Here is a 144179-nt window from a genome sequence, read left to right on the forward strand (position 1 = left end):
TGATATTCATATTTTTTTATAGGTGGGTCTCATAATAAATCAAATATAATAAAAATATATACTTAAAAATAGCTCGAAAAGAGAATCTAATTTTAATGAGCAAAAGTTAATATGAGAATACTTTCTAATACTTTTTAATCTCTCTCTCTCTCTCTCTCTCTCTCTCTCTCTCTCTATATATATATATATATATATATATATATCTCACATCGAAAAAGTATAAACGTAAAAGAATGTCACGACCCAACCTATGGGCCGGACCGGCACTAGGACCTGGGCCAGCTTAAATCCCCCGAGGCCCGTAGTAAGCCTAACTATTCACTAACCCAACTCTAAGGTCCATTTGGACCCAATTTCAAAAAATCAACCGGACAGAGTCCAGCCATAAAATGGATCTTCCAATGGGGAGTTTTTGACTCACCCGACCTGTATACACAATAAATAATCAATTGGGGAGCTCAGCTCACCCTCCACATACTCATATCAACATAAAAAAAAAATGGGAGCTCAGCTCCTTCATCCAGTCCATCAAACATGCATGTGATAAAAATTTTACAGGTCAAAAATAACAATTTATATTACAGACCCAAATCAATTAAATATTTCTAACACATGCGGAAATTTTAGAAGTTTATAAAATTACACAAACATGAATAAACGACCTGCGAGGGAGAAAAGCAGGTTAATCTCAAAAATATCTTCCTGTGGCCTGAAAAAATATTGAACAGGAGTGAGCGTTCGACTCAGAGAGTAAAATATCAATTTTAACCATAATCTCTATAACTATCTAAGCTAATACATCATGTAGAGTGAAATGCAATATCAGCAATAATTTCACATTATAACAGTAAAAAGGTAATTTGGAGCACTCACACACCCAGTAATATCAATCATAATATATGGGAGCTGATCCCCTATACAGCTCTCTTAAATCCAACCTGTGTCAGCGAAGAACTCAAGCCGGACTTTCACTTAATAAACCAAATCGGGGTCCCAGCAAAGAACTCAAGCCGTGTGTACCCCGAAGGACCGGGTCCCAGCGAAGATCTCAAGCCGTGTCTACCCGTCTTATCCATAATCAACACCACATCACACGCACGCCAACGCACGCACACTGCTCCAAATTACCACGACAACATCCATGGCACTTTAACAGTTATGAATGCAACATAAAACGTGCCTAGAGTTTAACTACATAGATACATACATATAAGTAATGCATGGGCATGCTTGAACATATAATAATAGTGAAATTACAATTAAAATTAAATATTTTACTCATAGACTTGACGACAATCACTGTGGCGGTTGGGCGGAGGTAGAAGGTTATCCGGGCTCACCTGACAATTTTATTACAATTATTTAATAAATTTGACTCAATACAAACTTAAGAAAAAACCAAATACGTCCTAAGTCGTGTCGAAAATTCGGCAGAGTCTCCTCTATGCCTAGGACCTACCAGACCTGTAAAAGGGCTCAAAATACACTTCTATATTCACAATCCATATATCCACAGCTCAATCACATCACACAGCCCCTCCTGGGCCCATCCAAACAGTCATCCATCACAATATATAAAATTTCAATTTAGTCCTTATAATTAACTCTTTTTGCAAAAACTACCTAAATGGACTCTAAAAATTCTAAAACTTTTTCCTGCGGTCCTTAGCAATATTAATAGGCTATTGCAAAAAGAATCATAATTTTCTGAGCTATCACGAATACTTTATGGATTTTTAATCTTATTTAAGCACTAGAAAATTACAAAAAAGTAAGGTTCGGGTTTACCTATGCCGATTCCGACTTCGGGGACGCGCTCGGGACATCTGACAATGGTGGGGTAGCTAAAACCTCATTCCAATTCGGAGACTTTTCCGTAGTCGATTTGTCTGGTCGGAAATTCACAGACCCGAATAACTGTTGAATTTCCGCGAATTGAAGATACCTACACGAAGCCCACAACACGGGGGTTAGTACATAAATTTTACAGAATTTTCTAAGCTTAATTAATGCTCGAAAAAATACTACGAAGCTCTCGACGAGTGGAGCGCCCTGGTACTCTCGGTTTTTTCGTGGGGTTCACGGTTTGCAAGAAATCTAGCCCAAAAGTCAAAATAGGCTAATACTTCCCGGGCAAAAATTGGACAAACTGCTCGATAAATTTCGATGTTCATGGTGTCTATGGAAAGCTCTCGACGAGTAGATGGATTTAGACACAAGACCCGGTCCGATTGGTGGCCGGATCGGTCGGATTTCGGCCGGGAAGTCGAAGAGTCGCGCGCGCGTGTTGCGTCGCTTCGTGCGACGTTTGCCGGCGCTACAGGCGGCGGCCGGCGAGCTGGGGCGGCTGGGGGGTTGCGCCGGCGGGCTGGGGTGGCAGGGGAGGTGGCTGGCCGGCGGGCTGGGGCGGGAGGAGAGAGAAAATGGGAGAGAGAGAGAGAGAGAGAGAGAGAGAGAGAGAGAGAGAGAGGAAGGAGGAAACGCACGCGGGAGAAAAAGAGAAGAAGAAGAAGGAGCCGGTCCGATTCGACCGGTCCGATCTGGTCCGGTTCGATTCAGCCAGTTCTATTCGAAATACAAAATTTTGAATTTTTACTATGCCTTGGGACCGAAAACGAGGCCCAAAAATTCTAAAAAAATTCTAGAAAGCTCAGAAAAATGCGTAGACTATAAATATATTTTTAGTTTTGCCACGTGGTCTTTAAATTAATTTTTTAAAAATCATCAAAGTTTATATTTTTGAAAAATCGAACCCGATTTCTAAAATCCGAGAAATTTCAAATAATTTCCTAAAATTCAAATAAAATAAAATATCAATATTTACCCACAAATAATAAATTTTAAAAATTAGGGGTGTTACATTCTTTCCCCCTTGCAGAAAATTCGTCCTCAAATTTTACACAAGGCAGAATAAAGTACAAGATTACACATTGAACAGATAAGGGTACTTGCTACGCATGTCCCGTTCTGACTCCCAGGTGCACTTCTCCACTGACTGGCTCCTCCACAAAACCTTAATCATAGGGATCTGTTTTGATCTTAGCTGTCTCACTTGGTAGTCCACTATGGCTACAGGTTGCTCCTCAAACGTCAAGTTTTCTTTTAGCTCTATTACATCCGGCTGTAGTACATGAGAAGGATCAGGAATGTATTTCCTGAGCATGGAGATGTGAAACACAGGATGAACATGAGAAAGGTTGGGTGGTAGCTCCAACCGGTAGGCAACTGCTCTAACTCTATCAGTAACCTCAAAAGGTCCAATATACCGAGGTGCCAACTTGCCCTTCTTTCCAAATCTCATGACTCCCTTCATCGGAGAAACCTTCAGGAATACGTAGTCGCCTACTGCAAACTCCACATCCCTCCGTCTGGGGTCTGCATAACTCTTCTGCCTACTGAAAGCTGTTTTCAATCGTTCCCTGATTAAAGGAACTATCTCTGAAGTGTACTGCACTAGGTCTACATCATGCACCTTCGCTTCTCCCATTTCCGTCCAACACAGAGGAGACCTACACTTTCTTCCATATAGTGCCTCATAGGGTGCCATCCCTATGCTGGAATGGTAACTGTTGTTGTAGGCAAACTCCACCAAAGCTAGCTGATCATCCCATTGACCTCCAAAATCCAAAACACTCATGCGAAGCATGTCTTCCAGTGTTTGGATTGTCCTTTCGGACTGTCCGTCTGTCTGAGGGTGGAAAGCAGTACTAAAGTTCAACTGTGTGCCAAGTGCCTCCTGCAACTTCCTCCAAAATCGAGAAGTGAACTGGGGCCCTCTGTCAGATATTATGGAAGCAGGAACTCCATGCAATCTGACTATTTCTCGAATGTAGAGCCGGGTGTACTGTGCAACAGAATATGTAGTCTTTACAGGTAAGAAGTGAGCTGATTTAGTTAGGCGATCTACAATTACCCATATCGAATCATATCCTCGCGTGGTACGAGGCAACCCAGTCACAAAATCTATAGTAATCATTTCCCACTTCTATTCTGGGATAGGGAGCTCTTGCAGCTTCCCTGACGGTCTCTGGTGTTCAAATTTCACCTTCTGACAAGTCAAGCACTTGGACACAAAGCCTGTTATATCTCTCTTCATGCCATTCCACCAATAGCTATCTTTCACATCATGGTACATCTTGGTGGAGCCTGGGTGGATATTGTACAGTGTATAGTGTGCCTCTCGCATGATTTCATTCATGAGATTATCCACATCGGGCACACATATCCTAGAACCTTGCACTAAGGCTCCGTCATTGGCAAATCCAAACTCACCACCTTCACCTTGCTGTACTCTTTCTATGATCTTCATCAATTGTTGGTCTCTGGGTTGGGAAACTCTGACCCTATCTTGCAAGTCTGGCCTCACGAAAAAATGAGCCAACAATACCCCCTCATCTGAAAGATCTAGGATTAAATCTTGATCCATCAACTCATGTACTTCCTGAATCAACGGTCTTTTCTCTACTGAAATGTGCGCCAAACTGCCAGAAGATTTTCTGCTCAAAGCATCTGCTACTACATTGGCCTTCCCAGAGTGGTACTGGATAGTGCAATCATAGTCTTTTAGAAGCTCCATCCATCTCCTCTGTCTCAAGTTTAAATCCTTCTGTTGGAAGATGTACTTCAAACTCTTGTGGTCGGTGTATCTCGCACACTTCACCATACAGGTAGTGTCTCCAGATTTTTAGTGCAAAGATTACAGCTGCCATTTCCAAATCATGAGTGGGGTAGTTCAGCTCATGCCTCTTCAGTTGCCTTGAAGCATAAGCCACTACTTTTCCATTCTACATCAAAACACACCCTAAGCCAACTCTGGAGGCGTCACAATACATGGTATATCCTTCACCACTCATAGGTAGTGTCAACACAGGGGCGGTGGTTAGACACTCCTTAAGCTTCTGGAAACTCTTCTCACAGTCATCTGTCCAAATAAATGAAACATTTTTCCGAGTCAACTTAGTTAAGGGAGCTGCTATCCTGGAAAAGTCCTGCACAAAATGCCTATAGTAGCCAGCTAGGCCCAGAAAACTTCGCACCTCAGTGACTGTTGTAGGCCTAAGCCAATCGATTCTGACTTCAATTTTCTTGGGATCCACTTGAATGCCTTCACTAGAAACCACGTGTCCCAAGAATGAGATGCTTTCTAGCCAGAATTCACATTTTGAAAATTTGGCATACAACTGGTGCTCCCTCAAAGTCTGCAACACCATTCTCAAGTGCCACACGTGTTCCTCCTCGGTTCGAGAGTATACCAAAATGTCATCTATGAATACGATGACAAAACGGTCCAAAAATGGCTTGAACACCCGGTTCATCAAGTCTATGAAGGCTGCTGATGCATTAGTGAGTCCAAAGGACATCACCAAGAACTCATAATGACTATATCTTGTCCTGAATGCTGTTTTGGACACGTCTTCATTCCTGATTCTCAACTGATGGTAGCCTGATCGCAGGTCTATCTTGGAAAAGAATCTAGCCCCTTGGAGCTGATCAAATAGATCATCGATCCGAGGAAGTGGATACTTGTTCTTCACAGTCACCTTGTTCAGCTGTCTATAGTCAATACACAACCTCAATGACCCATCTTTCTTTCTTACAAATAGAACAGGAGCACCCCAAGGTGAAGTGCTCGGACATATGAAACCCTTGTCCAGAAGCTCTTGTAGTTGCTCCTTTAACTCTTTCAATTCTGCTGGTGTCATCCTGTAAGGCGGCATTGATATGGGGTTTGTACCCAGTACAACATCAATGCAAAACTCTATGTCCCTTCCTGGTGGTAACCCTGGAAGCTCCTCAGGGAAGACATCCATGAATTCTCTGACAACAGGAATATTTTCCATGTTGACACCTTCTACAGATATATCTCTCACCAATGCCAAATGCCCTTGGCATCCACACCTCAACATTTTTCTAACACTAATTGCTGACACCTAATTATATGGAGCCACGCTCCTGTCACCATCAAAACTAAACTCTTCCACACCAAGTATGTGAAAATACACCTTTTTGTTCCTGCAGTCTAAAGTGGCATAATGAGTTGCCAATCAATCCATTCCCAAGATTACATCGAAATCTATTACTGGTAGAGGCACCAAGTCTGCTGGGAGGATTTTTTCATCCACTACTACTGGGCTGCCCGGAAAAACCATATCTACATCTATGTTGTCACTAAGCGGGGTAGCTACAGACAAAGGGTATTCTAAAGTGGTAGGGTTTCTACCCAATCTCATGGCAAACACAGGGGAGACAAATGAGTGCGTAGCACCCGGATCTATTAAAACACGAGCCTCATAGGAACAGACCAGAAGAATACCTACCACAACTGCATTGGAAGCCTGAGCATCCTGGTGGGTCAGGGTGAAAACCCGAGCTTGACCCCTACCCTGAGTGGCAGAACCCTGATACTGACTTCTACCTCCTGATCTGCCTCCAAATCCACGTCCCCCTTGTCCTCGGCCCTGTTGGCCACTGAACTGACTGCCTGCCATGCTGGAAGCACCAGGATACAACTGACGAGGAACATTTGCAACAGAACCCTGTGACCCCATCTGTGGCTCGCTGAACACGGGGCATTCCCTAGCAAAGTGACCTGGTTGGCCACACCTGAAGCATACTCCTGAACCCATCATACAAGGTCCTGAATGTCCTCTTCCACACTGTGCACAAGGTGCCAAGGAAGATCCTGACCTGCACCAGGCTGCTGCACTCGAATCGTGACCACCTTTGGATCCATACCCTGGTCTGAACCCTCGGGATTTGTGTCTAAAACTACTCTTCTTGTTCCTACTTCTTCCTCTGTAATTACTCTGGCCACCACTATCCGGAGCACCCATATGGGGAACACCTGAAGAACCCTCTGCTCTGTTTGTCTTTGCCCTTCCACTGTCATCCACAGCATAGTTAATCTCAATCTGTCTGGCTCGATCAACCACCATATCAAAAGACTGATTCGACATCATGGCTAGGTTTGCATACCTCCTGTCAAGCCCCTTTAGGAATCTCTTCACCTTCATAGTTTCTGTAGCTACTACTATAGGGGCATACCTGCTCAATTCCAGAAATTCTGTAGCATATTCATCTACAGACCTGCCATTCTATCTTAAGGCTTCAAAGGCCCACTGTTTTTGATCTCTGAAGCTTTCTGGCACAAACCGATTGATGAACAGTTCCACAAACTGAGTCCACGACAAACCCTCCATCCGAGGTAATACGTAGTCATTCATCCATTGTCTTGGCATAGGCCCCATGACATGCTGTATATACTCTATAAGTCTTCTATCAGTCAATTGCAACTCTGTTCCTGCCTGTCTGTAGGAATCTAAAAACCGATATGCATCGTCTGACACATTATAAGTACCAGGCACCAACTTCTTAAAATTGATTATCTGTTTGTAAGGTTCTCCTCTTGGTGCGGTGGACTGCTGCTGCTGTGGAGGGTGGACCATATACTGTGCCATCATATCGATGGTTCTCTGTAACCCAGCTAGAGTAGCTGCCATTGGGTCCATGGGACCCTGTGCCATAAACGATTGATCCGGAACTGGTGGCAACTGCTCCTCTACTTGAGCATCTCTAGGCCTCCTACCTCGCCTCCTTGGGGTAGGTGCCTCATCCTGTGCTGACGCCTCATCCTGTGCTGACGTCAGGCACATCTGGTTTTGGTGCAGTGGCAGCTCTCATGCTTCTACGCATTTTCCTAAAATTCAGCAGTATTAGCCCACAAAATTCAAAATTGCACATTACCCAGCTCTATAGACTCATATTTATACACAATATATGAAGCAGAGACTAGAAGCAAAGACAACAATGCAAGACGAATGTGGATCCTATTTTTCCGCATGTGACTCCTAGTAGACTCTTCCCAACACTTTAGACAAACATTCCCTAAGAATCTGGAGCCTAAGCTCTGATACCACATTTGTCACGACCCAACCTATGGGTCGGACCGGCACTAGGACCTGGGCCAGCCTAAAGCCCCCGAGGCTCGTAGTAAGCCTAACTATTCACTAACCCAACTCTAAGGCCCATTTGGGCCCAATTTCAAGAAATCAACCGGACAGAGTCTGGCCATAAAATGGACCTCCAACGGAGAGTTTTTGACTCATCCGACCTGTATACACAATAAATAATCAATTGGGAAGCTCAGCTCACCCTCCACATACTCATATCAACATAAAAATAAATGGGAGCTCAGCTCCCTCATCCAGTCCATCAAACATGCATGTGATAAAAATTTTACAAGTTCAAAATAACAATTTATATTACAGACCCAAATCAATTAAATATTTCTAACACATGCGAAAATTCTAGAAGTTTATAAAATTACACAAACATGAATAAACGACCTGCGAGGGAGAAAAGCAGGTTAACCTCAAAAATATCCTCCTGTGGCCTGGAAAAATATTGAACAGGAGTGAGCATTCGACTCAGAGAGTAAAATATCAATTTTAACCATAATCTCTATAACTATCTAAGCTAATGCACCCTGTAGAGTGAAATGCAACATCAGCAATAATTTCACATCATAACAGCAAAAAGGTAATTTAGAACACTCACACAGCCAGTAATATCAATCATAATATATGGGAGTTGATCCCCTATTCAACTCTCTTAAATCTAACCTGTGCCAGCGAAGAACTCAAGCCGGACTTTCGCTTAATAAACCAAATCGGGGTCTTAGCAAAGAACTCAAGCCGTGTCTACCCCAAAGGACCGGGTCCCAGCGAAGATCTCAAGGCGTGTCTACCCGTCCTATCCATAATTAATACCATATCACACGCACGCCAACGCACGCACACTGCTCCAAATTACCACGACAACATTCATGGCACTTTAACAGTTATGAATGCAACATAAAACGTGCCTAGAGTTTAACTACATAGATACATACATATAAGTGATGCATGGGTATGCTTGAACATATAATAATAGTGAAATTACAATTAAAATTAATATTTTACTCACAGACTTGACGGCAATCACTGTAGCGGCTGGGCGGAGGAAGAAGGCTGTCCGGGCTCACTTGACAATTTTATTACAATCATTTAATAAATTTGACTCAATATAAACTTAAGAAAAGACCAAATACGTCCTAAGTCGTGCCGAAAATCCGGCAGAGTCTCCCCTATGCCTAGGACCTACCCGACCTGCAAAAGGGCTCAAAATACACTTCTATATTCACAATCTATATATCCACAGCTCAATCACATCACACAACCCCTCCTGGGCCCATCCAAATAGTCATCCATCACAATATGTAAAATTTCAATTTAGTCCTTATAATTGACTCTTTTTGCAAAAACTACCCAAATTGACTCTAAAAATTCTAAAACTTTTCCCCGCGGTCCTTAGTAATATTACTATGCTATTGCAAAAAGAATCATAATTTTCTGAGCTACCACGAATATTTTACTGATTTTTAATCTCATTTAAGCACTAAAAAATTACGAAAAAGTAAGGTTTGGGTTTACCTATGCTGATTCTGACTTCAGGGACGCGCTCGGGACGTCTGACAATGGTGGGGTAGCCAAAACCTCGTTCCAATTCAAAGACTTTTCCGGTAGTCGGTCTGTCTGGCCGGAAATTCACAGACCCGGACAACTGTCGAATTTCCGCGAATTGAAGATACCTACACGAACCCACAACACGGGGGTTAGCACATAAATTTTACGGAATTTTCTAAACTCAATTAATGCTCGGAAAAACACTACAAAGTTTCGTGAGACCCACCAAAAAAGGGTGTCAGAAAAATTTAAAATTTATATCGCCGCGAAGCTCTCGACGAGTGGAGCGCCCTGGTACTCTCGGTTTTTTCATGGGGTTCACGGTTTGCGAGAAATCTAGCCCAAAAGTCAAAATAGGCTAAAACTTCCCGAGCAAAAATTGGACAAACCGCTTGATGGATTTCGGTGTTCTTGGTGTCTATGGAAAGCTCTGGACGAGTAGATGGATTTAGACACTAGACCCAGTCCGATTGGTGGCCGGATAGGCCGAATTTTGGTGGGAAAGTCGAAGAGTCACGCGAGCGCGTCGCGTCACTTCGTGCGACGTTTGTCGGTGCTACAGGTGGCGGCCGGTGAGCTGGGGCGGCTGGGGGGTTGCGCCGGCGGGCTGGGGTGGCGAGGGAGGTGGCTGGCCGGTGGGCTGGGGAGGGGGAGAGAGAAAACGGGAGAGAGAGAGAGAGAGGAAGGAGGAAACGCGCGCGGGAGGAAAAGAGAAGAAGAAGAAGGAGCCGGTCCGATCCGGTCCGGTGCGACTCGCTCGGTTCGATTCGGAATACAAAATTTTGAATTTTTACTCTGCCTTGGGACTGAAAACGAGGCCCAAAAATTTCGAAAATCATCAAAGTTTTTAGTTTTGCCACGTGGTCTTTAAATTAATTTTTAAAAAATCATCAAAGTTTATATTTTCGGAAAATCGAACCTGATTTCTAAAATCCGAAAAATTTCAAATAATTTCCTAAAATTCAAATAAAATAAAATATCAATATTTACCCAAAAATAATAAATTTTAAAAATTAGGGGTGTTACAAAGAATACATATATATGGTTAGATTGCAACATTGATTTGGATATATAAAGTAATATAATCACTTATATAAGTTCGAATTAAAATTAATTAAACTATAATTTGATCAGTACTTTCTACGAATTTAATATATATATATATATATATATATATATATATATATATATATATATATATATATATGTGTGTTGAGATTAGCATAAAAATGTCATTTAATTCAGGAGATTGATTCTGAAAACCTTCTTATATAGCGCCATCTTTTTGATATGTGTTTAATTAATCTTTTAAAATCCCATATCGAACGTGCAAAATGCGTGTATATGGGTTATATAAGACAAAATACTTTATTAAAATTGCTATAGTTTTAACAACTGTCCAATCCTATCACTAACCAGTTTACATGTGTTTCTTTACCTTCTAGAAAAAAAAAGTTGTCACCTATCTTAGGCAGGTATAAATTTTGAAAGTAAATAGTTCGAGAAAGCTTTAATATGTTCATATTATTCAAGCAGCTTGTACACATCTGCCAAATTTCTTCTTAATTTTTACAACTTTAGCATGATCTATTTAGTTGCAATTTTAATCAAGTAATATTTTATGTATATTAATACGAATATTAGTTGTCTTGGTAAAATAAATTACTTTATTATTAATATGTTAAGAATTTGCAATATATTTAATTTTTGTTGTAATAAAGCTGAGCATTCATGCTCACTTAAAAAACTTACATCAAACAGTTTCAAGAATATACAACACTACAAATATCATGTAGAAATCAAGACTCGAGGCATAAACGAGGGGAATCAAGAAGATGAATTCTTAAAAAAATAAGAAGCAGCAAGACCTGTAAGCCAGTCTACACAAAAGTTGATATCCCTGAAAATATGGTAAATTCAAGCCTTTCAATAGAGAAAGAGCACATGCTTGACCGATTCCTGCAATAAGCCACCAGCAAAAGCCAACCCGCTATCCAAATCACTAGCACCTTTAACAGTCATTAGTGTTCAGCAGAGAAGACAACAATCCAACAGTTGATTATGAATTCTATTAAACTCCACACCTCTACTAATGATTAAAGGAACCAAATTAATTTACCAGAGTAATGGGATCAAACAAAACCTCCAAATCACGCCACCCCAGTAATCATGGACCAACTAACCCCACTAAACTTCCAACAAATCACTTCTGCTCAGCTTTAGAACCATCAATCCACTCCTGACATCGAAGAATTAGAGGAGGAAGCAATACCATCAAGTGGCAGTAAGGACAACCGTATCTGCCTAGCCAGAAAGCAGTCTAATATATATATATATATTAAGTAAAACGCTCCGAACAGAATTTCCTTCGATTATAATGATTCAACACATAACTTTATTTAAAAGATATCGAGTATTTATCAACTCCCGTCGGTGAAAACAGTCTAATATTTTGACATAACGTGCTGCATTTTATAAATTTCTTGCCGTGCCTATATCGCTTTGTTCCTATTCATCCCGATCCTTCCCCTTTTCTCTCATTTGCTTGTCTCCTTTCTCCATACTAAAAAATTCTGACTATCATCGCTGCTACTCGTCCTTTGCGTGCAATCGATTTTGCTTGATCTGTTTGCGTATTTTTCCAGTTAAACTGAAGATCAAATACAAATAATAATTTCTATTATTTAGATAGTCATTGTCTAAATATGGCCAAATATTATGAAAAAAATTCAGAAATTTATAAAATTTTCAATTAATATTAATTATTTTTTAAATTTTAATCTAATTTAAAACTTTATTTTTCATTGTGACCCGAATCTGAAAGAAAAATTGGGTATATTAATATGGCGATTAGTGTGAAAAAAATTATTATTTTTTATATATTTTACTGAAGAGGTGATTAACATCACATGAATTTTAATTTTTTTATTATATTATTATTAATGTGATAGAATATTATTATTTTATAAATAACTTTTTTTATAACAGGCCATTATGCAATGGGCAAAAAGAAACTCTTTTTTTTTTTATTTTAATTGCTTGACTATAATTTACAACAAAATTTCCAAATTAAGTTAAAATTTAAAAATTGAGTTAAACATAAAAGAAGATGGGCCGTCCAATGCCAATGGTACACACAACCCCATACACTTTCTATTTTCATTGATGCGGATGGAACTGGCTTCAGCCTTACAGGCGCCCAAATACTGTGAGATGAAAGAAATTTAAATATAACCAATATGATTCCTGCATTTCGATTTTTCTAATGGGAAAAAAAAAAAAATAAATAAACCGCCTTATTGTTATGTTTAACAGGAGTTGGAACCCCCGTTGTAATATTATTGCTTCTACAACGATCCGTCTACATAGCATCCCTTGATAACAGGCTATTGGTTTCTACTTTCCGAGCATTGCACAGCTCATCAGCAGCATCCCCTCTTTCTAAAACAGCCGCTGCTCCCATTCCCGTGCCTGCATTTGAGTTGCATGCATTCATCATCATTCATATGTTCCAAAAAAATTAAAAAAAACATGCATTTGCAAGTCTCGTGCACATGCGCACACACAAATCGAGAAAGAGGTACCCATGCACATTGACACCACCCCAGAGCGACAATCTCTACCGCGGCGTTTCATCTCATGCAATAGAGTAGCTACACATCGGGCACCTGCAACAGTAAACATGTGTCCCATATATCACAATCATTAATAAAAAGAAAAGTACTAGTCCATATTATATTCACGTTAAAAGTTCCAGGATCTTTAAAGGAAAAGTTTTCAAGTGACTGTCTATATTCGTGTTTAGCAATGCAAACGCAAGCAGCTCCAATGGTAATGCCTGAAACTTTGAAACTTGATGTTTACACAACACATTGTGGGCAGTACTTGGTGTAAAACTAGGATTCCTGCATTGCAACTTGGGCATCATGGAAGTTCGGTAGGACCTATTGACAGTCAACACTTCCAGATTTTTCCTTGAAAAGAGCCTCCCCCCTCATAGTAAACATTTCCAGACTAAGAGAAGTAATGGAAGTCCAGATGCATAAAGAAAGTGATGGAGAGTGCCATCTCCAATGGATATATTTTCCTTGCCATATTGACTTCAGATAAATTAATAAAAAGCCATCAAAACAATATGAAATTCCATTTAGAACCAAATTTCACCTTAGTTTATTGAATCAATCAACCACCACCTCACAAGTAGACCTATCCACAAATCCAGTCTGGGGCAGAATCAGCGGTTTAGGGTTGAAGTATAGAGTGAATTGGACCTGGACCTGGACCCGGACCCGGACAAGACCAAGGTGATTTCAGCAGAGTTTGGTCTCAAGCAGTTCCGAGCCGGTTTCAGTTTGATTCGAAGGCAATTTTAATCCTGTTTTGAACAGTTTTGGTTTCAGTTTTAAAATGGTTTGGTCCAATTCCATTAGGTTCTTGGATGAAATGGACAATATATATTTATTTTTTATAAAAATGTGAGCAAATATTGTGCATTGTTGAATTATATAGAATAAAAAATATAAAAACTACAATACATAAAAATTTTACAATTGAAAGAAAAAAATCAACAATTATAGAGTGGAAAAAGGATAGAAAATATTAGAAAGTGGAAAAAATGTAAAGTAGAAAAATTGTAGTGGAAAAATTTAAAGAGTTAAGAAATGAGAAATTAGTAGTATTGTAAGATATGTGAATTTGTGTAAAATGTATGGTATTTATAAGAAAAGTAATTATTTATATCCTCAAAATGCCCTAAAAAACTAGTTCATTTATGATTGTTTTAAAAAGCAAAATTGTCTTTTCCATCGTTTAAAAGAAAAAAGGAAAGAAAAAAAGAAAAGATAGAAAAATTGCAGACCTGGGATCAACAGTCAAGGTGGGGGTAATGAAACTTTCGGCTCAAGTTTAGGCTCGAGATGGGGGCAACGAAACCGGCTCCTTGTAAACAGTTTTGGGCTGATCCAGGCCTTGGAATAGTTAACTAGGGTGGGTTCCAATTTGATTCCGAGCCCGAACTAGCCTCTGGCCAACTGTATATGCAATATTAAGAGGATGTTTAGTTCACATGTTGGGTGCAGCTGATAGCTGATACGCACCCAAACAAGTGAACCATAATGTTTGGTAGATTTAAAAAAATAAAGCTGATAGTTGATGGGTAGCTGATCAGCTGCAGTTTGTATCAGCTTTATTTTTAGAACTGCTTATCATCAGCTGATAGCTGATTTGATTTGATTTTTTTATTTTGATCATATTATCCTTTTTTTTTATTTAACTCGAAAATTAATATTATTAATATTTTTATATTTTTTCATTTATAATTTTAACATTTTAATTAATGCATTTTAATTTTCTTAAAATAATTTATTTTAATAACATAATAAATGATATCATATATTAATTTAATAATTGTATATTTAATTTAATAATAAAATAAATAATATAATATAATAAATTTATAATTTTATATTTATTTTAATAATAAAATAAATAATATAATATAATAAATTTATAATTTTATATTTATTTTAATAATAAAATAAATTATATAATATATACCCTTATTAGTCATTTTACATATCAACATCAACAGCTAAATATAGTTTTACCAAACACTTAACATAAATCAGCTATCATCAGCTACCAACTATCAGCTAATAGTAACAGCTATTAATTAACAGTTATCAGCTATTAAATAATAGTTATCAACTGTATTCAACAGTTAAATCAAACAGTTACTAAGAAAGCAATAAATTAATGCAGCACTCCATGTATCGAAATGGCTAGACAAATAAACAATCTCTGGCCTCTTTACGTACTTGTGCATATTTAAGGGAATTCATAAAAAAAAAATCCTATAGAAAGGATAACTCCAATAACTACTACCGAAGATTTCAAATTAGAATGCTGTTCATATGAACTACAGTCTTGTGCCACAAATACCTGTTGCACCTAGAGGATGTCCGATGGCCATTGCACCCCGATTGACATTGATCTTCTCTGGGTCGAGCTCCAACTTCTTACGGCAATAAACAAACTGGGAAGCAAATGCCTGCAAAAGTATGCACAAGTAACATCAAAATTGGCAACACAAATTGGAAATGATTCATGGATTCCAGTTTTCTGGAAGTTACAGGTCAACAGGGACCTCATTTATCTCATAAAGATCAATGTCACCAAGTTCTAGACCAGCGGCCTTCACTGCAGCTGGAATTGCTACAGCCGGACCAATGCCCATGATTGCAGGATCCACACCCACAGCAGCAAAAGCCCTGCATGACCAAAAGAATGCTTCCTTGAGAAAGAGGAAAAGGAGCAGAAAAATTCCCTTAATTGTTCCCATGAATCATGATAACTACTTAATAAAATAGATAATACTGCATACAAAAAAATGATGATATAATGCATGTTCACAAGGGAACAAAGCAAGCAGAATGAGCCTGCAAGGCAAAGACTCGGAACAAAATCCTTGGCCCTGAATAAGGTCACCAACCTCAATCTGGTGCAATAATTCTCAATGCTAACAAATTGAGAACAGAGGATATCATAAGAATCAAGCTTAGGCAAGATATACAACAAATGATTATACATTAGCAGTTGTGGAGAATGGGTAAAACACTATATTTATTGGGCAAACATAATAGAATTGCATATATAGTAGCAAGTTTCTTCTTTGCTAGCTAATTATGGAAGCAAGGAGCTAGGATAGTCAATATACTGGATGTACAGAATGAAACTTGCTACAACTGATCATTAACTAGCGCAATTCACTGAAGCCCAAAACTAAAATGAACTAGCTTAAATTGAGAACCAAATAGTTAATACACTTGTTATTTTCACCATTTTTATTTACAAAAATGTTATTAAGCATTAAACTAGCTGTCACTCCTATAATTTCTACTTACAGCACCTTATCCCGATAAATAACTTGGTTTATAGGAGTTGCATACCTGAACACACCAAGGATAGATAGCCCTTTAATCATTGCCACACTTCTTTTCATGAGCAACACAGCCCCAGCACCATCACTTACTTGGCTAGAATTCCCTAAACAACAAGGGTCACACCATGAATGGATTGAATTAAAACATTCAACATAACAAAATGGAAATCATTGCCTACCAGCAGTAGTGGTTCCATCTTTCTTAAATACAGGCTTCAATTTTCCTAGATCTGATAATGATGTGTTGGGGCGAATTCCATCATCTACTGAGATGGTGACAGGTTTCTCGTTTCCAGTTTTTGCATCAACAATCTTCAAATATGAAATTTATAGTGTGGCAACAGAAATTAGATGTGCAGCTCCACACACAGACACAAGCAGGTGAAATGGATAAAAAGACGCATACTTTTGCTAAAAAAGTAATGAAAACAACATACCTTGGTAGCCACAGGGATTATTTCATCTTTGAATTTGCCAGAAGCAGTAGCAGCAGCAGCCTTCCTATAAGAGTCAACCTAATAACATAAATTTCACATAATCAATATATAATGTCCAACTTATGGCACTATCAGATCTATTCAACTTACTGCAGCCCGATCCTGCTCCTGTCTAGTCACTCCAAAACGATGTGCAACATTTTCTGAAGTAACACTCATGGGCAGAAGGCAATTTTGGGCTTGTTCAAAGGCCTTTACCTGTCACAATTAACAAAACCTCAAGGGTCCCATAAAAACCATTTGCTAACAAACCTCACAAAACAAAAGAAAATAGAGATGGCATACTTTTGGATTCACATCTGATATCTCCATCCCAAGCCATTGGATTAATTGTCATGGATTCCAAACCAACTCCAATGCCTAATGCAAAACGATTATACTGGTGAATCATAACAAATAACAACACATTATGATAGGAGCCGGCAATAAATATGGTTATATTTTCCCTTAACAATGTCATAAAACCCTGCTTTGATAGCTGCAGCTACATCAGCAACTGCCTGAAGCCCAGACGAACATTGCCTGTTAACAGTCCTATCAGGCACGGTTTCTGAAACAGTCATGAGATCCTACTGTATAAGCAACAAATTAATAAGACTAATCAAGAATCCTCAAGAGATGCAAAGAAAGAAATAGACCAGGAAAACCCGCATATAATGCAGCCATCCTGCATTCACTCGCTCTTTGAGATCCCGGTGCTGACACTGTGCCCACAACAATATCCCCTACTTCACTAGGATTCAAATTTGTCTTTTCTATCACTGCCTGCACCGAAAGACACAACGAGAAAAAATAAATATAGAAAATAAGCAAACAGAGTTGAAACTATTCAACCACAATTTATTAAAAAAAAAACTGAACCAAATTCAAAACTAAAAATAGATAAACCTTCAAAACAGGAGCCAATAAATCATCAGGATGAGTATCCTTGAAACCGCCACGCTTAGACGCATAAAGGAGTTCGATATGCTCTGCATAACACAACCAAAAGAAGCTCAAGCTGACTCCACCAACGAAATCACTCCCAAAATGATTCGACTGTTTCAAAAATGCTCTTGAAGTGTCATTAAGGAGATAAAAAAAAACAATAAAAAAGGGAACTTACGCTACAATCACAACATCATCCCCATAAACCGAAGTCCTATGATACGCAGCGCTCTCTCCAGCCAAGCACGCCAATGCCTGGTTTCAACATCCCGAATCAATTTAATAACATAGAGAGGTGAAGAGTATATAATACTAATAGATCCAAAAAGAGAAACAAAGGGTTCATAGATTTGAAGTATAATTTAAGCAACAAAAAGATCCATCATTTTCAAGGCAAAAACATCAAATCTAATAAGAATATACAAATAATTATACCAAAATGGACAAAATTCTGAGCTAAAGTGAGAAAAAAAGAAATAATGAGAGTTACAGAGAGAGAGGACTCATAATTGTGCAAAGAAGATGAAGAAGGACGAAGGTGATCGAGAAGAACTCGCTGCCTGTTGATCGCTTTCTCCATTTTTTTTACGAGACGGTGAAGCAGACAAGGAGGCAGACAAGCAAGGAAGAGAGGTCTTTTCGGCTTTGATGACCACATGGAAGAGAGGTCACTTTTTATAGTATTGCAGCGCTTCATGGCTTGGCGGTTACATAGATGAGCAGGAGAACAGCGCCAGGAGCAGGAACTGAGGGAACGGTTGTTTTCAACTTTTTTCATAAAAAGATACTATTGTTTAGTATTTATAGTCTAATGAGTCTATAATTTTTTCTCCATTCAATTATTTAATTTTTATAATTTAAATAATATAATAATTTAAATTTCATAATTTTAAATTATTTTTATTTTTTAATTAATAAAATAAAACTTAACAAAATGAACTAAATAATTCATAATTAAAAAGGATATTCAGCAGCCTATCTTATTATTTGTGCATGCGCTAAAAGGATAGCGTTCGGCTGTGATGGGGACAAGAACCCATATGCGAGAATGCGTGCCGGCTTAGGGAACAGCGAAGCGACTACAGGTTTAGTTTCTCAACCTAAAAAGCTATAGAGGTTAGTATTTGGTTCAAAACGAATTGAATTAAATTAAATTATAAAAATTAAATTATAAATTTTAGAAATTGAATTAAATTGAAATAGATGAAAAATTGAATTGAATCGAATCGTTCTATTTTAATTTGGTTCGATTTAAATTGATCGGTTTGATTTTTTATTGATTTTTTAATTTAGACTTGATTTTCAAGTTATTTGATCTAATTTTAACTTTAGTTTGAACCTAATAATCATTAATCAATGAAATTAAACAATTAATATATATAAAATTAAATATAATTCATAAATTTTCTATAAAAATAAATCAATTCAAAAATTGATTCGGTTCGATTTAGTTTGATTTGACTATATAAATTACTATTCGGTTAGGTTCGGTTTAACCGAATTTTTTCTCTTCAAAACTGAACTAAAATAATCAAAATTTTTATAATATAAAACCGAACATAACCAATTTAATTTTAAAATCGAACCGATTGAACTGAATTAACTCGATTCGATTCAATTTTTTAATTTGAACCGAATTCTGCTCAACCCTATCAGAGCTTACTATCATTCTGGTACGTGACGTTGCTGATCTGTTTTATTTTTATTAAAAATAATTTATTTTATATATTTAAATATTATAATTTTAATAAATATATATATATAATTTATATTATATAAAATAAAAATTAATAAAAAAATAAAACAAAAATTATCATAGGAAAATTTCTAAAAAAAAAAAATAAATTTCTACGGACTTTGATCTTCTATGAAGCGGAGATGGAGGGAGCATTTCTTTCCCCCGAATCACCTGTTGCCATTCTTGTACATTTGAAAAATTAAAAATTTAAATTTTATTGATGATGGAAATAAGATCTAATTTATATATTATATATTTATTATTTTAATATAAAATATTAATTTTATTATAAATATTTAAAAATAAATATAATATTAAATAATTATTAAAAATATATTTAATATAAATTACAATATAATAATAATTTTAAAATTTAATTAAACACCTTAGCAATGAGATTTTATACTCTATCAAGCACAACCTAATAAAATCATGCAATATAAAGCTACTTTCTTACTTTGCAACTTGATCTTAAAATGCTTGTATTTCTGATGTTGGAGGGGCCTTGTAATTTAATGTTGCAATTAAAAAAAAAAAAAAACGCAGCCTGGAATCTAACACTTTACCACCACTACTTTTTTTTTTTTTTTAAATTTTTTCTTAATAATTATTAGTGGCAATAATTATATTTTTTTAATAATTTTAAAAAAATTTAAAATATATTTTAAACATATTTCCTCACATATATTATTGCTAATAGATTTTAAATAGATAAATCCTTACATTTATCATTATTTGTAAATATTAAAGTTTTGTGAATTTATTTTCTTTTTTAATTTAGTTTTATTTATTTTTATATATTATTGAGATATTTTTTTTAGAAAAGTATTCTATGATGTTTTGATGCTTTCTTTGATGAGAAATTTAAATTTAAATATCATCTAATAAGACTCGTATAAAAAAATTAAGAAATCAAAAGAGTGAAGCATGCAGTCCCTTTGTTGGCCATTCTCGTACTCTATTAATATTATGAACACTTAGTTTCATTTATGTTAAAAATATAATATATTAATTTATAATTCTCTTTTATATTTTATTTTTAATTAATATTTTTTCATTTATATAAAAATAAATTTATATTTAACTTTTGAAAATGAAATAAAACTATTACAAGTAAAAAAATTAAATATAATTATAAAAATTTTAAAAAATTTTAATTTTTCTTGTTAACTAAACCTATTTTTCAGCTTGAAATTATTCTTTCTTCCGTAACTATATACCAGTTTAATAATATATTTAAAACACAAATAATAATAGTGTTTTATTTATATGCAAATTTTTATTTAATTAAAGAATGAGATTATATATTTAAATATAAACAAAATATTTTTATCTTTAGTATTTAATTCACTATTTTTGTTTACTTTCTGAAAAAGCCAAAACTTTTCATTTTGAGGAAAGAAAATAGAGAAAAGGTTAAGTGATTGTTTTAGGGAAAAAAAAAAATCTACGCTTTATCTGATAGCTGTGCGCATTTTACAAGCCTGGACCTTCCTGGCTCATCCCATAAACATGCGGCGTTCGAAGAAAAGATTTGTCGGCAGATCAAGCTTTGATCCGATTGAGGCATTGAGCCCACTGAAGGCGGATAGAGCTTAGAAAGTATATTAAAGCTTACGAGTTTTAAAAATTGTCAGTGGCATAGTCTTAAACTTGCTTGAACTTGAACCTGTCAAGCCCAATCTTGAACCCCATCGTCTTTATATCTTGCTGCACTTGTGCCTGGAAATCACTGTAAGTGAAAGGCTTGTACTTTGGGCTTTGTATCACACTCCCTTCAGCTGGGAAAACGAAGTAGCATATTGAGTATCGCTCCCCATATTTGTTTGGCTTCACTCTGTGTTTAACACTCTTATATCCATCATTGCTTATGGCCTAACCAGGACGAAGAATATTAATTCATCAAAAACATTGTTAGAAAAAATGATATATAGAAGAAGAGCAATACTAATTAAGGTCTAGGACCTGCATCATATCTCCAAGGTTGAGAATTAACGCATCAGGAATGGGCTCAACCTGGAGCCATTTATCATCCTTGAGAAGTTCAAATCCACCAACTTGCTCCTGGTTCATTATGGAAAGTACTGAGCTGTCTGTGTGAGCTTCCATCCCCCATGTCTCATTAGCCATAGAGCACAGAGGGTATCGATAAACACGTATAAATCCAGTGGATTCTGACAAATAAGGCTTGGATTGCTCGGGATTTAGATTGAGGCTTTTGGCCATTGCTTGGAATACGGTGGTTGCAATTCTAGCCGAGTGCCTTCCATATTCTTCCAACAGAAGCCTGGTGGAACACATAGAAAGAAGAAATATAGTTAATGAAAAAGAAATAGAATCAAGAAAACCATTTCACAGTCTTTTTAATTAAAGAAAATAGTTTCTGCTAATTATTTCACAAAAAATGCTGAGAATAATAAGGAAAACATTTATAGAAAGCATTGATTAGACTACAGACGAGAATAAATTAATTTTATTTTCCTCCATAAAATTTATTTAGCTAGTAATTCGGTTTCTAGCGTTCTATGTAGAAATTTTTCTATATTTTCTTGCAATGCAATTGATAATAAAATATCCATCCTTCATGCCATGCAAAAAATTAAATAAAAAAAATATTACTATTATATTATTTTTAGGCTTTAATTAGCAAGAACAACTAAAATTTTAGAATAAAAAATAGATTTCTATATAAATAAAGAAAAGTAATACATATTGTGTTTCTTCATCATCATGCCAAAAAAAAAAAAAAAAAAAATATTATTATTATATTTTTTTTTTTTTTTTATTGTAAAGAAAAACTATTTTTTAATAAAAAAAATAGATTTCTATATAAATAAAGAAAAGTAATACATGTTGTGTTTCTTAAAATGATTTAATAGCTATTATATTATTACTAAAATATTAATTATGTCAATTTAAATTATTAATAATTAAATTGAAATATAAATTCAAAAGTAATTTAATAAAACATGTAATTTTTATTATTTTTTATATCTTTAATTAATATATTAAAAAAATTTTAACAGTAATTTAATATCAAATTATACTAATATACTAAATCAGCCAACACTTTTACTGTATACGCTTTTGCCACTAGCTAATATGTGCACATTTGATTTTATTTTTTAATTTTTTTTATCAGAAGCCTTTATTTTCCTATTGTTCCTTTTTGAAAAATGTCATCGTACACAGATGTATATGAATTAATTGTCCACATGATAATATGGACATGTCCACATTTTAATAATAAATTAAGATGACATTTATGAATAAATGAATAGATTTATTATTAAAAAAATGATGGTAAGAAAAATTAATACTAATAAATATTTTTAATGCTGAATATCATAACACTGCATAAATATTAATAATTTTTTATTCTAAATATTATTAATTTATTTATTCAAAAACACCATCTTTTTTCAATTTATAAATTAGCTTTTTTAGTCAAAAGATGTTAAGTATAAAAAATAAAAAAGAAATGACATTTTAATAATCGAGTTTGTTTTATAATTATATATAAAATCAATAATTTTAATTTTAATAATTTTATACTTTAAAGAATTATAAAATAAAAAATGAGATGAATAAAAATAATATTTTAATTTATACAGATTATTAATTTCATGAATGATTATTTAATTTATTATTATATTTTAATACCATCACTTTGATTTTAATTTATTATGACATAAAATTATCTAACTTTTTATTTTTATTTGATGAATTCAATATTATCAAATTTTGATAAATGACTTTTTTAAGTATAAAAATGGATTTAAAAAATATTTAGCTAGCATGCAAAAAATTCAGTTAAATTATTTTTATAAAAACATATTAAAAAAATAGTATTTTCAATGTTTTTAGGAACCATGGGAGTATCACTTTGTCCCTTCCTTTTTAATTACATCTTCACCTTTTTACATGAATTCCTCCCATTAGTAAATTAATCTTTGGATGAAATATCATTGAGATTTATAATATGAATGAAATTATAACATTTTCTTATATATATTTTTTCTTGAATATTTGAATTAAAAATATTACATGATTAATTGAAAATTTATTAAAACAGAAAAACATAATAAAGCATAATAATAGTATGTTAATGAAAAAATATTAAATCTTAAACATTAAAAAATGACTTATTATAAGTGGTCTTTAAAATAAAATTAAAATTTTATTTATAAAAGATTTAATTTAATTATAATAGAATTTAAATTATTATATATATATTTTAAGAAAATATTTTCCGCAATCAAGAATATGTAACTTACGGCCTCTAGAAACAGAGTTACCGCTACTAAACAAAATTTAAATTTTTGTAATAATTCGTTCATTTTTATTTACAAAATTTTGTGTAAAAACATGCGCAGTTCAAAAGCCCCAAATCAAAAAATTGTGAGAACTACGGTCCGATGTTCATTTTTGGGCCACATAGGCAAGCCCATGATTCTGCCAATTTCCCCCTTCTCTTAAAAAGAGAAAATGTCCATTAATTATATAATTTATTTATAAAAATATGAAATTGATATGGGCATGTGTTATTGCTGAGTTGATATACAGATCTCACTTGTAATTATACCGAAAATCTCCACTTATCTCTTTTATATTTATTTGTTCTGCTATACCTAATTGAGCAACAAGTAATTTTTTACTCAATTTAAATTATATATGTCTTATTTTGCTCAGTTTAATTAACTCTAATTTTATTTTAATTCTTTTATTAAAAATTGACACTTTAATAATTATGTAAAATTTTTTAATTGAGTACTAATTATTTAATTATTGATTATTTAATTTAATTTTAAATGAATAATATCATTAATAAAAAATTTAATTTTAATTTTTGATGAAGATAATTATATGTATCCTCGTGTTCTTCGACAAATTGATGGATATATATATTGGACGGCTATCAATACACAAAACAAAGACAAAAAGCAACCACGTGGATTCGGAAGCCCCATTTAGACACGTGTTTAGGAAATGTGCACGTGTTGCAAATAGCAAGTCAACAAATAACAACAATACTCGGCGGCAGTTGGAAAATAACATATGGGGATACTCAGATTAGGATGTTCATGTAATCACAAAATGTAGTCAAACTAATCCATTGTTAGCAGTTCTTAATTACCTTTTCTCTCCGTTTAATTATTATTTTTATTTATAATTAAGATTTAAAAATATTAATTTTATATGGCTAAAATTAAGAGGAAAAAGAAAACAAAAAGAGTAGCGGAAAGAGACAAACCGAATGGCTGAGGGTGCGAGGTTTGGAAATTGGGGTGCCACGTAGGGGCCCGCGTCCTAAACATTAACCTGAATTTGTCTGATGATGCTGGTCCATTGCCTCACCCACGTGGCAACTTGCACGTGCATTCTCACTTGCAATTTTGCATCAGCTTTCACTTGCACAGAATTTTTGATCCTCTCTTATAAGAGTCTCTCAAGTAATCAATATTTAATTGTAAAGGAACAAAATTTGTAATCATCTTTACGCAGTACTTCCCCTTCGTCCACCAAAAATCTAAATACAAAAAAATTATTTGTAATATATATTTTTTAATAACATTGAAAATTTTAACATTATAAACAGTAATTAAATTAATTAAAAAATAAAAAATATCATTAAACTTTAAAATAATTACGATCGTAAATGAATGTATTAAAATTTTTTTTTCTTTGGCTCCCTCTTTTTCATGGATGCACACACGTGTGCATTAGGGACAGGAGTGCTTTATTTATATGGGAGGACTTTTTTCAGCAAAGTGTTGATGGTATTTGGATTTTATATGAGAAGAATGAAATAATGGGGTGGGAGAATATAGGTGGCATCATTATTTCTTGTGCAGGACAGTAGGGTAATGCACTTAAGAGCGATGATGATTTTTATTGAAGAAATTTATTGGCATCACTAGCTACAACATATATATCCAAGTTTAGTCGATATTTATTTATTTATTTATTTATTTATATGCATGCATAATTGAGAGCTCTCTTGAAAACATTTTCATAAGATTTAACGAGAATCGATTTATAATAACCTTATGTTCTGCTTATGCTTACATTCTAGTATTAAAGAGTACAAGACGAACCTGAAACAGACAAAGTAGTGAACAGATTTGGTAATTGGTATTTTGTCCTCGAATTTCAAGTTTTCAATATTACCAACGTTTTCCAAAACACAATCACAGTTGAAGAGCTGGTGGCCAAAACTGAAGTGATGGCAAATAAATTCTTGTGCGTTAATTTATTTCATGTGCTTATAATCGAAGGAATAGGGTCAGGGCTTCAGGATGATTCTTCATCCTCATCTCCACGTGTCTAGACCTTCTCTAGCCAGCTTAATTGCTCTCCCACGATCTAACTCTTCTTTAAACTTTTATATAAAGCGTCCAATATCTAAATCAAACTACCCCTCAGTTTACACACCCTTCTCTCTCTCTCTCTCTCTCTCTCTCTCTCTCTCTCTCTCTCTCTCTCTCTCTCTCATATATTCTAACCATGCAAGCCTCTCTTCATCACTTCTCCATAAGCGCTTCATCCCTAACCTCAGACCCTAAAATTAAAATTCAAAAACCACATGTCACTTGCAAAATCCTCATTAACCCTTCCAAGAAAATATCTCCTCGCAAGCAGGTGCCGCTCTCACCACCACCCTTACCTGAACCAGCGGTACCCTCATTGTTTCGACATGAACCTGCTGAACCCATGCTCATACCACCACAAAAGACGACCTACCCAATTGATTTAAACCCATTCCAAAAGCTTGCAGCCTCAGCTTTGGACATAATAGAGGCTTCACTTCTTGTACCACTGGAGAGAAATCATGTGCTGCCTAAAACCGTTGACCCCGCAATTCAAATATCAGGTAATTTCGCGCCGGTTCAAGAGTGTCCGGTTCGTCATGGCCTGAAGGTTGTTGGCCAGATTCCAGACACCTTACGTGGCGTTTACTTGCGCAACGGCGCTAATCCTGTGCATGCGCCCACTGGTGGACACCACTTGTTTGATGGTGATGGCATGATTCATGCCGTTACCTTGGGAAATGGAAACCGAGCCAGCTATAGCTGCAGGTACACACGTACTAGCCGGCTCGAGCAAGAAGCCGCATTGGGGAGGAGCCTTTTTCCTAAGCCAATAGGTGAGTTGCATGGACACTTGGGCTTGGCTCGGCTGATGATGTTTATGGCTCGAGCTGGTATCGGCTTCATTGATGGATCACGAGGCACTGGCGTGGCAAATGCTGGGTTGGTTTATTTCAACGGTCGATTATTGGCCCTGTCGGAGGATGATCTTCCTTACCATGTAAAGATCAGGAGCGGTGGCGATCTAGAAACGATCGGACGGTTCAGTTTTCGTGATCAACTTGATTGTCCTTTGATTGCACACCCTAAAGTGGACCCCATAACCGGTGAGTTGCATGCACTGAGTTACAACGTAATAAAGAAACCGTACTTAAAATACTTCAAGTTTGACAGGTGCGGGAAAAAGTCACGTGACCTGAACATTGACTTAGATCAGCCAACAATGATCCACGACTTCGCCATCACACGAAATTTTGTAGTAATCCCTGATCATCAAGTGGTTTTCAAGTTATCCGAAATGATTCGTGGCGGTTCACCCGTAATATATGACCGAAACAAGACTTCAAGGTTCGGAATTTTGTCAAAAAATGACGAAAACGAATCAAGAATCCGATGGGTTGATGTGCCAAATTGTTTTTGCTTCCATTTGTGGAATGCATGGGAAGAAGTTGGCAGCAATGGTGACAAAATTATCGTGGTTATCGGGTCTTGCATGAACCCTCCGGACTCCATCTTCAACGCATCCGAAATTCCAATTCAAAGTGAATTATCCGAAATTCGGTTGAATTTGAATACTGGAGAGTCGATCCGGAGTGCTATAGTGTCGGGAATGAATTTGGAAGCAGGCCAAGTAAACCGAAAACTTCTGGGTGAGAAAACCCGGTTCGTTTACTTGGCAATAGCAGAGCCATGGCCCAAGTGTTGTGGCATTGCTAGGGTTGATCTGCAGAGTCGAGAAGTGAGCAAATTTATGTATGGTGAAGGAAGGTTTGGTGGTGAGCCATTTTTGGTGGCGAAAAATGGGCGAGTTGATGAAATTGGCAAGGAAGATGAGGGGCACGTAATGGGTTTTGTGAGGGACGAGATGAAAGAAAGGTCTGAGTTGGTGATAGTAAATGCATCAAGCATGGAGCAAGTAGCTTCTGTGAGGTTGCCCACTAGAGTGCCTTATGGGTTTCATGGCACTTTTGTTAGTGAAGATGAATTAAGAGGACAAGCTTAGCTAGCTTTAATGAAGAATTATTATCTGCTATTTCTACACATGATCAATAGATTAATAAGCCTAGATTGTAGTTTTGTATATAGGTTTCAAAATAAAATGAATGAAAAAGCATGTTCATGTACAAGAGATATATGTAATTTTCATTTATCTATGGATTTGCTGCTAATTACCATGTTGCAAAATGGGATTCTTACAGTTTGCGGATTTTTTTTTCTTTTTCTATAATTAATAATTTATGTAATATATAGTTGTGAGGAAAATTTTACTTATTCATTATAGATTAAGATAGTTGTGTATGTATGAACGATATTCAATGAATCAATATGATGACTCTCTATTGATACGTGTTAAGGAGAAGCACGACAAGTTGGCAAGAAAAGAAAACAAAGAAAAAATGTGCATGTTATGACTTTTTTTCCCTTTTCTTTTTTTTTTTTTTCTCAATTTTTGAGTTCATTAGTTGGACTTGAATTATTAGCCAATTGTCAATTGTCATTCCTTCCCATCGGTTCAATAAGAATGATAATATATATATATATATAAACTCAAAATCTTAAATAAAAATATTTCCATGCATGTTTTAGGGTTTAAGAATCGAGGAAAGCAACTGCAACCAACTTGTATATCATGAGCTATATCTTATCAACAATAAACGTTGGTGGACCCCTCGATCAAAATCAAATTTCTTATTAATTTTTTTATCTCCACACAATTTTACGAGGAAAAACTTACTTAAAATTTAATATATAAACTATTTATATTTTTAATATGATTCACATTATATATTATATTTTACAGCTACGATAAATAAAATTTTTTTTATGTAATAAAAATGAAGATCATAGAGATTGATTTCATAAGAAACACATGCATGCATGAGTGCAAATAGGGGTAAGCATTCGGTTCAAATCGAATCGAATCGAATTAAATTATAAAAAATAAATTTTAAATTTTAGAAATAGAATCGAACCGAATCGAAATGAATAAAAAATTGAATCGAATCGAATCGAATCGAATCGCTCTGTTTTGGTTTAGTTCGATTTAAATCGATCGGTTTTGATTTTTGATTAATTTTTTAATTTAGACTTGATTTTCAAGTTATTTGGTCTAATTTTGACTTTGATTTGAACCTAATAACCATTAATCAATGAAATTAAACAATTAATATATATATAATTAAATATAAATCATAAATTTCTCATAAAAATAAATCAATTCAAAAATCGATTTAGTTCCATTTGGTTCGATATGAATATATAAATTACTATTATGTTTGGTTCAGTTTAATCAATTTTTTCTCTTCAAAGCCGAACCGAACCGAAATAATCGAAATTTTTATAATGTAAAACCGAACCAAACTGATTGAATTTTAAAATCAAACCGATTGAATCGAATTGACTCATTTCGGTTCGATTTTTCGATTTAAACCCAATTCTGCTTAGCCTTAAGTGCAAATTAGTTTCATAGAGGACAGAGTTGATGGCACCCTTATATATCTCTTGTGTGATTTTCTCTCTTCTTTAAATTTTCAAAATCAGGAAGAGATTCTATCGTTGCTTATTATTGAACTTTTTAAAATTTATTTTTTAACAGTAAATTGATACTTTATATATCTTCTGCTAAATTCATTTATATAATCTAATTAAAAACAGGCCATTCACATCAAATTTAAAGATTAATTTAAATAAACTGAGAATGAGATATTAATAAACAATTAATAAATTTTATTGAAATTGTAAAATTTTAAATTTGAATTCTAGTTAAAATTAAATGAATAAAAAATTTGAAAAGCTTGTGATATTATTACTTAATTGAATTGAACAACAGAGTAAACAAATTAGTTGGAGTAAGAGTCCATTAAATGGAGATAAGTTTACTTGAATTTAGATTAATCACTGTTAAAAGGTTAGAATTAATCAATTAGTTAATTGGGGCATCAAGGCCAACCAAAAATGGAAGCAAATGGTGATTTGTGATTGGACCCTTGAAGCGTCGACAGCACTTAAGGACAGCATATCATAGGACACTTTCGTTATTGCCTTTTATCATCTCACATGTTATTGGGCCACTTGGGTGTGCAACCACCAATTAATTTCGTAATTAATGCTGGTCCAAGTCAGCTATTTCAAAACCCTCAGATTCATTGGCTAATGCTTCTCCACATCATCACATACTTAATTTTGGATCGCTCACTAATGAAAAGTTATTTTTACATAAATATTCAAACTTATAATTAATAATTACATCACTCTTTCAATCAATTACAAACACACCAATTAATGAGCTCTAATATTATGAAAAGTTTATGATGCGTATAATTTTATTTTTATAAAATTTAAAAATTTATTTAATTATTAAATATATTTACTTATCTAACAGAGATAAATAACAAAAAAATATTCATATACCCAACCCCAATTAATTTGAAAACTCTTGCTTTCAATAAAAAAAAAAAAAAAACTTCAACTTGTTTCGATTGGGATATTTGGCATAATTAGTTTTAGTGGTGTCTCGTTACCTTTTTTTTTTTTTTTTTTGTCCAATCCGTTGACAATTATGAATTTTTTTTTTCAAAAGTTGACGAAATAAAAGCAAGATAAATTGTTTATTGTACTTATGATATTATTCCTTTTGACTTACTGTAGAAACTACAACAACTAATGATCCCACAAAGCAAAATGCTTCTTTGTCCCAATAAAGTTGATTGCCAAACAATATATATTGCACAATTAATTAATAGTTCATTTTTTGATCATATCTAAAAATTTTTAAAGGATCTCTACATATACATTGCAACAAATTAATAATAATGTTATAGATGATGAACTTACTTACTACAATTTTTAATATAATCATAGAGTTTTCTTTTATAAGTATTTGAGAAGCGGAATTTCCATGATGCCATGAGTAGGAAGATTAGGGAAGTGAGGACTTAAATCTGAATCTGTTAGATTAGTGTTACCATTAGCCTGAGCAAAGCTAGGCTAGACAATATATATATATATATATATTAATTATATTATTTGAAGGATCTACTTGAAAACATAAAAATTAATATTTATTTTTCTAAACAATATTCTATGCATGTATATAGAGAATTGTAGATCATAAGTAATTATTAAACTAATTATAAATATTAAGAAAGAAAGAGAAAAAAAAGAGGAGGTTGGATGCATATTTACGTACATTATCCACCAAGTATTTATATGTGGGGGACAAGGTTTAGGCAAAAGTATTTGTGAAGTTGTATTATGAGTAGACAAAATGATAACATTGAAAGATAGGATTGGCCTGTACTACTTCTTGCAAGTGTTTGTCCAATTTTGAAGGAAAGTATGAAGAGAATTGGTGGAGCAAAAAAATGGGAGACAAAGGTGGATGGATAATGGCACATTCGACTAAGCCAGCAAAAAGTTGCAACTTGCAAAGTCAAAAGAAAATTTCAAATAAAATTCCTTAATTATCTAACAATTATTAAGCATTTCAATGGTTATTGAAGCCGGTGGGATCATATTCACGTCATTTTTAATTAATTTAAATTTCTATTGAATTACACCGTGTTTTATTATTGTCTATTTCAGTGATTTCTAATTACCAATTAATCATATAATGGCTCGTTGGTTAAAACCTAAGGAATATCACTTATTTAGTAGATTTAGATTCGAGTCTCTACTTTTTTAATGCCCTTGAGGTTAAACTGAATGCATAAATGGATTTGATTTTAATCAGGGTTTAATTGATGATTACTCATAAAAAAGAGGGGAAAAAGGGGAGAAAAGCAAAGTTTATACGTATGGTAGTCGTTATGCCCAGATGAAGAAAGTCTGAGCAGTAAGGCAATTTCAATTAATCAAGTCGAACTTTTAGTGCTCAACCCATGATTATTGATTAGCCATACTTTGTCACCATACATTCATATTTTCAGAAATTAAACGAACCGAGGAGAGGACTTCGAATAATTCTCAAAGTTTTAGAATAAAAAGTTGAATCTGACACCAAAAACTGGACAAAAAATTATGGATTATATTGATATTTTTGGTCTACAAGGTTATCTCTTTGGCCATGGCTTTCATTAAAGCTACTTAAGAACGTTAGCTATAACTTTACAGGCATTTTCCTTCTTAACCTTTTCTTTAACTTAGGTTTCATCTATTTGCAGGATTACGTCTTTTCGGTTGGAGTGCCATTGACATATTTCGCAGCCTGTTTGTTATCTCTGTAAATGATGGCGTGGCTGCTGGGTTGAAAGACCAGCATTCTTCCATCAACGTTCTCCACTCAGGATCACAACATTCTGGCATAGCAGGCCTAAGTGTGTTGCTTACAATTCCACCTTCGTGAAAATTTCGAAACACTAGTTCATTTTTGGTCAAACTCAACAAGCATCATGTAAAGAAAGCATTAGATTTCAGAGAGAGAATCAATCTGTGCATATATACGACACAAATGCTGTGCATGGCTCACAGATAAAGTTTTTAACTTCATCATAGAAAGTACATCCAATTCTATTTTCAATATTTGTTCGTTACAAATTGAGAATTTCATATTTCCAAAATTTGACAAGTTTTCCTTCGCCCGAGACAAATTTTGTAATACCAATTCCTCAATTTCCTTTTCATTTTCTGTGTGAAAGAATCCATGCAGAATTGGATCAAAATAACTTTTTCTGAAAGGGAAATGCATCAAAGACTATCAATGGATGCAGATAGGAATGACTTTGAATAAGCAATAAATTCTGAGATGATAATCAGTCTTCCTTAATAGGAAAATGATGAATAAATTCCACAAGGAAGCTCTAACTAGCGCCAATTTGTTAAGAGAAAATGGTAGAGATAACGCCTCCTAAAAAAAAAAGATTTCTACATGTTACATGTCCAAGAAACGTTTTCTGATTTAACTTCCCATACATACTCTTTGATGCAGGCTATTAGAAATTATGAAAAGTTTTAAAAAGAACAAGAACACTATCATAGAATTTAAGTCAAAGAGGATAAAGATAAAGTCAAGTGGTATACTATTTTCATGTATTTATATTTTTCAAAGTTCATGTTAGGAAAGGAACAGACCATCTTGGAAAAGTATTTAGGTACAAATTTTAGACACGTAAACCAATGTTAGCAATCAACTAAAAGCTTACCTATGATAGCACCACAATGCAAGTTGGCATATGGCTCCTCATCAGTCAAGATCTCCCACATTGCAATTCCAAATGAGTGGACATCAACCTGACAAAGAAGAGTATTTAAAAATGGTGGGATTTTTTTTTTTTTTTTTTTTATCGAATCAAACTCCATGATAGAAACTTATAGATGTTCTCCTAAGGTTCTAATAAGGTTCTAACCTTCTCAGAGACTCGGTTGCTGCTGCCATCAAGTAATTCTGGTGCCATCCATGGGAGGGTTCGAAGCACCCCACCTGATACTAGCGTATTGCGTTTAATTCTTGACAATCCAAAATCTCCAACCTGAAAAGTAGACAACTTCCCTGGGTAAACAATACCATGTATTTGCATACTATCGATTGGTGAATAAACAAATCACAACTGAGAAAAGAGCAATAGCCTGTAGAAATGCTATATTTTCAAATATAGAAGAAAACTGTTGTGAGTGCAAAAAAATAGTTTCCTGGAATCATATACCTTACATGTGGGTCGCTGCGAATCCCTCAAATTCACAAGCAAATTGTCACACATCAAATCAAAATGAACAATATCTTTCAAATGTAGATATTCCATGCCAAAAGCTGCATCCAGTGCAATTATAAGCTATTCACGACGATCAAGTGCTCTGCAGGGTGAAGGCTCCATCATAAGTCTATTGAAATGAAGGTAAATGGAAATAAAAGAAATATTTAATAACTCACTTGTCCTTTTTTGCAAGACATGCCCCAATGATCCATTAACCATATACTCGGTTACGGTTGCCATTGTTCCTCCAGGCCCATCAGGAACTGCACCAGAAAATGCTACTACATTTGGATGGTGAAGATTTGATAGGATTCGTGCCTCTCTCCAGAAGTCTTTAGTCTGTGCAAAACATCATGGTTTGGATTCACTTAAGCAAGATTCTAAAAAACAATATGTAGAGATTAGATAAGTTATGCTGGCGGGAAGATTATTAAATAAGTAAAACGGTTTTGTTGAGCTGTAAAGGGATGGTTACAAGTTTGTTAGAGAGAACAATCTGGCATTTACGCGTGCCCATCATGTATATATACAAAATGTAGCAGATTAATAAAGGCAGTTTTTAGATTCTTCTCCATATATTTTTTCTTCCTCTGTTTACTATTACATGGTATCAGAGCTTGCCTTTTCTGTGTAGATGACGGTTTTCTTTAGCCACATTGCAGACTAAATTCGATCAAACTGATCAAGGAGACAGTTTCTTTCTAAAATTTCCTTGTTCTCGATGATATGGAATCTGATAACGTTAGCGAAGTAAGGGATGCGGCTGATCAGTACATTAATGAAGCATTGAAGTTGCAGAATTCTGATAATCCAAGTCTATCATTGGTAAGTGTTCCTTTAAAAGGCATGAACTACTTAACCTGGAGTCGTTCTATGGTGATTGCGTTATGTGCCAAAGATAAATTGGGATTTATAACTGGAAAGGTTGAAAAACCACCAAATAATTCCAATCTGTTCGAGAAATGGAGGCGTGTAGATTGCATGGTGATATCTTGGATCTTAAATTCTATTTCAAAGGAATTAGTTGAATCTTTCATGTATACACCATCTGCTAAGGATCTTTGGAATGAGTTAGAACAAAGATTTGGTGTTAATAATGGAACTCTCTTATACAATATCAAGCGTGAAATTGCTTCATTTACTCAAGGGAGTATGTTACTAATGGTGTATTTTATAAAATTGAAGAGGCTATGGGATGAGTTGAGTTGTTTAAGGCCTACACCTGTATGCACCTGTAATGGATGTAAATGTGAAGCTGTAAAGGCGATTGCTGATATGGACGAAGGTGATAAGCTTGTACAATTTTTGATTGGATTAGGAGAGAATTACGATCATGTTCGTAATCAGATTCTTATTCAAGATCCATTACCGAATGTTAACAAAGCCTATTCCATGACTTTGAGTGTTGAAACACAACGAGAAGTTCACGGTTCCATGACACAGGTGAATGAGAATGTTGCTATGGTGGCTAAAAATAATTTTGGGAAGAAGGATGCTAGAAGTAGTGAGACTCGTAAAGGAGATAAGAAGGATGATAGATTCTGCAACTATTGTAATAAAAGTGGACATGTAAGGGAAACTTGCTTCAAATTGAATGGATATCCAGATTGGTTTCAAGATTTCAAACAAAAGAAATTTGGAAAAGGGCAAGCTCATATGACTCTTCAAGACACACCATTAGATGTGCCAACAATAGAGTGGGGAAAGGAGTTTTCTACTGCTGTGCATAATGAAGTCGCGAAGTATATGAAAGGCAAGATGAATGTTGAAGATGTTACCCAGAATTGTTCTGGATATGCAGGTATGGCTCTCAATCATTCCCTCCTTAGTACTGAATATAATTGGGATGGTTCTTGGATCATAGATACAGGAGCTTCCACACATATGACCCATGATCACACACGTTTTACATCCTCACAACTAGCAAATAAACAAACCTATGTGTCTTTACCCGATGGTACAAAACAAAGTGTCAGCCAAATAGGTACTATTGCTCTACACCCTACCCTTTCCTTGACAAATGTGTTTTGTATTCCTAATTTTCAATATAGTCTTTTATCTGCAGGTAGACTCACAGCTTCATCTAACATAGTTGTAATTTTTTTTCCTACCTACTGTTTATTGCAGGACCGATGGACTAAGAAAGTTGTAGCTGTTGGGAGATTGATAGGAGAGTTATATAGGTTGGACAAGTCTTCTTTTCAACTACCAAACAATCATACTGATTCAAACTTTTCTATACCTACTACCTGTACTGAGCAAAGTTGCAATAAAACAAACACATTTTGTGTTGATATAAATAAAGTCTCTCTTGTTCATGGCCAATTATGGCATAACAGATTGGGTCATGCCTCACGTGTTACAATCTCTCACATTTCCCAACTTTCACATGCAACACAAGTCACAGATTGTACCATTTGTCAAATGTCCAAGCAACAGTGTCTTCTTTTTCCTACATGTTCATCACATGCTGATAAACCTTTCCAACTTATACATACTGATCTATGGGAACCGTATGGAACACCTTCAATATCCAGAGCAAGTTTTATGCTAACAATTGTGGATGATTATAGTCGAGCCACATGGACGTTTCTTTTACAAGATAAGACCCAAGTGTCTTCTACTCTCAAAGTCCTCTTCAATATGATAGCTAATCAGTTTGATACTTCTGTAAAAGTTATACGAAGTGATAATGGCAATGAATTTCTCAATAAGGAATGCACTCAATTATTCCAAAATAGAGGTATAATACACCAATGCTCATGTGCATATATGCCACAACAGAACGACATCGTTGAAAGAAAGCATCATCACCTGCTACAGGTTGCTCGTTCATTGATGTTCCAGTCTTCTATACCATCTAAATTTTGGGGAGAGCCTTTGCTCACAACGACTTACATTATTAACAGGCTCCCCATGAAAATTTTAGGATGGCGATCTCCTTATGAGCTATTGTATCACAACAATCCAGATTATTCACTCATGAGAACCTTCGGTTGCTTGTGTTTTGCCACCAACACTTTACCTCATAAAAGAAAGTTTGACCCAAGAGCCTATCCTTGTCTTTTCCTTGGTTACTCCCCAGGTCAAAAAGGCTATAAGCTGTACAATCTTCACACCAAGTCCATTTTCACCACCAGAGACGTTACATTTAAAGAGAATATTTTCCCTTTCTCTTAACCTCACACGCTCAGTTTTCCTCCCAGTGATCATGTATAGCCCCTTATACCTTTACCACAACCTGAGACATTGTCTTCATATGAACAAACTACATTGTCCTTACCACATATTGCTCAAGACTCCATTTCCAACATTCCAGAATCCCCACATTCAATTCCTAGTCCGTGTCATATCCCACAACCTAATTTTGTCAATCAGCTACCTTCCCCACCACCTGTTCGTCGCAGTAGTAGACCTATCATAAAACCATCCTGGCTTCAAGATTTTGTGGACACGTCCAACCTAATACCTCATGTCATGATTCCAGCTCATCAACTACTACTGGTTCATCGGTACCATTTCCTCCACCAGGTAATATTTCCCTGTCTTCATTATCATCTTTCACAAATTCTGTTGTTTTTGATCCCTCTTATATGAATTTCCTTGCAAATGTTTCTATGATTCCCGAACCCACCAGTTATAAACAAGCTAAGGATGACCCTTATTGGGTTGAGGCAATGAATAAAGAGCTTACTGCCTTGGAACATAATGGGACTTGGGAGCTTACGTCCTTACCACCTCATAAAAAAGCCATTGAATCCAGATGGATTTACAAGGTTAAATACAATTCTGATGGTACAGTTGAGCGGTACAAAGCTCGCTTGGTAGCTAAAGGATATAACCAATTGACGGGGTTGGATTATACTGCCAGTTTTTCTCCAGTAACTGTTACTGTTTGACTTCTTCTTGCTCTTGCATCTGCTAAAGAATGGGCTATTCACCAACTTGACATAAACAATACCTATCTCCATGTTTTCATCGATGAAGAGTTGTATATGAAACCCCCTGAGGGGTATGATAAGGCACAACCTAGACAAGTATGCCGATTGATAAAATCGCTCTATGGCCTTAAGCAAGCAGGCCGACAATGGAACAAGGAGCTGACTTCAAAACTACAAGCTTATGGTTTTGTTCAATCATCACATGATAGTTTCCTATTTACTCAAGGTTCTGGTACTCAGTTTCTTGCACTCTTGGTTTATGTTGATGATGTATTAGTTACTGGAGTAGATGAGAACAATATCATTGATGTCAAATGCTATTTGCACACGTCATTTACTATCAAAGACATGGGACATGCTTGTTATTTTCTTGGGGTTGAAATTGCTCGTTCTAGTGATGGGTTATTTCTTTCTCAGCGCAAATACATCTTGGACATTCTCCATGATGCTGGAATGCTTAATGCCAAGATTAAAGAATTTCCCATGTCCAAGTCTCTCAAGCTAGATGACACTGAACCATTAATTGCTGATCCAGAAAAGTATAGACGTATTGTGGGATGTTTATTGTATCTCCATTTAACACGTCCTGATATTTCTTTTAGTGTGCAACATTTGAGTCAATTTTTGCAACAACCTCATCAACAACACTGGGATGCTTTCATGGCCTTGCTTCGATATTTGAAAGGTACTCCTGCCAAGGGGTTGTTCTTCCCTTCTAAACAGAGCTTCAATTACGTGTTTATTGTGATGCTGACTGAGCTACCTATTCTATGACAAGGAAATCTGTTACGGGGTATTGCATTTTTTTTGGTTCTTCTCTCATTTCATGGAAGACAAAGAAGCAAGCTATGGTTAGCAAATCTTGTGAAGTGAATATCGCGACATGGCAACTCTGATTTGTGAATTGCAATGGCTTTCCTACTTATTAAGAGATTTACAAATTTCCTTCATTTACCAATTCCTATCATGTGTGACAATAAAGTAGCAGTTCACATTTTTGAAAATCCGGTATTTCACGAATGTACCAAGCACATCGATATCGATTGCCACATTGTTCGACAACAGGTCATCAACAAGTTTATTTCCACTTCACATATTGGTGCAAAAACCCAACTAGTAGATTTATTCACCAAACCCCTCAATTCATCTCTTTTCCATCAGTTCTTATCCAAGATGGGATTGGTTTCCCTATCTCCATCTTGAAGGGGGGGGGGGGGGGGGGCGGGGGGGCGCGGTCGAGATTAGATAAGTTATGTTGGCGGGAAGATTATTAAATAAGTAAAACGGTTTTGCTGAGCTGTAAAGTGATGCGTCCCAACCGCAAGTGCACGGGTCGTACAAGTAGTATAGAATAATATCGATCCCACGAGGAGTTGTGTTAATGATTGAATTTTCGATATAAAAGTTGACTAAATTGAAGTATTTATGAAATTAAAATAATGAATTAATGGGTAATGGAGTATGAAATCTAAATGTGCAAATTTAATATTCTATTCAACAATGTATTAATTAAACTAAGATTTGCATCAAATAGAAATAAGCAAGTTCAAATATGGCAATATTTAAAATGGCAAATGATTAAATTTGATTAGAAATTAACAATGGTAAAAAGGCGATTCCGGAGTTCGGGATTTCATATTCGAGCTATTTTGGGATTTTAAATTGGTTGTCCAATCTTATGAAACTTATGAGTTTTAAGGAGATTAATCCTTAAATCCTTTGAATTCCCTTTCGAGTGAGACAAAGAGTGCCTTAATCAAACTAATCCTACTTTCGTGGACTTAGAATTAATTAAGACCCATTAAGTTCTTTAATTAATCTGTTAATCCTCTTAATCCTTAGCCTATTTCTAGGTCTAAGTTAATTAAGTCCAATTTCCTGATTATCTATCACAAGGTCTTCTCCTTTCGGTGCTTCAACCATGGATTAAGAACATTACTCAATGGGATCCTACATTAAGCATGTCATTAAGCATACAAGAAATGAATAAAACTCATTAAGACCACAAAATATGGATTACCCAATCAAAATCCACAAAATATCTCAAATATTACAACCCTTACTCCAGAATCAAAAGTAAACTACTCACTATCCATAATGCTTACAAGCTATGATGAGTTTAAATGGAAATAAAGCTTTAATCTAAGCTAAGAAGTAAGAAATTAAACACTAGAAATATGGAAAAATGTAAAGCAAGGAAGAAATCTGCAAATCTTGGTTAAAAATGGTGTGGAAGGTGAAAATGACTGCTCAAATTGCTTAGCCTCCTCCTTTCAATCTTTGCTCCTTGCCCCACTTCTAAAATGAGAAAATGGGACTATTTATAGCATTTTTCTGACAAGGATCCCTAAAATGGTATGTTCTAGGAGGAATTATTTGAGGGAATCTCACCTTGACTCATTAATGAACTCTTTATGGGAATTTGCATAAGTGGTGCATAAGTTATGCGATCCCTTATCTGATTTCCAGTTACAGGTCACTTATGCGGTTGCATGACTTAGTGCATAGGTTATGCACAATTTCGTGAATCTGCATAAGGAGGTGAGAATGTGCATAAGCTATGCGATCTCCTTATGCACATTTAATTTGGATTCAGAGCAGTGTTCTTCCTCCTTATGCTAATGCATAGCTTATGCGGCAAGTTATGCCTGATTTGGTCTATGCATATTTTAGCTTGAAAACTTGCTTTTGGCATCTTTTGCTGTAGAAGACACTCCTCAATGGCAAAATTCTCTTTAGTCCTTCAAAAACACCATTTTTCCTACAAAACAAAGCAAAAATTACAAATTAATCCAAAGTTGACAATTATGGAAAACTAACTAAATAACTAATGAAATTAGCTAAAAATGACTAATAACCAAATAAAATGATTGTGAAATTAGACCTAAATGACTATGCAAAATATGTGCATCAAATACCCCCAAACTCAAGCTTTTGCTTGTCCTCAAGCAAACTTTAAAATGTGGTGCAAAGTTTTTAAGGGTGCCTTATCCAAAGAGTTATGAAAATCACTCATTAAGGTAACTTAACACACCTTTAGCCATACCAACAATCCATATACCCATCCTTCAAAATGCAAAGAATTTAATGCTTATCCAAGCTTTCACCGCTTAGCCATCAAGTCAATTATCATTCAAATCCCCAAACCAACCAATCAAAAGAGATAGTCATGCTCAAAAAGAATTCTAGGACAATTGATAACCAAAGTATCTCAACATGGAATGATAGAATTGAATGAATAGATGAATAGTTTTCCAATCCCATAGGCAAATTCCCTACTCCTATCTCCACTAATGTAGCAAGTACTATCAAGAGATCAAAGGTCTTTTTAGGGATGTAGTGGGGCCATGGGGTTCAAAATGAGACTAAGAAGAAAGATAGGTAAAAAGGATTCAAAGCATGAGAATATTTTCAATTTTGAAACATAAGGTACACTTTATTATATATTTTTTTCTTTTTCTCTTTTTTTTTTATATGGGAGAGAAGAATACACAATGAGGATTGTCAAGTGCTAGCATAGTTTACAAAACACATAAAAATGGAGGGACATTTTGATACTTTAACTTGTATTTTGTATTTTCTTTTGATGATTGTCCCTAAAAATGCCACCCCCAAACTCATTTCTTTTAATACTTTGGGTGGATTTCTTTCATTTTGAATGGCAATAGTGAAAAGCACATATACTAGCACTTTTACAAGGTGACAAGTATTTCTTCTCCCTTTTATTGTATTTTTTTTTTTTTTTTTTTATGTACCTAATATTATGAATAATTATTCTCATGAAAAGGGTTGGAGTGTTTGGTTCATTGGCTAGGTAGTAATAAGGGTTTCAAGAAAAATTAGGGACAAAAAGGCTCAAAGGGGTTTGCAAGGATAAATTTTAATTGGGAAAAAGGGCCAAAGGTTTAAAATGAGAAGGTTTAAATCAAAGAATGCCTAATCATCTCTCTTTTCAAGTACAAGCTGGTATTTTGCCTTGAAAGGTTTAGAAAATTTGTTCTAGGATTGGTGAGACATCATTTGACTACCTTATATCCAATAATTCCCTCTAAACACTTCCATCTCCAAATGACTAGTTGGGTGGCTTTTTGGCTAAGAAGATATAGGCAAGGGATAGACACTTCAAAACCTTGCACCTTTTAGGAAACTTTCAATCCACAAACCCAACTAAAAGGTGAGTCAAATCACTCTCATAGGCACATTTTCAATACTCACGGGTTTGGCAAAAGATTTTAATGCATGGTGTATGATTCCTAAAATGAGTAATGCATGAACTAAATGGAGTAAGCCTATTTGTATGCAATTTGTACAATTTCTAAGTGATGTATAATGTGTGTATAAATGTGTAATGAATATGTATGTATGGATGTATATGTAAAATATTTACAATATATGTAAATGAAATGGGATGAGATGCTCTTATACTCAAAAAGTGAAAAATAAAGCTAAAAAATCAAAATGTGCACCCCCAAACTCAAAATTAGACATTGTCCTCAATGTCTCAAGCGATAGATATCCAAAACTCAAAGCAAATAATATTGACCAGAATTGTAAAAATAAGAACAAAAAGAAAGAGTTACACGGTATGAGAATTTAAGTTAAAGGATGCATAAAAAGCTGCACAGGTTATGCAGAGTTAAGTGCTGTCCAGAACATGTGCATAGGTAAGGTGCATAAGCCATGCGGTGCTGCATAAGAGGCAATAGATGTTGCATAGGCTATGCAGGACAGTTGCATAAGGGACATACAACACATGCGATTCTGAAGTAGCGAAAGAGTTGCCTGAGCTATGCAAAGGTTATGCATGAGAAATTCATAGTATGCTTGTATACAAAAAGCTTTGCATGGGAATTTGCAAGGGAAATGTACAACCATGATAAAAGTATGGAAATATAGGCAGTATGGGCAAATATGTACAAAAAGGCAATAAGTGCAATAAAAATCAAAGAAGACTAATGTAATAGCTATTCAATAAAACTTCAAAGGAAACAGAATTTAAAAGAAACTAATTTAGAACAAATCAACAAAATCCAAAACAAACTATAAATGTTTGAACATATTTACAAAGAAAAGGTCCTACAAGATTGAACAAAAGTAAACTAAACACTAATCTATGTCTATTGTTTTTCCTTTGTCCAAGGATGTTGCTAAGCGGCTGGTGGCTTCTGCCGGCTGTCTAAATGATGGTGCATGAGGAGGTGATGGATGTGGGGGTGGCATGCCAAGAAAGAACAAGAGTTGATTCACCATCTCCTTGATTCTTCTGTTTGTCCTGGTTTCCATGACAAGGTCAAATAGTTGATCATGACGATCCTTTAGTGTATCAAGACCATCAAGCTTCCTATCCACAAAGTAGATATCATCACTAAGCTGTCAAGGTAGGTGAATAAGGCTTTAGTGTTGAATGGAGGAGGTCTTGTGGATGAGGTAGGTTCATTGTAGGAGGAATGGGGTGAGCAGAGGTAGTGGAGTGTCCTGAGTTGGGTGAGGGGGTGGGGTAGGTGTAGTAGGGTGCTGTTGGAATGGTGTGAAAGGTTGGGTTTCTGGTTGTGCAATAGGCTCAGTTTCTGCTGCAGGGTGGCCAGTATCAAAATATGATAAATGGAACCTGTTTTGGTTAAGTGTGCGACATCAAAATAGGAAGTGTCCTCAAGTCTTTGGGATTGAGTGCTCTGCGAGATTAAAGCCAAAATGCTTGGCTATGTAAGATGAGTCCACCCAAAACAATGTCACCAATGGATTTGGTGGCAATATGCAACACATGTTCGCAAAAAAGTAACACGGAGACACCCTAACTTTGTGAAATGCACACCATAACATAAATAGTTCAGATTTGCCTGACACGAACTAGTCCCTCTGCCCAATATGGTGCTAGCCATCAGCCTATGAATAAACCTAAGTGCAGGGTCAAGGATTTGGGATGTTTTGGACCTACCAGCAGAGAAGGTTTGAGGTTGGTTTGTTATGATTCTCCAAAATTGGGCAGGATTCCAGATGCCCTTATTGGCTACCTCTACTCCAGTATGTGGTACTCTAAAGAACCCATCAATTGCAAAACCAAAAATGCTATGAAATTGATACAATGGAAGCAATCTATAAAGCCCCAATCATCTAAATGTCATAATTGGCTTATGGTCTACATCATGCAAGTTGAGGGTAGCAGAGAATGAAGAAATAAACTCCAAAACTAGAATTGGATAAACTACCTCTTGCTTATGCACAAATTCTGTCCAACCCATACCGTCAAGTAATGCAACTACATTGTCAAATAAACCCAGAGATTGTAGAGCATCAGCAGATATATACCTAGTAGGTTGTACCCTTCTATCTTTGAGTCTTTTGAAAGCGGCTTTTTGAATTGTATCAGGGAGAGGCCAGGGTAGCTTTGATACAAATGGGGCTGCTGAAATTGTCTTTTTACTGGAAGAAGGTGTAGAGGCTGGAGCTTTTGGCTTTTTAGGAGGTGGCTCCGAAAATGGGGTGGGTGGGTCTTTGCGTTTGGACAGAGGAGGAGCAGAGGACATGGGTCGCACGGATTTGGACCTAATTTTGCGTTTGTATGTGGTTGGTGGAGGTGGTGGTGGTGTCGTTTGTGGTGGAGGATTGGAAGGGGGGTGTATCGAAGACAATGGAGAGACTTCGAGAGGAGAGGCGGGGCGGGAATGTGGAGGGGAATCCATGGTCGATTGGAGAAGAGATAGGGGGAAATGGAAATGTAGGGGGATTTAGGGTTTTCGTGATGAGAGCGCTGGTGGAGAAGATGGGAGAGAGGCAGCGAGAATGCAGGAAAGAATGAAGGTTGAAGAGGCGGTCGTGGGGTTCAAGAGTCGGGAAGTGGAGGTGGTGGGAATGTTCTTTCTTTGAAAATGAATTTGAATCGGGTTGTAGGAGGCGCATAAGGGGAAAATGATTTATGCATAACCTTGCACTCTTTTGTACATGTTTCAAAAGGATTTAAATTTCAGAGAAATGCTTATGCACAAGTGCATAGGTTATGCACTGTCCTTATGCATGTTTCGGTGACCCTGAAATGGTGAGGAGCGAAGTCATGCGGGAGTGCATAAGTTATGCACTCCCCTTATGCATCTCTCGGCAAGAATGGTTTTTCAGAAAATTGGGTCATGCAGATGTGCATAAGCTATGCACTCTGCTTATGCACTCTGCGGCAATTTTTTTTTGAATTTGGGTTGGTGGTCATGCAGATGTGCATAAGCTATGCACTCTGCTTATGCACTCTGCGGCAGGTTTTGAAATTCAGAATTTTGGTTATGCAGAAGTGCATAGGCTATGCACATTGCTTATGCAGGTCTCGGCAAGGTTGTATTTTTGGAGTTCTTGGTTATGCGGAAGTGCATAACTTATGCACCTTCCTTATGCACCCCTCGGCAAGAATGATTTTTCTGGGTTTCTGGTCATGCAGAAGTGCATAGGTTATGCACTCTGCTTATGCAACCTTCGGCAGAATTGGAGTTTTGGATTTTTGGTTATGCAGAAGTGCATAAGTCATGCACTCACCTTATGCAAGTTTTAACAGATATGAAATTTGACAAAATGAGGTTATGCAGAGTTGCATAAGCTATGCACTCTCCTTATGCACTTGCAATAAAGGTGAAAAATGGCAAGAATTTTGGTTATGCAGGATCGCATAAGCTATGCAGTTGCTTATGCGCAATTCAACAAAATCAAGAATGCAATAGAACATGAATTGCAAGTGTGAAAAATACCCGAGAATGATGAAATATAATTCTAGGAAACACATACCATGAGAAATTTTCATCAAAAACACATCAATATATTCAAAGTTCATCAAAAGTGCATCACACAAGCATGTAAAATGGATTTTACGTAAAAGACCTTTGAGAGCTATGCCATTTTGACTCAAATTCTGCAAATCAACATTCAGTACATAAAACTCCATAAAAAAAATCTGTATGAAGTTGCATCTAACCACACATGATGAAATGAAGTCTCCAAGATTTGCCAAGAAAAATGCAACATTTCTACCTTGAATCCTACAACCCCAAAGGAGCTCGAAACTGCAAAAAATGACTCACTTACCACCATAATATCATTTGAAGCACAAATATTAGAAAATTATTCACCCAACCTCACCAAAAACACAAGTGATCTGCTGATTCTATTTTTACGCTCTGCAGAATGTACTTAGTTTTCCTTTGCAATAACAGTTACGACTTTAGTGATTCACCAACCTTCCTCCATTTAAATACATCCAGCCTCATCAAAAACATAAGCCATTTTGCTGCAGAATGTACATTCCTCTGCATAAACAGATGCAGCTCACGCACAGGTTATGCGGCAAAAACTTATCGATTCTTTTGAAGGACAAAATTTTTTCAAGTTAAGAATTACTTTCCCACAGTTCTGACCTTTCTTGATGAATTACATCTACAAGAGACAAAAATTAACACTGTCAAAAATTGAATTTGGGGAGAGTTAAGATAAAAACAAAATTAATGAAAATTAAAGTCAATCAACAAAAGCAAAATAAAAGGCCTTCGGCTGCCACCCAAGAGGGCTCACGTATAGTCCTTATTGGACTCTTCATGAATTTTCTTGAAAAGAGGTGAGGGATTGGAGAGCTTGTAACGACTTGCTCCTAGTATTGGGTCTCGGTTATGTAATGTTTCAATCTATGCCCATTGACCTTAAAATTCCCAGTTTTCACTCCAAATTTCTATTGCTCCATAAGGGAAAACCTTAGAAACTCTATATGGACCAGTCCACCTTGACTTGAGTTTTCCAGGGAACAATTTCAATCTTGAGTTGAACAACAAAACTGAATCACCTTCTTTGAATTCCTTTTTCCTCAGATGCTTATCATGCCAAACTTTAGTTCTTTCTTTATAAATACGGGCACTTTCATAAGCATCCATCCTCAATTCCTCAAGCTCATTAAGTTGTAACAACCTTTTCTCACCAACTTGCTTAAGATCAAAATTCAAGGTTTGAATGGCCCAATATGCTCTATGTTCTAGCTCCACAGGTAAATGACAAGACTTACCATACACCAACCTAAAGGGAGTAGTTCCTAGAGGGGTTTTGTAGTGAGTCCTATATGCCCATAAAGCATCATCTAGTTTGATAGACCAATCTTTCCTAGAATTGTTCACTGTTTTCTCCAAAATATGCTTGAGCTCTCTGTTAGAAATTTCAACTTGTCCTGAAGTTTGAGGATGGTATGGAGTAGCTATCTTGTGCACTACACCATACTTCCTCATTAAGCTCTCAAATTGCTTATTACAAAAATGGGAACCCCCATCACTAATTATAGCCCTAGGAGCTCCAAATCTGCTCAAGACAAATTTCTTCAAAAATTTTACTACCACTCTAGCATCATTAGTTGGAGTTGCAATAGCTTCCACCCACTTTGACACATAGTCAACCCCAACTAAGATGTATCTATTACCATATGAAGGAGGTAATGGCCCCATAAAATCTATTCCCCAAACATCAAATAATTCCACTTCAAGAATATTATTTAGGGGCATTTGATCTCTTTTTGACAAATTTCCACTCCTTTGACATTTATCACAATCCAACACAAATTTCCTCACATCCTTAAAAAGATTTGGCCAAAAGAAACCAGCTTGCAAAATTTTACTAGCTGTCTTAGAGATGCCAAAATGTCCTCCATAATCAGAAGCATGGCAATGATGCAAAATACTCTGGATTTCCTCTTCAGGAATACATCTTCTAATTAGACCATCACAACACCTCCTAAAGAGTAAAGGGTCATCCCATCTATAAAACTTCACCTCATGCAAGAACTTTTCTTTTGTTGCCATGTCATACCTAGAGGTAAAACTCCACAAGATAGATAATTCACAAAGTGCATACCAAGGTAGTTTAGCAACAAGAGAGAAAAGTTGGTCATCCAAGAAAAACTCATCAATAGGATTTCATCCAATTCTTCACCATCCAATTTCAACCTACTAAGATTATCAGCAACTACATTTTCGGCTCCTTCTTATCTCTAATCTCCAAATCAAACTCTTGTAGCATCGAATCCACCTAATGAGCCTCGGTTTGGCCTCCTTTTACTGAGCAAATACACGATGGTGCATGATCTGAAAATATAACTACCTTTGAGTCAATAATGTAAGGTCTGAACTTTTCCAATGCAAAGACAATTGCCAAAAATTCCTTTTCAGTTGTTGCATAATTTGTTTGAGCCTCATCCAGTGTTCTACTAGCATAATAAATAGCATAAGCCTTTTGTCCTTTCTTTGACCAAGAACAGCCCCAATTGCATAGTTGCTAGCATCACACATAATTTCAAAAGGTAGGCTCCAATCGGTGGTTGCATGATTGGTGCGATGATGAGCTTGCTTCAACCTGCAAAAGGCATCCAAACACTCTTGGTCAAATTCAAATGGTGTGTCATTACTTAACAAATTAGACAAAGGTTTAGCTATTTTAGAAAAATCCTTAATAAAGCGTCTGTAGAACCAGGCATGTCCTAGGAAACTTCGAATTCCCTTGACATTGGTAGGAGGAGCCATCTTCTCTATCACTTCAACTTTGGCTTTATCAACCTCTATTCCTCTGTTAGACACCAAATGTCCAAGCACTATCCCTTCCTGAACCATGAAATGACACTTTTCCCAGTTTAACACAAGGTCAGTATCTGCACATCGCTGCAAAATTTTAGAAAGGTTAGCCAAGCATATATCAAATGAAGATCCATAAACAGAAAAATCGTCCATAAAAACCTCCATTATGTCTTCAATGAAATCTGAGAAGATTGCCATCATGCACCTCTGAAAAGTGGCTGGTGCATTACACAACCCAAATGGCATCCTTCTATAAGCAAAGGTTCCATATGGACAAGTAAAAGTGGTTTTCTCTTGATCATTTGGATGGATAGGGATTTGAAAAAAACCTGAATATCCATCTAAATAGCAAAAGTAAGAATGCCTAGCTAGTCTTTCCAACATCTGATCAATGAAGGGAAGTGGAAAATGATCTTTTCTAGTGGCAACATTTAATTTTCTGTAATCTATGCACATTCGCCAACTAGTCACTGTTCTAGTGGGAATTAATTCATTATTTTCATTTTTGACCACCGTCATTCCACCTTTTTTTGGGACAACATGTACTGGGCTCACCCAAGTCTTTATGCGAGATGGGATATATGATCCTGCATCAAGCAACTTCAAAAATTCCTTTTTAACAAATTCATTCATATTTGGGTTTAACCTCCTTTGATGTTCAATAGATGGTTTACAATTTTCTTCCAAACTGATTCTATGCATGCAAAAGTGTGGGCTTATTCCCTTAATGTCATCTATGGTGTATCCCAAAACTTTCCTAAATTGTCTCAACACTCTTAACAACTTATCAACTTCTAAAGTACTCAAGTTTGCATTTACAATTCTTTGGATAAGTGTTATTAGTGCCAAGAAATTCATACAGATTTGAGAAGGAAGTTGCTTAAGTTCTACCTTAGGTGCATCTTCTTCCTTGAATGATGATTGCTTAAATTCTGCTTTTTCCTTTTGTATGAGTTGAAAAACTGGAGCAGAAATGAATGGTGGACTTCCCTCTAAGTGTTGAGTATATGCAGCTTCATGAGGGTTGTCATAGTCTATGCCTCCTCCATGAACCAAACAATTTTCAAGTGGATCTTCTGGATATTTCTTCCTGAAGTGTTCTTCAACCAGCTTATCAATAATATCAACTCTCAAGCAAGTATCAGCTTCAGAATGATGCTTCTTCATAGAGTTATTAATATTGAAAATTAATTGCTCTTCACCAACCCTAAGAGTAAGCTTTTCTCCTTTCACATCAATCAATGCTCCTGCTGTAGCTAGAAAGGGTCTCCCCAATATAATTGGAATATTGGAATCTTCCTCCATGTCCAAGATGACAAAGTCAACAGGTATATAGAACTTTCCAACCTTCAGGGGCACATTCTCCAAAATCCCTTCAGGATACTTGATTGTTCTGTCAGCTAACTGAAGAGAAATGTGGGTTGGCTTTAGATCTCCCATGTTGAGCTTCTCATAGATAGAAAGGGGCATAAGGCTAACACTGGCCCCTAAATCACATAGAGCTTTTGTAGAACAAGACTCTCCAATGTGGCATGGAATTGAAAAACTCCCTGGATCCTTAAGCTTTGGAGGAAGTTTCCTTTGGAGGATAGCACTACATTCTTCTATCAAAGCTACAGTTTCATCATCTTCAAGTTTTCTCTTGTTTGAGAGAATTTCTTTCAAGAATTTTGCATAAGAGGGCATTTGTGAAAGAGCATCAACAAAAGGCACATTTATGTAAAGTTTCTTCAAAACCTCTAAGAACTTCCCAAATTGCCTATCAAGCTTGGCTTTGTGAAATCTTTGTGGAAAGGGAAGTTGTGGCTTGTAGGGCTCAGGAGGTATATATTTCTCTTCTTTTTCTTCAAATTTCTCCTTACATTTTTCTGCACTTTCTTGTTTTTCACTCTCATCAGTTCCTTTTTCATTTTCTCTCTTCTCACTGTTTTCACTCTTCTCATCATTTATAACTTTACCACTTCTTAAAGTAATAGCTTGACAATGCTCTCTTGGATTTTCTGGTTGACTAGGAAGCTTTCCAAAAGATTTGGCACTTGAGGAAGATGCTTGTTGTGCAATCTGGTTTTCGGCGATACATTGTGTGTTTGCATTTGTTCCAGCCTTGCTTTCACCTCTCTCATCTCCTCATCATGCTTATTTTGGTTGGCAAGAATCATTTGCAATAAAGCTTGATGGTGGAATTTCGTTCTTCTTTGTTTTGGTGGAGGGTTCATATTTTTCTGTGAAAATTGGGCAATGGTTGCCTATTTTCTTGATATGGTACTTGACTCATTGTTGTGGTTGAAAATTCTGATTTTGAACTTGATTTTGCTGATTGCCCCATGAAAAGTTGGGATGATTCCTCCAATTTGGATTGTAAGTTTGAGAATAAGGATTCCCCATTTGCTTGTTTCCATAATTACCAACATATCTTGCTTGTTCTCCATAATCTACTCCACGGTGGTAGTTTCCTCTGCATAAGCCACTTGTTGTGAACTTCCGGTGATGATGTTGAACTAACCAACATACTCAAATCTTCCATCTTCTTAGCAAGGACATTTGTAAGTGCATCAAACTTTGCATTAATCATGTTGAATGGATCAAGATCATACATTCCATGACTTGCCTTTTACGAGTTGGGTGGTCCTCTTGGACTACTCCAAAGATGAGTATTCTTTGCAATTTTCTCTAATAACTCATAAGCTTCATCTTCATGCTTTATAATAAATTCTCCTCTGTTTGAGCATCAATAATTCCTCTGATTGCAGGAGTGACATTTGTGTAGAAATTCTGATTTATCATCCATTTTGGAATGGCATGATGTGGGCATAATCTCTCTAATTCCTTCCATCTCATCCATGATTCATAGAGAGTTTCATCTTCTCTTGGTGCAGAAAAGTCATTTGATTCCTCGGCTCTTGAGTTTTTCCAGTGGAAAATATTGTGCAAGAAATGCATCGATTAGTTGCTCCCAATTTGTAATGGAGTTGTGAGGTAAAGAATCAAGCCAATCCAATGCTCTATCTTTCAAAGAGAATGGGAATAGCTTCAATCTTGCTGCATCATCAGACACTCCAGGTTGTTTTTGCATGTCGCAAATCATAGCAAACTTCTTCAGGTGTGTGTGTGGATTTTCAGAAGGATGACCCCCAAATTGAGAATTCTGAATCATTTGAAGGACTCCAAAATCCATCTTGTAACTATTTGCATCAATCCTTGGTCTTGCTATGCTCTCTCTCAAGTCATCAAAACGAGGAAAAGCATGATCCATCATACTTCCCCTAGGCACGTTAGCATTAACAACTTCTTCACCATGGGCTGCATTTTCATTATTTTGACCATTTCCAGCATTACCAACACCAATTCTAATTCTTTCATCAGCCATATCTGCTTCAATTTCGGTTTCTCTCGAAGCTTCCTTCCTTCTTCTGGTTTCTTTCTTGTTGGCCTTACAAAATTTCTCAATTTCAGGATTAAACAGTAAGGATGTGTCACTTGAGCTTCTAGCTCTTCTCATAAAAGATTAAAAGTACCTGAAAAAGAACAAACAAACACAAAATGAAAAGATAACAGAGATAAAACTAAAAAACAACTAAAATAATCAAGAATTCAATCTTAAACAAACAACTCCCCGGCAACGGCGCCAAAAACTTGATGCGTCCCAACCGCAAGTGCACGGGTCGTACAAGTAGTACAGAATAATATCGATCCCACGAGGAGTTGTGTTAATGATTGAATTTTCGATATAAAAGTTGACTAAATTGAAGTATTTATGAAATTAAAATAATGAATTAATGGGTAATGGAGTATGAAATCTAAATGTGCAAATTTAATATTCTATTCAACAATGTATTAATTAAACTAAGATTTGCATCAAATAGAAATAAGCAAGTTCAAATATGGCAATATTTAAAATGGCAAATGATTAAATTTGATTAGAAATTAACAATGGTAAAAAGGCGATTCCGGAGTTCGGGATTTCATATTCGAGCTATTTTGGGATTTTAAATTGGTTGTCCAATCTTATGAAACTTATGAGTTTTAAGGAGATTAATCCTTAAATCCTTTGAATTCCCTTTCGAGTGAGACAAAGAGTGCCTTAATCAAACTAATCCTACTTTCGTGGACTTAGAATTAATTAAGACCCATTAAGTTCTTTAATTAATCTGTTAATCCTCTTAATCCTTAGCCTATTTCTAGGTCTAAGTTAATTAAGTCCAATTTCCTGATTATCTATCACAAGGTCTTCTCCTTTCGGTGCTTCAACCATGGATTAAGAACATTACTCAATGGGATCCTACATTAAGCATGTCATTAAGCATACAAGAAATGAATAAAACTCATTAAGACCACAAAATATGGATTACCCAATCAAAATCCACAAAATATCTCAAATATTACAACCCTTACTCCAGAATCAAAAGTAAACTACTCACTATCCATAATGCTTACAAGCTATGATGAGTTTAAATGGAAATAAAGCTTTAATCTAAGCTAAGAAGTAAGAAATTAAACACTAGAAATATGGAAAAATGTAAAGCAAGGAAGAAATATGCAAATCTTGGTTAAAAATGGTGTGGAAGGTGAAAATGACTCCTCAAATTCTGCTTAGCCTCCTCCTTTCTTTCTTTGCTCCTTGCCCCCCTTCTAAAATGAGAAAATGGGACTATATATAGCATTTTTCTGACATGGAGCCCTAAAATAGTATGTTCTAGGAGGAATTATTTGAGGAATCTCACTGACTCATTAATGAACTCTTTATGGGATGCATAAGTGGATCGCATAAGTTATGCGATCCCTTATGCGCGATTCCAGTTACAGGTCACTTATCTGTTGCATGACTTGGTGCATAGGTTATGCACAATTTCGTGAATCTGCATAAGGGAGGTGAGAATGTGCATAAGCTATGCAGTCTCCTTATGCACATTTCGGCTGGTTCTGGAACAGTGTTCTTCCTCCTTATGCAGAACTGCATAGCTTATGCGGCAAGTTATGCACAGTTTGGTCTATGCATATTTTAGCTTGAAAACTTGCTTTTGGCATCTTTTTGCTGTAGAAGACACTCCTCAATGGCAAAATTCTCTTTAGTCCTTCAAAAACACCATTTTTCCTACAAAACAAAGCAAAAATTACAAATTAATCCAAAGTTGACAATTATGGAAAACTAACTAAATAACTAATGAAATTAGCTAAAAATGACTAATAACCAAATAAAATGATTGTGAAATTAGACCTAAATGACTATGCAAAATATGTGCATCATAAAGGGATGGTTACAAGTTTGTTAGAGAGAACAATCTGGCATTTACGCGCGCCCATCACGTATATATACAAAATGTAGTAGATTAACAAAGGTAGTTTTTATATTCTTCTCCATATATTTTTTTCTTCCTTTGTTTACTATTATACTATTTTGAAGAGTAGGACAAGGATGTGCAAGTCTATGCATTAGGTCATCCAAAAGTAAAATTCACTCATTTGAATTAATTTCATGTTACTAATTTTCTTCATTAAATTGTGAACTCCTATATAAAATCTATTTGTGAAATTCTTGACATATATGGCCATTATTAAAATGAAATGGAAAAAAATTATAAGCACAAGAGACATACCAGCTGCTCTCGGTCTGATGATCTACCAGCAAAACAACTCTTTTTGATCCTCTTAATAGCAACATCAGTACCCCTCCACTTCCCATAAAAGCCAGTTCCAAATGTGCCAGATCCTAACTCTCACAATTCTTCAGTATCAGCATTCCTTATAATCTGCATGTTAGAACCTAAATCATTTAGTTAAAAAAAATACTTTCAAATTTCTCTTTTAGAGAGAGAGAAAGAGAGACAGAAACAGGAGAAAGAAATAGGTAAGTGAATTAGATGAGAAAGATTTAATTTTGGATGAACTGGCAGGTATAAGAATATCTGTAATTATGGTTAAATCTGATAATTATAGCAATTTGGAGGCTTTGATATCCTGTTTTAATTTTGCAATGTCTCTTTCAAGATAGTGTTGCAATTTCCCCATTGTATAGTGAATAGATAATAGCTCCTTCTCATAGAGTCTGTTTTTTGGCAGATAAAGTCTCACTAATAAGCAATAGGATGTACCTCTTTGCCTCAGAAGAGCTCCTATCATACACCCACTGGAATTAGTTTCAAAAATAAACTCCTTTAAAAAATCAGGTAAAGCCAACATAGGTCAGTCACCATCAAATTGCTACACATATCAATATTATAACCACTTAAATGTTCATCAAATTTATGATCCCGAAGGAAATTTTATTTCAAGATGCATGTGAGTGTCTAGTGCAAACAAATTCAAATATAAACTAACATCATCAATATGTCATTTTTTCACATTTTCATTTTAGGTTCCATATAGCTTATCTGACCATATTTCCTTCAAGAGGTGTTTAAAAAAATGTGCGCAATGATATATTTGCTGGTGAAGAATGTTATACTAATTTCATATAGGCATTTTAGGGTAGTTTTGCATCCATTTTGCCCTTATATTTTAGTATATTTTATGTTTTTAGCTTTATTTTAGCTTATTTGTTAAATTTAAATACTTTATATTTGATTTTTGTAATTTTGTTGTTTTTGATAGGATTTTGTGGCAAATCAAGGATCAATGAGTGCATTAGGAAGTGATTTGAAGGAATTTGGAATCCTTTAAGCATGGAGGAAAGTTGAAGAAATCAAGCCTTGAAAGAGCAAACTAGCCGAAATTTGCTTGAGACTCTGCTTAAGGTCATGCTTAGGGTAAAGCGGCAGTGCTTAAGGTGCAGCACAAGTCAAGCATGAGCAGAAAAGTCTATTTTACTCTAAGTCTGCCGAGATTTGCTGAAGGTCTGCTTAACCTTAAGCATGACGGTCACGACAGTGAAATTTGCTAAGAAGCTGCTTAGGGTTAAGCCGAACCCTAAGCAGAATGCCCAGAACGTGAATAGTGCTGCTGACTTGGATAATTTTACACCTCATTTCCTATCCACTCCTTGTCTTTTATTTACTTTTAGGGTAACTTTTAGGGACCATATAAATTCATCATTTCCTTATTTTTGCCACAAGAGGAAGAAAGGAAAAACAAAAAGGAAAGAAAAATATATAGAAAGAGGGAGAGAAGACGCCATTCTCTAGGAAGAAGGAGCTGTTTGCGAGTTTGGAGCTCGAAACCAGAGACCTTGGTTCTTCCACAGGTTTTCCATTTCAGTCCTTTTATCATGTTTTTCTTTATTCTTCCATCTATATTTCTTGTAAATACCATTATGAGTGAGTAATTCCTTTAGATTTCAGAGTTGGGAAATATGTTTTAGATTAATTTGTGGATTTGGATTGGGTATTTCCTTATTTTACATAAATATGAGTTTTGATTCCTTCCTTGTGTGCTTGATTTACTTGCCTAATGTTAGTACCCATTGGGTATTGTGTTAATCTTTGATTGAAGGACCGAAAGGTGAAAGTCATTGATAGTTAATCAAGGATTGGAACTTAAAATCACCTAGATTTAGAAATAAACTAGGACTTTAAGAGGAATTAATTATTGGTTACAAAACTTAATGGGTTTTAAAGTAATCAAATACATACGAAAGTAGGTTTAGTTATTTTAGAATACACTTTGATATGCTTGAAAAAGATATTAAAGGGATTTAGAATCAATTTCCTTCAAACTCTATTTTTCCCTAAAAATTGGAATGCCCAAGACAAATCCCAATTAATTTGTGCATAAACCCCCAACTCTGGAATCACTTTTACCATAATTAGACTTTCGTTTAAATTACCCATTGTTAATTTTAGTTTAATTGCGAACTAGAATTAGAATTTATTTGTTTGCTCTTTACCCATTTCAATTAGATTAATCAATTTACCTTGCTCATTTACATTTACCATTTATTCATTAATCATTAGCCCAAATAATCGCTTCATTCATAGTTTAGTAATCAAACAGCAAATCCTCGTGGGAACGATACTTGATTCATCACTTTATTACTTGAGACGACCCGTATACTTGCGGATAAGTCACATCAAGTTTTTGGCGCCGTTAATGGATTTGATTTTTGTTTGATATTGAACAATTGTTTGTTTGGTTAATTTGGGCATTTTATTTTATTTTCTTTTTACCATTTTACTTTGAGAATTTGTTTATTTTGTTTTTCAGGTGCTTTATTTTATGAGAAGGACAAAAAGTGAAGAAATCAATCTATTCTTTGACCCAGAAATAGAGAAGACAGCAAAAGCTTTAAGAGCAGAATCTAAGAAGAGAAAAGCTGAAATTAAAGCTCAACAACAACAAGAAAGAGCACAAGAGCAAGAGCAATTACAAGAAGAAATGACTGACATCAACAACAACAATAACAACCGCTCTGTGAAGGATCATGCCTATCCTAACATTGGAGATTTCATGCCAAGTATCACAAGACCAAGGGTAGAAGCTAATAATTTTGAACTGAAGCCTGCACTTTGTCAAATGGTACAACAAGCACAATTTGGAGGAAATCCAAGTGAAAGTCCACATGTGCATCTAGCACACTTTCTTGAGATCAGTGATATGTTGAAGATAAATGGAGTTTCTGATGATGCAATTCGACTAAGATTATTTCCTTTTTCTCTGAAGGACCGAGCTAGAGAGTGGTTACATTCTTTGCCACCGGGTTCTATCACAACATGGGATGAACTTTCTCAAGCACTTTTGGCTCAATATTTTCCACCAAGCAAGACAGCTAAGCTAAGAAATGAGCTGACTTCTTTTAAACCTAGAGATGATGAGAGCTTGTATGAAGCATGGGAGAGGTACAAGGATTTGCAAAGGAGATGTCCACATCATGGGATTCCTAAGTGGATGCTTGTTCAACACTTTTATAATGGAGTTTCACCAGCTATTAGGAGTACAATTGATGCATCTTCTGGAGGTGACCTCATGGAGAAATCTGAAGATGAAGCTTTTTCCGCTCTTGATAAAATTGCTTATAACAACTACCAATGGAGTTGTGAGAGGAATGAGATCAAGAAACCAGCTGGTATGTTTGAGCTTGATGCCATGAATATGATTAATGCTAAGTTTGATGCTTTGACAAAGAAGATGGACAAGTTAAGTATGAAAGTAGATTCTTCAGCCGGAGGTTCTGGTAATACACTAGAAATTGGAGCTGCAAATGTCAATTGTGCAGCAGATTTTTCTGCACTTAATCAAGATTTTTCAAATGAGCAAGTGGATTATGTGGGAAACTACAATCAAAGACCAGGCGGTAACCCATTTTCTGCAACTTATGATCCAGCATGGAGAAACCACCCAAATTTCTCTTGGGGAGGTAGACAAGGGCAAAATCAGAATTTTCAGCAACCTTCTGGATATCAACAACATCAGAACTTTCAGCAGAATAGAGGTCCCCCTCCTGGAATTTCTAAACCTCAAAATGCACCTGCTCCACCTCTACCACAACAAGCACAACTAGACAAGACAGCTAGATTGGAATCTATGATTGAAACTCTACTTGTGAGCCATCAAAGTCAACAAGAAATGATTTCTCAATTAGCATCTAAAGTGGATCAAATGGCAACACACAACAAGATGTTAGAGAATCAAATAGCTCAACAAGCTAGCTCTTCAAGTAACAAAGCATTTGGAAAGCTTCCTAGCCAACCAGAAAATTCAAGGGAGCATTGCAAGGCTATTACATTGAGAAGTGGAAAAATATTGGAGAATGGGGATAAAAATATTGAAGAGAAAGTTGAAGAAAAGAAAAGTAGAGAAGGAGATGAACAAACTGAAGTTGAAGTTAGAATTGAAGCTGAGAAAGAAAATTCAGTGGAAGAAAAAGGAAGTAAGGAGAGGGAGAGCAAAGAAGAAGAGCCCAAATATGTTGCACCTAAAGCCTACATGCCACCTTTACCATTCCCACAAAGGTTTCAGAAAGAAAATTGGATAAACAATTTGGGAAGTTTTTGGAGGTATTGAAGTCTTTGCATGTGACTATTCCTTTCACTGATGCCTTAGCACAAATGCCCTCATATGCCAAATTTTTGAAGGAGATTTTATCTAACAAGAAGAAACTGGAGGAATTTGAGACTGTAGCTCTCACGGAAGAAAGCAGTGCCATTTTGCAAAATAAGCTTCCACCCAAACTGAAAGATCCTGGGAGTTTCTCCATACCATGTCACATTGGGGATATCAGTATAGATAAGGCTTTATGCGATCTTGGAGCCAGTGTTAGTCTGATGCCATTGTCTATCTATGAGAAAGTGAAGATTGGAGAAATGAAGCCTACTACCATATCACTCTGATTAATGAGATAGGTCTATTAAATTTCCAATTGGAATAGTTGAGAATGTTCCTCTGAAAGTTGGGAAATTTTTCATACCAGTGGACTTTGTGGTATTGGAGATGGAGGAGGATGTACACATTCCTATTATTCTTGGTAGACCTTTCCTTGCTCTTCTTTGGAGTGTGATTGATGTAAAAAATGGGAGGCTTACATTAGAAGTTGGGAAGAGAAAGTTGAATTTAATTTGTTTCAAGCAATGAAAAGAAAGATGATTCAAACTCATGCTTGAGAGTTGATGTGATAGATGAAGAGGTTAGAGAAGTGCTTAAAAAGCAACATCCTAAAGATCCCTTAGAAGCTTGTTTGGTTCATAACATCAAAAAAGGGGATGAGATTGAAGAAGCTGCAGAATATGCTACAATTTTGGAAGGAAATCCACCATTGCCTATGGCTGATATTGAAAAGATTGGGAACTTGAAGCAAGAAACAACTTCATCATCAAAGTTTGAAAAAGGTGAAGCACCTAAGGTAGAGTTGAAACCTCTTCCAACAAATCTCAGGTATGCTTTTCTAGGTCAAAGTTCTACACATCCTGTGATTGTTAGTGCTAAATTGACTGATTGTGAGGTTGAAAAATTATTGAGAGTTCTTAGGAAGCATAAAAGGATAATTGGTTATACCATTGATGATATTAAAGGAATACATCCTTCTGTATGCATGCATAGAATTTTGTTGGAAAATGACCATAAAGCCTCTCGAGAATCACAAAGGAGATTGAATCCAAACATGAAAGAAGTTGTGAAAAAGGAGATCTTGAAATTGCTTGATGCAGGTATCATTTACCCTGTTTCTGACAGCAATTGGGTAAGTCCAGTTCATGTTGTACCTAAGAAAGGGGGCATCACAGTAGTGAAAAATGAAAATGATGAACTAATACCTACAAGAACTGTAACTGGATGGAGAATGTGTATAGACTATAGGAAATTGAATAAGGCAACTAGAAAGGACCATTTTCCATTACCATTTATAGATCAAATGCTTGAGAGACTAGCTCATCATTCTTATTTTTGCTACTTGGATGGCTATTCAGGGTTCTTTCAGATCCCTATTCACCCAGATGATCAGGATAAAACTACCTTCACATGTCCTTATGGTACCTTTGCATATCGAAGGATGCCATTTGGACTATGTAATGCCCCTGCTACATTCCAACGATGTATGATGTCCATATTTTCTGACATGATTGAGGATATTATGGAAGTGTTCATGGATGATTTTTCTGTGTATGGTAAATCTTTTGATGAATGCTTATCTAACTTGTCTAAGGTTTTGCAGAGATGTGAAGAGTTCAATTTAGTTTTGAATTGGGAAAAGTGCCATTTTATGGTGCAAGAAGGAATTATTTTGGGACATCTTGTGTCAAACAGGGGTATTGAGGTGGATAAATCAAAGGTAGAAGTTATTGAGAAAATGCCACCCCCAACATCTGTGAAGGGAGTGAGGAGTTTCTTGGGGCATGCTGGATTTTATAGGAGATTCATCAAGGATTTCTCTAAGATTTCTAAACCTCTTACCAATTTATTGAGTAAAGATGTGGAATTTAATTTTGATATTAACTGTATGAATGCTTTTTGCAGGATAAAGGAAGCTTTGATATCTACTCCTATTATGCAACCACCCGATTGGTCATTACCTTTTGAGCTAATGTGCGATGCTAGTGATTATGCCATTGGGGCTGTTTTGGGACAAAGGAAAGATAAGAAAGTGTATGCAATATACTATGCAAGTAGGACCTTAGATGATGCTCAAATAAATTACTCTACTACAGAGAAAGAGTTTTTGACAGTAGTATTTGCAGTAGATAAATTCAGGTCCTATCTTGTGGGATCTAAGGTCATAGTATACACAGATCATGCAGCTATCAAGTATCTCCTTCAGAAAAAAGAGGCTAAACCTAGATTGATAAGGTGGGTGCTACTCCTTCAAGAGTTTGACTTGGAAATTAAAGATAAGAAAGGAGTGGAAAATGTGGTAGCGGATCATCTATCTAGATTGAGGCAAGAACAAGGAGACAATCTGGGAAAAGAGCCCCCAATAGATGATTATTTTCCTGATGAGCAATTGTTAGTAATCATGAATGCAAAAACCCCTTGGTATGCAGATTTTGTGAACTATCTAGTGTGTGGAATCCTTCCACCTGATTTAACATGGCGACAAAGAAGAAATTTCTTTTTGATGTGAAGGATTATGATTGGGAGGAACCATTTTTGTTCAAGAGATGTGGAGATGGGCTGATTAGAAGATGTTTAGCTGATGAGGAGATAGGGAATGTTATCAAAGATTTCCATTCTTCACTTTATGGGGTCATATGAGTGTGACAAAGACTGCAGAAAAAGTTCTTCAAACAGGGTTCTTTTGGCCACACATGTTTAAGGATGTGAGGAAGTTTGTAAATGCATGTGATAGGTGTCAAAGGATGGGTAATATCTCAAAGAGAGATGAAATGCCCCTCCAAAATATATTGGAAGTGGAACTATTTGATGTGTGGGGCATTGATTTCATGGGACCTTTTCCATCGTCCTTGGGACACAAATACATTTTAGTTGGAGTAGATTATGTGAGCAAATGGGTTGAAGCTATACCATCTCCAACTAATGATGTAAGAGTTGTGATTAAATTCCTTAAAAAGTTCATTTTTACAAGATTTGGAACTCCACGTGCCATTATAAGTGATGGAGGTTCTCATTTTTGCAACCATCAATTCGAAAGATTATTGCAAAAATATGGTGTGAAGCATAAGGTTGCAACACCCTACCATCCACAAACTAGTGGTCAAGTGGAGATCTCCAATAGAGAGCTGAAAAGAATTCTTGAGAAAACAGTGAATTGTTCAAGGAAAGATTGCTCACTAAAGTTAGATGATGCTCTTTGGGCCTATAGAACAGCTTTTAAAACTCCTATCGAAACTACCCCATTTAGATTGGTTTATGGGAAGGCTTGTCATTTACCTTTGGAGTTGGAGCATAGAGCATATTGGGCTATAAGGACACTGAACTTTGACTTAAAAACTGCAGGAGAAAAAAGAATGCTGCAACTAAATGAACTTGAGGAGCTTAGATTGGATGCTTATGAAAATGCCAAGCTTTACAAGGAAAGAACTAAGAGATGGCATGATAAGCATATTAGGAGGAAAAAATTTCAAGAAGGTGATGTTGTTCTCCTATACAATTCTAGGTTAAGGTTATTTCCAGGAAAATTGAAGTCAAGATGGTCAGGGCCCTACACTGTTATAAAAGTATACCCCTATGGAGCTGTTGAGATAGGCAATGAGACCTCAGGGACTTTCAAAGTTAATGGGCAGAGATTAAAACATTATATTGTTGGAGAACCCACCCAAAAGTTTGTAGAGGTTTCATGGCTTGGTTCTCCAGTCAGGGATACTTAGGAGAATTGGAGTGGAAGGTCAAGCTTAAGACCTTAAACAAGCGCTTCTTGGGAGGCAACCCAAGCGTATCCTTTTATAGTTCATTAATTTTCCATTTCATTTTCATTTCAGTTTTTACTCTCATAAAACTCAAAAGTGACATTTGTTTATCTTTTGTAGGTAATTCATGAAGATGGGGCAAGTTTACACTTGTGGCAAAAACAAAGAATTGAAAAGAAGCAAGTATAAGCAAAATTCTGCACTTTATGCAGTGCCTGTGAACAGTAACACCTTTAAACTTGTGCTAAATTGCTGATATTGCAATATACTTGATAGCACATGTTTGATTTTGTGTTTTGTGTGAATTCTGTGAAATGCAACTTGAATGAGAATCAATTTTGATATTTAGGACTAATGAGAGCTTATTTGAAGTGCAAAAATAGTGTTTGTTAAGTTTTACCTTTTAGTGTATATATAATTTTGTAGTCTGATAGGAATTTGCATGCTTTTGTTTAGAATTGCTGCTAATTTTTGGTCTATGATTTTGGTTACTGTATATGCTACTGTTCATGCTGCTAAAAAGGTCAATTTCTACATCTTTTCTGCAATTCTTGATTGATTGGAACTTGTCTAAAATGCTGCTGAAAAAGTGCTTTTGGTATAAGTTTAGAAAGGAGACCATTTCATTGAATGTGCAAAAGGGTAGTCACAATTGGTGCCTAAAATGAACAATGATTGCAAAAAGCTAAATGAACATGTGCTATGCTTACTAAGTTTATGAGAGAGATGAACTTAAATCCCTCAATTTTATGGTGTTTGTGTGTATTTGGTAATTGCTGAGGGTCATGATAGCATTCCATAGCTTTTGGACTGTTTTTGGCAAGCAAAACCATAATTTTTCCCAAAACCTGCCGAAACTTGCTGATGACATTGCTTGTCAAGCAGAGTCTTAAGCAAATTCTGCTGAACCTTATGCTTAACCCCAAGCATGGCCCATCTTACAACAGGTCTGCCCCACATTTTAAAAGGCCCAGCACTTCCGCCAATTTTCCAAAAGCTTCGCCCGCACTCCCGATAAACCTCATCGACTCATTTCTCACGCCATTTCTTCCGGCAATTTTTACAGGAAGCCGAACAGTTTCTCCTTTTCCATTAAAATGGTAAGAACGAAAATGTGGTCCTCTCACAAACCCAAACTCAGTGGACTTCGACATTCTGTCAAATCTAAAATGGGTATTCCATCCTCATTACCCACAAACCCTAACTTGACCCAGTCGCCATTACCTCAGTCCCCACCACCACAAACGCCGCCATTACCACAATCACCACCACCCCAGTCACCGCCCCCGCCCCCAAGCCAAATACCACCTCTCATTCTGCCGACTCCCCTCTCGCCGCAATCCGAGCCACCAAATGAAACACCAATTCCCGACACCCATTTCCCAGAACCTGCGCCTACCCAAACAAAAATAAAAGGCAAAACAAAAAGGGCCGCAAGTAGACTCAAAGAAACCCCTGTCGGAAAACGAAAACGAGTACCCTCTGTCCCTTTCGACTTAAACTCTCCACCTCAGTCCTCTGAACCAGTTAGCAAAAGGACCAGGTCTTCCTCGCAAACCCCAGCACCAGCTGTCCAAACACCAGTAACCCAGTCTCCCTTACACTCTCCAGCACCTGCGTCATCTGCAGATACTATTGAGGTGGTAATTTCTCCATTACCTTGGGCTTTTAGGGATATGGGTATGAAAAAGGCCTATGAGAAATTAGTTTCTAAAACAAATTTGGCAAACAAGTATATGGATGAGCAGATTTTGAAAGAATTAGGCATTTATGACTATGTATTTGCCTATTTGAATGCTGTTAGCTGGACTGACTTTGCTAAAATTAGGGAACCAGTGTACAAAGATCTAACCCTGGAATTTTTGAGTTCCCTAAGGCTGAGTTTTAAACCAGCAGTGCCTGAACATAGAGATATGATATATTTTCGATGTCTTTGGGCGATAGGGAGTTAGACATGGGTGCTATGAATGCAATTTTTGGTTTTTGATTCGGGTATAAAAACATTGAGTGGCGACAAGCTGTTTATGACCTGTTCAGTGCGGAAGGATATTGCACCTTTTGGAGGTTATTATAGGCAGGACTGCAAAAGCCTCTAGGATAGTTGACCATGTATTGAAATACCTCCATAGGTTCATTACTTACCTTTGTTTTAGGAAGGGGACACGATACTTGATATTGTGGGTCTTTGAGGATTTGTTTCTCTTGTGGTGCATGAAGGAGAGCAAACAAGTAAGTACAGCCCATTTCATAGCTACTCATTGGCACCAAATTGTCACAAAGCATACTAAAGGTAGTATTGTTTTTGGGGGGTATATAACTGCTATAGCAAAATCATTTAGCTTTGATGCTAGTCTATATAAATTGCTGCTAGTTTTTGGGGAATCATATATAGACAGCACAATGTTGCTGCATATGGATGTTTGTGAGAAAATAGGCCATACCTATACTCTGTTACTGACACCACTGATACCCAGTCTTGCAAACCCCACCACTTTTGCACCAGTAGAACCACAACCAACCTCTACCCCAGTTTTCAGAGACATTTTATCCATCTTAAAATCCTTGGAATCGAATAACAAATTTCATTTGTCAACCATCTGCTCCCTCACCTGATACCACAGAAATTCTTGCTACCTTGAAAAACTTAGAAATCAAAATTGAAGCCATGGGTCAGGAGCAGGTTAACCAAAAGAAGAAGCTAGAAAAGAAACTTAAAAAGAGATTTTTATCTCTTAAAAAGAAACAGAAGCAACATCAACTTCAAATGCTGGAGCTTTACAACAAACTGGCCCAATCCTACAACAATTTATATCATTGGGGCCAAGCCATGTTTCAAGAAATGAAAGACTTAACAGAAAACTTGGAAAGCCTTACAAGCTTGGATCACAATGAACCAATGCGGAACACAGGCGGACCACGATGCACGACAACAAAGGCTTGATAGCAGAACTTGATCAGTAGCAGCAGTTTTAATTTCTGTTTTAAGTTTATTTTTGTAATTTGTTTATTTTAATTTTCAAACTTTGGTCATGGTTGTAATACTTTGGTACTTAGTTTTTATTATTATCTCTGCACTTCTTTCCTTTAGTTTACTTTATTTTATTTTATCTTCTGATATGGACATAAATACTCTGTGAATGTTTCTTGGTTTAATTTTTGATTTAACTGTTACATTTTATTTCTTTACACTCTTTCATTTTCTTGAACATTATTTTTGCACTTTATCTTTTTCTTCAATCCTAATTTTGTTGACATTGATGAGTTGCACAATTTTCTTGGAGCCGCATCTGTTTCACATCATTTGGAGGTAACAGCTTACCCTTTTACTATTTATGCCTATGGTATGTTGCCAATGCTTATGCTTTCGCTTTACCCTACGCAACAGGTTAAGCAACATCTTAAGCAGTGTAAATTCATACATTTGGGATACTTTTTCACATTTTTCTCTCTAAAGCTTCATTGTTAATATCATTTTGAGCTAATTTTGGAATTCTTGAGCTTATATTGATTTAATCCCCAATTGTATAAATTTCAATAATTGAGTAATTCACACAATTTTGCCCATCTTTGCATTCATTTTAAACATTGAGAACAATGTTTCATTTGAGTTTGGGGGTGAGGGCAAAATTTTTGCAAAATTTTTAAAATTTTCTTTAAAATTTTCATTCATTCATTTATTGCATTTCATTCATCCATATATAGATAATCCATACACTTATACATATACCACACACATGTCTATACTTATATACATACATTTGCATATAGTTTTCATATAGATTATACTTAGTTTTAATTTGATTTATGCATTCACTTTAGGATCATGCATATCATAAAAATAATTTTTTTTACCTTGTCCTTAGAGGATTGAGAATTGCTTTGAAGAGCAATTAAGCTTACTTTTAGAAGGGTTTGATGGATTGAAAGTTCTAGATAGGTGCAAAGTTATTAGATTCTTGCTTTAGTTTATATCTTCTTAGCCAAGGGTCACCCAATCAATTGCATTGACTTTGAGTGCTTAGAGAAAACTCTAGGGTGAGAAGTAGCTAATTGATGTCTCACCAATCCTAGAACAATCTTTCTAAACCTTTCAAGGCGAAATCATAGCATGCACTTGAAAAAGAAATGATCTAGGCATTCTTTGAATTTTAAACCCATATTTTAGCCTTAGCCAACCTCACTTAAAAAAAAAAAAAAAAAAAATTTCTTTTTGGAACCAATTTGAGCCTACATTTATCCCTCTTATTCCTTTGGAACCCACATTAATACCTAGCCATAAACCCAAACACTTACCTACCCTCTATGAGATAATCCTTTGAGTGATAGATACAATTAAAATAATAATAATAATAATAATTAGTTGGGAGAAGTGACTAAAAAAAAAAAAGGGCTAGCAAATTCAATTATGGTATATAAAGTAATTCACCACCCAAGTACACAAAGAAATGAGTTTGGGGGTGAATTGAAAGGGACAATTGTAATTCAAAGTCAATATTATTTATATAGTCCCTCTAAAAGCTTCAAAATTATATGCTAGCATTGGTGAATAGTTGTAAAGTTCCTTCTCCCAAATCCTTCCTAAAAAAAAAAAAAAAAAAAAATTGTGTGTCTTGATCTTTTAATAATTTGATTATTCTCATATTTTGTTACCTTTATCCTTTCCTTGTTAGCCACATTATCACCCCCTTGGCCCTATTACAACCCTTGAAAGTCCTTTTGATCTTTTGATGGTGTTTTGCTACATTAGTGGAGATTGGAATAGGAAAATTGCCTATGGGATTGTGATATCATTAATCCATTCATTTACTTCCATCATTATTTGAGATACTTTAACTTATGGATTACCCTATAGTCTATTTAGGCATGATTATTCTTTGTGATTGATTGGTTTGGGCTTGATGATATGGATAATTGACCCAAGGCTAAGCGGTGATAACTTTGGTAAGGATTAAATTCTTTGCATCTTGAAAGTGGATATATGGTTTGATGGTGGCTAAAGGTAAGCTTGAGAGTTTGGATAAGTAATTTTCATAAATTTAAGGTAAGGTACCCCAAATTGCATTAATTGTTTTAATTTGCTTGAGGACAAGCAAATGTTTGAGTTTGGGGGAATTTGTTATACTCATTTCATATAGGCATTTTAGGGTAGTTTTACATCCATTTTGCCCTTATATTTTAGTATATTTTATGTTTTTAGCTTTATTTTAGCTTATTTGTTAAATTTAAATACTTTATATTTGATTTTTGTAATTTTGTTGTTTTTGATAGGATTTTGTGGCAAATCAAGGATCAATGAGTGCATTAGGAAGTGATTTGAAGGAATTTGGAATCCTTTAAGCATGGAGGAAAGTTGAAGAAATCAAGCCTTGAAAGAGCAAACTAGCCGAAATTTGCTTGAGACTCTGCTTAAGGTCATGCTTAGGGTAAAGCGGCAGTGCTTAAGGTGCGGACAAGTCAAGCATGAGCGAGAAAAGTCTATTTTACTCTAAGTCTGTAGAGATTTCTTTGAAGGTGCAGCAACCTTAAGCGACAGTCGACCAGTGAAATTTGCTAAGAAGCTGCTTAGGGTTAAGCCAGACCCTAAGCGAGAATGCCCGAACGTGAATAGTCTTCTTGACTTGGATAATTTTACACCTCATTTCCTATCCACTCCTTGTCTTTTATTTACTTTTAGGATAACTTTTAGGGACCATATAAATTCATCATTTCCTTATTTTTGCCACAAGAGGAAGAAAGGAAAAACAAAAAGGAAAGAAAAATATATAGAAAGAGGGAGAGAAGACGCCATTCTCTAGGAAGAAGGAGCTGCTGCACGAGTTTGGAGCTCCAGAGACCTTGGTTCTTCCACAGGTTTTCCATTTCAGTCCTTTTATCATGTTTTTCTTTATTCTTCCATCTATATTTCTTGTAAATACCATTATGAGTGAGTAATTCCTTTAGATTTCAGAGTTGGGAAATATGTTTTAGATTAATTTGTGGATTTGGATTAGGTATTTCCTTATTTTACATAAATATGAGTTTTGATTCCTTCCTTGTGTGCTTGATTTACTTGCCTAATGTTGGTACCCATTGGGTATTGTGTTAATCTTTGATTGAAGGACCGAAAGGTGAAAGTCATTGATAGTTAATCAAGGATTGGAACTTAAAATCACCTAGATTTAGAAATAAACTAGGACTTTAAGAGGAATTAATTATTGGTTACAAAACTTAATGGGTTTTAAAGTAATCAAATACATACGAAAGTAGGTTTGGTTATTTTAGAATACACTTTGATATGCTTGAAAAAGATATTAAAGGGATTTAGAATCAATTTCCTTCAAACTCTATTTTTTCCTAAAAATTGGAATGCCCAAGACAAATCCCAATTAATTTGTGCATAAACCCCCAACTCTGGAATCACTTTTACCATAATTAGACTTTCGTTTAAATTACCCATTGTTAATTTTAGTTTAATTGCGAACTAGAATTAGAATTTATTTGTTTGCTCTTTACCCATTTCAATTAGATTAATCAATTTACCTTGCTCATTTACATTTATCATTTATTCATTAATCATTAGCCCAAATAATCGCTTCATTCATAGTTTAGTAATCAAACAGCAAATCCTCGTGGGAACGATACTTGATTCATCACTTTATTACTTGAGACGACCCGTATACTTGCGGATAAGTCACATCAAAGAAACAGAAGGAAGGCTAATAAGGGTCAAATAAAAGATAGGAAAATAGTGGTTGCTTCAATCAAAGGGTAAACTATGTTATCAGGACGCAAACGGTATTATATTTTTATTTAACGAGATTTTTCATCAAGCAATTGCTTCTGATTTTCTTGATGAGGTGGAATATTAGAGCTAAAAAGCCCGCTGCACTATGCCTCATGTGTTTGGAACAGTATTACTCCTGAAATTCAATTTCCAAAAGAATCTGAAAGGTTCATATTAACATTTTCAATTTCCTTGGCTTGCTATATTGAGACATTAAAAAAGTGAACAGATTTGCTCTACGAGATAATTTTTGTTTCATAACTTGTATAGCCGCTGAATATAAATATTCTAATCTTGAGAGATTGTAAGGATACCTACTACGCACGAAAGGAAAATTCTGTCACATTTTTGTGCAAAAAACAACTGGATTTAGACATATTTCCCTTGTAGTCCAAGTATAAGAATACTGTTAATACAGTGAACAAGGAAGCTAATATTTTTTTTTTTTTGATAAGCAAGGAAGCTAATATTACATGCAGATAATTTAACAAAATTATGGTTCTCAACCTGCAAACCATAGATGCCTGCTTCTATTTCAGCCATTGCAGCATCATCAATAGATTCATCAGTATCTCTGCCATCAGCCTTTGCATCCAAAGAAAAACAATGTGAAAGGTTGAATGTACCTCCAAACAGATCATGAAGTACTAAAAGTATCCAAATCAAAAAGGGAAAATGCTACCTCAGATTCAGATCCTTGAGCTGTGCTTTCTGCCTCAGTATCTCTACGAGATGGGAATTCATCTGCCGCCTCTTCTTCCATATGTGGGAAGACTCTTGAAGCCAACGGGATATCTGGTAGTGTGGTGCCAGTAACATCTTCAACAATTATGACTGATTCCAGCAACTTATTCTCATGATGATCATCCAAGCACTGTGAAGCATCTCTAACCTTTGTTTCCTCGTATGGTTTTCTACTGATGCTTACGTTTTCAACCTTGTGGTCAGGATAATTCCAAGGGTCTTCATCATAGAAAGAAGACAGTTTACTTGAAGCAGCATCTTGGCTACATTCTGAAATGCCTATACAAAAGCTGGATGGTCATTGTTATGCAAGTTTAAGCACAGATTGGCAAAATTTTCCTATGGAGAGAGCTAGACTTACAGAGCTCTGGACTTCAGGCTATTGGTTGCTTGATCCCTGAAATGGAGGATGGTGACATCCAGGAAGCACAACAGGAGTCTGTTTAGCACTTTCCCCATTCTATTGTTGGCACATCTAATGGAGTGTCTTGAAGAGTCATATGAGCTTGCCCTTTTCCAAATTTTTTTTGTTTGAAATCTTGAAACCAATCTGGATATCCATTCAATTTGAAGCAAGTTTCCCTTACATGTCCACTTTTATTGCAATAGTTGCAGAATCTATCATCCTTCTTATCTCCTTTACGAGTCTTACTACTTCCAGCATCCTTCTTCCCAAAATCACTTTTAGCCACCATAGCAATATTCTCATTCACCTGTGTCATGGAACCATGAACTTCTCGTTGTGTTTCAACACTCAAAGTCATAGAATAGGCTTTGTTAACATTCGGTAATGGATCTTGAATAAGAATCTGATTACGAACATGATCGTAATTCTCTCCTAATCCCATTAAAAATTGTACAAGCTTATCACCTTCGTCCATATTAGCAATTGCCTTTACAGCTCCACATTTGCATCCATTACAGGTACATACAGGTGTAGGCCTTAAACAACCCAACTCATCCCATAGCCTCTTCAATTTTGTAAAATACACCATTAGTGACATACTTCCTTGAGTAAATGAAGCAATTTCACGCTTGATATTGTACAAGAGAGGTCCATTATTAACACCAAATCTTTGTTCTAACTCATTCCAAAGATCCTTAGCTGATGGTGTATATATGAAAGATTCAACTAATTCCTTTGAAATAGAATTTAAGATCCAAGATATCACCATACAATCTACACGCCTCCATTTCTCGAATAGATTGGAATTATCTGGTGGTTTTTCAACCTTTCCAGTTATAAATCCCAGTTTATCTTTGGCACATAATGCAATCACCATAGAACGACTCCATGTTAAGTAGTTCATGCCGTTTAAAGGAACACTTACCAATGATAGACCTGGATTATCAGAATTCTGCAACTTCAATGCTTCATTGATGTACTGATCAGCCGCATCCCTTACTTCGCTGACGTTATCAGATTCCATATCATCAAGAACAAGGAAATTTTAGAAAGAAACTGCCTCTTTGATCAGTTTGATTGAATTTAGTCTGCAGTGTGGCTAAAGGAAAAACGTCATCTACACAGGAAAAGCATGCTCTGATACCATGTAACAGTAAACAGAGGAAGAAAAAATATATGGAGAAGAATCTGAAAACTGTTATTATTGATCTGATATATTTTGTATATATACATGATGGGCATGCGTAAATGCCAGATTGTTCACTCTAACAAACTTGTAACTATTCCTTTATTCTCTCTAACAAACTTGTAACTATCCCTTTACAACTCAGCAAAACCGTTTTACTTATTTAATAATCTTCCCGCCAACATAACTTATCTAATCTCTACAATATCCCATGTTACATTTTTCCTGATGGATATAATTCGTGTCTCTCCACCCATATACCTAAGCTTTCCATCATTTGGCCTTGGTAATATCCTGCCCCCGAAACTGCATAAGAATTTCATTTTTTCTGAAACCGCTATTTCACAAGGATGATATGACAGAGGGGACTCCATCACATATTTATGCGGAGTGATTGAGCACACATTAACTCGATCAGATTTCACTTCATTAGTATAGTTTTGTCCACTGGGACTATATTCCCGTTGACATCTGCTTAGATGATCGGGATAAACCCTGTTCTCAACTTCAGCGGCACATCCTGGCCTGGGAAAAAAATCTAAAGCATTACATTTATAGTCGTTTCTAAGAATCCCATGAATGCTGGAAAGATCCTCATAAACCATCTGATGGTTCTGGTTATAATTAGACACTATTTCTGTTAGCTTGTTTTGATCTGCCACCCTTCTTAGAGAATATGATCACGTAAAAACTCAGTAGAAAATTCCTCACCTGTCAGTACACAAATATTATTTACATTTCCATCTTCAGAAGCTCCAATATGAGATAAAACCTTGGTTATATCTCCATAGAAATGCTGGCCTGAGCTATTAGGAGTCCCCCTTATCATGGTATCAACTAATATATAAATAATCATATGAACATTCACTAAATTGCCGCCCTTGTTTCCTCAAAATACTTACATCACTTATACAAACGCTTCTTCAATGGGACCAGGTAATACTCCTAATCAACCCCAAAACTAGTCTTTTCCTGCAACTCCATGGCATCCAAAGCTTATTTTCATGATGACAACTTGATTGTCACCAAAGAATGGAAAAAGTTCAGTACCACATACAATTGCGTTGTTGCTTAACGCACACAAATTTCCCTATCTTCACTACAAAATTCAATCAGCAAATCACTTCATCGTACTTGATGATACACGTCCTTATCTAACTCCAGAATTCATATACAAATATACACACAAAATCACAATCACACAAAAGAGATGCAATTCATGACCGTCGTTGATCCCACAATGATCTAATATGCGTTTCACAATCTTCCATCAAACAGTATATCGCTGGAGTCTCATAGGGAAACTTAAGATTAAATAAAAGGGTCCAGCTGTTCAAAAATTTACAAAATTTCAATTAATGAACCAGCTCATAAAATACCCAAAAGAATCAAAATATATTCATAACTCAAATACAAGTTTCACAAAACAAGAATGGATCGGAGGCCATTGAATGTCTTGCTCAAGGAACGCACTCTAAGGATGAATAAAATAATATTGTTCGTTATCATTACATAAAGCAGAAAACAAATAATGGACATAAAATAAAACAAAATTAAGTTGTTCTTCTTCAATAACATGAACGTACAGAGACAGATAATGAAAATTGAATTACGTAAAAATGACAGGAATAGCAAAATGGGTACCCGCTTGGTTTTTGAGATTTGCAGTTTCACGTAGAGATTTAGCTCAAACATTGTTGTTTAGAGTTGATAGACGAAAGCCAAAAAAGACAAAAATGGAGTTTGAATTTCAGTTTCGTTTAACAGTCGTGGATTTTGATGGGGAGAGAGAGAAGCCGTTGCATGAGGCTCGGAAACAGAGAGCGCACGCTTAAAATAACGCGGCTAAGCTTGTAAGTTGGCAAAAATGGGAGGGGGCCCTAACTGCAAACTAATTCATGAAAGGAACTGAAAGGAAAATTATGGCATATTCAATTGGTTATTATTATTATTCATAACTATTTTTATCATTTAAATAGGAAAATTATGAAATATGTGTAGTTAATTTTTAATGTATCATATATTCAAGAGATTTCAATTATCTGTTGAATCATGAAACCTGAATCTCATGCGAGAGAGAGGCATGCTGGTATGTGGTCCCTAATAAAAATAAATAAATAACTTAAATTATAGATTTCAAAAATCCTTTTCTTTCCCCAAAGCCTTGGTATCCGCAAGGGGCCCTTGAGGCAATGGGTCAACATCTGAGGAAGGACAATTGGCAGCGAAAAGCCATACGTTATGGCCTAAAACCCTCAAAGATCTTGGACTTATGGAAATCAAGTCATTGGCTGGCTAAGGACGATGACACAACAAGATTTACCTGTATAAATAAATGGCAAGTTCTCAATTCCCAATTCTCAATCAAAGTTGTCGCTGCAATATCTGGTGCTAGTTTTGTTGTTGGGGGAAGCACAAAATACTCAGAGATTTCCAGTTCCAGTTCCAATTTCCCTCTTGATGATTTCGACGACTTTCTATTGATCGAAATTCTACAGCGACCCCAAATTCCTTTAATCGCAATTCGCTGCAAAACGGTGTCGAAGCGTTGGTGCTGTTTAATCTCCGCTAACTATTCTTCATAACTCAACATAGCAAGAATCTTGACATAGACCATGAGAATCCTTCTACTATAAATTTACCTGTAATCGTTATGTGTGATGCAAAGTAGATTTTCTTATTGAGCTTGCCTCTACTTTATTAGTGCAGGAAACGATTGAACGTGTGAAGTCTTGTCAAATTATTTATAGAAAGAAAGAACAGAGTACAAAGTCTGCGTCAGAGAAAGTAGAAGCAGTGCAAGAGCAGCTAAAAATGAAATAAAAGCCAATGGACTGTTGCAGTAACTGCGCTTCAATTTTGCCATCCTTACATTCCAATGCCTGCTGCAATACAAGTTCACATTATTGAATACTTCCGAATAATAGAAGTTAGAACTAGAGATGACAATAGAGTCGCCAAGTCTGTTGAACAGGGTAGCAATTGCCTGGTCATCACCTAGCCAATTGTTAATAATTCCTTGCCGACGAAGTAACTCAACATCCTTTGGAGAGTTGATAAGGCAATCCATGATTTTGATATAATCAGTGACGTAAGTTGAATTTATCTCATGGTAACACTGCTCGTAGGCAAAGAGATTGCGAAAGAATGACTCTGTTGAATCTTCGATTATCAAGGTTGGGATTCGCATTGTTCCACCTTTGAACTTTATATGAAACAGGCTACATCCTTCGATATTTCTGAACTTGATTCCGGCCTCCTGGAGCTCTGTAGCGCAACGAATGAACCCCCATTTCTTCTTCTTCTTCTTCTTCTTCAAGTTCCTATAAGAATCAATTCCTGCAGGCGAGGGAAGCCGATTATCATGTATAAAGCCAAGCAAGTGTTTAATTTCATGGATGGGGTATACATCATCCCTTGCATACCCAATCCTGGTAAAGTCGAGCGGAAAAATTCCTGGGTCATGTAAATCATGTTGCCTCGGTTTGGCATCAGAGTCATGCTAAACAACTCCAAAATAACAAAAAATGGAAGCTGGTTTTCCAGCAACAGCATATCACGTTTCAGGTACTCAAGATCCAACCCACTTTAAAAATAAGATCATTCTTTTCCCTCAAACTTGACAATGCAAAGTTGCGAATTAGCTCGACAATGAAGCAACCATTAAGCAGCATCATTTCTACGAAGTCATCTGTATCAAGACTTATGTGTTCGTCATAGCATTTGCGAACTTTTTGTTCTAACATGCCCATAGCCGTAACATATCTAGTCACATTATCTTCATTTCTTCGATGAATAAGCAATTGCAGATACCGAATTTTGTTCTCTTCCATATCCTTCAAGCTAGCCTTGCCAAGGTGATAAGGACCATTTCGTAGTAACTGCGGATCGTAGGCCTTTTCATTTACTTTCCGTAGTTGATCATGAACTTTGAAGATAAAGCAGCTAGATGGTTTAGGGGATCGGCGAAGAAGCTTTTCACCAATACGAATGGACACACGGTGAGCTCTTTCATCATCCATCAGGTTCCCTCCACACACATTTATCAATATACCCTGTTAGTCGTGAGTCGTATTCAAAGACATTGAAGTGAACTTACTGGGGAAATTAAATGGAAAGAAGACGTAATGCCTATGGAATTGGAAGCCAATTCCTAAGCTGGAATACCCATTTTCTAGAACACAACAAATTGTATCATTGCGAGAGATTGGAGAAATCGCGGAAATTTCTTGCGATTACCTGATGTTGAAACGTATACATAAATGCACAATGTAATTCTGTCTCCGCTGGCACTAAGCTTCGGCCTAGAAATTAACCATATCTGCAAGCAAATATCATTTACTATTTGTTTTGGACTTTTTTTTTTTTCTGTTGTGGATTTATGTTTATTAAATTTAAAATCTTAATTTAATTAGAATTTTATTTCCTTTAAACGGACAATTTGACTTTAATGACACCCACTTAAGCTGCTGTGAAAATGAAGAGCACATGAGAAAGTCAAATTTAGGAAAGCCCTAAGCAATGGTATGCAACTGTGCATCCTTGAAGAGTTCAGATGCAAGGCATGGCAAGAGGTAAGTCAAGGGAAGAGATTCTAGAAAAGAAAGAAATCCATAAGCAGCGGTGGAGCTGGACTTTTTTTTTTTTTTTTTTTGGGGGTCATTGTATAATTCTTACATTGAATAAAATTTTAGAGATTATGATTCATAATAATATTAATAAATTTAAATTTTATTTACTATAATAATAAAAATTGAAATTAATTTTATTTGGGAAGTCTGCATAGTTTTTTATTCAATAAAACTTTTCTTATATATTTTAAGTTATATTTTTTAGAACGAAAAAATGTACAAATAGAGAAAAAAAAATAGTAAAACTTCATATAATTAGAATAAAAATAATAAGAACAAAATATTAATTAACATATTAATCTTATTTATTTTATGTATTTACTTAATTTTTACAAATAAATAATAATGAAAAAGATAAATGATTAATTTCTTTGAGAAGGGGCCAATAATACTAAAAATTATATATATATATAAAACTCAACTCAACCCAACTAAGCTTTTATCCAAAAAATTTGTGATCGCCTATATGGATTCGCTTTCTCCACTCATGTTGTACTACTTTTCTCCAAGTCAATTTACGTCTACCCTTTTTTTTTTCTTTCTATCCTCTAACCTAATGTGCTCTACTTGTCTAACTGGAGCCTCCGTATGTCTACGCTTCATATGATCAAACCACCTCAATCTCCCTTCTCTCAACTTATCTTCAATATGCACCACTCCTACCTTTTCTTTAATACTCTCATGGCGAATTATCTAGTCTAGTATGACCACTCATTCACCTTAACATTCTCATTTCTGCAACTCTTATCTTAGACGCATACGACTATATATATATATATATATATATATATATATATATATATATATATATATATATATATATATATATATATATATCGAGTAAAAAAATAATTTCAAATTGGGCGACAAAAGGAGGATAATTATAATTATAATAATAATATTAAAAAGAACAAAACAAAGCATTCACATAGAAAAACATTTGGCATCTTCTACCAATTCTCATCAATTCAGCATTGTGATCATTATCAATGCATATCCACCAACCCATGAAACAATCATCAAATGTAAAATGAGAACCTCCCACAAACGAAAATCAATTGTGGATTTCAGAAGCTCCTAGGCAATGAAACTAGATATAATAATACACCAGGCGCACTTAAATGATAACAGAACTAAGGAGCGAGGTTTGCTTTTCCAATGCATCCGAACAATGAATCTGCTACATAATTTGTGGAAATCCTAGAAACCATACACGTACAATAATCACCTATATGAATCTGGACGTTTTGGCCTGCTTTGAACAACAGCCTCTATCTTCTCCATCACAGCAGGAGTCAACAAGGGGATGACGTCAAAGGCTTTCATGTTCTCTTGAATCTGCAGGGCGGGAAACAACATTCAATAGGCTATGTCACAAACAGAGCCACAGGTCTCACAAATAGAGCTAAAAGTCAGTGCAAGGCCCAGGTGGCAGCTGTCCTTGAATTACAGCACACAAATGCTTACAGCCTTAAACAAATATCCAGAAAGTCATTTCATCCATGGCGCATTGAAATTTCTATACAAAATGGAAGAAGGAGATGGGGGGTTTGTTGAGGATGTGCAGAGGTAAAACACATTTAATGAACAAATTTGCACCCTTAAGCACATCATAAAAGCCTATTACAAAGGTTATGCATATCTACTACCTGTTTTCAATGAACAAAAAATTAGGGTCCAATACTTGTACAGCACCACTCATATATATTGGTTAAATATTTAAATTTAATTAAGCCATTAGGAAAATCCAAACTGTACTAAAAGGTACTTCAGATTACATGATACAGTAGTGAACTCTTTGTCTAAGGATCTGATACCTTAAGTCACTTCCCTTCCCCCTTTAATTCATGAAAAAGTTATGGAATTGAAACTAACCTGAGACTCCTTTGTAGCACCAGTAATAACTGATGACACATTTGGATTAGCAGCACACCATGCAATTGCAAGTTGAGATAAAGGCACACCCAGTTCGTCAGCAATTGGCTTCAGTCCGCTAACCTTTTTAAGAACATCATCAACCAGTGACCGGCTAGCAAGATTCTACAAAGCATAAAATATAGTTTAGAGTTGTATGCAAGGAAAAGACAAACACAATTATAGCTGAATTTTACTAATCAAGCACCAGAAAGTTTACTAAGATCTGCATGAAGAAATTATTTACATCCGAGCTGGACAATATAGATCATTGAAACCAAAAAGTATCTTTTTTTGTCACCTCCATCCAACCAAATTCACAAGTGCTAAGGCCTTCCATACAGGAAAAAATATCAGTTTTATCATGTAGATGCCCAGAACAATTCATAGAATATTAAAACTCACAAAGTAAAATCCATCAAGGACAAATGACCATGGACTCTCCATGCCTTTGCAAAGGAAATTGGAATACGCATCAATATAGCATTTTTACTTTTTTAGAAGTTCAGCCTATGTCCAATAACCCAAAAATGGAAAACCAAACAATTAAGAGAAGAATGAAGTCAATTATCAATGAGGAGAACTGCAAAACTAAAACTAGTGGAGATAGAAATTTAGTTAAAAAAGTCAGAGTTGATAGTCGATAAGACCATAAAATAACTGGAAATTCAGCCATCATAAACATAAATAGAAACAAGTCTTACTTTGTAATTTTCCAGTGCAAACCGGCTATCAGAAGGTATAGTTCCCTTGTTGTACTTTCCAGTAAGCACCCCAGATGCAAGTGGACTCCATGTGGTGAGACCCAGGCCATAGTTGGTGTACAGAGGGAGGTACTCTGACTCAACCTGTATCCATACAAGATACAAGTAAATCATAAACCAAAAAGATCGAGACTTATAAATCTGACGTAGATATATAAAACAAAACCAAGTTCTTATGGTTAAACCCAGAGCTGAAAATTATTTCTTATTACCACTATAAAGGATACATAAATGAAGACGTGGCAATTGACAAGAAATTTCACTTATAAGGCAAATCAAGGAAAAATTGAAGAGAGAATGTTTATAAATTACCTATTTGTCTAGAAATAAAGAATAACTGTAACTAATACCAAAATTTGGCCATTTCATCTCATTGCAAAACATGTTCCAAATAATGACATAAAAAGTCACTTCCCTTGGAAAGTTCAAAGTTGTATATTTTTCCAAGGGAATCTAAAGATTCATCAGCGACAAGATCCAAAACCGCCAGAAGCTTTCAAAGAGTAGGCAGCTCCTGAAGCTTACATGATTTGTTTGGCACTGCAGTTGCAACTGCTTCGTTAAAAACCAACCACAACTGCAATGTCAACACCCCTCAAACATCCTTTTTTTTTTCTTTTTTTCCTTTGCCGCTGCTGCTTTTTTATTTGAACTATCAATGACAAATCTGCACCATCCCCAGAATTTTCTTTCTCAAGGGAATATTTTGCATCCAACCTTAGGCCTAAAGTGGTAGGTGAAATAGACATAAAACTTTCAACTAAAAAACCAAAAACCACTATCAGAACCTTTTATTCTAGACCAACATAGTATATATAATTATAAAGAACCTTTATAAAAGACCAAAAAGGAGGGGTTTCAAGTGTTTTAATATATGAAATAGAAAATGAATTGCTGCTCAAAGCAACTGTGCCTTCAGAAAAAATGCCATCCCATATTTCTCATATCCCAAAACACAATTCCTTGCTACTTCAGGTGAATTCATTGAATTTGGAAATTCTTCAGGAGGAATGTGTTTGGCTAATTTCTTCCAAAAGAGAACCATAAGAACAGCCAAACAAACTATTCATATCAAGTGCAGGTGCAGCTAAAACGATCTTTGCATATAGAATAGAAGACAAGCTAAGTTAACCTAAAAAACTCCTTAACCCATTTCCTTCAAACAGAAAAAAATACTAATATGTGAGAACTGTATGAAAGACATTTTTCAGTACCAAAAACAAAAATCAAATGTTTAAATTTTGAATGTAAAGAAAAATCCTTCACCTTGTGTCTGGAGAGTAAATTATACTCTGGCTGCTCCACAATGGGCCCCACCAAGTCCAATCTTTCTGCAATGCCCCATGCTTCAGTGATCTGCTGTGCTGACCACTCACTAGTCCCCCAATAAAATGCCCAACCCTTATCAATCACATAATTCATTGCCCTTACTGTTTCTTCAATTGGTGTTGAGGAGTCTGGCCTACGACAGCAAATCACATTCACATGATGCTACAACATCAGACTCAGACCTCTTCAACGAAACTTTAGGATTTTTACTCAACAGGTACAGCAAAAAGTAGCAACGATGATAATCAATCATATAGAAAAACAAAATTATAAGTAGCCATATGTAACAACTATAAACAAGCGACAAGAACTACAAAGATTGCTATTGACTTCTGCAGTTCTGCCAGTAAATTATATCTGCAAAATCACAAACTACATATCATATATATTTACGAGCTCAGAAAACCATGTCAGAGAAGCATTCAAAACAAAGAACTTGTCACATGTGCAGAAATAAACAAGGACAACACAAAAATCAGAAATAAGATCCACTAGTGACAGGTCCACATCAAATCACCTCCATACATATATATTCAGAAAAGCCTTCAAACCAACCAATTACTCCTAGTTACTAATGGATAACCAAAAAAATCCAAACGACCCCTGACACCACAAACGGTAATCAATAACAAACACCTTATAAACCAAACAAATTTCTTCGTATCTACTCCTAGTTAAAGCCGAAAAATCGCCAACCCAAATTCACATTAACATAATACAACAAACAATTGCCTCCAAAATGAACCAATCAAGACTCCGCAGAAGGAGTCAAAGGACAAGAAATCACAGATCATCGACTAAACATGTATACAAATACAAATACAAATATAAGCTAACAGGCAGGAAAAAAAGATCTACTGATATTTGACGGTACATCAATATAATACTCAAAGAGGTGAACAAAGGGCATAATTATAACTTGTAAGAAGAAAGCGAAGAGTAGGGAAAAAGATAAAATAAAAAAGCCCAAAGAAACAATTTTTTTGGCTCACCGGTGACAGTAAATCAAATCAACATAATCCATATCCAGCCTCTTGAGCGAAGCTTTGGTGCCTTCTACAATATGTTTCCTGGACAAGCCCCTATCGTTAGGACCGGAACCTCCCCAGAAGATCTTAGTAGAGACAACAATATCAGAGCGCTTCCATCCAAGCTCACGGATCGCTTGACCCATGATCTCCTCGGCCCTTCCATTGGCATAAACCTCAGCGTTATCAAAGAAGTTAACACCGTGGTCACGGCAGCACTGCAAGAGGGACTTGGCCTCCTTGACGTCGAGCTGATTGCCGAAGCTGACCCAGGAGCCATAAGAGAGCTGGCTGACCTTGAGGCCTGAGCGACCGAGGTTATTGTAATGCATTTTGGGGGTAGGTAGAGATAGATGGGGATGGACTAATCGGTGACTGTGAGGGATGTTAACAAAAATGAAGGCAGTTTGGTGTGTAGACTCCGTAGAGATGAAACAGCGGAGTTCAAAGTGAGGCTGAAGAGAAATGTTTGTGTGTTGTTGGTTTATGTGGAGCTCGGTTTAATCAGCACGTGGATTGGTGCTGTGATCTTTTTGGGACAATTGGTCTTTAGCTTTACCTATTAGAATCCGACTGCGAGTCCGAGCAAAAATAATAATAATAATAATAACAATAACGATTATGATGATGATGTCTTGCAACCAAACGAACATAGCAATTGGCGAGAAAATGAATCCCTAATTCCAGTGTATTAATTAAAATTGTAATTTGACGTAAACAAATAGCAAAAGCAAGTGGTAGATGTGACTCTAAAATCGAAATCAAAATCAAATTCAAATTGCTTTCATTTGGCTAAAAGTGATATTTGACCGTATAAAAGTGCAAGACAAAGAAAAAGTCTAATACGCCACGTTTGCTGCTCTGATAAGACGCACACCTGGAAAATATATATATATATAAATAAATTTAATAACTTTTAAATTAAATATTTATGTTAAAATTATACACTCATTAATATTATTATACTCATCATTTTATTGCAGGTAAAAAAATAAAAATTTTCGTTTAAGTTAATAAAAAATTATGGGTAACCATGTCATTTGTCAGTCACAGATTGAACATTTCTCTGTCAAGTTATGGAGTCATTTTCAATATACATCTACAAATGGTGGTTAAATAGTTATTTAGTGAAGGTTTAGAAATAATTCTTTCGCTATTAAGCTGACTAGACGGTGATTTTGTTTGTTTAGCAATTTTGTTCACAGGGTGAAGCATAAAGGGACGAAATAACAAGGTACAAATCCATTAAAACGATGGGAACTAACAAGGTTTACTTATAAGATTTCAGTAAATTAATAAAGACAAGAAGAGAAAATCAACAAAAATAAGAAGCCATTCAAGAACACCATGATGCCTCCTATAAAACTTCTCAACATATCATCATATAGGATTATTATATTTCTTGTTTGAGAGTTGGTGCTAATATTTATAATACAGCACCAAAGACTCATGTGGAAACATGGAAGAGTCTGTAAATCACAATTAAACAAACATGAGAATTAAAAATAAGACAGATTAGCGTCTTTAATTTCCAATAACTGAGAGCTGTAAATAGGATAACTGGGGTACAGGAGTCAAGATTATATGATTCTAAACGTTGACATGATGAGAAACCAAAGAAACAAGCTTTAATTGCTAGACTAGACTAGACTAGGACAAAGGGACAGGCCCTAATAGCAGTAATAAATTCTGAAATGTTTATCATACGATGGATTCAATGATCTTAATTTGATTTTGTGTAGATGCGGATACCAAAAGCCAAACCCAATACAGCAAGGGGAACCAGGAATTGCAGGAGCTTGATAATGAACTCAGAGGTCTTATCCTGATTGTAGTGACGCTGCTTAGGAGGATTATATGCAGCCTTCTTAGGGATGGTTAAGGGATCAATCTCTCCAACATAGTATTTATCCATCATTTCTCTAGCACTCGTGCTATGACCCACATCCTCAAAATCATCAGTTGCATCTTTCCCTGCAAAACAGGTACTAAATTGTGTCATATTCTGAAGTGTCTTGATAAAGCGATAGACTCGATCTTATTCATAATTTGCTTCAAAGGGTCATTGCTGAGACTGCACCTGTAGCAGACAACAAAACCTCGTCACCACCAGGATGGTCTTCCAAAAAATTTGTCACGTCATAAACCTGTTTCAACAAATCAAAAAGGCTCAGAAGAAGTAAAACTTTTTTTTTTTTTTTATGAACCCTGAAGTATCATTAGTTGCAAAACTAATGGGCCTATAAAATTTATTTCAAAGTTAGCATTATTTCTTCAACATTAAATAGCTTGTGACGAGAAGTTTGGATCCATGGAAAAAGAAGAAAGCTTTCCCATTGCTTGGCCTGAAAGATACATGATCATGAAATAGGGATTGCAATGAATGGATAGTAAAGTTATTGGACACCAAACTTATGTTATTTGCTGAAATACAGAAAATTAAAAGAAATCATGACAAGAAAAAAACTAGATATCCAACCAAAAACAATTGATGGTTTCATCACAAAACTTTTTGTTCCCAACAATCAACAATTAAAAAGATATTTGATATCTAAAAGTGAGGCCTAATATTCTCATAAAAAAGAAAAAGCCCCTTTGGTTAACTTTAGGAATCAAAAACCACTGATTTCCATAAGATGATATGGAAATCAAGAGTAAGCAAAAACCAATTATTAATCACTGATAAATCTATATTAAAGTCGTCACTCTGCTCCTTAATACCACCCACTCCTTTTTCTCCTATCACTCGAGACAATGGCTTTCTTTAAGTCCTTTTATTCTGCCCTAATTCTTACTAATCTCAATCACATTATCTGCCTGATTTATGATCTATCCTTAGCGTTCTGTTGTCTGTGCAATACATAAGATGATAATGGGGGAAAAAAGCTATAGAATTTACAACTCTTTGTGCACTGCTCCAACATTTGCCCACACCCCCACCCCGTTAGTTGGCCTGTAACCTAGAGTGCCTAGGTGTATAAGAGCAACAAAAAGAATAGGAGAAAAAAGACTAAGAATAGAAATTCACTGACATGAATAGAATTTTTCTTCCCCTTTCCCATTTTACAACTGTTTAATCATACAGCAGGATACAATCACGACTATGGATCACCACTATCTAAAGTCAGATCTTTAGCTGTTGGAACTTGGGTGAGTTCATTTGTTAGGGGACGCAGGCGTGTATCAAGTCAAGGGTCTCAAATTGACAAAGAAATTACAAATGAATTGCCATCAATGAAATTAACATGGATTCAGAATTGAGAAGAACTAACACAGCCAGAATTAGATTTTATGATAAAAGGAACATATAGTGATGAGTTTTAGCAGCGAAAGGCAACAAAAATCCTTCAGTAATCTGATTCTGAAAAGCTAAAAACATTTTACATCAATGGCAAAGCACTTGATTTCCCCTCTTTAATCAAATGACGTGTCAGAATATGCAACTCTCATACAATATGCAGAATTTCAAAATCTCTTTTGAACGCGTTTAGTTCCATTGCATGCTGCAATAATCAACTTGAAAGGAATATTAGAGGCTTTAAACGAAAGATACATAAGGAATATTCATAGATCACAGTACAAACAACGCAGAAAAGCCATTGTGAATAAAGCGGGATACAGAATTCGTAATAGACCCAATAGGTTGAAGTGGGAATCCCAAATAATCGAACAGGCCATACAGAAGAAATAATTAACAAGCATCAAGGACATGCAACAGAGGGCAAACAAGCCAAGATCAGCAAATTTAGCGAAAAGCCAATAGATGAACAAAAAAATATGCCCAGCACAAATGTATGTATCAAGTCAATCACAAGCAAAGCTATCATAATCTCAGATGGGTAATAATAATGATAAGTTCACCTTGCCGCCGATAATCAACCAACAGTCATTGGGATTGTTGTGCTCAGACACTTGAGCCAAGGTGAAAACTTTCCCTTCACCACCCATCTGATTTCTGTTCACTTTTCTTCAAAAGCGTGAAAGGTGTGCTTGATATCAAGAAAAAGATTCAATTTTTGAGGGATATAAGAAAATGGATCTGATGTTAAAAAGGAAAGAGTCTGACTGAGGACAGAGGAGTGACGGCAAACCAAAAAGGAGGCGGGGCCTGGGCTGCGGAGTGAAATGGAAGAAGGGTGGGCCGTGGACGTGTGGAGAGAGAGAGAGAGTAATTTAATAGGAGGGGTAAAGGTGATTAAATTGGAACTGGCTCTGGTCGGTGATGTGGGTGCACTAGATGCTGACTTTACTAAGCTGTTGAAGAATCCAAGATGTCTTATTGGAAACTAGTTGGTACCAGTAGATGCCTTCTTTCTCCAAGTACCATTATTACTAATCTGCTACGCTTTTTGCTTTTCTGCAGCACATTTTTCTTTTTATTTTGATTTCTCCTCTGGATCTCAACGATTAAGCGTGACAATTATTCTATTTAAATTTAAATTTATTTAATTTTTTAATATTTAAATTCATTTTAAATGAATTAAAATTTATCTTTAAATAATTGAATTTGTCCCAATTTTATTATTAATATAAAAAAAAATACTTAAATCCATTCAGTTTATATATTTTAATTTTTCACATAAAAAATTTTATTAAAAATTTATATTTAAAAAAAATAATTATTTAAATTTTATATAAAAATTTATAAATATTATTATAAAAATTATATATTTTATATTTAATTAATTATTTATATAAACAGACTTTAATAATGTGTAACTACTATGCAAAAAATTAATTTATTCTAAACTTAATTATATATCATTTAAATTTATTTTATTAAAGTTTAATTGGATTAAATATCTCTATTTCTATTATTTCCTTTTTAATTTCAATTTAAATCTATATATGAAAATAATCCATAATATTAATAGTAATTCATCAAAATGAATATATTTATCTATTGTTTAGTTAAATAATAGATTGCTTGTCACGACCCAACCTATGGGCCGGACCAGCACTAGGATCTGGGCCAGCCTAAAACCCCCGAGGCCCGTAGTAAGTCTAACTATTCACTAACCCAACTCTAAGGCCCATTTGGGCCCAATATCAAGAAAACAAACGGACAGAATCCGACCATAAAATGGACTTCCCAACGGGGAGTTTTCGACTCACCCGACCTGTAAACATAATAAATACTCAATTGGGGAGCTCAGCTCACCCTCCACATACTCATATCCTCATAAAAATAAATGGGAGCTCAGCTCCCTCATCCAATCCATCAAACATGCATATCATTATACGTTTACAAGTCCAATATGATAATAATATTACAGACCATAATCAAATAAATACTTTTAACACATGCGAAAATTCTAGAAGTAAATAAAATTACACAAATATTGATAAACAACCTGCGAAGGAGAAAAGCAGGTTAACCAAAATAAAATCCTCCAGAATTTGAAAAATATTGAACAGGAGTGAACGTTCGACTCAGAGAGTAAAATATCAATTTTAACCATAATCTCTATAACTATCTAAAACTAATGCACCCTGTAGAGTGAAATGCAACATCAACATCATCATAACATCAAAAAGGTAATTTGGAGCACTCACGCAGCCTGTAGCATCAATCATAACATATGGGAGCTGATCCCCTATACAGCTCTCTTAAATCCAACGTGCCGAAAAACTCACTTTCGCAATAAACCAAATCGAGGGTCCCAGCGAAGAACTCAAGCCGTGACTACCCCTCGAAGGATAGAGTCCAAGCGAAGAACTCAAGCCGTGACTACCCGTCCTATCCATAGTCCACACCACATCACACGCACGCACACTGCTCCAAATTACCACAACAATATCATGGCACTTTAACAGTTATCAATGCATCATAAATCGTGCCTAGAGTTTAATTATATAAATATATGCATATAAGTGATGCATGGGCATGCTGAACATATAATAATATCGAAATTACAATTAAAATTAATATTTTACTCACTTGACCGGAGGAAGAAGGCTCACTGACAATTACATTACAATTTTTAATATAAATGACTCAATACAAACAAAGAAAAAGACCAATACGTCCTAAGTCGTGCCGAAAATCCGGCAAAGTCTCCTCTATACCTAAGACCTACCCAACCTGCAAAAGGGCTCAAAACACACTTCTATATTCACAATCCATATGTCCACAACTCAATCACATCACACAGCCCCTCCTGGGCCCACCAAATCAATCATCCATCACAACATGTAAAATTTCAATTTAGTCCCTATAATTGACCATTTTTGCAAAAACTGCCCAAATAAGCTCTAAAAATTCTAAAACTTTGCCCCGCTGTCCTTAGTAATATTACTAAGCTATTGCAAAAAGAATCATAATTTTCTAAGTTACCACGAATATTTTATGAATTTTTAATCCTATTTAAGCACTGCAAAATTACGAAAAAGCAAGGTTCGGGTTTACTTTTGCCAATTCCGACTTCGGGAACGCGCTCGGGACGTCTGACAATAGGGGGCTAGCCAAAACTTCGGTCCAATTCGGAGACTTTTCGAATTTGTCAATCGTCGAATTTCCGCGAATCGAGGATACCTACACGAAGCCCATAACACGGGGGTTAGTACATAAATTTTTCAGAATTTTCTAAGCTCATTAAATGCTCGGAAAAACACTGCGAAGTTCCGTGGGACCCATCGAAAAATGGTGTCGAAAAAATTTGAAATTTATGTCGCCGCGAAGCTCTCGACGAGTGGAGCGTGCTGGTACCTTCGGTTTTCTCGTGGGATTCACGGTTTTCGAGAAATCTAGCCCAAAAGTCGAAATGGGCTAAAAACTTCCCGAGCAAAAATTGGACAAACCGCTTGATGGATTTCTGCGTTTTTGGTGTCTATGGAAAGCTCTCGCCGAGTAGATGATTTTAGACACAAGACCCGGTCCAATTGGTGGCCGGATCAGCCGAATTTTGGCCGGGAAGTCCAATAGTCGCGGCCGTGGGGGAGGGCCGAGGTGGGGTGCCGGCGAGGTGGGGACGCAGGGGAGGCGGCGGCGCGGCAAGGGGAGGAGGGAGGAGAGAGAAAAGAGAGAGAGAAGAGGAGAAGGTCGACGCGCACGGGAGGCAGAAGAAAAAGAGAAGAAGACCGGTCCGATTCGATTCGGCCGGTTCGATTCAGAATACAAAATTTTGAATTTTTACTCTGCCTCGGGACCGAAAACGAGTTCTAAAAATTCCGAAAAAAATTTCAGAAAACTCAAAAAAATACGTAGACTCCAAATATATTTTTAGTTTTGCCACGTGGTCTTTAAATTAATTTTTAAAAATCACCAAAGTTTATATTTTCGAAAAATCGAACCCGATTTTTAAAATCCGAAAAATCTCAAAAAAAATTCCCAAAATTTAAATAAAATTAAAATACCAAAAATGCTCATAAATTTAAAATTTTTGGGGTGTTACATTGCTTGTCATTATCGCTAAAAAAATAATAAAAAAACTTGTTTAGTAATATAGAAAATTGATTTAAACTTTTAAGAATATTTTTTAAAAATAATTATATGATGTATAAATATATTAAATGTATTCTTTTTTATTTTTTAAAATTTAATTAGTAATTTGATTGACAAACATATTGATATGTTTTCAATTGAATAAAAATAAAGTTATTATATAATATAAAAATTGATCCATAATATTTCTTAATGGAATTGGAAAAGAAAAAAAAATTATTGTCTTAAAATTCTTTTTTTTTAAGAAAAAAAAATCAATTATTCAAATTTCTTATTTTGTTGATTCAATAAAATATTTTTTCTTTACTAGGGATAGGGATATATGATAAATTATAATTATATTAATTATAAAAATTATTTAAAATTAAAGTTCATTTGTAAAAAAAAAAGTATATAATAACTCAAAATAATGATGATGAAATTTACACTTAGAATTTTTAATCTTAAAACCTAAATTTTATTAAATTTTACCATTAAATTAATTATAACCTTGTTTGCTGATATAGCAAAATACTTTGTCTTAACTTCGTGTAGCATGATTTGGAGAATTTACCATGATTATTATAATCATGATTATAATAAGTTTCACATAGACCCCATCATGATTAACGATTATAATAAAAATGTTATACATATATCAATTTTGTTGTATAATTTTTCGAAAAAGAGAGACTAAAAGCGCAATTATAAAATGTGATGATTGATTGGCATTGTCAAAATAAAACTGTTTTTGTTGTATAGACAGTGTTCAACTGTTTATGGTGATATTGAAAGTAAGCATTGTACAAGTGTGCTATTTTTACCCTTTTGAATTGATCGTACAAAGTGCTGAATCAGTGCGATGATCAGGTAACAACAATGGCAACCAGGGCGATTAATGTTGTCAACCAAATCCACTTGGAAATGTCAGCCGCTCCGTTTTTTATACCTCCCAGTTGAGTATAGTTACTCCCCTATCACTCGAAGAAAGAAGAAAAAAGAAGAATTAGTAAAAATAATGTCAGAATATACAGTATAGACGTCGAATCAAAAGTTGTATTCAGTTTTCTTGCTTTAAGGAAAAGAGAAGAATATACTGTGGTCAACAGGGATTAAAATTTGGATATGGAAATCACTTTGGAAGAAGTTGAGGGAAGGCACAGTTCAGGCTGTCGCACAATGTATATTTGATCACCATGACTATTGTTCTTGTAAATATCCTGATTTCTGTGCCAAGTCCATAAAGCATAAGTTGAATTCACAACCTGCATCAAGCCCAAAAAAGAGATTACTTAACCAAGAATGCTACCAAAATGAAGTTTAAGCAAAAGAATGAAAATGAAACAGATCAAATATATGAACTCCTTTGAAAGCGATCCACGACGCTCGTGCTCACACACAAAGACAAATATGGACTTATTTTTAGCAAAAAAAAAGCACACAAATGAATGACACCAAAATTCAAGGTTGGTAAAATGATGTCATAAGTGACAACCTACAGCTATTTTGAAAAAGATGAAATAGTCAGATATATCACAGAAAGGAGGAGGAGAAAAAAAAATTGAACTTCTTAATTCCCGTTTTCAATGGCTCCTTACAGCCATTTCATGATGTCTATATGTGAACAATTCATAAGACAAGCGAACTCTGAATGATGTACGGAATCAAATTCAATTCCATGTGATGTACTCAGTTATAAGCCTGAGATGCAACTTCATGTTGTCTAGATATGAATAAATTCATAAGATAAGTCACCTCTGAATAACATGGCAAAGCAAACTCAATTCCATGCATTGTACCCAGTTCTAAGACTGAGATGCAGCTTGAAAATAGAATAAGTGTGCTAATCTCTTGGTAGAAATTGTCAAAGGAGTTCCTGACATTTTAGGCTAAAAACATACCTCAAGTATTCCATGTCCAAAGCTGCTTTCTCTGAATGCGCTCCATTCTGGCTGCTTGTCCCAACAAAACTTGTCCTTAGCAGGGCCAGCAGAAAAATTAATGTGGCATACTCCCCCAAATTCTGGTATGTTATCTCCAGCTGAAGGACATTTTCCATGGTCATCTGCATGATCAACATCAACTTGCTCGATATTTCCACCATCTCCAACAGTTATGTAAACAGGACCACAGTGGTCTAATGTATAGTTATAGATTCTATTCATCCGTTCATAAGCATGCACCTGCACAGCAGACAGTTGATGTGATATGGAAGAAGACAATTTTGGCATAAAGCAATAAGGTATGATTTTGTTTTTATGGCATACACTCACTCCTGAATCTCTTCCTTGTCATGATATCAATTATGACAGGAGAGGATGATTTTAGCGATCAGCATTCTTATCAATATGTTAGGAACTGATTTACTGTGATGTTATATGAGAAAGGGAACAGGGTCTTGTTGTATTAGTGACCATTTGAGTTGTTATAACTAATTAAATAGGTTACTACTATAAATAAAGTTAGCATAATTTGTATTGGATTATGAAATTACAGAATTAAAGAATCAATATTCCTTCCTAGAATATTACACCTCTCAACCCTGTTTCCACTCTTCATTAGTGTCTCTCTCCTTCCTAGAACTTGAGAATATGTGTTATTCCTGCATCAAATCAATCTTATTAAACCATTATTCTTTATATTACCACACAACTTTATAATAGAGTTTAAAGTAAAGATTCATCTAGGTGAGTTTAAATAGAGTGGATCCCAACTTACATGACCAGAAAAAACAATGTCAACGCGGTATTGATAAAGAAGGGCTTCCATTTCCTGCCTCATGCACTCAAATTCCTGATAGTGTGAGGAATAGCTATTATACCAAGGTGGATGCCAAGCAGCTACCAGCCAAGGGGTCTTAGTGCGGTCTACTTGATTTAGGTCTTCCTTTAACCAAGCATACTGAGAACCTATAATTGAGATCAATGGAACTTACTAGTTGAAAAAAAAAATGCACTTCCAAGTGTCAGAAATCAGACGTGTATCCTAATATTGAATTGTTACAGGAAAAATAAACATGTAGGGGTTTACTATGCAGCTACCAGCCAAAGGCCTACTTGATTTAGGTCTTCCTTTAACTAAGCATACTTAGAACCTAGAATTGAGACTAATGGAACTTACTAGTTGAAAAAAATGCATTCCAAGTGTCAGAAATCAGGCGTGTACCTAATATTTTATGGGTCCAGGAAAAATAAACAGGTTCAGGTTTACTGTGATATTTATCAAGAAAAGGAGTGTTCCATTACCAGTACTGTTATAGTCAACATATGCTCCCAACATGATGAAATGCACGCCACCGGCATCAAAAGAGTAGTAGAAGTTACTTTTAGAGCCAGACTCCTCTGATGGAACTGAAAATCTAGTCAAATATGACTTGAAAGTTATCCCAGAAACTTGAGGTTCAATCTCATGGTTCCCTTCAATGACCATCATAGGAACTCTTGATATTAGTGGCTCCATGAACCTGAAATTCCAACGAAACTTTTTCAACAAGAAAATCACATGAAATTCATTTCGTCAAGTTACACATAACACACACATCCACAACCACAATATAACCAACCAAATTCGTGGGAAAAAAAAAAAAAAAAGAATTTTCAAGTCAATGATTTCATCAGCATGTTTAAATTATCAACAATATTTTTACTCCTACTCATAACCTTTTGCTAACTCTGTTGTAATTGATATTAGAAAGATTACCTTCCCCAGCCATCCCAACGGGGTTGATATGTCTCTCTGATAGGTGCATCGGGGAATGCACAAGAGAAGCATGGGACTCCTTTCCCACCGGTTGTAAGGTATTGATTTGCATAAGTCAAGTCTCCAATCATTAAAACTAATGAAGGATCATTCATGACCAGATGATCTATGGTGGTTGATGAATTACTTGTAAGGCCCAGATCTCCAATAACAGCTATTCGATGAGGATATGAATTTGGACTAGATGATGGTAAAGTTTCAAAGACATGCTCTTCACTCATAGCTGGGATAGAGCTATCCCCACATTTATAATAATATTTTATCCCAGGTTCAAGACCTGCAAGAAGAATAACTTCAGAATGTGGAAACACCTGTTAAAAAATATGCTTATTTATTTTGCAGCTAGGAGGTAAGTATTATCGGATGCCTAAAATACATCAACATTATCTGCATAGCATAGTTAATCATTTACTATCGCAAAAGGTGTAATCATATTACTATTTTTCCCATGGAACGATTTCACAAACACATATCAATTTAATACAGGATAAACCACTACTAACATTATAGACTCAACATCTAAATTGAGTCGATTGTTAAAATTCCGCATTAAATTCTAATCACTATAATCATGAAAGTTTTAAAAAAATTCAAAGAGAAAATTTTCCTCACCATCAATCCTGACATGGTGAATGATGCCAGAAGCGTAATTCATAAGTCCCTCAAAGGGGTATAATTGACCATAAACAGTTGAATTCCCCTTCTGTTTACTTGTATACTTTCCACTTTCCTTTCCATACCAAACTTCACTGGCCACAGAAGCAGGATCAAGAGGAGTTACATTTAACCCGATCTGTGCATCCCCTGAAACAACGGAAACAAACCAAACCAAACCAATTAAGGAATTCGGCCAAATTACTCTAGCACCCCAAATAAAATTACAATAACACGAGCAAGAATCAAGAAATATTAAAGATAACCCAACTCAAGAATTCTAACAAACCAAGCTATGGTTTCAACAAATCAGCAAATTTTGCCAGGAAACAGTAAAATACCAGTGACCCAAGAAACCCACATTGAAGTTGGTGAAGAGATAGCCAGTGCTATCTGCTCCGGAAAGTTTCCCGTCACATTCTTCTTAAGACGTGGATGGTCCATTGGCAAATCATCACTTCCTCTCCGCAATGAAGAATCAAATGTGCGAGTTACCGGCTTAAATGGGCCTTCGAGAGTTGTTGGAATCTGACTTGTAGCTAGCTTTATCTGTGTTATTATGGTGAAGAAAATGGTTACAGGTATCCATAATGTGAAGTAATTCATCTGGGCTGGCGATTTCTCTTGGTTAACTATCAATAGTGTTGGCTCTAAGATTATAATGGTTGATGGCAGGATTAGGCATCTACGAAATGGACAGTGGAATATACCCATTTTAAAATCCAGGAGTCTACAGCACAAGAAATGCCCTCCTGCGTCGTGACAGCTCAAACGTGAGGTGATTTGGATGAGAATGAGAAATGCTTGTGTATGACCAGTTCTCATCTTCCTCAGTGAGTAATACCCATCCTGACCAATTGATGGATGACAAATCAGTACTGATTTTATTGTTGTCAAGTCTTTATTAGACAAAGCCAAGATTGTGCAAAATCTAGTATTCAAAAGGAAAAGAAAATTTGTTGGGACATCGAATCAACGAGGCGTTGCTCAATATGCACGCAATGCAAGAAGTGGAGCTGAAAAGTTACGTGAAGCAGGTTGCCTTTCGCTTCAAAATTTGGTACATTTATTGTATTTACAATAATTTTAGCACATATTCTAGCAAAGCCATTAGCTCTCCATAATCATCCTCAATATTCGTGCTTCTTTTTCTTTGTTAGTAGCAAATCAAAGTAAACTATCCCTAAGAGCCGAACGCTTCACATCAATAGCAATGGTAAATTTTTGTACGCAGCTGCCTAGCTCTGATAGACTTGTACGCCAAAGTTTAGCATTGAGCAGGAAACTCCTCCTTTGAAAAAAAAAATTGTTTTTAGATGCTATTTCATAAGCATTGTTTTATGATCAAACATGTTGCATTCGTTTGAATCAGTATGGGCCGCTGTCTCCCCATGTTAGTCTAGGGTTTGTGGTTTTATGGGCCACTGGTCTGTACACCTAGTTGGGCTTGATGTTTAGGCCTCAATTTTTATCTGTAGCTCTATGGGATGGGCTTGTAGAGTTGGGTCTGCTGTTCAAGGCTTGGGCTTTTTACTTCAACTCCTATTATCACTGAATTAATTAAGAGTTGCTTATGCTTAACAGCTCTTTCATTACTCTCACGCCCAACGGTCTCCCTCTAGAAACTAGAGTAGCTGAGGCAACGAGACAGGCCCCACGCGCTTTAATACCCAGGAGAGAAAAATAGTCAAAGAGATGGACCTAATTCCCTTGTCTTCGCTCTACTTGTCTGCTTCCCCAATTCTTAATCTATAAGCCTAATGGGACTTTGATGCACCATGGGATTTTTCATTTCTTCATTCCCTCTTAAATAATTTCATTAATACAAACATGATACATTGCACAAATATAATATGGATTTAAAACTAAAATCATAATCAAGGTTGCTCCTCCTCCTTGGGTTTGCTTGTTCTCATTGTTTTCTTATGAGGGCAAGCATTCAAGCCATTGTTTCTTGTAAGGCTTTCTCTTATTGAAAATAAAATGTTGGAATACATAAGAGACCAAATGAAATGAATCGTATGAACATAATCGAAGTTGAGTGACATTGAAGAAGCTCCATATATTCTAAAGTCAAAAAGTACAAGGAAAAATGGAAAAACTTGAGAGATTAACAAATTAATTATCAAACATAAACTTATTTTTCTATCATGTTTGAAAATGGACAAAAGCTAAATACGCAGATCTAACGGCTATATATGAGCCTACTATGCAATTAATTAATCATCATAGCCATTTCTAAAATGCTTTTTCCTTTTCTTTTTTTTTTCTCATTTGCTTTGCGGGTTGTTTCTTTTCTTCTTAGTTTGTAATTTGTATAAAGAGTGATGAAGGGACTTCAGTAACTTCTGTGCTTCTGAGGAACATCAAGGCTCGTAATTTCACTTTCCAAAATCCAAGAAAAAGGTTAGTATACAATGTTACCATTCTACCTTACTCATTTTCTTGCCATGCCTTTTCCTTTCTTTCGCATTTTCATTTCCATTGTTGCAGAACCATCATTGTTAGAGGTCTTATGTGTCCAGTGTAGAAGCATTTTACTCCAGGAAATTAATGTTTAAGAAAGTTGGTTGATTACTTGAGCAAACTGACGTATCAAAAATTTCTCATATACTTAATCAAATGTGAGGAGAAGGAAAATCTCTAGTGTTCTTGGGTTCAGTCTGTTAGTTCTCTTTAATCTTTATAATTGCTGTCTACATTTTACAGCTTAAGCAGAACTTTAGAGTTTCAATTTCTTGTGCGGGGAATTTCAATTTATCTGGTGGGTAGGTGTTGAGCAGTGAGCAATGTCAAATTTACAGAAATTTTGCATTGTCCGCAGAGTTATTTGAAAAAATGTATAGGTTGGAGCATATTCCTGTCTTCTGGGAAACAGAAATGAGAATGTGGAAGTTAAAAACAAAAAAAAAAAAAAAAAAAAAAAAAAAAGAATAGTCACTGATATTAGTTTAAGTGAAAATTTCAGTTAATTTTCTGGAAAGTTATTGTCATATAGGAGGTCTTGTAATGCAACAAAAACTTAAAATTTACATGAAAATATGCTTTTAGTTCAATTTGATTTGAAGATTTTTCTTCACCCATTTCTGTTCTTTTTCCCCATTGTTTCCTTTAAAGATACTATATATATATATATATATCGACATTATCAATTTTAACGTGAAGAAGTGTAGAATCAGATAATTAACGGGTGCAGATTGTCGCTGGAAATAACAGAATGGAACGGCACGCCCAATCAGTCGAAGCAAGGGCAGTAGATATGCGACCAAGCAACTCTGAGGTTCCACAGGAACAAGTGCCTGGTCAATTGGAGGGGAAAAGCACTGATTACAAGCAAGAAAAAAGAAAGTCCCTGCGAGCTCGTTTTATATATGGCATAATCTTCTTGATCATAAATCTTAAAGCTTGGTTCTTTCGTGACTATGGACAGAAGGTTCTAGCTCAGTTCAGTTGTGAGTAAAATGGTTTTTCCCTTCCATGCATACCACAAAAAATGACTTGCATTCAATTGAAATTTTTCGGTCCTAGAGTTATAAACACCGTGGTTTATATGAGTTAGAACCTCTTCATTTCTTTATTAATGTTAATAACAGCAACAAGATGCCATGTTGTTGATGTTCTCTACGTTTTGCCTGTGATATCTCTTTTGCAGATATAAAAGCTTGTGGACCTGAGGGACAAGATTGCTGTCATACATTGGGAGTTCTTCGTGTGAGTTTAGGATGCTTTGTATCCTTCTTTTTGTTACATTAGTATCTTTTTTCTAACAGTATAAAGTATATTGACCGGGGTTCTCATATATTTGAGTCATTCTGTCCTTACGATATAATGCATCCATGCTTAAGTGTTGGTTAAACTTGGATGTGATGCCAGCTATCGGGAGGAAAATTTCTTCTTTCCAGATATTTAGCCTTTTTCTTTTAATGCCTAGGTGTTTAAATAAAATACAAAACTCTTGTATGAAGTCTAGAGTTAGTAAGGACTAGACATGACGTTTTGATTCTAATAATGAAAGGATCAGTCTGTCTCCTCTGCATTGGTATATCCTCGTCTCTTTCAAAAACTAGTGTCCTTGACAATGAACTCAGATATTTTTCTGTGTTATGCTAGTCACCACAATAAAAACAAGAAAATTATATGAGGCTCGCAGCACTTGGCATTCAGGATGGTGGTCATTGAAGTTTTTCCTATTGATTGTATCAATGGCAGTTTCTTTTTTCTTCCCATCAAAGTATATTCAAATATATGGTATGGATTTTCATTTTCTTTTACATGTAAGGATAACTATATGGTACTGCTTGAGAAAATAATGGAACATTTAAAATTTTAAGTCCTCTTCATGCAGCAGTCATATATAAATCTCTATCAGACAAAAAACTAAGAAATTAGCTTGCATGCAGCTTCTCCTTTGATCTCACTGTGGTGGGACTGCTGCTACTGAACTTTAAAATGTTCTTTCCAAATTTAACTGCTACTGGTTAACTCTTGCCTTTCTTTATATCATGAAATATATTATTTTGTTTAACACTCATTGCTTTTTTCTTGCAGGCGAAGTTGCTCGTATTGGTGCAGGGTAATCTTTGAATCCTTTTTATGTGCTTCTGTATGAGCCAGTGAAAATCTGAACATATAATACCACAGTTGTTTTCTTGTTTGATTCCTGCTATATATCAGAAAAGACATTGCATAAAGTAATGAATATTAAATTTCAATTATGGGATTCAAATGTTTCATTACCAGTAAAATTTACATTTGTGCTTCTGTGCACCAGTATTTTTCTTGTTCTCCAACTTGTAAGTGTCATCGAGTTCATCACATGGTGGAATAACTACTGGATGCCTGATAAGGAAATGAAGGAAAGGTACTAGTTCTCATCCGTTGCAAAATCCTTAATTGTTTAACATTGGAAACAGAAATCCACAATCATACCTGTAATGATTCTTTTAATACAAATATTAATTTAGTACTAGTGACTTACCTATATAAAATATGAACATATATATTCGGATGAAAATGGTTATAAAAAATTTCAAAATTTGAAGGAAGTGAAATATCTCATTCATTAAAGTTGGATTGTTGTAAGAATTTGGCAATATAATTTCCAACAGATAAATCTATTGGAATCAGTCCCTCAGAGAATATATACAAACAGAGCATGAGATATTTGCATAGGACAAGTGAATGTATTTTCAGAAGCACAGTGTGATTAATTTTGCAACAATTGATATTCTAATGAATTTATTCTTCTGTTCCCATGTTTTAACCATTTGATATATCATTTGCATTCATTTTTAACAGTTGCTCCCTTGGATTGTTCACTTCAAAAATCTTTTACGTTGCTTCTGTATGTGGAATTGGGTTGATGTACTTTTTCTATGGACGAAGCCTCAAATGTTCTCTCAACATATACTTCATTACGTGGACTGCAATTTTGCTTACAGTGATGATGGCTATATCTTTACATTCAAAGGTATATTTGCAAACAAATTCCTTGTACTGTTTCTTATATTTTGCTTGGTGCTTCATCATATCTATTGAGTTAGTTTTCAGAAAGGTCAAAAGTGCACTATTAGTAAACGCTATATTCTTTAATTTTTCTGGGTGGCATCAACTTAAATTAAGATGCCTTCTTTGCCAAAATTTATGCATATAAAACCAGTTGTGTAATATATTGTGGCACTTTACCCAGGTCAATAGAGGTCTTTTATCTTCTGGGATTATGGCTTCGTACCTTGTCTTTCTCTGTTGGTCTGCTATAAGAAGGTTAGGACATCACATCAGCATATACATGGACGCATATTGGAAGATTTAGAAGTTATCTTTTAGAGCAAGCTTTTTTAATCTGAGCTGCTTCTAAATGCTCAAGATGAACTTTTCATTTTGATGCATTTCTAAATGCTTTAGATATGTATCTGTGAATATAATTTTTCTGGTTTTACCTCATGATTTGCCAGTGAACCAGTGAATGACCAATGCAACAAACAAAACCAAGCAGATGGAAATAGTGATTGGACAACTATACTAGTAAGGCTTGAAAATCTTTTCTGCTTTCAATTTAATTCACCTACGTTGTGAAAAATCATTAATCATATCTTGGTTTATTTTTCTGCTTATGCTTTTTCGGACTCATGTTCAATAGTTGTTAATCTACTATAACTTCATAATTAGTGGCCATAACCTCATTTGTTAAGCTGCATCAATGCTGTGTAATTTGCACATAGCAGTTCTTCATTCTGATATTAGTTGCTAAATGCAGCAAGCCCCTGGAGTTTGAATCCTGTTAATTCCTTGTATAATAAGATTTTTGCCACAACAGTAATCCCCTTCGAGACACTGATATATAAAACCTTACTCACACTGGGTCCTGCAGTACTTCAGCATTATATTAATTGTAGCGATATGAGCCTTCTCTCTAAAACATCGTAGTTTTCTCTTGCATTTGTATAATTTAAGTTGAAACCAAGGTCACAACTAATCAGGTCCATTTATCTTTTTAAATAGCCTTTGCGGGCAGAAATCATCTATTGTGGGGATGTCATGGTGGAAATTTCAGCCATCACCATGAATCAAAATTAGATATTAGATATAAGAAATTGACAATATGTGAAAATATCATACTTAGTGCTCTATATAATTTGGATGTTGTTGGTTCATTTCATGTGTCATATTCTGCTTGTTATTGATATTCATATTATCGTTGGCATTTTAACACCCTCATCTCATGAAGCGTCAAGTCAAGAATCTTTAAAACAAATTATCTTGTAAATTATACTAATTTCTTTGTATTTTTCCACTAGTCTCTTAATCTCCTAACTATTTTTTCCTTTTTCACCCCTGTTTATTTGCTTCCAGAGCTTCCTAATTGCAATATGTGCCATTGTCATGGCAACCTTTTCCACTGGAATTGATTCACAATCATTTCAGGTAAATTTTCATTCCTTGCTGAAGTTATGAAGCCTTAGGCCACAAGAAATACAAAAGTTAAATCATTTGATTTCAAATCTGGTAAGCAGCCTCCAAGCACTCAGTGCTTCATTTGGTTTGCTTAAGAACGTTCAAAATTTTCTTCTTGCTCCATTATTTTAGTTGCTGAGAAATTTTTATTTCTCTTTTCCCTTTTTTTTTCTCAGCAACCAAAGAGAAGTTAAATGTAAAGCAGCAAATGCTGCATTGTTTTCTGGGGACCGACCACTCTTTTGATATGCATCTATTTGATAAGATATAACTTGTTCTTTACATGCTGTCCAGTTCCGCAAAGATAAAGTTCAACAGGAGGATGATATCCCTTATGACTATGGTTTTTTCCATCTGGTATTTGCATTGGGTGCTATGTACTTTGCCATGTTATTCATCAGTTGGAACCTCAACAACTCAGCAAGAAAGTAACTATCCAGATTCCAGGTCTTCTCCAGTTATTTAATTTATTATTTGGAGATTGAATTTGCATAATTATTCACTTCACATATGTATAAGGTGGAGTATTGATGTTGGCTGGACAAGTACATGGGTGAAAATTGTGAATGAGTGGTTTGCAGCCACAATATATTGTGAGTGAATCTCTATTTGTAAAGCTTTTCCATGACTTGATAAAATAAAGATAATTCAGTGAAGAAATTGACCGGAACTTGTCATTGTTTAATTCTATTTTCTTCTCAAATACTAATTTTAATTATCAAATTTTAACTTATGAAAATTTTTCTTTTATTGATATGCTCTCTGTTTTTATTTTTCTTCTCTTATCATATGCAGTATGGAAATTGATTTCCCCAGTTGTGAGAGAGCCTAAGGTCATGGATCTAGAGGGATCCAATGCAGCAGAAGGATGAAAATGTACCACCTCCCTTGCCCTTTGTTACATTATTATTCTTTCTTCACCATTTTTTATAGGCAGATTCATGGTGTCAGCTTGAAAACAAAACTATATATTTATCTATATAATGGATAAATCATTGTGTCACCTAGAATACTAGTAACAAGTTCCTGCTGTTTACAGACACTGAACAGAGAAGAAGAAAATTTTCACCAGCAAATCACCATCATCATGGAGAAAAATCAGTCACATTTGCAGCACATGGAAGATAAATATCATTCAAAAAGATATATGCCAAGTACAATAAGAATATAATGTTTTAAGATGGATAACTCTATCAAGCTTTCAGCTTCAATTATTTTTCTTTCTTGTTCAAGGCAAAGGATATGTCGTTGCATGATTTTTGATGCAGTTGCACCTGCCACACTAGAGAATAAAAATCACTCATCTATTAATCCAATTAGTATTCCTATTTGACTCAATTTAATTGAACATTTAAGTCAGAAACTAATTGCATTGATGCATAAAGCTTTAACTTCTATTCCATCATATTTAAGTCTATATATTCCATCATCTCTTGTAACTTTAACCCAAGGTAATTCCAGTCTTCTTATTGAGAAGGGATGCATCTTATCCACCTGCCGAATGCATTTTGCAAAAAACTACAAGCTATGTCTATGCTATAATAGGCAATTTCTAATAACTTAACTGCCTTCTAAACTCACAGCTCCGTTCAATCTTTTTCTATGTATAAACCCTTTATAATGAGCATGGTTTAAATCACTTGTAAATATTGATCCAAAAAAAATTCATCCTCAAAAACCTAGACATCTGGAATATCCTCAGACACGTTCAAGATGTTCAAGGCATTGTCATTGTTAACTGCTTTACCGCATTTGGCAAGGCTGTAGTTGACCCAGCAGCACCAGCCGGAGAAGACCCATTTCTTTGAGTCATACATGCATGACATTCTCGGAGGTAGCAACCCAACAGCTAGGCCAATAACCGGCTTGCAGGGGAAGGGGAACATATACAGTGGCCAAGTAACCTTTGACAGACCAATAGGGTTCCTTCCACCGATTTGCTGAACTGCGGTCTTTTATACCCCCAGGTCAATATTTTATAGATGGTTGTTGAGGATCGTTGTCCATCTAAGCCACTGAGAGTCTGCGGATTTGATATTTCCATAAATATCTCATTTGTAATTTTGTTGCAAGAATTTTGAAATTTGGTTATGATATAATGTTATTTTGCTGCATGCAATTGAAATTCAAGCAATGGCCCCTGACGAACTCCTCATGACTAAATGCAAAATTTCTTTTTATTACTTATACACATGATAGATACGTTGGTATGATGAAGACAATTACCCACTTCAGATTTTATTATTAGAAAACATTAACAATCATCTCATGTTTAGCACTCTGAGATCGTGGCTTTGTCCACCAACTCCAAGAAGTAACGATGGAGTTGGTGAGAAATTATCCAAAGAGGTTCCTTCAACTCCAAAGACTCTCAAGTTTCAAACCCTATATCGATCATGTATGTTTCATAAGATCAAAGGTTAGTTCTAACATACTCGAAGATATTTATATAACAGAATAAATGGAGTATGGACAGAACAGAATCTTAAAATTGAATTTCATTACAAAATTTACCAGGGGGACCAAGTTCATACAAAGGTAATGTGAGGCTAGACTTTGGCACTAAATGCTTTACAAATATTGGTGCCTGAGGATGGTGTCACTTATAGGATTCAAGTCATTGTATTTCTAAAGCAATATATAGTTGTACTTGGGAAAAAAAAATGAGAGAGTTATCAACAGATATGAGACAAAAGTAGCCTAACTCCATTTAAAACCATTGGTATCTACGTAAAACTAAATCAACGGAGGGGGAAAACTCAGATTTTGAAATTGTTGCAGCGTGATTGGTTCAATTTTGACAACATTTGCAAAACCTATCACACATCAGACTAGACTCCTCCATATTATTGATCATGCGTAAGAAGAATGAAGAATCAATAGGTGATACACCTAAAACAGAATGATGAGACTTTCTATAACTAATGCAATTCCTACTTCACCATCTTCCAAGTCTCACACCTACTCCATCATTGTTCTTCCAAGACCTATATAAAGAGCATGGTGCACAACCCACTTGCATATTCATCGAAGGATCCTTCATTCTCCACTTCTACAGATCCCCAAGAACCTCAAACACAAAAATCAAAGGATGTTCAAGATTCCATCACCATTTATTTTCATTGCAGTGCTGATTGCTACTATAAACATGGCAACATATTTAGCTGCTATTGACCCTGCTCCGGCTGGTGAAGAACCCGTTCTTGAGTTGTACATGCATGACATTCTTGGCGGCAGTAACCCTACAGCTAGGCCAATCACCGGCTTGCTAGGAAACATATATAGTGGCCAAGTACCCTTCGCAAAGCCAGTAGGATTTATTCCCCCAGAAGGTGCAGTAGCAATCCCTAATGCCAATGGTGCTATTCCAACTGTTAATGGCAACAATGGCATTCCACTAGGAACTGGCTTGGCTGGCACAGCATTTGCAGGAAATCCTAATGGTCAAAATGGTCAGGTTCAAACCCAGCTGGGACCGGACGGGTTGGGACTAGGCTTTGGAACAATCACTGTAATTGACGATGTTTTGACCTCCAGCCCTGAGCTTGGTTCGCAGCAATTGGGAAAAGCTCAAGGAGTTTATATCGCTAGTTCTGCAGACGGAAGCACACAGATGATGGCATTTTCAGCGATCTTTGAAGGAGGAGAATTTGGGGACAGCCTCAACTTCTATGGCATATACAAGATTGAAAGTGCAATGTCACATTTGTCGGTGACTGGTGGAACAGGCAAGTATAAGAATGCTGTTGGAATTGCGGAGGTGAGAGGACTCATTCCATCTGGCCAGCGTACCACAGATGGTGCAGAAACATTACTGAGGATAATTGTCCATCTAAAATACTAAGAATGTTATATAACTGATTAAATGTGGGATTGTTCGTGTGAAAATGAGTGTGGTCAAGGTTTGCAAATTTCTGTTTGTTAATGAGTCTATTGTGATGCCAGATGTATTAGATGTTTCCAATAGAACTGGTAATGGAATATAGCAAATGGCTGGCTGCTTTTTTATTTTCACAAGGAAGAACATCACGCACAGACTCTTCTTTGTAAGCAGAAAACAAAATCATTTCAAGAAATGAGGAAAAAGTTAAATTTGATGGGAAATCTAGATTGGAAAACTGATATCATAAAAGTTCTTGGCAAAAAAAAAAAAAAATCAGTTTTTTCTGGAACAAACTTATGTGTGTGATGAAAAACCGAAGATGCAAAATGGTATGGATTGATCACATCATATCATCACTTGCTTAACGAGTACTATCTGATCAAATAGATCATTTGGTTATTTGGATTGATCAGTCGTATCCCCTCAAAATTTGACCACTACACACAAATAAAGTAGATTAGTTGTTGGCATACCATTTGTACACAGCTCCTACTAGATCATTAGTCACTACAAGCTGGTAATCTTAGTACGCGAAAGCCTAACAGCTTGATCAAGCCCATAAAGGGAATCAATCAAGTGCATCCGCAGTGAAGCTGGTCCTTTGGCCATGTCCATTCCCAATTCACCAGCAATACCAAGTATGGACAATGCTGAAGCTGTTGCTTCCAAAGCATGTAATGGATCAACCGCAACAAAAGCTGCAATGAGGGCTGTGACTGCACATCCTGTTGCTGTGATTTTCTGCATCATGGGTAACCCATTATAAGCACCAACAACTCGGCTTCAGTCTGTGATGATATCAACAGCACCTGAAACGGCAACTATGGCACCACTTGCTTTAGCCAAAGACTTTGCTGCCTCCACTGCATCCATTGACTCATGGAAGCTGTCTACACCCTTAAACACGAAAGCCATTTATGAAATTGAACATATAACAAGCTAGAAGCCTAGAGAACAATTGCAAGAATCCCACTTATAAGTGCTACTGCTGCCTAATATCTATACAATCGTAAGTGCAAATATCAGATATCAAACAGTAAATACCTTGGAGTCGCCCAGAGAAGCCTTAGATAACGCGATGATCTCTGACCCATTTCCCCTAATGACGGTGGGCTTCATACACACTAGCTCTAAACAAGCGTTCAACCGGAAACCGGAAGCTCCGGCTGCAACGGGGTCAAGAACCCAAGGCTTCCCGAATTGAGACGCCAACTCCGCGGCAGCTTTCATGGCTGGTAGCCAGTCAGGGGAAAGAGTACCAACATTGATGCAGAGGGAGCGAGCATGAGGAGTGAAGTCAGGAATTTCTTCAATGGAGTGAATCATAGCCGGCGATGCACCGGCTGATAGGAGAGTGTTGGCCATCAAATCCATGGAAACGAAGTTAGTGATGCACTGCACAAGTGGTGATTGGTCCCGGAGTTTAGAGAGTAGGTTCCATGCTCTTGAAGCCCAGTCTTCTGTGGAATTGGTTTCCGATTCCATGCTTGGGGCTCTCCTTTCCCCTCTTATCTTCTTCCCAAGTATTCTCAACTTTTTGGGTGTGGGACGTAGAAGCTGGTGGTCTCGTTATGATCTAGCAGGCGCGGGCCTGTTGGCGTCCGAAGGAGCCTAAGGTCCAAATGGGCAAACAGTCGAACACGTGGTCGGTTCTCCTTTTTATGTGACTACAGACAACCATTACACTCATTTTGCCCTCATGTTGCCAAATTATTTATTATTTTATTTTTTAAATTATTTTATTAAGTAGTTTTTATATTTTTCATTTTTATAGTCATATTACAAAATTTTATTATGACGAAATTATTAATAAATTATAATTTATTTAAATTATTAATAAATAAATAATTTATTATTTTTTAAATTCATCAATATAGTCACATATTAATAAAATGATAAATAAAATAAAAAAAATCATGCCACAATGATTTTTAAAATATCATTATTAAAATGGTTAGATTTTAAATATGAAAATATATTTAAAATTAATTTTTTAAATTATATGAGCATTTTTTTATTGAATACTTATATATATATATCTAATTTTTTAAAAATAATTTATTGTTTTAACCTAACTAAAATTTTAGTCAAAAAAGTATATATTTTTTAGATATATAATATTATAATTGTAAATTTCAAAATTTTTAAAAAAATTAGGAGATGTCACTTATCAATTTTTTCTAGTACTCTCATTAGATTATGTGATATATTCTTATAAAATCATTCATAAGATCATATATATATATATATATATATATATATATATATATATATATATATATATATATATATATATTATTTTCTATTATTTTTTAAATTAATTGACATATATAATAGTAAAAGATAAATAAAGTGAAAAAAAAAAAACACTACATCACACACGATAATTTTTAAAGTATCTTTACTAAAATTTTTTAACTCTAAATATAAAAAATGTTTATAAAATATATATTTAAATTTTATAAATAATTTTCTAGTGAATAATTATTGATTTTGTCCTCCCCTTAGCACCAAGTGGGTTAGATAACTACCACTCCAATACTTAAATGAAAATTGGATAATAGAGTGAATAGGTAAAAATCGGGTAACTTGTATACCTGTTGACCCTTATATAGACATTTGATGTAACTTAGGATTAGAAGTTTGTGATTGAATGGAATTATGAATTTACTCCGCGAGTTGAGTCATTGTACAAATAAAATTCTGATAATAGCAGATATCTCGGATTCGTATCTTAAAGTGATTCGAGTATCGCTAGGCAAATAACTCTTTTTATTTGGATGTCCGATTATCGTTTAATTCGGATTGCTCATTACTCATTTACTTGGTTATTTGTTACTAGTTTTATGATATTTTTTAAAGGGTCATAATTTCAATTATATATATATATATATATATATATATTAAAAAAAATTATTTCACTATTTTGCTAAATTTGACTAAGGCTATTTTAGTTTTAGAAAATTAAAAATACTCCTCGTATACATAAAAATAGTAATTTTTTCTCTCACCAAAAAGTGGTTGTAAGAGATAAGAGGTGCGCTTGTTTTTTTTAATTGCAAAAAATTAGGACTCATTTTTTTTTAATTACAAAAAAATAAAGGCTTTTTTGATATAACTATCATAACTTTTTTAGATTTGAGATCTGAGATCATCAATTAACCTCATCGATTGTACTTCTAAACAGAAATGATATTTAATTATCATACTAATGTGAGGGATAAATTTCATACAGTGTCATTTAACTTAATGTATTGAAACAATGCAATCCTTAAATTTGATTTTGTAACATAAAAATCTTAACTTTCATTTTTTTAGAATAAAATCCCTTTAGTCCCTAACAACCGGTTTACAGATGATTAGTTTGCCTGACATTTATTATCTCTCTCTTCTAACGTTGAGTAAATTTCTTTAATCTCTCTCTATCTCTCTTTTAATGGAAACATTCTGAATCCTCTTCTCCTCCATGCACTGTTCTTTCTCTCTTGATTTTTCTCTCTAATAAACTAAAGCTTTTCTCCCTCAATCCTCACTAAACAATCAAAGAGAAATCTCAAAATCAATGCAATACAAAATTTGCAAATTGTAAAATCACAAATCAAAACCTGAATTGTATTTGAATTTACAAATTGTAAAATCCAATGGGTATATCGATTTATAAACTCTCACTACAGATTTACAATTTCTTCCAATTAAACCATTTCAATCCTTGGTCAAAATGACCCTTGTTAACAAATATATCAAAAGACATCGCATCCCTTTTAATTCATCAACAGCTCAATCGCGTCTCAATCTTGCTAGTTCCAACTCTTTGTTCAGCAACCGACGCCTCAAGGAATCTAATGTACCAAAACTCATCAATTAACTAAAATACACTACACATTTTAGAAAGCTATAAGAAAGAGCGAGAGAGATGTTGCCTTCATTTTCCATGGGAAAGCTTCCATTGCAGGAGCTTAGCATTCATAAATGTTTATTGCCAATGCAGTTTCAGACCCACGAGGTTCATGAGCAGTGATGCTGCTGTAGAGTTCTTGTCTTTTGATCTTGATTCCTCGGACTTTCTTCCTTGAAAATGTCTTGGAATGGAGGTCTAGTCACGAGTGGTGATTCAACTTAAAAACCTTAATTCAGGTGATGTTTTGTGCTTCGAATGCCACCTATTGCAGATTTTGATATTCACAAATTAATTATTGTCAATGACAATCAAATGAGGAAAGATCAAAAAAATTAAAGAAAGAAATTTTATTTTAAAGGGGAGATAGGTAGAATAATAATAATAATAAAAGGTGTGGTAATCCAAAGTTGGCCATGGGAAGAAAAGAATAATAGAGTTTTAAAAAAGATAGATGAGAAAAGAAGGAGATGGGTTTTTCACTTACTTATTTTACACTTCTATAACCAATAATATATATATATATATATATATATATATATATATATATATATACCCACGGCTTTAACTTCTGTTTTTGGCTCTAAAACAGACACAGCACAAACCCAAGATACTGGGTTAAAAAGAAAATGCAAATACCACAACCACCGTTATCACCACTCCCAACGACCGCCACCATCACCTCCTCCACAACCACCACAAAAGACGGCACGAAAACCACACTCTCCATCATTCTAGCCACCGCCCTTTTCTCACTCCTCTTCATATTGTCTCTTTCTCCTTCCTCTACCTCCTTACACACCACAACCCACGACCGCCCCGACCCTTACCTCTTCCCCAACCGACAACCTACTTTCAACAAGATTCCCTCGGATCCAGCCCCACCTTCCATCGCCTACTTGATTTCCGGATCGAAGGGTGACTCGGGTCGGATACTTAGACTTCTCTACGCCACTTACCACCCCAAAAACCAGTATATCCTCCACATAGATCGCTTTGCTGCGCAGGCTGAGCGCGACCGATTAGCCGTCACAGTCCAATCGGTGCCTATCTTTAGAGCTGCACTGAATGTGAATGTGATAGGGAAAGCTGATTTCGCGTACCCGAAAGGATCGTCTACGATTTCAGAGACTCTACATGGTGCTGCTATATTGATGAGGTTGTCAAAGAATTGGGACTGGTTCATTAGTCTTAGTGCTCGTGATTACCCACTTGTTACACAAGATGGTAAGGTTTTTCACTGTTTAATGGCGTTGTATGGTATATAGTTTTAGATTTCTGATCTGAATTTTTTGTGGGTTTTACATTGAATTTTTTTTCATATCCATGTGTCAATGTCTTTTGCACTCTTCTTCTTGGCTTTTACATTAAAATTCTAATCTTTTTTTTTTTTTTTTGGATGTTGCAGATCTGCTTCACATTTTGTCCTATTTGCCAAGGGATTTCAACTTTGTGAATCACACAAGTTACATTGGTTGGAGGGAGTATGACCACTGCATATAATTTTTTGTTTTTTTTGGATAATATGCTTGGCTTAATCCGACGATCCCTGAATTATGTACTAGTAAATGCCTTGGTGTTACAGGTCTAAACAATTGAAGCCTATAATTGTTGATCCGGGGCTTTATCTTTCTGAGAGAACTGAGATGTTTTATGCTACTCAAAAGCGAGACTTACCTAATGCTTTCAGGATATTTACAGGTGTGTTTTCTTTATTAGTTCCTGTGATTCTTTCAATGTATTTTTCAATGATATGGTTCTTAATTTTGGTATTTATGGCTGAAGAAGGAACTTGAAATTTAATATGGAAGTAGCTTAGATGCAAGTGAATAGAGAACATTTTAAACTAGTGAGGAACAGGTCGTGGTGATAATGAAGAATTACAAACTAAAATGAAAATTTGGGTTAGTGAGATTTAGACGTTTTAATCTACATTTCCTGATCAGCATACCTATTGCTTGATGTGTGAAATGGACCTGAAAGTGATCGAGAATGTGGTTTTATCAGTTTGCATATGAGTGTGGGCTCAAAGGATTATTTCAGAGAAAATTGAGCAGTTACATGTCTGGTTTTTTCTTGTGTTTGAAACGAATCAATTTTAACTAGTGAGTGGCACTGTGGCAGTAGAATCAGGTTGTATTGGAAAATGCTGTCTAACTTCCTGTGAGGCCTAAAGGCTTTTGTAATTTGGTACTTTATTGTGAATGGAAGGGAAATTGATAAGAAGAGACTGAGACAGGCAAACGAAAAAGGGAGAAGGGATGAAACCAACGACGTTGGACCAAAAACCTGAATTGGGAAATGAAATATGTAAACCGTGACTTTTATTAATTTATCATCATTCTGCTGAAGAGAGTACCATAGTGGGGATGGTTTTTCTTTGATATCTACCATAAGGACAAATTATGTTTTAAAGATTAGGATTTTTGCCAAATTTAAGACTGTCGGATGATGTGGTTACCGCTTGTGACCCTTGATCTGTTGGGCCAGGATGCTTGCATGGTGAAGCTGCAATCATACCAGAGTTCTTTCAAGCTGCATGTTATTGGTACCAATAAATCAAGACATCTGATAAAAGGTCTGTCAGCTAAGTTATTATGGAAATCAAACTCTTAGAGCCCCTTTCTTTCCTTGACGTACTCGACAGTTGCCAAATACTTCCTCCTCTTGGATGTAACCAGTCCACTAACACTCAATATCTTTGTCAAAAGCAATGGATTTAAGGCTAGCATCCTGTTGTATGTGATTCCCACCGTGTGATCATAGAACTTGCTGACATTTGCGCATAGTCCTATGTAACAAATCACTTCTAATTTGCTATGTTTCAGCAAGGAATCTTACTTGAAAGTCACCATTGTTGCTTTGGGAAAAAGTGTCCAAACGATTATCCATTTTGGTCATTGGTATATCCCTAATTTTAGGACAGATTATTTACCATGCAATAGAAGCATTGTTTGTTTCAATTGCATTTCTAGTAGATATATCCAACCTGTTTTGAGAATTTAGTTGTTTAAACAGCCTGGGAAACAACCACATTTTCTTCAATATAATCATCCCTTTTGTTCTGAGACTAGTATGAGTGACTTATTAAGACAGGAACAGGGTAAGGAGCACTTCGGCACACTTTGTTTAAGGGATTAACATATCATGAATCTTGCATTTACTGCAGTGTAATGTGATGATATCAAATTAGTTTAATCTGATCATGTAATGGAATGTCATTCTCGATACCTTAGGCTACCTTCACATGGATAGTGGACTCCAACATGTGGGACCCATTGCTTTCTGAGATGGAGTATACGAATTCACTAGCATCCATAACTATTATATGCAAACTTTTTTTTTTGTTTTGATAAGCCTTCTACATGCAACATCAAATACAATTTTTTGATTTTTCCCTCTCCATATGCAGGTTCGTTAAATATATTATATAAATGTAACAGCAATATTTTTGCTATTGGTAATGCTAACATGAGATTTTTTTTTTCAAATGCAGGTTCTTCTTTTTCCATTTTAAGTCGTAATTTTATAGAGCACTGCATCTTGGGTACAGACAACCTTCCTAGGATCCTACTGATGTATTTTTCAAATACGCCTTCATCCCTAATCAACTACTTCCCTACCGTCCTATGTAATTCTCATCAGTTCAACAGGACTGTCATAAACGATAACTTACAATATGTAGCCTTTGAGAAGCCCTCCAAACAGGTGCCTCGCATACTGAATTCTAGTGAGTTTGATGCCATGATTCAGAGTGGAGCTGCCTTTGCCAGTCAGTTTCAATTCAATGATCCGGTGCTTGATCGCATTGATCAAGAAATTTTGGGACGAAGTCCAGGACAAGTTGTACCTGGTGGCTGGTGCTTGGGAGAAGCTGGGAATGAAACTTGTTCAGTTTGGGGTGATGCTGATGTTTTGAGGCCTGGTCCAGGAGCAGCGAGGCTTGAGAAACGAATTGTTGAATTGCTATCAAAGGGTTCATTTCGGTCTCACCAATGTATGTTTGAATGATCTGGTTTTCTCAATCTCAAAAGAAGATCACACTGACAGAAGAGGGTGGATGGCAGACAGACCAGCTTCTGCCGCTCGAAAAATTTTTGTAAAAAGTTACTTCAATCTGATATTATTTTAGCAACAGTAAATTTGTATCTCATTGGAGTTGACTGTTGAGATTTTTGTAAAGTGAAATTATAAATCACGTGCTATCAGTGTTCCTTTGCAAAAGATGTGTTATTGATGATATTTGCATTACATTGATGAATGATGAAACTCCGGTTGTGCCGGTGTTCTTGTTTTTCGTTAATGAAAAAGAAAAAAAAAATTCATTTATTCACAGCATTTCTGAGTTTGTGGGCAAATTCGTAATTTTAAAATAGGTGCATTCTCATCGGCTGTATTGAATGCCAACTGTAGGGAAAAAACTAAAAATAAAATGGTTAGTTAATTAATTTAATTACACTTTCTTTTTCTTTTTTTTTAAAAAAAAAAAAAAACAATTTAGATAGTGAAGTTCTACATTAAATTGCCCATTGTGAAAGCCTGCAGAGCCTCAAAAATTCTCAGGGCTATCCAGTTGTTTCTCGTCTTCTATATCTACCTCTTAAATTTCCTGATAGGCAAATGGAATCACACGCATTGACCAAAACAGCACCATATTTGATATTCCTGATTAAAGCTGGCGTTGTTATTTCCACAACGATAACTTACAGGTATTCTTTGCTTCAAATAATTGCCAAGTCTAGCAAGAACCGCGGCAGTTTTATGCCAAAGCCGACCTCTGAGGCTGATCTTCACAAAGTATCCATCCAATTCAGCAAGTTCAGCTTGTCATACTGCATTTTTAATTATTCACTTCTATACCACATTTCAGGAACAAAAAAAAAAAATTTTGCTAGAGAAATGAAGTCCATATGTATCATATAGAGGGATCACCTGTCATGCCAACTGAAGTGTCAAAAAGCTGTCCAAAGTGCAAATGTACACGCCTTGTTTCAGACAGGCTTCAAACTAAAGCATAGTTGCAGTGAAGTGTATAATCTTTGATCAAGGAAAGAATTCAGTAGTTAACTATCGTAAAACTAGCGTCCAAGAAACGATTCTTTCCTCGACTCTAGCATCAGCTATGACCTGTCTAATGTTGTCTTCTGTTAAATCAAGTGGCGGCAGAGGCACTCCTCCTCCTCCTCCTGCTGCGGCTGCTGCTATTGCCGCTGTCGCAGATTTTCTGTCCCTAATTGTTTTGGGTCTCAAAAGTGGCAGCATTTCCAGTTTAAGTGATGAAGCCCTCACTGGCCTTTCTGGGTGGTCCATTGTTAATCGAGATTGGAGACTGGAGGATCCATTGAAATTGGAAGGTAGTCCCAGTACTGGTTTTCTTGATATTTGATAATGTTGGCCATATAGAAATGGCAGCTCTCATGACATCTTCTCTGGGGTCTCAAGTCTCTACCTTCACTTCCTACCTGCAAAATATAATACTATTTACATAAGAATGGAACTGGACAGGCCTCGTAGCGATTTCTGAACCACCCAGTTGAAAGGGAGGTGAGTTCTCGCAGTTCAAAACGTACTTTCAATTTTAAGCATAGGAGGAAAATAGTATAGAGCTGTGCAGTTTTAACTTTTAGGGTTTTTTTTAATTACCATTTTATTATTTTAATTTTTTTGAATCGTTTATATATTATTGCTCGCTTATTTTTGCAGTATTATTAATATTATCAACTTTATTCATATGGAGAAGAAAATGCTAAGCAGCGATACAAAGCATCTCTTCTTCTCTTCTATAGACAGGAAGTGTAAATGACGTGATTACATGATGACCATAGCCATAGGCTCCAGCTTAGCACTTGATTTTTTCATCCATGTCTTCATAACAGCATAGCAGTCTTCTCAACAAGATCCCATGTGTTTCAAACTTTCACGTCCTCAATGTTGGAAGTCATAGAATAATACTGCATAGCAGTATCTTATTCACTACACCTGTTTTATTTCTGTGAAAAATTTTACAATGTACAAACCCATCTCTCCATCAAAAGTTGTCTACTATAATCTTTCAAATAGCTTACTGCAACATAACATAAACTCATCCTAACTTGAGGTTTTGAAGTATGAAATGCCTGTTAGACAAAGCCATATCCATGGTGTCTTTCGGGCTTCTGTTTGTCATCCTTCTTCGCTAGTAACTAATGAGGTCCAACAATCGCAGGCATAGTGCTCCATTATGGTTGCACTAAAAACTCTCCATAAATTCCCCATGAATTTACTAGAAAACTCCAAAAAATGTGGCAACAGCAAAAACAAGGAAAAGCACTCCACCCAAGTAGCCAACCTAATTGAAAGATGAGAGTGAATTGCATGGAAAACAGAGTGTAAAAAGCTTTGATTCTCATAGTGGTTGATTAGAAACTCATGGCTCTTACCAGTTTTTCTGAAATGTAGCTGGCAAGAAAGGCTCCTCCTAGAATTGCAATAGATGTTGCAACCAGGTGTCCAGCAATTGCTCCAGTTGCCACACCCCATGGAGACTGTAGAAAAAGGTGAAAAAAGGAAGTTGCTTTCAGAGAAATTTTGAATAATTGAGAGAATAAATAGTTATGATACAGTCAAATTGATGCAGTTAAACCTGTGCAGCCCCAAGAGCAATTGTTGCAAGCATTGAGCGATCTCCCCATTCCTATAAGCAATCACAACATAGTAAAAATTGGAACATGAGCCCCAAAACTTAACATTTTAATTTCATGCTGAAATTGCATGTTATTGTGTATAGATAATGGAAGTTCCATCTAATTTATTAACTTAATATAAAAGGGAAAAAAAGAAGAAGAAAAACAAAGAGATTTTATTTCTTTAACTTGATGTTTTTTGCTGAAAACAAGGACAAAGACACTTACAGCAAAGAATACAAGGCTAAATGACTTCCAGACAATCTCAAATGGATTTGTGAGCCTTTTTGAGACCTGAAAACATAAGAAAGCATCAGCCATTATAAAATTTTGGATACATCCACACAAACATGTAAATTAGCACAAAGTACAATCTTCCAACAGTAAAATCACTGAACAAAATATGCTATGCATAATTTTTCACAATCCAATAATATATACATGAAATATCAGAACTTGTAAGAAAAAAGTCTCGAGGCAGGGATCCCAAGTTAGAGAATTACTTTTTCTTTTACAAGTTCCTCAGCTTCAGCATATTCATCAAGTTTGGGACTGCTCTTGTCACCACTTTTAACTTCACTCGATGGAAGATCCCAAGCATCTTTTATTGATTTGAGCCCAAAGAGCATTAGAAGAGTTACAGCTGCATATCCTCCGATTGGAAGGGCTGCTCACATATCAAGAAAGTAAGAGAAACATCAAGAATTCAATATGAACTGCATACAGCTATTGCCCTGGTTAGAAAGATCATAAATTCAAAAACCTGCACTCAGGATCATAAAGGACTTCTGACTTATAGATCAAAATCTAACCATAAACATGAACTATCTAATTTATCCATCAACAGACATCTAGCACATGCCATGCATGTGTATCTTAACTCATTTTATTATCCGTTACACTTTCCGCTATACAATTCATGCTTTGTGTCACACTCAAATCACCATAAAGCATATAAGAAAACCATGGTCACAATGAGAGATACCCGAAACTCACTTGTTTGGAACTGAGCAGGCACTGAATGAAATATCCGTCCAATTACAACTGACAAGATTGTCATAAGTGAAAGAGCACCCATTGATCCCAGAAGAACCTTGTCAAAGATATAGCGAAAAAGGTTGGAAGGTCAAAAATATGTTTTTTATAAAAGCAATATTTTAAATGCCGTTGAAAAAAAGACTTGAAAAAGTTGTTTTGGATTTTCTTACACTTAAAATATGTCAAATTTAACTTTAAATCAATTAATACCCTCTAATTAACTTATTTAAGATGTTTTTTTAAATAGTAACTCCAATAGCAATGCCAAACAGACTCTTAGAAAAATGACTGATCAAGGAAATGTGCAAGACAGGATCTATATCATTGTCTTTGATCAGTCCATTGCACTCTATACACTCCAAATGCACATGCATGACAAGCTTTCTGGTAGTAAGGACACAGACCAAAGGTGCTGAACGGAAAAGGGATGAATTTATAACAAGAACTAGGGGTGAACATTGATCGGTTCAGTTCGGTTTGAAAAAGTACAAAACCTAATAAACTTAACCTAATATTTTTGGAAACCGAACCGAATAAAGAGAAAAACCGAAATGAACATTTAAGGGTCGTCTCAATTTTAGACACCCCCATTTACAGACCTTATAATAAGCAATGTTCTTAAAGTCGTACTTTGTGAAACTAAGGAAAAGGGAACTACTAATGGTTGGTGGTTAAAAAGGAGTAGCAGGGAGTTCCCACTTATTGCTCTATCATTTCTTAGTTTCTACATGAAGCGTAAGATAACAAACTTTTATACTTTCAGCTTTTTGTTTGCTTTCATGGTAATAAAACTGCCATATTTATGGGTTATTAGAGAAATTTAACTCAAAACAAGCCCTGAAAAATATAGCAATAAAGAATATGTGAATCAAAATTAAGAAGCAGCAAGGTGAAGCATGAGAAAGAGAAGTCAGAACAGTACATACCAGTCCTTTCTCATATTGCATAGCCAATAGCGCAGCAATAAAAAATGTCTGGTCAATAAATGAAAAAGTTAACTTCAGGCTCAGGAATAGAAAATGAAAAATGGTAAGTGTGATAACCAGCTCCAACACAATTTTTTTTGGTGATTTTATGTTATTAATAAGTGCTGGTCAAATATGCAAGCTCTCACAATCATACACTAAAGAGTTATATAGTATAACGCGATAACTATAGAGATCCAAACAATGCTATGCATATTATATGCTCCAAACAAAGTACTTTTCTGTTCATTTTGGAAATGTGCAAGAATAGAACATCATTTAACTCCACCAAGAATTCAAGTACGTATAATGTATCCTTCTTTTATGTTTGGGCAATTGATTTTGTCCTGATCTCTCTCTTGAAAACTTAATAACTATTGTAATTTACCAGTTCTAACAAAATGCTCATTCCCAAGGTTTCAGGATATTGCTAAAAGGTAAGTGTGTTCTTCATTATCAAGAGCAATGAGCATAAAATGCACTTCAGCTGCAACAGCCACTAACAACTATAAAATTTTAAATTCACAAGAAAGACAACATAAAGCTCCCCATGAAAATGTTATGATTGAAAAAGGAAAAATAAAGTAGCTTCCCTGTTACACAGTTTATGACTTCAATAATCAGCAATTTAAATGTAATGTCAAACAAAATCTCAGAGCAACAATTGAAAGGATAAATCACATATTTGTGAATTGTAAGCTGGTTACCTTGTCCCCGATTTCAGAAACAAATATTAACGTGAATGCAGCTGTTAATCCTGACTTTGCAATCGCTGCTAAGATAGATGAAGGACCACCTTTCACAAAGGCAATCAATGAAAAGACTAAAGCGCATCCAAATAGCACAATAGCTATAGATATAGGATATGGGATTTTGCTGGGAGATTTCACACTGATAATCATGAAAGAAATATAAATGAGTGAGGCTAAATAAAGATAGCCTATCATAAATTTCAAAGTTCAAACACACCAATTAGATAATGTGTTGGATCATGCAATGTGAAAGGAAGTTTAAAACAGGTTTGGCCTTTGAAATCAAAGGAATACTTTCTTAATGTGAACAAACTAATAATAAACCTTATCTGTTAATTGTGTAGGTCTTTTTCAAAAACATTCAATTGCTTATATACATCAATACCATTTAATTTATAGATGGACAGATAGATACTAAAACATAGTTTTTCACAATTTTACAATGAAAGGCATCTATTATCTTCGGCAGGGCTCTGTGAAGGGTTGGAATCATATGATATCTCAAAAAAACAAGTTGATGTAGAACAAGCTCTGATGCCAAATTGATGTAGAACCAGTAGAGTTATGGGGAACTAGGGGTGAGAAACAAATTCCCAAGGGTTAGAGAAACATATTCTCAACGTATTAGCTAAAAGCAATTGTCAATCATATTAAAATTATTCAGTTCTAATTAGGAGTCACAAATTACAAATCAAATAAAACTCTGATCTCTATTTTTCTTTTTCTAAAATAGGTAGTCCTAAAATCCCTAGCATTTCCTACATCACAAGTTCAGAGAGCATTTTCAGTAAAACCAATCTGAAAACTAATAAAATTTGCAGAAGGATTACTAACTTTACTTTATGTAAGGAAAGCAATTAACTATTTAATTTTTAAAGAAAATTAAATGTATTTGTCAATTACTTCTTTCATTATGCATGATTTGGAATGCATCAAAGGATCATTTTCAAAATAGTATCTGTGGAAGAAGTGGCATTTGACCTAAAGGCTTTAACCACACAAATATTTACCACCTTAAAGTATTAAGAGAATGGCATTGGTATCACTCACATTTCCGATGAGCTGTCACTGGATGGACCATTAACAAAACTTTTCTGGTTGTCTTGCTCCTCCCGACCTTCATAGCCCCCAGATCCAATACTAACATTAGATGCTTGTGGTCTAAGTCTACCAAAAGAGGAATTGAACCTTGAGATTTCTCTGTATCTTACTGCAAATAAAATAGAATTCAAATTAACTGCTTACCCACAGAAATAGGCATCATGTGAATATTGTAAACAAAAATAAACTTATAATAACTAATTGCATGGTATTTCGAGTATTACAAAGTATGACCAAAGAATATTTTTGAGGAGTGGCTTTAACACCTGAATGGGTGATGAACTCAACTAAAATCAAAAGAAACCTAATGCCAAACTTAGATTCAGATAATATGATAGATTAATGATAATTGCTTGTGTTGGATGACTACTTTGTTAATACAACAGAGAATATCCCCAGAATATTTGGGGTTCTTCTCTTCAGTTCAAGAAAATAACACCATCAAATGTTTTACTATCTAAGAATTACTCCTTTCCCTCGAGCTTCATTCTTCACTTATCCATTTCTTTAATTTCAGCAAATACAAAAAATTCAGTTATAACAATAGTCAAACTTCTAAATTATGACACGGTGAACTTGCTCAAACTAAACCAGCGAATTTTTCCAGGCACAAAACTTCTCAACCCAGATAGCTCAGTTCCTCGCATATTCTTCTAGCTTCAGTAAACAAATCACTTAACAGACCATAACTAAAATTACAATTCAGAAACTCTAAGATGATTGAATCATGATTTACTGAAATTGAATTAGAGGTAAGTAAAGTCCTCTCCTACTTCCTCCTACCACAATTCAGTTTAAATGAAAGGCAAACTGGAAATAAATAAAGAGAGAGTGGTAGAGAAATTACGAGAAGGAGAAATGGATTTTCTAGAAATGCAAGCGAAACATGGCAATGAATCCACCAAAGCCAATAAGGGAGGCTTCCCCCTCGAAATGAATGGTGTTCTTTGAAAACTCAGCCCCTGCATAGTTTATCTTCTTTTGTCCTCCTTTTCCTTTCCTGGGTTCTCAAAAACAGTGTTCACCGATTCATTTTCAGCTCCGTACTCGAATGGGTATCTATTTTGAGATTCAAATGGCGAAATTCTGGTGTTATGCTGCTTCGGCCTTGGAGAGAAACAGAAGAGTTTCGGTACTGAAAATTTCATTTGGCGCTGGGAGTAGTTGCCAGCGGCCACGTGTGCAAAGGAGATAAAATGGGAGGATCACTTTTAAACGACGACGTTTATTTCAATCAGGCAATCGTACTCGTACTGTCGTACGTAAGATTTGGCAAACGGTTTGTCGCCGTCAACCACCTTTAAAGGCTTTAAGGAGTCTGGGCCCAAGCCCCTTCGCATCCAAAGCAGAGTTCAAGACCTTTCCTCACTCCTTTCGGCGGGCTTGAGATTTGAAAAAACACTTTGATTTGGATTAAGCACTATTTTTATAAAAATAGTATCCTAACTAAAATTTTTATTAAAACACAAACTTATGAATAAATAAAAAAATATTTAAATTAAATAAAAATTTAGATGCATAGTTAAAATAAATTATATTTCACTAATAAATTTTAATTAAGTGATATTAAAATTAATTTTGAGATTATAAAATTTTAAATTTAATTATTAATAATATCCATATGCATGCACTGTATATAAAAAAAAATGTAAAAATAGCACAAGCAAACGTCCCATTTCCATGTAATTATAGTAATCAAATTCTTTGAACCTTTTGGATGGTCTACTATTGTAAGCAATAATTCTCATCCACAGCACGTGACTCTCACGTTTCGTGACAGAGAATATGGACACACCTTTCCCAGTTCCCTCTTTCCTCTTCCTAAATTAGTAATTTCCAACCGCTAACGTGCAGGTGGTGGACCCCATCCATGCACATGCATATACAACATGCAAGCGGGCCCCACACTTAAATTATAAAGGGCCCAATTTGGACCAATTGGACAACTGATATTATTGTGAGTATTATTATTATTATTATTATTATTATTATTATTATTATCTTTTTTTTTTTTTAATTTATTTCAAGAGATCCATGCAGCTACAAAACATATGCAAGTATCACAAGATCATCGCCGCCACGTGCGGTGTCGGGGAGGTCAAAGATTGAGATTTTTTTTTTTTCTAAGAATAATTGAGAAAATAGCGGTATATCCACTTGGCGTTTTCTTATTTGTCAAATGACGTGGGCGTTGGTGATTATTGGGAGGAACGCATCGTGTGGCCGTTGCGTGAGTTGCCCGCCCCCTCCCTCTTTTATCAATTCAAAACTCCTTTAACTTTTTTTATCCTTTTCCCATAATGCCCTCATATATATGTTGTATTTATATTACAATGTTCCTCTTGCCATGGTGATTTTTGTTTTTTTAATTACTATTATGAATTATTTAAAAGAGGTCAACTAGAGGAATAAAAATGTTAGGAATTGGAAGCAATATAAAGGGTTGCTGATGAAGTTGCAAGGAAAGGATGTGAAGGTTATGAATGCATGGGATACTTACCCAATAGACGTTTTTAAAAAGGAAATTTAATAACATCAAAAATTTGTCATCCCCTCGTTCCCACCCAAAAACCCTCGAGTCCATCGTGATAATATTAGGCAAAACACGCACACCCCCACCCTCTCCCAAAAACCTATTTTTTCCATCTCCCAACATTTTTCTCTCTCTGGACATCCTGTTGCCCTTCTCTTTATCTAGAAATGGAGTCTCTTGACCCAGCTGCCTGCTTCATGGACGACTTACTGGACTTTGCTTCTGATATAGGAGAGGAAGAAGATGATGAAGACCACAACAAACCCAGAAAGGCCCTTCCTCCCCTTAAGCCCCCACCAAATGGCCTTGCCGTTCCCCCTCCTCCTTTCGATGTTTTCGACCACCCGGATGATTCTACCCGTCCGTTACCTGTAAGTTTATGCCTCCATCATCATCGTCATAGCTTTTTTATCTTCCTTTTAAGGGTTATAAGGGCTCAAAACTACCCAGTTACGTCGTCTTGCGGGTGTTTTTGGGCTCGAATCGCCCTGACTCGGCTGGTCTGTCCTAGGGTGGTTGCCGAGTTAACTCGGGCGGTTGTGGCCGAGTTTTTAAGCCAGAATGACTCGCCTTGACGGCGACTCGGCCGAGTCAAAGTAGACGGCATTGAATGGTACACGCACTGATATTTTTTGAACAAGTTGTTGATGACTCTCTGATTTGATTTTGTTTCTTTTAGATAGCCACCCTCACACTGTTGCTTTGAATGGACAATTCTGACCACTTGGAACTTTCGGATTTACGAACACGTGAGAGTAAAAAGTGGGATGTTTTTTGAGGGTACTTATGACAATTCAAAGGTTTAATGGTTCTTAATTTTCGTGAGCTGTGGTTCACGAGGTTAGAGTTGTACTCAATAAATGTCCAGCAAAATTTAACCTTTATCTGGCTGTAAATTGACAAGGGCACTCACCCCCCACTTGAAAAGACAACATCATCCTAAGGCTTATAAAAAATCTCCACTGTGCCTCAACAGTTCAACACCTTCTTTCAGCTAAGGCCAATATATCACATGGGTGGCCCACATGAAAATGGGGCGCCCAATTATAGACAGTACGAGTCCTTCGAGTTACTGAGTTAACATTTGTCAACTCGTGCCCTTTTTCTTATCTCAAATGGGGTTTTATGGGGTTCTGGATTCTAATATTTCCCATTTTCGTTCAGGAATTTGCAGAGGAAGAGCTTGAATGGTTATCTAACAAAGACGCCTTCCCAGCCGTGGAAACATTTGTCGACATTTTGTCGGAGAACCCGGGTAGCCTCCCCAAGCACCGGAGCCCAGTTTCGGTGCTGGAGAACAGCAGTACAAGCAGCACCAGCAACAGCGGGAATAGCGGCACAAATGGCAGCGTTATAATGAATTACTGCCGCAGTCCTCAGGTGCCTGTCAAGGCCAGAAGCAAGCATCACCGCCGGCGGCGCCGCGACCTCCAAGCCCAACAGTGCTGGTGGAGTCTGGAGAATTTGAAGACAGTGAAGCCATCTGTAACATCATCGACAATGGGTAGAAAATGCCAGCATTGCGGTGCTGAAAAGACCCCTCAATGGCGGGCCGGGCCGCTGGGGCCCAAAACCTTGTGCAATGCCTGTGGAGTGAGGTATAAGTCCGGGCGGCTAGTGCCCGAGTACCGGCCCGCAAGTAGCCCGACGTTCTGCGTTGAATTGCATTCAAATTCGCATAGGAAAGTTATGGAGATGAGGAAGCAAAAGCAGATGATGGGATTGATGGTTGTAAAACCTATGGAGAAAGGTTAGGGCAGCAGTGATTGGCGCCCCTCTTTTTTTTTTTGGTTTTTCTGTTTACCTCTTTTTTTTTTTTTTTTTAGCTAGCATAGTTAGGAAGTAGGGGTTTGGTGTAATGGAATAGGTGATTAGTGATGTTCTTTGCTTTCGATTGAAATTTAGTAAGGGAAATTTTGACTTGCTAGTGTGAATGGCTGGTTGGTTTATGTTTTTAGAATAGAAAAGCAAGGTAGTGTTATTGGGCTTTGTCCTATCTTAATTATTTTTGGCTGCATTTGCTTGGATTGGATTTGCAGATGATGGGATTCAAGAAAAGTGAAATTGTGGTTGAGGGATTTCGTGATATTTTTTTAGTTGAGAGTTGAGACTTGAAAGGATTGGTTGTCATGTTTCATTTCTTTGAGCTAACTCATTTCTTTGAGCTAACTCATTTCTTATGGATAGTTGGTGAGCTGTAACAAAATTCAAATTCGGTTGTTGGGGGAAAATCCTCCATGAATTTCCCAATTACAACAGACCTGGGTATTGTAAGTTTAATATTCTATCTTAATTTTCTTTTTTTTTTTTTAGCTTGCGTAAATGCAAATTTTCTGTTTGAGGGATTTCATCAGATGTTGAAGATGCAGTTTTCTGATGGAACAAGTATTTGCATGGAGGAAGAAACTCCTGAGGTTTTTGTTTTCATCCCTTGGGGTTTGGGAAGATTTGATGTTCTGGACAACTGAGGGCAACATAAAATGTGTTTTCCAGACAGGTAAACAAATCTACGGTCCTGATGCTGCTAAAATTCCCTAGCTTTGGAGGTTCTTGTTAGCAGATGGTGGTCCTTACTATCTGTCCGAAGGTTCTTCCTGTCAAGTACTACTTGCTTTTGTTAAAACTTAAAACACTGATTTTCAGTTCGAAAATGGTTGATTTTTTTTTTTTTTTTTTGCAAAAAAATGGTTGGTTCGAGGGGCTCGAATTCTGCATTTTAGATACCGTACATGTTGCCTGGCACAGTCATGTGAGCAACAGTAAGGACAGGGCATTTCAGGGTAATTTGTGGTTTCTAACAATTTCCAGGGTAAAAGGGTATGATGCCGGTTAAAATTATACCATTAATGCAGCCATAACGGCCTGATAAGACAATCTGTGAAAAATAAAAGCAATTTAAAACGTTAAGCAATCAATAACCTGTACAGGGTTTAGTCGGCTGAAATGGTCCCCCCTCACCACCCCGGTAGTCATGGCATTGAATACGTCAAACATTGAATTATTTGTAGAACACATTACTTCCAGAAGTGGGTAAGGGACCCTGTACAACCACCATGGGTTAAGCACTAATCTTCTCTATGATGGTGTCATCATGTTCTTGTGTGACAGGTGAGCAACTGCACCCATAATTTTATCACAAGGGACAATCTACTTTCTTTTTTTTTTTTTTTTTTTTTTTGTTCCTCCAGCAGTTTGATTGGCCTTGTGGGAGCAACAGTGTAAATGAGCTGTTCTTGTTGGTCATCTGAATAAATGGACTAATTGGTATTAACGAGTTAATAAAATGATTGGGGGACAAACACAAACTTCCCATACCCTGCTCAATTGTCTCTCAGGTAAGAAAATTTGGCCAACTCCCTCTCTCACCCAAGATAAGAGAACAGGAAAAGAAGAAAGAGAAAATCTTGTGCTGCTGAAGAACTGGTTTAAAAAGGGTGTTGGCCTTGCCTGATATCAGAACTGGTTTACAAAGTGTGTCAGTACGCAAAATTTCAATGCAGACCCATGAGTAGGGCTGGATCATCTATGTCTCTGTTAGTAGAGGAATAATAGATGCATCAAGTGCTAGTTATTATGATTGCAACTTCTGTTAGACCTTGGAGAATTAACAGCTTTTCTATTAGTTTATTTTTTTTCCCTTAATCTGATAATAACATATTTATTGCAAAAAGTGCTATGATAATATGAGAATACAAGGGGAAAAGGAAAGGAAGAAACAAATGTAGTATGGGTCTGGCTTTCCCTAGACTAGACTTACAGACACCATACATGGTGTAGAAGGGAATCTTTTCCATTGATAAAGCATCCTACCTTAAATGGGGAAAACAGCATATTCATGGCCAACTTGTGAGGTGACTCGTGATTTCTTCCTTCCAACTAGGATACACTTAAAAAAAAAAAAAAAGAAGTTAAGGTCCTTTTAAGTAAGAGTTGCTTGTGACAAAGTGAGTCGTCTGTGTTCCACTTTCATCTGTAATTTCATTTGTTGGTGGAGATGAATTTTGCCAGTTCTAAATTCCATACCCTCTCCATGGCCCAGTTGTTTTTTTTTTTTTAATGACAATTGACAATCATTGTATTTTACTGTTTACTTGGCTAAATCAATAGCCTGTTACCATTTCGTTTAACTGTGCTTGGGGAAAGGCAGCAGCTAGCCAATTGGCAAAATTAGAAGAGGATGATTGCTTTTGCAGGGACACTGACAATGAAAGCATTAGGTGATGAATTTCTTATGAGTCTCTTAATACCGAAAATATTAGGTTGCAATGGTTGTGTAATTGTCCTTATTATTGGGGTGGCACTTTCTCGGAAAATGAATAACAAGACCCTTCTTTGCTTGAGCAAGAATTTGATACAACAGTGGATTTCTTGCTAAAAAGCAACTGAATTTTATTGTCAAGACTCAAGAGTGGACATGGGGGCACCTCAAAATGCTTAGCCGGCTGATATTGCTACAAATTTGACTCGGAAGAGATTGTGGAAGGCCGGCCACACCGCATTCATCACCAAACCTTGTCCAAGCAAATAAGAAAAGTTTTAAAGTTAATTTACATTTTCTAATCAAATTGATCCTCCCTATGCTTAACAAATGGCAATTTCTTTGCTAATAAGGTTTCACACATTGTCATTGATGAATTTCACGTTTTACATATTTTTATATAATTTATTTTTTAAAATGTTTCAAGAGAGTGATGATATTGTAAATAAATATTATTTTTTTAATATATCAGTGAATTATATTGTTGATTTATGTGGGGAATTTTTTTTTTATATATATAAACGTTAAAAATTCATTAGACATTTAAGTATGAAAAAATTCTTTAAAGCAATAACTTAATTTTATGCTACGTATGTTTCAACTTCACCATATTTAGATAAATTATACTAATCGTCTTTTAGTTAATATGATTATTTTATTTTAATTTATTAAAATAAAATCTTTCAATTTTAATTTTATTCCAAAAAGTCATTTAAACTTATAATAACAAATTTTTAAGTCAAAAATAATAAAATTAATTTTTTTTACCTTTTTACTTTTGTATCTTTATAATTAAATTAATTAATAACCATTATCAATAAAATTATTTTATTTTAACTAAATTTAATTAATAAATTATTAATTATACATATATATGTTATTTGTTATTAATTAAATTTTAATTTATAATAACTTTAAATAATAATAATTAATTAAAATTTTTAAAATAATATTTTATTAATATACGATATTTTAACAATATTTTCGCTTTATGTAAAAAATAATAATTTATAAGTTTATTTTCATTAAATATTAATTTAATATTAATTAAAAAATAAACCTAAAATTTATTATTACATGTTAAAAAAAATTTAGGAAATAAAATTAAAATTAAAAATTTTCATTTTAATAAATTTAAAATTAAATAATTAAAATAAAATAATTACACAAAATAACATAATTTTTCTATTAAAGGGTGGTCATAAAAATTCAAAATTTGACACTTGGAACTAACAGAAACATATACCGAATCGGATGGGCTGTCTCTGCCTAATCCCAAGACAATGATCGATTGATTTTCAAAATTCACCTGAATATTAAATTAATTCTGAGGAAAAAAATGCTTGACAATTTCAGATTTTATGTCACAATCAATTTGGCGGTAACACAATTTTGACGGACGTTAGGTTGGCGAATATTGACATTGGATAAATGAGCAATTTTATGTTTAAATTTATGAAAAATAATTTTATATTAATTTTAATTTAATTAAATCATGTCACAAAAATTAAATTTTTTAATTTAATTGAATTAAAAAAATAATTGATAATTTAATAGTAAAATATTTGTATTGTATAAAATACGAAGTCCAAATTGGATTCAAAGGTCGAGGCTGAGTCCATAGTTCCCCCAATATAAAGTCAATTGCATGGAAAAATGGATATAAGGCAATTGAACAAGGGCACGGGCTTGGGCATGAGTTAGGCCTCATCCATATCTATGGGCGCTTTGTAGTTCACGTGTGTGTTGCCATGGTTAGACAGTGTTTGGATCTTTCTTCTCTCTCCCTTTTTTTTTTTTTTTTTTATTGAAGATATGTATGCATACAGACTAAGAGAGGAGACATGCTAATTGATAAAATCATAATAATTTTATTAAAGATATAAAAAAATTTCAAACACTCTTTTTTGGTATGTACAAAAAATAAATAAAAACTCTCTGGCTATAACGATCATAGTCTCTTTTAGGCTTGAAGTCCGGAGTCATCAATTGACGTTCTCGATTTAACTCAATCCCATAATAAGTGTAACACCCCTAATTTTTAAATTTATTATTTTTGGGTAAATATTGATATTTTATTTTATTTGAATTTTAGGAAATTATTTGAAATTTTTCGGATTTTAGAAATCGGATTCGATTTTCCGAAAAGTATAAACTTTGATGATTTTTAAAAAATTAATTTAAAGACCACGTGGCAAAACTAAAAATATATTTAGAGTCTACGAATTTTTCTGAGTTTTTTAGAATTTTTTTGGAATTTTTGGACATCGTTTTCGATCCCAAGACAGAGTAAAAAAATTCAAAATTTTATATTCTGAATCGAATCGGCCGAATCAAACCGGACCGGACCGGATCGGACCGATCGAATCAGACCGGCCTTTCTTCTTCCTTTTTCTTCTCCCGGCGCGTCTCTCGACTTTCCTCTCTCTCTCTCACTCTCTCCCGTTTTCTCTCTCCTCCCACGGCCACCGCCTCCCCGTCATCACGACTGCCGGCACCTCCCGACTTGCACGGCGCTGAAGCACCGACCAAGCGTCGCACATCCGGCCGATACGGCCACCAATTGGGCCGGGTCTTGTGTCTAAACCTATCTACTCGTCGAGAGCTTTTCATAGACACCAAGAACACCGAAATCCATTTAGCAGTTTGTCCAATTTTTACCCGGGAAATTTTAGCCCATTTTGACTTTTGGGCTAGATTTCTCGCAAACCGTGAACCCCACAAGAAAACAGAGAGTACTAGAGCGCTCCACTCGTCGAGAGCTTCGCGACAATATAAATTTCAAAATTTTTCGACACCGTTTTTCAGTGGGTCCCACGGAATTTCGCAGTGTTTTTCCGAGCATTAAATGAGCTTAGAAAATTCCGTAAAATTTATGTACTAACCCCCGTGTTGTGGGCTTCATGCAGGTATCTTCAATTCGCAGAAATTTGACAGTTGTCCAAGTTTGTGAATTTCCGGCCAGACAGACCAACTACCTAAAAAGTCTCCGAATTGGATCAAGATTTTGGCTACCCCACTATTCTCAGATGTCTCGAGCACGTCCTTGAAGTCAGAATCTGCATAGGTAAACCCGAACCTTACTTTTTCGTAATTTTCTAGTGCTTAAATGGGATTAAAAATTCATAAAATATTCGTGGTAGCTCAGAAAATTATGATTCTTTTTGCATTAGCCTAGTAATATTGCTAAGGACCGCGGGAAAAGGTTTTAGAATTTTTAGAGCTTATTTGGGCAGTTTTTGCAAAAATGATCAATTATAAGGACTAAACTGTAAATTTACATATTGTGATTAAGGACTGTTTGGATAGGCCCAGGAGGGGCTGTGTGATGTGATTGAGTTGTGAGTGTATGATTTGTTAATATAGAAGTGCGTTTGGAGCCCTTTTGCAGGTTGAGTAGGTTCTAGGTATAGGGGAGACTCTGCCGGATTTTCGGCACGACTTAGGACGTATTTGGTTTTTTCTTAACTTGTATTGAGTCAAATTTATTAAATGATTGTAATAAAATTGTCAGGTGAGCCGGGACAGCCTTCTTCCTCCGCCCAGCCACCACAATGACCGCTGTCAAGTTTGTGAGTAAAATATTATTTTTGATTGTAATTTCGATATTATTATATGTTTAAGCATGCCCATGCATCACTTATATGTATGTATCTATGTAGTTAAACTCTAGGCACGTTTTATGTTGCATTCATAACTGTTAAAGTGCCATGGATGTTGTTGTGGTAATTTGAAGCAGTGTGCGTGCGTTGGCGTGCGTGTGATGTGGTGTTGACTATGGATAGGACGGGTAGACACGGCTTGAGATCTTCGCTGGGACCCGGTCCTTCGGGGTAGACACGGCTTGAGTTCTTCGCTGGGACCCCGATTTGGTTTATTAAGCGAAAGTCCGGCTTGAGTTCTTTGCTGGCACAGGTTGGATTTAAGAGAGCTATATAGGGTATCAGCTCTCATATATTATGATTGATATTACTGGGTGTGTGAGTGCTCCAAATTACCTTTTTGTTGTTATGATGTGAAAATATTATTAATGTTGCATTTCACTCTGCATGGTGTATTAGCTTAGATAGTTATAGAAATTATGGTTAAAATTGATATTTTACTCTCTGAGTCGAACGCTCACTCCTGTTCAATATTTTTCCAGGCCACAGGAGGATATTTTTGAGGTTAACCTGCTTTTCTCCTTCGCAGGTCCTTTATTAATTTTTGTATAAACTTGTTAATTCTTAGAATTTCCGCATGTGTTAGCAATATTTATTTGAATTGTGTCTGTAATATAAATTATTATTTTGAACCTATAAACTTATTATTTTATGCATGTTGATGGATTGGATGAGGGAGCTGAGCTCCCATTTATTTTTATGTTGTATGAGTATGTGGAGGGTGAGCTGAGCTCCCAAATTGATTATATAACGTGTTTACAGGTCGGGTGAGTCAAAAACTCCCTGTTGAAAGGTTCATTTTATGGCTGGACTCTGTCCGGTTGAATTCTTGAAATTGGGCCCAAATGGGCCTTAGAGTTGGGTTAAGAAATGGTTAGGCTTATTACGGGTCTCGGGGGCTTTAGGCTGGCTCAGGTTCTAGTGCCGGTTCGGCCCATAGGTTGGATCATGACAATAAGGAACCTACTATTGAATCCGAAGTGACACTCAATGAGATAAACCATTGGATAATTCGCCGCCTTGTCTCATTGCATTCTGAAATAGAGACAATATTTAATCATCATGACAGTACGAGAAGTCGAATCAAAGTAGGATAAAATTATCTTATTAAGTTAATTACCAGACTACCACGCTTAGTACTAAGCACTAACTAATGATTATAAAATCTTTTATAATCATATCCTCAATGTCATTTTAGATATTTATTTATTTACTATTAGTTTATCAGTATTTCGTTTTTTTTATTATTTTTTTAAAAAATAAAAATTTTGAGAGATTAAATATATATTTTTTTTAGTGATGAAGTTGATGGTTAACGGCCAATCATTAGATGTGAAATAAACAGAATTTGGGTCACTTATTTCCAAATTCGCCTCCATTAATGGCTGCAATCTACAAAACTCTCGACGATATCACAAGCTTGAAAAAATTGGGATGCGCAGCATGAACAATTGTTTAATGTCAAATGTGTGGAAGAGATTCAAACCTTCAACCAAACTCAAACTAGAAAACGTGAGCTTGGTAACTAATTTAACTTCACCTACTCCAAAGCCTAACCTTAAACTATTATCCATTTCACACCAATCAATCAATCAATCCATACAAATTAAATCCTTCAACTCCAAACAAACTCTAACCTTAATTGTTCTATTAAATTACTCAGTCTTTGAGGAATTTTTTAATCTCATCTACTTAATTCTTGCTTTGAGATTAAAGATCCTTAAGTGATGCTAATTATAAATGTGAGTACAACTCAAAGTCAGACTTTAATGGATAGGAAATGCTAGACATCACCATTTCGTAATCAAATTACTTGAAAATGTATGTGGAAAATAAAGTCTCAATCCGCCCAACTCATATTTGAATAATTGCAGTGGCACACAAAGAAAGAAAGAAAGAAAGAAAAATCAGAATGCTGTTTGTAATGAGAGCCACAAAAGAGGTCAATAACCTACTGAAACAGATGACGTTTTAGTGGAAACTAGCCAAACCCAAATAAGTGCAATTCCTCAACCCATTTTCTAGGCCTAGTGGCAATTGTCTTCAGAACTCTGCTTTTTTCATTTATATATATATATATTAAAAAAATTCACAATTTATTAATAAGCATTATAAATACAAAATAATTTTTTCATAAGCAAAAAAAATATAAATATTTTGTTTAGAAATAATTTAGACATAGAAAAATAATATTATGAGTAAACCAAAGAAATATTATTTAATAAAAAATATTATTTAATATTATCCTCTCCCAAGCTAACTATTTTTGTGATTCGTAAAAGAAAATTAAACCATCAAATGTTAATAAAAATAAGCTTCATTATTACACTTTATTAATAAAAAAAATTATTAAATGCTCTATGTTATATTTTAAACTGCGAAAGTATCCATCAAATATGACAATGAAAAAAAAAACTAAATTAAAAGAAAAAAAAAACCCCAATAATGAAAAATTATGACTCCAAAAAACTCACATATGTTCATAATTTGATTATCAATTCAATTTAATTAATAATTTTTAAAAGGGTTCAATCTTGGCTATTGTTTTGTAAAAAATAACCAAAATAATTGATTTTCTAATCAATAATATAAATTATAATATTATTTATATTTATATAATTGTATTTTTATCTTTTAATTCACAAATTAATATTAAATAATATATAAATTATAGTTTTTATTTAATTTATCAGTTCGAATAATCATATAAAAATTAAAAATTCAATTTAATTAAATTTAATTTTTCATTAAATTTTTATTTAATTTAAATAATATTTAAAAATTATAAAAAATTTTAGGTAATTAAAAATTTAATTTGATTTAGGACCTGTTTAGTTTAACTGTTGAATACAATTGATGATGATAGTTGTTTTATATTAAGTGTTTGGCAAAATTATATTTAGCTGTTAGTGTTATATGTGAAATGACTAACAAGAATATATATCATATAATTTATTTTATTATTTAAATAAATATAAAACTATAAATTTATTACATTATATTATTTATTTTATTATTAAATTAAATATATAATTATTAAATTAATATATTATATTATTTAAATAAATATATAATTATTAATATTTTATATTATATCATTTATTTTATTATTGAAATAAGAAAATAATTATTTTTTAAGATAATTAAATAATTTTAAAAATATAAATAAAATAATAAAATAATTATTATTATTAATAAAAAATTTATAATTAATTTTAAGTTTTTAGATACAAATAAATATTTTATATTTTACTTTATTAATAAAAAATATTTTAATAAACTTCAAATAGGATAATTAAAATGTTAAAATTATAAATAAAAAAATAAAAATATTAATAATATTAATTTTTAAATTAAATAAAAAAGATAATACGGTCAAAATAAAAAATAAAATAAAATCAGCTATCAACTAATGAGAAACAGTTTTAAAAATAGAACTGATACAAACTGTAATTGATGGGTATCATATCAGTTATCCATTAGCTATTAATTCTATTTTTTTAAGCTTGTTAAATACTATAATTTACTTATAAATATCTATCAACTGTACTCAACATATAAACTAAATATCCTTTTAATTCACGGACGCCTCATTCCTAGTTACCTTACAAGTGCTGATCTTATTTTTGGGTTAAAAATTTTTGGATATATTAAATTAAGTGAAAATTTTCAATGATTTAAAAAAAAAAAAAACTCTCCCAAATATAAATTAAGAATTTTAAATCTTAAAAAGAATCTCTCAAAACTTTCCTCTAAACAGAGGGTTAGTTGCTACTGATAACCCCAAAAAGTGAACCGTCTGATATGGACATTATGGTCAATGGCTGGACGGCTGAGGCTGAGGCTGAGGCTGAGGCTGAGCCGCTGAGGGAGATGTCTCACCCAGTTTGTGGGTCCATATCTACAGATTAGTGGGTCGACTTCTATGATGTAGGGCCCACTGCGAAGTCCCATCTTGGGTCTTGCCATCCTCTTTCCTGAAAATAGTTAAATAACCTCTTAACTTTTCACACTGATTATAATTCATCCGAAAAGGTTCTAATAAATAATTTAAGCCAAAACAAAAGTAAAACGACATCGTTTTTTTCTTTTAAAAGGAATAAAGTAAAGAAAAGGAATGAAATCCTATTGACTCTCACATTAACCCCAAGATTGTTAGAAAATGAAATGTGATTAGCCCTCTTTTTTTATGGGAATGGAATGTGATCTAGCTTGAATTGATGAAAAAGAGGCAAGAAGAAGGTCGGTTGGACCGTTGCGATTTTTTAAGTAATTGGTGATTTGTCAGTATTAAGAATAATTCAAGGTGATTTGTCACAATCAAACCAAAATCCAAAATTTTATCTTTAGACAAACCAAAAAAAAAAAAAAAAAGAACTTTTCTCCTCAATTCAAAGTTGCCTCAACAGTTACCTACACACAACGAAAAAAGAGAAAGAAAGAAACTTAAACTAGCTAGCCAGCCAAGCCCACCATTCCCCACTCCTGCAGATATATACATAGAGGGGGAGAGAGAGAGAGAACAGCAATATAGCATTACCATATATATTGGGCACATGGAGAGAAAAGAAGGAGATGGAAAGGTGTATATACAGAGAGGAAATGAGAGTATGGCTTGTCGGCCATTAAAGTTCCAAGGACGAGCTAAAGTTCGTCCCTTTTCAATTGCTTTCGTTTCGTTTCAATGTCTCTAATACGAAACCACAAAAAATCTCTCTTTTTTGTTTCGTTGCACTTTTGGTTGTTTGTTTTGTTTCTCATAACCAAGAGGAAAGAGTGTAAGAGTTTTTTTTTATTAAATCTTCTGGGTCCAAAATCTTGGACCTTAGATCCGAAGATCCCCACCATTTGTGGCGAAAGGTGAACTGGGTTCGCTTTTGGTTTTCTCTGTCGATTAATGAATTCCACAGTTTCTTTCTCCCTGTGGTCTCAAGGAGTAACAGCGAAGTGGTGCAGTTGTTGCTTTTACTGTGTCTTCTTTGACGAGTGATTGATTGATCATTTGGCTTAAACAGGTTACTTTTTCTTTTCCGTACTGCTGGTTTATTTGTTTGCTTAAAGTTGCTTCTTTGAAGGTTCAATATGAGTTATGCATGTGAAAATGGTGATTATGGTTAGTTTGGTTTCTAAATTTACAGTTATTGCCTTGCTGAGTTGTTTTACTCCTGCGTGTGTCCTTGAATTCCTCCAACTTGTTTGGGGGCTGAATTTCTGGGTTTGTTACTTAAATGTGTAATTGGTTTGTTGAATGTGGGATAGCTGAATTTTGATTTTGCTAGGAATTATAGTTCCTCACTGTACTTTATATGCATTTGAGTTCCTTAGGCCAAAAAGCTCAAATTAACCCAAAAACCATCAGAGTTGCACATCTTTTAGTCTAAACGGAAAATTCAAGTCAAGCACTCTAATCCTTTCATTCTTTTCTTCCCCCTCTCTGTAAGCTCTTCCTCCCTCTCTACCTCTCTTTCGTTCAATCTTCTGTTCTGCCCCTCTCTCTCTCATTCAATGAAAGATTGTTGAACAAAACAATATTCTTATAGTAACTTCATACCATAAAAAATTACCTCCAGAAATTGAGAATAAAAAGGAACTTCCTGCGTCTCTGTTTCACATTGTTGTTTGAGCTGCCCTTGACAAAATTATTATTTTAAAAACATTTATTAGATACCTTTAATTATGTTTATTAAAGACCTTTAAATTTTAATTTGACATATTTTTTAGTTATAAGAACTTGGAAACAGTAAAATAACTTTTTTAAACTGCTTTTTTCAATATGCTTTTCCAAAAGCATTTTCAAACAAGTTTTTTAGCCTTCCAAGCACAACATTGAATGGAGCCTAACTAGATCAGACCTGCAATACATGATTTAACGAAACATATCAAAATGATATATATTCTCGTTATTGTTGTTTTCACTGGAAAAACCAGTTGTTACACCTAAGGTGACCCTAGTTGAGGATTCATTCCTCTTAAACCCATCAAGAAAACAGAAATTTAAGAAAGGAAACCTCCAATAAAAAGAATTGCAATAACAATTTGTCATACAAGGGTTTAGTTATTTCAACCAAATGATCATATGTATACAAAATACCACATCACATAAAGGAATACAACAGTTAAAACATGATCTATTAATTTCCGTAACAAACAGCTAGAAAACATGGTTTTGACTATTACAACAGCAGTACAATCGAGGACCTACTAATTCCGCCATTAAACAACAATTTGAGGTCTAATAAAGACCAAGAGAAAAGAAAACTCCAAAAAAGGGGGAGAAAATAAATCACACAAACAATTCAGCCAAATTGAACAACTTAATACAAGAAAAGCAAGAGTGATCAGTAGGAACTCTAATCCATTAGCAATATGTTGCACACAGATGCCTTAATCTTCCTAATCATACCCAATATGTAATTTCTCTTTCCCTTCAAAATCCTATCCATTTGAGTATATAACCATAAATCACAATGCTCTACTCTATGCCAGTCATTGGAGTAGAAATTAGGAATTAATCACTGCAATCTTTGTGTTCTCAACTTGTAGTAGTCCATCAGCTGCGCAGCTCACTTCTTATCAAGCAGAAACAGTGGAAAGGATTTCCATGGATTCGCAATAAGCCATAGAGGGGGAGGGGGAGGGGAGATACAGTGCAAGAGCAATAGACGACTTTTGGCTTACAAATGGCTGATTTTCACGGGCTTGATTGATTTTAAAAAAAAAAAAATTAGTGGCCTATTTAACTTTTGTACTAAATTGAGGCGCCAATTTGGCCTTTGGCCAATTCCTTGTATACTGAAAATTTGTTGTGATATTATTAATTTGTCACTCTATATATTTGCACAGTTGTTCTTGAATTTCTTGCAGAGTTTGAGCGGGTTGTTAAACAGCTCTCTTTTTAGAAGATATTCTTATCATCAGTTCATATCTCAATTGATCTTAGTCATAAAATTTACTAGCATTTTATTGAATGTTCTCTGGCAACTCCTATCTGAAGTAGCTATATCTGTGCAGATTTGAAAGTATCTCATTATGCTATAATCATGATAAAGCTGAGGGATAATAAAATGTCAGCACATATCAAATCAAGGAGAACTTTTGAAGCAGGGTTTACAGGATTTTGGCTCGTCACCATGCTATTGGTTTATGCTTCTGAGGGGTTGAATTCTGAGGGGCAGTACCTCCTAGATCTAAAGAATGGCCTTCACGATGAACTTGATCATTTGAATAACTGGAAATCCACTGACCTGACACCATGTGGGTGGATTGGCGTGAACTGCACTTCTGATTATGAGCCCGTGGTCCAGTCTCTCAGCTTAAGTGGCATGAATTTGTCTGGGATTCTGAGTCCCAGCATTGGTGGCTTGGTCAACCTAACATATCTTGATCTTTCTTACAATATGCTTACCGGATATATACCTAACACCATTGGAAATTGTTCAAAGTTGCAATACCTGTTTCTGAACAATAATCAGTTTAGTGGTCAACTACCTGCTGAACTGGGTAATTTGTCTCTTCTTCAGCGTTTGAATATATGCAATAACAGAATATCTGGTTCTTTCCCGGTGGAGTTTGGGAATTTGTCTTCTTTGATTGAGGTTGTGGCTTACACCAACAATCTGACTGGCCCATTGCCTCATTCTATTGGGAATCTCAAGAACTTAAAAATCTTTCGTGCAGGGCAGAATGGAATTTCTGGTAGCATTCCAGCTGAAATAAGTGGATGTCAAAGTTTACAATTGCTTGGTCTTGCCCAAAATGCCATAGGAGGGGAACTGCCAAAAGAATTTGGGATGCTTGGGAGTTTGACGGAAGTAATTTTGTGGGGTAACCAACTCACTGGATTCATCCCAAAAGAGATTGCAAACTGTAAAAACCTTGAGACGCTTGCTTTGTATGCAAACAATCTTGTAGGACCAATACCAGTGGAAATTGGGAACATGAAGTTTCTGAAGAAACTCTATCTATACAGAAATGAGTTAAATGGAACCATTCCAAGAGAAATTGGGAATTTATCTATGGCAACAGAAATTGATTTCTCAGAGAATTATTTGACCGGGGAGATCCCTACTGAGTTCAGTAAGATAAAGGATCTGCATCTTCTGTACCTCTTCCAGAATCAGCTTACTGGTGTCATACCAAATGAACTTAGTAGCTTGAGGAACTTGACAAAGCTTGACCTTTCAATTAATTATCTCAAAGGTCCTATTCCTTTTGGTTTTCAGTACATGACAGAAATGATTCAACTACAGCTTTTCAATAACTCTCTTAGTGGCAGTGTTCCTCAGGGGCTTGGGCTTTACAGTCGACTTTGGGTGGTGGATTTTTCAGACAATGATCTGACAGGAAGAATACCTTCTCATCTTTGTCGACATTCTAACCTGATGTTGCTGAATCTGGAGGCAAATAATTTCTATGGCAACATTCCAGCTGGGATTTTGAACTGCAGATCATTGGTACAGCTTCGGATTGTTAGAAACAGGCTTACAGGTAGCTTCCCTTCACAGTTGTGCAAATTGACAAACCTTTCTGCTATTGAATTGGATCAGAACAAGTTTACTGGTCCAATTCCTGAGGCCATTGGCAACTGTCAAAAGTTGCAGAGGCTTCATATTGCAAACAATTACTTTACTAATGAGTTGCCTAAGGAAATAGGTAATCTGTCTCAACTTGTGACTTTTAATGTCTCGTCTAATTTGCTCAGAGGACAGATTCCACCTGAAATTTTTAACTGTAAGATGCTTCAACGACTTGATCTCAGCCACAACAGCTTTGTAGATGCTTTACCAGAAGAGGTTGGAACCCTTCTGCAGTTAGAGCTTCTCATGCTTTCAGAAAATAAATTCTCTGGAACTATACCTCCAGCATTGGGAAATCTCTCTCATTTGACTGAATTGCAGATGGGTGGCAACTTATTTTCTGGTGAAATTCCTCCAGAGTTGGGTTCTCTTTCAAGCTTGCAGATTGCAATGAATCTCAGTAATAATAATCTTACTGGAAGCATACCGCCAGAGCTGGGTAATCTTAATTTATTGGAATTCCTTCTGCTCAATAATAACCATTTGACTGGTGAAATTCCCAAAACATTTGAAAGTCTTTCAAGTTTAATAGGGTGCAACTTCTCATATAATAACCTTACTGGACCCTTACCTTCAGTACCACTATTTCAGAACATGGAATTTAGCAGTTTCCAAGGGAACAATGGGCTTTGTGGTGGGCATCTTGGCTATTGCAATGGAGATTCATTTTCTGCTTCTGTCCCTCCTTTGAAAAGCATAGATGCTCGTCGGGGTAGAATTATCACAATTGTTGCAGCTGGTGTTGGTGGTGTTTCTCTGATCCTAATTGCAGTAATACTATATTTCATGAGACGCCCAGCTGAGACAGTTCCTTCTGTACGTGACATTGAGAGTTCATCTCCAGAATCAGATATCTATTTTCATCCTAGGGAGGGATTCACTTTACAAGATCTGGTTGAGGCCACAAACAATTTTCATGATAGTTATGTTGTAGGAAGAGGAGCTTGTGGAACAGTCTACAAGGCAGTTGTGCATACCGGACAAACCATTGCAGTGAAAAGACTAGCATCTAACAAAGAGGGGAGCAACATAGAGAACAGTTTTCAGGCTGAGATTTTGACTCTTGGAAAGATCAGGCACCGGAACATTGTGAAGCTTTATGGATTTTGCTATCACCAGGGCTCCAATCTGCTTCTTTATGAGTACATGGCTAGGGGTAGTTTGGGTGAACTGCTTCATGGGCCTTCTTGCAGCTTGGAATGGCCAACGCGGTTCATGATTGCTCTTGGAGCTGCTGAAGGTCTTGCCTATTTACATCATGACTGCAAACCAAGAATTATTCATCGTGATATAAAGTCCAATAATATTCTACTTGATGATAAATTTGAAGCCCATGTTGGTGATTTTGGTTTGGCTAAAGTAGTTGACATGCCTCAGTCTAAATCAATGTCAGCAGTTGCAGGGTCATATGGGTACATTGCACCTGGTATGTTCTTGCCCCATTCAGATTTTAATAAAACCATCAATATGTAGGACAGCATTTCAATGTAGGGCAGGATAAAAAAGAGCTAGGCCCTAAGTTCTTTAAAATACACACACACACACACACTTATCTTTTTTGGCTTACATTTATCTGTGAGTTAACTTTTGGGTCTTAGGCACTTAAAACATTGGGGGTTTGTTTACTTAAATGTGATTAGTTGTTCTTACTTCTGCTTTTTTTAATGCGAGGCAAACTAGATCTTTTATTTGTGTTTGCATTAATACAATAAGATGTCATTTGCTGTTAACTGCTCTTTCCCACTTCCCTAATTCCTGCATATGTAGATTAGTTTCTAGATAAACCTTTTGTTCTTCAATCTCCCTTTACATACTGAGGAAATGCATTAACTGGATGTTGAACCTTAGACTTTTTTCTTGCTTTGAGAAAACATAACAAACTTGAAGTGAGGCTCATAGATAACAGCTTTTGGCCTTAGCTAGATTAAAATTTTCATCTGTTGGACATGAAACACCATAAAACATAAAATTTGAGATTCTGTATCATTGCATGTTCGTTTTACTACCAAGTGGAATTTTCATCCTCTAGATAACCCCATCTGTGACAAATTTTGAAAGTTTTCTTAAGGGTATGTGTATGCGGTCTCATGGTCCATAATATAGGTCAAGTGTCTCTCATTGCAAACTTTTCTGGTTAATAAATATTGAAAGTTGTGGAACGTGATCTCTGAAATTGTCTCTCTCAAACTGACCTCTAATTGACCTCTTCTTCATGGCAGAGTATGCGTACACAATGAAAGTAACAGAAAAATGCGATATCTATAGCTATGGAGTTGTTCTGTTGGAACTGCTGACTGGTCTAACTCCTGTACAGCCACTAGATCAAGGAGGTGATCTTGTCACTTGGGTGAGAGATTACGTTCACAACCACTCATTGACACCTGGAATACTTGACAGTAGATTAGATCTCAAAGATCAAAGTACTGTTGATCACATGATTAGTGTAATGAAAATTGCTTTGATGTGCACAAGCATGTCACCTTTTGACCGGCCATCGATGCGGGAAGTTGTATTGATGCTTATTGGGTCTAATGAGCGAGAAGGGAACTTCATTTTGTCTACAATTTATGATCTTCCACTGAAGGGTGATTCTTCATGAAAGTAAGCTACCATTTCCTCCCCATATTATTTGCAACAGCAAATGGTGGTATCTTGTACATTCTTTTATAAGCAAATAGCATTACTGGATTTTTCTGTTACTCATTGGGAGTGAGATCATTGTTACTCCCACATTCTATATTTCCTCTTGCAATTACTAGAGTATAGCAACACTTCTGTACAGATGGAAGTACCATTATACATGTATCTCAAAGATCCAGATGTTATCATAACTCAACAGCTGGTACTTATTATTTTTGTTCTTAGTAAATCTGGATAATATCATAATAGGTACTCTTGATTTTGCAATCTAATATATGAAGTTAAAATGCTTTTGCCATTGTATTTATATGTAATGCTACTGAAATAGCATATGAAAAAGTCTGAAGCTTTCAGTATCATATTACATACATTGCATGATTTTAGCTTTCAGCTGAACTCAAAATTTGATAAAATTATTAAACAAAATATATATAATTAGAAAAAATAAAAATAAAAATAAAAATAATTAGCAAATCACACATCAATCTGATAAAAATTGCAAAAAGAGGGAGTGGAATATAAATCCTTGAAAAATATTCATTCATTCATGGACATCATTGTAAAAATGTTTTTCCTTAGTCCACACAAATTTGCCTTTGCGTTTTATAATCCAACAATAATTATGAGGACATTTATATATATATAAATCCCCTTTGCTAAGATCATTTACAGTTCATTTCATGTATAAAATAAATAAAATTTTCTTTTTCAAAATTCAAATTTTTTAAGAAAGAAAAAGAAAAGAAAATATTATTATTATTATTATTATTATTTGTGGGAAGAAATTTATTATCTATTTCAATATTAATTTTTTTTATTAACAAAAGTAAATATAGCTAGAAAGAATTCCTATTGTGAAACAGAAAAGAAAATTGTGATTGATACGTAATTTCTATATAAAGTGGGAATTCCTATTTTACACATAAAATAAACTTTTCAATAAGAAAAATAAAGGAATATGTAAAATAAGATCATTTTGACAGAAATTTTATTAAAATGACAAGTCAATAAAGACGGTAAATGTTCTTCTTTTACTATTTCACCTATATTGTATAAATTTTCGTTCCAAAATCACTCGGATTCCCATACAGCTTTTCTCACCCAAGTGGATTTATCCCAGCTAAGATAGAACCCATCTTCCTTCACCACCCAAAACACCTCTCTATGATTCTCATCTCTGCGTGGCTGAAACGCATGCCATCTCTGAAACAAGCGTGTCCACACTGAATAACACACATACAAAGATCTTTCTTCGACTTTCCATCGCTATTCCTCACCAGCACCCAGCTCCTGATGTTCAAGACTTGTATTCTTGGAGGAGCAGCTAATATGCATGGCTTCTTAGCTCTTAGGCAACGCATTCATGACGTGAACACTGGTGTCTCCATGATGGTAGTCAGCCTTCGTTTTTGTTATTGCAGCTGCGAACAAGATGGTCAATATTGCAAGAACATGGAAGATATCAACAAACTGGCGAGGCTTTTTCTTGCTGGTCATCGTTCACTACTTTTTGCCAGCTCTTATTAATTTTTCCCCTCTTCACATGAGTGGGTACGTATATGAAAAAGTAGGCTCTGGTGTGTTAATCTAAAATAAATTATTAAAGCGAAAAAATCTAAATAAAAATAAAAATTTTCACTAATATCATAGATAGTTCAACATATAATTAAGTACTTAAAATTAAAATTTAAAGCATTTTTTTTTATCCAACTCTTAAAATTCAACTATTAATTCTAAATAGTTATATATTCTCGACAAATTAAATAAAAAATTATAAGCTATGCAATTTAAAATGCAAATGACAAAATATAGATATTTGAAGGGACCATGGATCACCCGTGATTGAAGAAGGACGCCACCTAGCTAACACTAATTAAGAAGAAGTGGAGCATTCTCTTCAGAAAAAACAAAGGAAAGAAAGAAGCGAAATAAATAAATAAATGAAGTGTGAGAGAATAATGAGAATAAATATAAGAAAATGCTGATTTTCAGTGATCCACTATGGATATGCTAAACCTTTACTTATAATATGTGGTGTTTGAGCAATTGGAAATTAAAGTTGATGCTGACTGAATCAATCTGCTTGCCTCCTGAAGTTTGCTCTACCTTAATTATTGATTAAAGTTCTTAATCACGGCTGCAAGATGAAAGGTGAAGGGAAGGAAGGTTTACCAATGTGATTATATATATATATATATATATATATGCTTATTTTAAGATAAGATTATAGGGACATGTTTTTCTTTGCCGCGCTGTGGATGCAGGAAGAAGTAATTCTATATTTCTATGAAGAAAATGGAAATTCTTTACAAATTTCTTATTTCCTTCATTTTTTTTTACATGATTTCAAGTTGAAATTATTTTTGGTATATTTAGATGAGAGCGGCCGTTATATATTATAATTTGTCATTATTATATACACAAAAAGCACTAAAAAATAATACTCCTTAAAAAAAATTTAATTTTTCTTTAATTTGAGGAAGTAAGATCCATATATTTAGAGAATGTATACAAAATGAATTCCCTAAATTCTACGACGAACGCACATATGTGGTAATTTTTTTTTTTTTATCAAAAAACGTATACATAAGCCGCTTTTAAAAAAAAAAAAAAAAGTGTTGCCATACTTATTTTTTCCAACGTAAAGGCATTCATATGCCACCCCTTTATTTTCTTTCTCAGAAGGAAGGAGCTACCACCACCAACTCCTCCATTCTTTTGTTTTCTCAGCCGCCTGCTCATCTTTTTTCTCTTCTTGATCACAACCCTAATTTTTCTACTCATATTGCTGCCACTTCTCTTCCACCGCCAACTCAAATAGCACCAAATTTAATTAAGCCCACAGAAAACTTTTTATGTCATTGCCTAACTTTATTCATTGAACTAAATCAACACAAAACACACCGATCAACAATAATCATAACTCCAAGTATCTCCTTCCAAGGGTGTTTACAAAGGCTTGATGCACATAAGCTATCAAATCAGAAACCATAATATGGAAAAAACATACATTAAGGGATATGAAGAGTTTGATGTGTTTGCTTGTTGTCGCTGAGTTAGCAGCTTGAGCTGCTTAACTATTGCTATGGAAACTTGGCTTTGATATACAGTACTCCATTGGCCATCTCTTACCCTTATTTTCTCTTTTCTTTTTGCAGAGCGTATTATTATTAAAATTGATATTTAGAAAGCTGCATTTTAAATATATTAATTAAAAATATTAAAAATTAAATTCGATATATTTTAATTATAAAATACTTAATAATTTTTAAAATTATTTTTTAATAGTATTTTTTCAAAAAATGTTTTTGTTCCCGAACCTCAACTTTAATTAAAATTGGCCCGGCCCAAGTAAGACGCATAAAAGTTTTAGAGGGGAACATGGGTTGAACTCGAAGCCATGGAGACCCATTGCTTCTAATATGGAAATGGAAGCGGAACCATTCCCAGATTTCTCTGTTCTCTCTCCCCGCAGTAAAAGTTATGATGGAAAAATAAAAATTAATTTCCCTTTCTTAATTATGGTGGGTAGCAGGGCCGGGAGGATTGTTTTTCGCTTATTTGACTTAGTTCAGGAAGTAAGTTTTCGTTAGCTTAGTGTCTATTTATCATTATTCGTTAGCTTAGTGTCTATCTATCATTATATTTAGAGATTTAAAATTATTTTTTTAAATAAAAATATTATTTTAAATATTAAAAAAATAATTAAAAAAATTATTTTAATATTGTTATAATTAAAATTTATTAAATTTAATTTTAAATTATTTTTTAATTAATATATTTTAAAAAATAATTTTTTTATTAATAATTCTAAAAATAACACCAAACAAGCTCTTAATCACTTCCTATAAGAAAATAGTTTCTGGGTCAAAGTAACCCGTAAAATCCATCACCTGGCCTTACTTTTTTGCCTATCCTCGTCGTATGATGAACCAACAGACACACACGAACTCCCATAATTAATCGCTTTCATGAGCTTAGTCATTCTTTAGTGTCAAATCAAAGCTACTACTTTACTCATGTTAAGACTTCATTATTTTTTGGATAAATTTTGAGAGAGAAAGAGAAAATAAAGAAGAATTTTTTCTTATTTTTTATTTTGTAGTTTCTCTATTTATATTTGAATGAGAAAAAAATAAAATATAAAAAATAAAAAGTGACATTAAAATAAAGAATAAATATATAATTTTTTAAATATAAATATTTTATTTTATTTTTTAGTTTTTTCTCTAATTTAAAAAGAAAATAACTCAAAAAAATAGTTCTTTCCTCCCTTATTTTTCCTTTCTTATCCAAACAAAGAAAAATATTTTTTCAAAGTTATTTTTTCTTGATTATTTTTCTTCCTCCCATTTTTCACCAATCCAAATATGGTGTTAATATCTTCTGATTTTGTCATCAGATATAGCTACTGAAAAAGTTACTTCAATTTAATTCAAAAAATATGATATTAGAGATTTAAATAATAATTTAAAATTCCAATATATCTTTTTATTTATTTTAATAGAGTGATGCGGCCACGGTGAGGAGATGGATGAGTGATAACCAGCCATATTGGAAACGCAGGTAATGGAACAGTTTCAAAGATATAACAAAACTATGCTTCCTCTATATAGGAATAGGTCTTTCCTTTTCATATTTGTTGTTTGTGTTAAGGGAAAATGACTGTTGATATTGTGCTTGGGGATGATTTGTCCCAGTCTCTCAAGTTGAAATTTCTTTATTGGGCATTGCCTCATTAGTGATAAGAATGCTTTTCTTTTGATACAAAAGAGTTTTCCATTCTTTTGCTCATTCCAGGCACAGCCAGGAATGC

At 35.2% G+C, this 144179-nt stretch overlaps 11 protein-coding genes, 2 non-coding genes and 4 pseudogenes across 21 annotated transcripts; 7 read left to right on the forward strand and 10 right to left on the reverse strand.

Moving 5' to 3' along the window:
* Window positions 1–12634: 12634 nt before the first annotated feature.
* On the reverse strand, window positions 12635–18625 carry LOC110646140 (3-ketoacyl-CoA thiolase 2, peroxisomal-like; annotated as a pseudogene).
* A 2627-nt stretch (window positions 18626–21252) lies between these two features.
* LOC110654875 (gibberellin 2-beta-dioxygenase 8-like) lies at window positions 21253–21906 on the reverse strand. The gene is made up of 2 exons (XM_058137186.1): window positions 21571–21906; window positions 21253–21480 (listed from the first exon to the last, which is right to left on the reverse strand). The coding sequence occupies exons 1-2, from the start codon at window positions 21904–21906 to the stop codon at window positions 21253–21255; spliced, it is 564 nt and encodes a 187-aa protein (XP_057993169.1).
* Window positions 21907–26053: 4147 nt separating this feature from the next.
* Window positions 26054–28069, forward strand: LOC110654913 (9-cis-epoxycarotenoid dioxygenase NCED6, chloroplastic). Its single transcript, XM_021811044.2, has one exon. The coding sequence runs from the start codon at window positions 26113–26115 to the stop codon at window positions 27916–27918; it is 1806 nt and encodes a 601-aa protein (XP_021666736.2). The 5' UTR covers window positions 26054–26112; the 3' UTR covers window positions 27919–28069.
* A 3852-nt stretch (window positions 28070–31921) lies between these two features.
* On the reverse strand, window positions 31922–71771 carry LOC110654867 (uncharacterized; annotated as a pseudogene).
* LOC131174218 (small nucleolar RNA R71) lies at window positions 50914–51020 on the forward strand. Its single transcript, XR_009144466.1, has one exon. It is a non-coding gene; the product is annotated as a small nucleolar RNA R71 (small nucleolar RNA).
* On the reverse strand, window positions 56820–56926 carry LOC131174342 (small nucleolar RNA R71). The gene has a single exon (XR_009144590.1). It is a non-coding gene; the product is annotated as a small nucleolar RNA R71 (small nucleolar RNA).
* A 1901-nt stretch (window positions 71772–73672) lies between the features above and the next one.
* Window positions 73673–75211, reverse strand: LOC110654874 (UPF0481 protein At3g47200-like; annotated as a pseudogene).
* Window positions 75212–76451: 1240 nt separating this feature from the next.
* On the reverse strand, window positions 76452–81469 carry LOC110659387 (probable voltage-gated potassium channel subunit beta). Its single transcript, XM_021817307.2, has 5 exons — window positions 80573–81469; window positions 79518–79713; window positions 78192–78335; window positions 77449–77613; window positions 76452–76911 (listed from the first exon to the last, which is right to left on the reverse strand). Exons 1-5 carry the CDS (start codon window positions 80938–80940, stop codon window positions 76798–76800), a joined length of 987 nt encoding a protein of 328 aa, XP_021672999.1. The 5' UTR covers window positions 80941–81469; the 3' UTR covers window positions 76452–76797.
* A 490-nt stretch (window positions 81470–81959) lies between these two features.
* Window positions 81960–85035, reverse strand: LOC110659388 (cytochrome b5). The gene is made up of 3 exons (XM_021817308.2): window positions 84470–85035; window positions 82689–82755; window positions 81960–82582 (listed from the first exon to the last, which is right to left on the reverse strand). The coding sequence occupies exons 1-3, from the start codon at window positions 84554–84556 to the stop codon at window positions 82332–82334; spliced, it is 405 nt and encodes a 134-aa protein (XP_021673000.2). The 5' UTR covers window positions 84557–85035; the 3' UTR covers window positions 81960–82331.
* Window positions 85036–88736: 3701 nt separating this feature from the next.
* On the reverse strand, window positions 88737–93264 carry LOC110659386 (purple acid phosphatase 23). 4 transcript variants are annotated; one of them, XM_021817306.2, is made up of 8 exons: window positions 92786–93264; window positions 92403–92594; window positions 91731–92067; window positions 91277–91494; window positions 90750–90940; window positions 89933–90214; window positions 89168–89296; window positions 88737–89011 (listed from the first exon to the last, which is right to left on the reverse strand). In XM_021817306.2, exons 1-8 carry the CDS (start codon window positions 93156–93158, stop codon window positions 89009–89011), a joined length of 1725 nt encoding a protein of 574 aa, XP_021672998.2. In that variant the 5' UTR covers window positions 93159–93264; the 3' UTR covers window positions 88737–89008. The 4 variants fall into 4 exon arrangements, with proteins under 4 accessions (XP_021672998.2, XP_021672996.2, XP_021672997.2 ...); XM_021817304.2 differs by having other exon boundaries at window positions 88737–89005; window positions 89129–89296; XM_021817305.2 differs by having other exon boundaries at window positions 89129–89296.
* Window positions 93265–94350: 1086 nt separating this feature from the next.
* Window positions 94351–100736, forward strand: LOC110659385 (uncharacterized). Of its 6 annotated transcripts, none has more exons than XM_021817300.2 (15): window positions 94351–94400; window positions 94750–94850; window positions 95641–95896; window positions 96097–96173; window positions 96533–96692; window positions 96993–97017; window positions 97216–97305; window positions 97743–97914; window positions 98134–98207; window positions 98399–98468; window positions 99297–99368; window positions 99693–99826; window positions 99918–99991; window positions 100194–100274; window positions 100438–100736. In XM_021817300.2, exons 3-14 carry the CDS (start codon window positions 95662–95664, stop codon window positions 100268–100270), a joined length of 1260 nt encoding a protein of 419 aa, XP_021672992.1. In that variant the 5' UTR covers window positions 94351–94400; window positions 94750–94850; window positions 95641–95661; the 3' UTR covers window positions 100271–100274; window positions 100438–100736. The 6 variants fall into 6 exon arrangements, 5 of the variants coding, with proteins under 5 accessions (XP_021672992.1, XP_057992902.1, XP_021672993.1 ...); XM_058136919.1 differs by having other exon boundaries at window positions 94352–94400; window positions 95661–95896; XM_021817299.2 differs by lacking the exon at window positions 94351–94400 and having other exon boundaries at window positions 94471–94850; window positions 95624–95896.
* Window positions 100737–102280: 1544 nt separating this feature from the next.
* LOC110659384 (dirigent protein 16) lies at window positions 102281–103342 on the forward strand. Its single transcript, XM_021817297.2, has one exon. It carries the CDS (start codon window positions 102490–102492, stop codon window positions 103240–103242), a length of 753 nt encoding a protein of 250 aa, XP_021672989.2. The 5' UTR covers window positions 102281–102489; the 3' UTR covers window positions 103243–103342.
* A 259-nt stretch (window positions 103343–103601) lies between these two features.
* Window positions 103602–104914, reverse strand: LOC110659383 (hydroxyethylthiazole kinase-like; annotated as a pseudogene).
* A 2823-nt stretch (window positions 104915–107737) lies between these two features.
* LOC110659380 (beta-glucuronosyltransferase GlcAT14A) lies at window positions 107738–111400 on the forward strand. The gene is made up of 4 exons (XM_021817295.2): window positions 107738–108403; window positions 108585–108660; window positions 108762–108877; window positions 110673–111400. Exons 1-4 carry the CDS (start codon window positions 107806–107808, stop codon window positions 111185–111187), a joined length of 1305 nt encoding a protein of 434 aa, XP_021672987.2. The 5' UTR covers window positions 107738–107805; the 3' UTR covers window positions 111188–111400.
* Window positions 111401–113107: 1707 nt separating this feature from the next.
* On the reverse strand, window positions 113108–118867 carry LOC110659379 (protein PAM71-homolog, chloroplastic). Its single transcript, XM_021817294.2, has 10 exons — window positions 118542–118867; window positions 117644–117803; window positions 116549–116732; window positions 115803–115850; window positions 114835–114931; window positions 114342–114505; window positions 114067–114132; window positions 113799–113849; window positions 113596–113700; window positions 113108–113504 (listed from the first exon to the last, which is right to left on the reverse strand). Exons 1-10 carry the CDS (start codon window positions 118660–118662, stop codon window positions 113439–113441), a joined length of 1062 nt encoding a protein of 353 aa, XP_021672986.1. The 5' UTR covers window positions 118663–118867; the 3' UTR covers window positions 113108–113438.
* Window positions 118868–120163: 1296 nt separating this feature from the next.
* On the forward strand, window positions 120164–122232 carry LOC110659378 (GATA transcription factor 1). The gene is made up of 2 exons (XM_021817293.2): window positions 120164–120598; window positions 121392–122232. Exons 1-2 carry the CDS (start codon window positions 120395–120397, stop codon window positions 121980–121982), a joined length of 795 nt encoding a protein of 264 aa, XP_021672985.2. The 5' UTR covers window positions 120164–120394; the 3' UTR covers window positions 121983–122232.
* A 10360-nt stretch (window positions 122233–132592) lies between these two features.
* LOC110659376 (probable leucine-rich repeat receptor-like protein kinase At2g33170) lies at window positions 132593–139666 on the forward strand. Its single transcript, XM_021817292.2, has 3 exons — window positions 132593–133162; window positions 135159–138149; window positions 138943–139666. Exons 2-3 carry the CDS (start codon window positions 135188–135190, stop codon window positions 139320–139322), a joined length of 3342 nt encoding a protein of 1113 aa, XP_021672984.2. The 5' UTR covers window positions 132593–133162; window positions 135159–135187; the 3' UTR covers window positions 139323–139666.
* The last annotated feature ends 4513 nt before the right edge of the window (window positions 139667–144179 follow it).

The sequence above is a fragment of the Hevea brasiliensis genome, chromosome 15 (genome assembly GCF_030052815.1).
Source record: "Hevea brasiliensis isolate MT/VB/25A 57/8 chromosome 15, ASM3005281v1, whole genome shotgun sequence".
Taxonomy (NCBI): Eukaryota; Viridiplantae; Streptophyta; class Magnoliopsida; order Malpighiales; family Euphorbiaceae; genus Hevea; species Hevea brasiliensis.

Bases quoted from the DNA above. Each gene is read 5' to 3' on its own strand.
- LOC110654875 (XM_058137186.1), bottom strand. From the start codon at position 21,906: ATGTGTTCCACCAGGCTTCTGTTGGAAGAATATGGAAGGCACTCGGCT. The intron at 21,481-21,570 runs GTCCTAGACCTT...CGTCCTGGTTAG, and splicing joins ACCTTGGAGATATGATGCAG to GCCATAAGCAATGATGGATA.
- LOC110654913 (XM_021811044.2), top strand. From the start codon at position 26,113: ATGCAAGCCTCTCTTCATCACTTCTCCATAAGCGCTTCATCCCTAACC.
- LOC110659387 (XM_021817307.2), bottom strand. From the start codon at position 80,940: ATGCATTACAATAACCTCGGTCGCTCAGGCCTCAAGGTCAGCCAGCTC. The intron at 78,336-79,517 runs GTGAAGGATTTT...GTATGGATACAG, and splicing joins ATTTACTCTCCAGACACAAG to GTTGAGTCAGAGTACCTCCC. The intron at 76,912-77,448 runs GTTAGTTTCAAT...CCCGCCCTGCAG, and splicing joins GTGCTACAAAGGAGTCTCAG to ATTCAAGAGAACATGAAAGC.
- LOC110659388 (XM_021817308.2), bottom strand. From the start codon at position 84,556: ATGGGTGGTGAAGGGAAAGTTTTCACCTTGGCTCAAGTGTCTGAGCAC. The intron at 82,756-84,469 runs GTGAACTTATCA...TTGTTGAAACAG, and splicing joins GGTTGATTATCGGCGGCAAG to GTTTATGACGTGACAAATTT. The intron at 82,583-82,688 runs GTGCAGTCTCAG...CCTGTTTTGCAG, and splicing joins GGTTTTGTTGTCTGCTACAG to GGAAAGATGCAACTGATGAT.
- LOC110659386 (XM_021817303.2), bottom strand. From the start codon at position 93,158: ATGGGTATATTCCACTGTCCATTTCGTAGATGCCTAATCCTGCCATCA. The intron at 92,595-92,785 runs GTATTTTACTGT...CCGTTGTTTCAG, and splicing joins GTGGGTTTCTTGGGTCACTG to GGGATGCACAGATCGGGTTA. The intron at 90,215-90,749 runs GTAAGTTGGGAT...TCTGCTGTGCAG, and splicing joins ACATTGTTTTTTCTGGTCAT to GTGCATGCTTATGAACGGAT.
- LOC110659385 (XM_021817300.2), top strand. From the start codon at position 95,662: ATGGAACGGCACGCCCAATCAGTCGAAGCAAGGGCAGTAGATATGCGA. The intron at 97,306-97,742 runs GTACTAGTTCTC...CATTTTTAACAG, and splicing joins GATAAGGAAATGAAGGAAAG to TTGCTCCCTTGGATTGTTCA. The intron at 98,469-99,296 runs GTAAGGCTTGAA...ATTTGCTTCCAG, and splicing joins GTGATTGGACAACTATACTA to AGCTTCCTAATTGCAATATG.
- LOC110659384 (XM_021817297.2), top strand. From the start codon at position 102,490: ATGTTCAAGATTCCATCACCATTTATTTTCATTGCAGTGCTGATTGCT.
- LOC110659380 (XM_021817295.2), top strand. From the start codon at position 107,806: ATGCAAATACCACAACCACCGTTATCACCACTCCCAACGACCGCCACC. The intron at 108,404-108,584 runs GTAAGGTTTTTC...TGGATGTTGCAG, and splicing joins CCCACTTGTTACACAAGATG to ATCTGCTTCACATTTTGTCC. The intron at 108,878-110,672 runs GTGTGTTTTCTT...TTTCAAATGCAG, and splicing joins TGCTTTCAGGATATTTACAG to GTTCTTCTTTTTCCATTTTA.
- LOC110659379 (XM_021817294.2), bottom strand. From the start codon at position 118,662: ATGCAGGGGCTGAGTTTTCAAAGAACACCATTCATTTCGAGGGGGAAG. The intron at 115,851-116,548 runs GTAACCAGCTTA...TTTATTGACCAG, and splicing joins TTTCTGAAATCGGGGACAAG to ACATTTTTTATTGCTGCGCT. The intron at 113,505-113,595 runs GTAAGAGCCATG...TCTTTCAATTAG, and splicing joins GCTACATTTCAGAAAAACTG to GTTGGCTACTTGGGTGGAGT.
- LOC110659378 (XM_021817293.2), top strand. From the start codon at position 120,395: ATGGAGTCTCTTGACCCAGCTGCCTGCTTCATGGACGACTTACTGGAC. The intron at 120,599-121,391 runs GTAAGTTTATGC...ATTTTCGTTCAG, and splicing joins ATTCTACCCGTCCGTTACCT to GAATTTGCAGAGGAAGAGCT.
- LOC110659376 (XM_021817292.2), top strand. From the start codon at position 135,188: ATGATAAAGCTGAGGGATAATAAAATGTCAGCACATATCAAATCAAGG. The intron at 138,150-138,942 runs GTATGTTCTTGC...TCTTCATGGCAG, and splicing joins ATATGGGTACATTGCACCTG to AGTATGCGTACACAATGAAA.